General features: G+C 48.9%; 1 protein-coding gene across 1 annotated transcript; it reads right to left on the bottom strand.

Annotated features, from left to right (window-relative positions):
• Positions 1-1,254: 1,254 nt before the first annotated feature.
• Positions 1,255-82,405, bottom strand: LMX1B (LIM homeobox transcription factor 1 beta). The gene is made up of 9 exons (XM_054646482.2): positions 81,966-82,405; positions 81,576-81,822; positions 81,061-81,247; positions 8,251-8,483; positions 5,482-5,660; positions 5,027-5,104; positions 4,577-4,643; positions 3,590-3,751; positions 1,255-1,888 (listed from the first exon to the last, which is right to left on the bottom strand). The coding sequence occupies exons 2-9, from the start codon at positions 81,712-81,714 to the stop codon at positions 1,731-1,733; spliced, it is 1,203 nt and encodes a 400-aa protein (XP_054502457.1). The 5' UTR covers positions 81,715-81,822; positions 81,966-82,405; the 3' UTR covers positions 1,255-1,730.
• Positions 82,406-121,896: the final 39,491 nt, after the last annotated feature.

The raw sequence follows: 121,896 nt of genomic DNA, 5'->3' as shown, positions 1-121,896 counted from the left end.
GGCCTGTCTCCATCAGCGGCTGCGGGGCTCCCAGCAGGACTCCCTGCACTGGGGCTGCTCCCTCCCTGGGGCTGAGGCTACGGGGGTCCTGCTCTGGCTCCCCTCCATGGAGACCCACGCTCCCACAGGAGATGCCAAGCCCTGCAGGGACACTGCCATGCTGGCCTGGTACCAGTCCTCAGCCTGGAGGAGTTAGATTAACGAAAGCTTTGGACTTGTTTTTCAGCTATTATGGTCAATATATTAAAGGTATTTATTTAAGAAAGTGCCTATCCTGCCAATCTTTCCCCATGAGCTCTATTTTGAACACACCCTATAATTACTGATATTACCCTGGCAAATATTCCCCACGAAGTTTTCTCTACTGAGAGCCATGACTGTACTTGTCTGCTTCTCCACATTATAATTATCACCAGGCAATATTTATAGCTATACTATTATTATTTATGATATTTTATGCCCTACAAAAATCTATATGACATATGCTTAAACTTCAGCATCAGAGACAGACGTCAGCTGGGCCACCCCCCTGTCGGTGCGGCTGTCCTTGCAGAGCTCACACTGCTCACTCACCACAGCCAGGAGTCCTGGCAGGCCCTGCTAAAATTTCAGCTCAGCACACCTGAACTTCCCATTGTCATTTCTTTCACAGTTTGTTGTTCCTGGCTGGTGCACATTTCAGGACTTCTGGTGTTTCAGGCTAGAACTGTGTATCCTTGATTCTTGCTGAGGCAAGGTAACTAAAGGAGTGCTTAATTATTCCAGATGGACAATAAAGAACAGCACATTTATGCCTCATGCAAAACAAATAAACAGAACAGAATGAAAAACACTTCTTTGCCAATCATGGTCTAGACTTGAAATTTGGCACTGCAATACTTACAAACAAATGTAAATATTTTAATCTCACACTTCAGAAAAAAATTAAATAGATCTGTCTTGTAAGCACCTTTAGTTTTAATTATTTAAGATCAATACTAACCTAAATGCCTCTGCCCCTAACATGCATCTCCTCTCCGGGGTCATAGACCTTTCTTACTCTGAAATCACTGGCTTTTTCCACAAATACTGCTAACCAGTTTCCTCAGTATCATACGCATAAGGGCTATAAACTAATGAGCAGATCTAGGTTATGTAGAAAAAGTGTAGAAAGGAAACAAATGTTGAACGTCACATTTACATTAACTTCTCACAGTTCAAATGGAAATTTATCCACAATATAGTATGAATCATGCAGTAAGAAAAGGAGGAATCTCCAGTTTCTTTGATTTATTTGTCATATGGTTGACTGATGTCAGTATCAGTGGCTAAAAAAAAAGTTTAGACATCCAAAAGAAAGGAGAAGAGAGAGGAGGAAAAGGTCTAGCTTTCCACAAAATCCATTTCTTTTAAGATGATGAGCTCAAACCAAACCAGATCAAAGGCTGAGGACGAGCAGGTTCTTCTGTTCCTTCCGTGCTTGTCTCGTGGTCTGGCGCCAGCTGGGAATCAAGGGTATGGGACGGGTGGATGTGTTTTGTCTCTCTATATATGTATGTATGTAGGTATTAAAATATATGTACATACATACACATATATGCAAACAGAGACAGTCTTCCTAAAAAAATGCTCTTTGCAGTCCAGAGGCAGCAGAGTCACTGTGAAGGAAGAGCTGGGCAACATATGGCTGTAGAGTCTGCACTGGAAAAGTCACTGGCTAAACACACGCCGGCTGTTAGTTTTCTTTACTTTCATGAGGCGAAATAGGAGCTCTGCATAGAGTACAGCCTGTCAATGGGGTTTCCTACTCTAGCCTGCATGGAGTTAACTTCGGAAGAGGCAAGAAAACAGTCGCTCAAGCTAGTTAAAGAGGTATCACTGTCGATATCATGAAAAATGGAGTCGTTTCCTGCAAATGAAACGCACACGTTAGGCTGGAGGCTGCGCAGCCGGGGAGGACACAGCACACACGGATGCTCACGTGCTGCAGCGAGCGGGAACACTCCTGCTCCTGTGCTCACATGCTAGCACGCTTTGGCTACGAGGGTCTGACCTACAAGGACGAGGGCTTGAAATCAACCCACAGGGGTCAGCCGGCAGCAAGGCGCCCAAACCTGCCGGGGTTTAATTTCACTTTCAGCCAGCAGCACAAAACAGAGTCATGGCTGACAACAGGAGCAGAGGGTGCTGGGGAGGAGCAGGTCCCCAGCTTCTCCACGGGCTCCAGCACTCATGGGAGCACCAGGACTGTCAAGAAAGGTGGAACCAGGGTGCCCATGACAGGGAGGCATGGTCTAAAGGCCATAATCATACTGGTCTTCATATACACACAAGGCAAAAGTTCTACCAGTGTGACAGGACCCAGGAAGAGACCTAGTTTCCCTGGCCTCAAGTGAGCTACAGCTCTAAAAATGGTCTCCTTTCAGAAAATTCCACTCTTTCAGGGCTGGTCTGGAACAGCACCTTGTATTTCCCTTAGCATCTAAGATTTCAGCTTACTTCAACCCTGAAGGTACCAGAAAAAGCTCTAGCTCAAGTCCTAGGGGCTCTGCAAAAGTGTTAGTCTGGTTCTTTTTCCTCACACACTCATTTGAAAGGGCTTTGTGCCATCCCCTGCACCCCTTTTGGAGCACAGAACCTACTTCCCAAGGAGTTTCACTCAGAAAGCCGAGCAAACCAACAAAATCACAAGCCACCTATTGCTCGAGGGCACTTCATATGTCCTGAGCTCCTTACAGGACCTCCCAAACTTCCTGGTGTGCACCATGGACTTGTCTCAGTGGCAAAAGTAATGACACAGACCCAAAGCAGATTTCCTGTTGGCCTGTGCACGCTGTGCTGGGGACAGTGATGCGCATGTGAGCCTCTACAGTGAAGTGCTCCTGGTCAGCAGAAAGGAGTCTGAAACAGGCCCTTGTGGGCTACCGCAAGGCCGAGAATCACAGTCTGAAAAATCCTCTGACATTCTTTTTAAATGCCACACTGCAATTGTCCAGAGCCAATAATTGAGCATTTAGTGCTTGTAATGCGTTTGATGTGGGGTCAAGCAATCGTGAAAGCAAACCGTCATCTTGACTTGGGACAGAGAATAAAACTATGCAGGAGAAATGTCCTGTGGTAACCCATCTCTTAGTAGCTCAAGAGCTGTTCTTTAACAAATCCACGCATCCAATCTGAGTGGTCTTACAGGGCTGCTTATTCATTTTGTAATGAATAGATTACTTCTCTTTATTGAAGGCACTTTTTCCTCAAAGCTTCTAAGAAAAAAGGAAAAATTTGTGAGGGAGCTAGAATTTGGTACTGTTTATTTTTCAGTGTCTTGGACAGTGGTTTAAAAAAGTGGAGCTTGGAGAGGTGATGTTGCTTGCTTATTGTTTATCAAAATTATACTGTGAAATAGTTCTGAAAGGTGTTCAGAGCTTGAGATGAGCTCTGTTCTACCCCTTTATGTGTACAAGAAAATACACACATAAAACTGACTGGTACAAATTCCCTGGTACAAATCCCAGAAAAAATATTCTAAAAGTCAGTAAAGCTGCTGCCCCTATGGAGTGTGATCCAGCACACGGACCCAGCTACTTGGGATGTGGCAGAATGAGGCATGCCTTACCATAGGGGTTCATGTGGTCGCCTGGCATTTGTGGAGGGGTAAGACCCTGCTGAAATGGGTCTGTGCCATAACTGCTTTGCTCCATTGCTACAATCTGCTGCTGTGGTGGTGCAAGTGGGGTGTAAGATGTCATCATCCCTTCCATTCGGTTGGACATTACTTCTGCAAAGCAAAGAGGAGGAACAGTTACTGCTGGGGAACAGGGCAGAATCAGTGGCAACAATGAACCCTAGCAAATGCAGTCTGGGGTATCCTGTCAGTCAGAGAAACTTTCCAGATTTTGTCTGAGCGTAGAGGCCTGAGCAATAAGCTGAAAGACTTGTAATTTCTACATAATTTCTGGAGCTCCTAGGTCCTCGACCTTATCCTCCCAAAGTCCATATATTCTTTCTGACAGAGCCCAGTTATTCTCTAACTCCTGCTGATCCCAGTTTTTCTGCTCTGGCTAAAGTCGAGGATTTAAGGCTGCAAGGTCTTGGGAGCTGGAGATACTCAAGAGTACCCAGAGAGCAGCAGAGCAAGTTCCAGCTCCTGGGTGCAGTGTCTGGCCCAGGGTCCAGACACTTGTGAGGGCACAGGAGGGGCTCTCTGTGCCTTGGCTGGGGCAGTAACGCTGATGCCTGTGCAGATTGCCAGCTGAGCACTGTGCCCCTTCCTGCAGAGGAAAACAAACTGAAGGACCTGCCTGGAGCAAGGCTCCTGGAGATTTCCTCCAGTGCAGACACTTCCACGTGGCACATTCCTACTAGAAACGAGGTAACAGCTTCTGCATGAGCACCTCTGGGGTCTGATCCCACCAGGAGAACTTGGAGTAACCTGTCATGGGCACTCAGGCACACCTTTGTGTCCTTCCACTGCTGATGGCACACGTCACCCGCAGCCCTGCGTGCGCCCTGCATGGCTCTACTGGAGTGTCATGTGGGAATGGCACCTCCAGACAGCTGCAGATTCTTTCTCTCTCACTTTGCTCTTTCACAAATCCCCTACCTTGCCCTAGTCGCTGCGAGTTCTGTTGCTCCTGCTGCTGTTGGTGCCTCCGTGCCAGCTTTTTCATCTGAAAACAAGCAGAAGAACACAACATTCTTGTAGCTCCAAATGCAACAATTTTGTTTTCTTACAAAACTCTCTGCAAACATCTTATCAGTTAACACAGACCATTTATACTTATGCACACACTGTTGTGGGTTCAGTTTCAATTCTAAGCTTAAACACTTCAGTTTCCAGTTCAGATTTGCATGCAAAATTTACTCCCAACCCTGAATTGCTTTGAGCATATTAATTTGATGTCTGTGTTTGGAAGTTGCCTTTCCAGTGGATGTAGAGAGCAGAGCAGGCAGAACACGCAGAGCTCAGCTGTGGGGCCTCTGCAGTGTGAGCTGCAGCCAGGGCAAGAGCCCAGCCTGCATTTGACTTTGGAGGATGGGACAAACAGCCTACCTTTGCTCTTTGGTTTTGAAACCAGACTTGGACGACTCGCACACTGAGCCCTGTTTCAGCTGCCAATGTTTCTCTGACCTGCAGGAGGAAATGCTTAATGATGCAATTTTTCGTAAGTTAAAAAAAAAAACCCAACACAAAAAACCACTAATCAGTTTTGTTAGGAGGAATGTTTGTACTTAGAACAAAAATTGCATGTATGGAATTACTTTTAAAAATTCATCATATTTTTGCATAGTGTTGTCAAGTTCTGCCCCAATAGCATTACCAGTTCTGTAACTACTGAACAAAGAGTCTGAGCTGAGGAAAATGACACCAAATTTTACCCATAAAAGACTTCTGTGCAAAAAGAGTGCTCTGCGTTCACCCCGGGAGAGCTGCTCTTGGCCCAGGAGGGGCTGTCTGCGGCTGTGGCCAGGTGTCAGGGCTGGCTTGGGCCCTGCTGAAGCACCTACCTTTCTGCAGGGCTTCGAAGACACTTCAAAGGATGCTTTGAATGCTCGTCTCTGCTGTGTAGTAAGTATTGTCCTTGGTCGTTTAGGTCTTCTTGGGTCCTTCCCATCATCACTTCCTTTCCCTTGGGTTACTTGGCCTTTGGTGGGCTTAACATCTCCATCTTCATCATCACTTTTGACTGGTGAAAAAAGGATATATAATTGCACTTGTTCCACCAAGAAAACAGGATCTTTGAGAACTGCTCTTCAGTCAACAGGTTCAACTATTGTCCCATGGTTATTTGAACACCTAAAGCAGCTGTGGGCAGGAAGAGACTCTCTCAGATCTGTGTGCTCTGACTAAATCAAATGCCACAAAAGCATAAAAATGTTTTCAATTTTTAATTGAAGTCCTGATCAGGGGATGGAAACGCAGAAAATGCTTCAGTATTTCCAGGAATTGGGCACAGAGACACTTTGTGCTCTTCCAGCACCTCTTGGTCCCATGTGCTCACCTGCTCCAATCTCAGCACCAGCTTCACCTTCACAGCTGAACTTCAGCTTCTCCCGAAGCATTATCTGCAGACAGGTACTACTGCCTGCACTGCTACAGCAGCAAAACAGCATAAAGCAAGTATCACACAAGTATCTCAAAGCCCATCTAACTCAATATAGTACAGATTCCAGTTATTGAATACTGTTTTGAATGTTTTGAAGCTCCAGCAATAATATTAAATATAATCTTTGCCATCTCATTTCTACTTCCCACAGAAAACGTCAGTAATCTTCCTCTGTGCATTAAAACGTGTCTGTATGTACAAGCACAAACTTCTCTTTTTCAGTAAATGCATACAAGTATCTATGTGCTTGTGTAGACCAAAGAGATTATTTGTATTTTCTATAATTAAATTCTGAATACTCATATAATCTGGTGATATTACATATGTTAGTATATTGTCCTGGGAAATCTCAAGCACAGTGGCAGAGGTTGATGGGTAAATACACATTTTGTTGAGAAAATCAACCTTTCAAGTCAGCATATTTTATTTGACCAGACTACTGATTTTTCTTCCAGAAAACACTATCACATTATTATAGGGACTTCAGCATGAAGAAACACATGGAATTTTTTATATACTGAAAGACTACATTTGGGGAATCAACAAATTAGACTTTAATTCATTTTAGGGTCTGATTATTATGCACCTAGCAGTCTAATTATCTTTTACTTTAATAAGCATCTTTGGCCTAATGATTAAAGGGAAGTTCAGTCATTTTAATAACCATGACATTATTAACTTTCCAGCATGCCATTTCTAAGGAAAGGTTTGTGAGGATTAATACTGCTCATTGGAGAGTTACTCTTGTGTCCAGTGGATAAATATTTGATTGAAGCAGGACACATTCTCAGCCAGGGCTTTGCAGATTGTGTGCTCTCATGCAGACCCCTGGGAGATCAGTGTTTTCACTGTGTTAGACAATGGGAGACAAACAACTTGTTTAATTTGTCAGCTTGTTTTTCAGGTTTGGGTTTGACTAACAGAGAATAATGAGGGAAAAAAAAGCATCTCCAGGACTAAGAAACTCCCCTTTGTGCCAAAGGGAAATGAAATTGAAACCAAGACTGGTTTGTGCTCCTGTGGTAGCTGCTCGCTGCAGATCACAAGTCAGTCTGGTCCCGAAGAGGAGCCCAGCCCTGCTCAGAGCTGGTGCCCAGTGCCGCTGCCAGCAGCAGCTGTGTGAGTGAGGACAGCAGCGGGGAAGGTGCTGCGGCCAGCCCAGCGTGGGGACGGCCTCACAGGAGTGGTCAGGGGCTGGGTGGACACCAGGCAGGTGCACAGTGGGTCCCTGGGGCTGCTGGGGCGAGGCTGCTGATGGCCGAGGAGCTGCCAGCACATGCCTCACATGCCTCAGGCCCCTTCACCAGAACCCAGAGCCTCTGACTTGAGATTTACTGAGCAGAGCACCCAAGGTCCTGCAAATGCAGCTGGACAATAACTAAAACACTGCTCCAACAGTGGCCCTGGTCCCATGCAGACACCTTTGTGTATTTCCACACCAGGTATGCCGGGTGTGGAAATACAAATTTTAGCAATGTGGAGAATATGACTCTCAGATTAGAGATCAAAGATAATTTCTGCTACCAGTTAAAATAGAGTAACACATTTTCCCATAAACCAGAGGCAAATATATAATTTGTACATGTAATGGAATGGTAACTGTTGGTTTTCTTGGAAAACAACAGTGTGATTATGATGGCACAAACCCACATCTCAGTTACTTTCAGATTCTCTTCAGTACTTCTGTGTTGCACTTGCAATCTTTTTTAAAGGCACTATTTGTAATTGGCAGAGAGATTCCTCTTGAAAATCATATTACTGCTCTGCCCATTTTCCTAGTTTAGTGCTGAAATTGTATGTGAAGAAGATCCCCTGAAAAATATGTTAAAGTGGATGGAAGAATGCCTACAGAGAACAGCGTACTGGTACCTTACTTAAGTGAGACCTTGAGTAGCTAAAGTCAGTCTGATTCATGCTTTATGATCTTACAGAAAAACACATTGATGAAAGCAAAAAGATTTTGTCTTTTACTAAGCAGGAGGTTAAGGAAGAGAGTCAGGTTAGGGAAAACAGACTGCCAGTAGGAATGTTTTCAGCTGTGCCTGGAAATTTGCATAGGTGGCACATGCATACAGATGAAGTAGATGTGAAGATGGATGCACTTTTCTATACAAAAGCTCTACAGACCCATGCAGCTTTTCCAGTCAGAGCAGGTGTGGGAAAAGCTCACCTGAGTCTGAGTCGTCTGGGCTGACCGAGCTCAACAAGTCTTTCTCTTTCTCATAGTCACTTTTGCAGAGCAGCTGCCCTTCCTTGAGGACAAACTCGTCCCCTTTCCTCAGCTGGCGCTCGCAGACGCAGCAGCAGAAGCAGCTCAGGTGGTACACGCACTCCAGGGCGCGCATCACGAACTCTGTCGGCGCAATCTTCTCCATGCAGCCGCTGCACTTGGCAGCAAACAGCCTGCAAGGGAGAGCAGCACAGTCAAGGGCAGCAGCAGATCACACCCCGCGTGGATCTAAATCCAGCAATGTCTGCACACATCAGCCTGGCTCGTGCTTCTGCACACGGCAAGACTCGCATCCTTAGGCTTGAAAATAGCATAGACGTGCAATTTTTTCAAATCTCAATTCCTTTGATCTTGAGATTCCCTAAATCACCTTTCCTGGACAAAGCCCACTAAGATCTGTCCTTATCTCAGTGGTTTTTTCCTTTTCAAAATGAGAAGCAAAACGGAGCTCCCAAAGTCAGATAATTGCTTAAACACAAATGTATTTCAATTCACCTTTTAGAGGAAGGACCAGCTCATGCTTTGTTTTATGCAGGGTCTCTTGTTTCAGCACTTAAGCCCTATTCTGAACAGACTTTCCATTTTTGGTATTCTCTGTCTCTGAGGAGGCTGATAAACACAGAAATGAGCATGAAAACTTTGTGCTTTTGCTGAGGCAAAGTCAGCACGTGTGCATACACACATGATTGTACACATGCAATCAATAAAGAGAGGAGTGAAATAACACAGCTTTCCTTTGGATGTTGAGTTATTCCAGAACAACCTGTCTCTGAAGGAAGTACTGTGCATTTTAAATGGTGTGAAACATCCTTTGGCAGAGATAGGCAGTGATACAATCTGTCAAATTACCAGTATAATCACAGACCCTAGAACACACACTGCATCCAGACTAGTTCTTATTAATGCTCTGTAAACCCTGTCTTTCATCCATCATTAATTTTCTAGGTTTAAGTTAGAATTATTTAGATTAATTTTATTTTGCTTTCCTAATGGCAACTGGGAATCTCCCTAAGTGAGATTTCAGAAAAGGGCTGCCTCAAATAAAGACGGATTGCTGTTACATCCCTGTGTCACATGGTGTGCTGGTGATTTGAAATTCAGTGTCTTTTATGGCAATACATCACAGTGCAAGGTGCACGAACATTTACATTTCAGCAAGGAAATGAACACCACTGCACCAGAGTGCTCACAGAAAAAAAAAATTAGATTCTGCCTTTTAGCATGGGGTATGCTGACTTTTTTCTGTCATCAAAATTATAATTTTTCACAAAAAAGCCAATTCTCTCTGATTTTAGAAGGCTAAAGCTGTGGTAGTTATTCATTCCTACAGAGCCTCCATTTTGTCTGAGCTGAGAAGTGCAGGAAAATGGCAGTACAAGCCCTCGGCAAAGGGCTGGAGTCAGAGTGGGCAGGAGGGAAAAGCAAATGTCAATATGGTTGCACACAGCATCCAGAAAATGGCTGAGAGACGGGAACTGGGGTGCTCCTGGCTGTAGCTGGGAGTGACCACAGCAGGAGCCTGGCCAGCTCGGTGCACACCTTTGCACGACCACAGCCTCAGGGTAACAGCGGTGCAAGGTGGACTGAGTGGCTCTTCTTCAGGTATGTAATGAATTAAATTGATCCAAAGGAAACTGATGCACCCCGGACCCTGGGCACTGCCATGAACAGGATGGCTTACTCCATATGCTCCATTTGCTTTGTCTGCAAGGTTTTCCTTACAATGCTTTAGCCAGCAAATTCCTAAGCAGAAAATATTTTTACCTCTGCACAATTTTATATCTGAAAGGATTAGCACACAAAGAGGGGAAGAAAAAAAAAAAAAGGTGCACTACAGTGTTTGTTTCTGTTCAACTGCTTAAACCTATTTAACTCATTTAACCAAGCCTGGCCTCTCTGTCCGAGGGGATGCCCTCAGGACGGGCACACCTGGAGGAGACCCCAGGAGAGGCAGAGCTGGTGCGAAGGCTCTGTCCCCGCATGTACCTGCACCCTGCCGCTCCCGCCGGCCGCGGGGAGGGACGGGCCGGCCCCGGGTGCCAATGCCCGGCCCCGGGTGCCGGTGCCCGGCCCCGGGGTGCCAATGCCCGGCCGCGGGTGCCGGTGCCCGGCTGCACCGGGAGGGACGGGCCGGCTGCGGGTGCCAATGCCCGGCCCCGGGGTGCCAATGCCCGGCCGCGGGTGCCGATGCCCGGCTGCCCCGGGAGGGACGGGCCGGCCCCGGGTGCCAATGCCCGGCCCCGGGTGCCGATGCCCGGCTGCCCCGGGAGGGACGGGCCGGCCGCGGGTGCCGCGGGTGCCAATGCCCGGCCCCGGGTGCCGATGCCCGGCCCCGGGTGCCAATGCCCGGCTGCACCGGGAGGGACGGGCCGGCCCCGGGGTGCCAATGCCCGGCCCCGGGTGCCGATGCCCGGCTGCACCGGGAGGGACGGGCCGGCTGCGGGTGCCGATGCCCGGCCCCGGGTGCCGATGCCCGGCTGCCCCGGGATTGCGGCCGCCCTGGGGACGCTCGCACACGGCTCCAGGGACCCCGCCTGCCCTGGGCAGGTGCCCACCTCCCCTCTCCTTCCCCGGGAGGGCTCTGCGGCCGGGGAGCGCTGCGGCCCCCGGCAGGGCTGGGACCGCTCCAGGACGGGCTGCGGCTGCCTCCGGCTGCCTTCCAAGCAAACCGCACGATCCGCCACCGTCCAGTGGCAGTGAAAACACAAATGCAACACAGTTTACGGACAATTTCAAGAAGAAAAGCTCAGGAAAGCATAAATCCTCTGTGCCTTGCCTCGAACAGGGACACAAAGATAACCTCCTCGTCCCGTGGAGCCCGTTGTTTCCCTGACCTGCACCTTTGCTGTCATACTGCCTTAGTGTTTGTGTTTTTTCTTTTTCTTCAAAATAAATATATCTAATGTGAATAGAAAATACTTTGTGTTATTTACTGGCAACCGACTATTCCCGTAAAGATGGTGCTTTTGCAACAGCGCTTCCCAAGGCAGCCTTTAAGCTATAACGAATTACACTGTCATCAGTGTAGATTAACTCATTCAAATGAACATTAAATTGCCCTGACAATACTGCACGGACTTCATATCCTGAATTTAACTCTTGTCAAGAAAATTCCCTCCCCTGTACACAGGTCCTCCATATTATAACATGCATTCACACAAATACACTCTCACACACACACACACACAGAGCAGCGTGTTGGGTTGAATTCTGAGATTATAAAATTTTCATTAAACCTATCTTATAGGGTGTTTATAGGTATTTTTTCAGCTTCCCAAGAGGAACACAAGGTTATGCACTCTTTTTGCACAAGGCAATCTCACAACAGGAAACTAATCTTGACAAATGACCAGACTTTGATAGCTGTGATCTAAACCACTGCTCGTTAGACTGTTCATTTTATAAACGAATGGTAATAAACCTGTTGGGAAGTGTAGGATAGCAGGAATACTTTACAGATCACCCCTTTACAGGTTTCAATCAAAGCCATAAATTTGAAGGGGAGCACACAGATATTCTGTGCTGAGACAAAGACTCTGTCCCATACCAACCACATTTAAAGGATTTTTTTTTTGCTTTCTATACCTTTTAGAAATAATTTGCGTAACTCTGGCTTTTTACTCCCATGGCTGATTATCTCCAGCTCTCTTAAGCTAATGTCAAACCTCAAAATCCTTGGATGTGTTAAAGTATGTGGAGAGTGGAAATCAAATGCCTTTATTAGAAGCCGCAGGAAATCTCCGACTCCTAAGCACAACGAAAACATTCCAGAGAAAATCGTTCAAAGAGGACAAAGAAGAAAAGCAGAACAAGAAAACCTTGTTTTGAATCAATGATTGCGGAGTTTTATAAATAAATTCTGTTGCCTGGACAATTTTGAAAGACAACTCAATAGGTTTAGGAGTTTTTAAGTGTGTTTGCCTGTATGCCTGGAACACTTGGGGGACTCAGCCAAGCTAAAGCTCAGAACAATGGCCTGTCTGTCCATCAGAGTATTTACAATAAATGCTCTGAAGCAACTTTACAGTACTAGATAATCAAAAAGTCTTTACCAGCCAAAACTGTGTGAACTTAAATTAATTTTGCATATGTATCGGGGCAATGCAAATGCTAAGACATGTCCTGACTTTAACCAGTAGATGAAAATGTTCACCAGCGGAAGAGGCCATAAAGATTTTATTTGTTAGGATATCCCTGTGAAGGCAGGCTGAATCAGTAATCCTTAGAAACAACCACAGTTACATGATCCACTGTGCCTTCCTGCATGGCACAGCCATCTGGAGTGCAATACGGAGCCCTGATTTATTATATCCCACACGGTTATCTCACAGTAAGTTTGACCCTGCTTTGCTCCTGAGAATCTCAGCTCTGCTGTTTACTCTCCTGGTGCCCTGACAACTCACCCTTTACCTTTCTGTGGCTCAGCCAGGTCCTTCATTTCCTCCTATCTGTGGGCAAATAGATTTTAATTGTTTTATTATAACTAATTTAATCTGTGCTGAGAGATGTCCGTGTGCAGTGTGAAATTTGCCGTTCACATTAAGCGTGGTTCAAGAGGTTTGTTATACAGGACAAAGGTAGAAAAATCGACTAATTCAGTCAGGTTGTTTATTTACTGGGCCTCTGCCATGAAGCAGTAAATAGGAAGTTATTAAGCTGTGTTTGATGTATGCAAGAGGACAGATGCTGCTTCCTACCTATCAGAGACCTTCAGTCATTTCCCTTTCTGTGTTATTCTGACATTATGTGTTGCAGCAACCAGAGCAGGTACCTGGCTTTTCTTTATTTAATCAATATGCACAGGTAGGGGTCACGGCTTTTGTAAGTGCTCTTGGTGCAGTCTCTATGTGTGACATTTTGCCTCTGCTGGGACATCCCTGCTGGCCTGCTCTGATGCTGGAAGTTTGCTCCACACTCCTGTGCTACGAAACAGGGTAGAGCCAGAGTAAAATACAGCATGTTTTTCACACAAGTGAGTCTTATTAAGAGAAGAAATGAAATTACTAATGAAAGATAGCTGTTCCTTGCTCTCCGGGAAAAATTTTGATATTCTTTCTTTAGATGACATAGGATTGGAAAAACAGTATGCATGGGGTTTTTCTAGCACAGGACTTGAATATTTTTTGTAGTGTCTTACAGTTCATGGGTGCTTAGAAAGTGGAAAAACTGTTGCTTGGTTGTACTCAATTCAGAATACACAAAACATCCTGAATGAAGTAAAGCAGAACAGGAATATTATAAATGTATTATTTGAAACCCCCCACCCCTTAAAAATGAAATAAGCCATTTAACATATTTTCCCTGCAGATGAAATAATTACATAGTTTATTAAAGCCAATTTCATAGCTGAAACTTCAGTATAAGAAAGATAATTCCCTTTCATCAAGTAGTAATAAAATGTGCAAAATTTTTAAGTTTCTAGAAAAAAACTGTAACATCTAGAGAGAAACTAAAACAAAGAAACCTTTTTATTCTTCAGGGAGAATGGAAGAAAATATTTATTAACCCTCTACCCACAGGTGCTGTAGTATGAACACCAGCCACTGGTGAAAGCTTGTGTTAAATCTGCATTTCACAATGTGGATTTAGACTCACAGATTACATATTGCCTATCTGGGTAATGAATGACTTTTTCTTCATGTAAATATTTCACCTGTATTTCTGTGAGGAGTGCTGTACTCCCCTGCCAAGAGAAGCTGACGGCTCAAACAACTGTAAGGAACCCCACATATTAAGCCATGCCAAATCTTGCTGTGAAGCTGGTGGGACTTTGCCCATGGACAAGGTCAGAGCCACCAGCACCCACTGTCCCTGTGCCACCAGCAGCTCTGGGCTGGAGCTGGGATGCTCAAAGCACAAAGACACACAGTATTTAAAGCTCACAGCCTAATGCACCTTGCTCAAGTGGGATCAGAATGACCGAAATAGTTACATCTCCTCTAACTATAAAGTACAACATAAAATGCAAAGTGCAGAGCAGTTTCTCGCTTTGAGTAGAATGTGACACAATGAATTCTTCTCTTTGCTTAATTTTCATCCCCTAATTGACCACTTTGTTCAACTGTCTTCCATCACTGCCATGCTGTTCTATTTTATAGCATTTTTCCATACAACACTTTGATGGAAAAATTTATGAAGAATAGAATTATTGCTGTTAGAAGGGAATTAAAACAATTTTTCATTTACAAAGTCACTGATATTGCTCTACTGTGCTCCACCTTTGGGAATCCAATTGCTCTTCTCAGCTACTCCCATTCCTCTTTATAGCACAGCAATTGCACTGTACAGATTATGGCTGCAATTTTCTCCTAATCTTTTCTGTAGAACAGAAACTGTTATAAAAGTTAAGGGCACCAACTGAATTGATAAAGCTAGGGCTGCAATTAAGAAGACTTAATGAATTAACAAAATATGTGATTTTGTTAGAGTTGTATTTCTAGGCAGTGCAAACATTTGTGAGATAACATTATTTTTGTCCATAAGTTTCAAAGAGGCTAAATGGGCTTCTGCTGCTGTGCTCTTTGCATTCTCCAAATCACACTGGTGGGCTGTAAAAACATCGTATTTCTCAGGGCATTTGTGCTTCTGCCACAGCTCTACCGAGCTGGGGGCCGGTGGTTACCAAAACAAAATGGGCAGTCCCTTTTTTTCCCTTTGGATTCTTTTTCAGATATTTACACAAATTAAATTAAATCCACCTCGATCTCCCTTTGTGCCCTCGCCAGGATCCAGTGGATGAAGTGGCCTCTGGAGGGGCCCTGAGGAACAGGCTGGGATGCTGCTCCAGTCTCTGCTCTGACAGACATCTCATCCTGCTTGTTCACTAAATGGCACACTAAATTTACATCACCAACAACACAGGGAAAATCTTCTAATGCAATTTTTATATGAGATTCCACCCTAAAGGCCCCATAAGCAGGGAAATTGTACTGTCGTGATTCACTGGCCTGGTCCTCACTTTTACAGAAAAAAATAATCATGTCAAAGCAATTCAAATGTAATTTCTAAGTTATTTCTTGGCTGGCAAGAATGACTTAGGGAAAGAATTTACTCAAGGCTTTCCTCACAACTAAGAGCATTGAGAGGAAGAAACGTTATCTGCCTGTATAAAACAAAATCACTTCCTGTGCCTGCTGCAGTGATGCTGGTGGAGAGCTTGTGCCCAAACTCATCAGCACAGCCAATTTAGCAACTGATTTGCAAGGGAAAGATACCTTAGTCCTGTGGTGTTAATGTCTTTGCAGTGGGGGGTCTATTGCCAGCTTCTCCAAACTCATCAACACAATCTATTATTAATACCCAGAAAGGCTTTATAGTATCTTTATAGCACAAGGCAATGAAAGCTCTGTGGTGTAATCTGTTATCTATATTGCAAAAACATGTGAAATAAAACAAAACATAGACACTTCATAAACAAAATGTTTCATCTATTATATCTCTCTGCCTCCCCTGTATATAAAGCAGTGGGGTGCAGGAAAGGCATTCAGAGAGATTTGCTGTTAGATGTAGCACAGGCTCCTTTTAAAATTCTATTTGTATTGTGACAAATTTTACACCGAAAGAAAATTTCTGCTTCTTTCACTGAGATAGAAATATTCGAATATTTGCAAAATTAGGCCGTGTTCTGTCAGTAGAGCAAAGGGGGCTAGGTGTAAAATACAGCTTCGACACTCCTCGGGAGGAAACGCTTTGACAAAGGGATGAGCGGCCGAGCCACAGCGAGGAGCCAGGGGCAGCAGGGCCGGGAGGGCACAGCCCGGGGCAGGCCAGGTAGAGGTGTCAGGGCATTGCCATGGCAGGAGCCAAGGAATTTGTCTCCAGTAAGCAGCAGCAAAACCAAGTGCCCACTGGAGGCAGCTATTTCTCTGGAAAGCACTCAAGGACAGAGTTTGAGCACAAGATTTAATATGAAAAGCCCAGAATTACCCTACTTTTAGTCCCTAGGAACAGACACAGTTACAGAGATCATTTAGCAGCAAATAAATAAACACAGTTTAAAACTCAAGAAGGTTTTGTTTCAAATAAACAGATTGTGGCAAAGGTGGAACTGAGAGGGAAGCACGAAGCAGTTTTGTGTACTTGGTGCATACATGTTTGCAATACAGTAAGAACAAAAAAAGTCCTCAACATAGGGCTGTGTCTTATTTCCCAGATGCCTTTTTATGTTCTTTGCCGGTCGAAAATAAATTGTTCTTTTGTAGTGTTTGTCTTTTCAGTCCAACTGTCAGCTATTATTTTTCTATTTCCTCTTTTTGTCACTTTGCATTATTTTTGGTGCTGTAATTCCCATTTGTTCCCACTCCTATCTTCCTGTCTCCCATTGTTCCATTTTTTAATCCCCAGTTTTACTCTTCTTTGGCTCTTTTTTGGCCCATTCTCAGTAGGGTTTGAGAGAATACCCAGGCGTGACTCCCTGCTATAGCAACCACACCTCCCCAGGAAAGCCACAACAATCTCTTCGGGAGGAGGAAAGTCTTTCACAAGCTGGCAGCAAAAGTAAATCCTTCTTCAAGGAACAAGAAGGATTAGCAGGGAGCAGTGGGCTGCAGACTTAACCCTACCCTTCATTTCTTTAAAGCACCAGTCACTCAGAACCCTGCTGTGATGTACAATTAAACAGAACCCAAAAAAATCCTGAATGACACAAGAGCAGGATTGTGTAAAGGTTTAATTCCACTTTAATACCTTTCCAAGTTCAGAACTCAAAGATAGCAATTTAACCCAAGAATCCCCATCCGAGCATGAAAAGTTGCTGCTTGTCTTACAAAAGTTCCAGCTATATTCTGCTCTAAATCATGCTCTTTTAGGCTGACCCTTAATGGATGAAATTTTTCTCCCCCAGTCAGCTCACATGGTTTCTCTTTATAGTCCTCCTTTCACAAACTTTGTTCTTCTGATAAAAACAAGAGACTCTTACCAGAAGCATGGAGCTTTGTAAAAAGTACCACTGAAAAAGGAAAAGGAACAGTATAAAACCCCGACACAACTGCCAAAACTCAGGTAACTAAAGGTGTCTGCTGCCATGCCTAAGAATGGTAATTTATTCTTGTAACATGAAGTGACTCTTATTAAGCTTATGTCAATTACCTACTATTAATATTAGCATGGAAAATAAATACTCCTCTTAATACAGTGTTTTTTGAAGACTTGAAACATCTGAATCATCTTTTTTAAATTAAAGAACAGACGAGCCTGGTTGTTCTAGTATGGATGACTACTAAAGTTGCTCTATAAACTGAATTTTTAAGATTAGACACAGAATTATGAAAACCTCCTGGCTTCTGTAAGGCCAAATATGGTTGAGAGACTAAGTCAGTCTGAGTCCTAAGAGTCAGCTATCAGCATCTGTGTTTGTATTTAGGCTTTAGTAAACTAGATGCTCTAAAGCCATACAAAGAGATTTATCAGTAAGCAGGGCCCTACAGCACGCCCAGGTCCTCCTCCTGCCTCGAACGTCTGCACAGGTTTTAAGTTATTCCAGCAGTCAAACATTTATAACACAGGACACTTCCACATGTGTGAAAATGAAATCCCATTAGACACCAACAACATTATTAGGCATGCAAAGAGGATTATTCCTTTAAGCTCACAAGACTGAAAGGTTTGTCTAAACATTTTATTAACTTTTTTAGATTTTTTTTTAATTAAATGAAAAGTTGTAAGTAGGTCAAAGCTGAAATACTTAAATACTACTTAACTTCTGGTTAAGTATATGTATATATGCTATACACACACACACAGAGAAAAAATAAAGATGCCTGCTAGAGAAAAAGTGTACAAAATCCTTCTCATATCTTATCAGCACATTCCTTTCTTTCAGGAAGAAAATTTGTATGGCTTGAAATTTTTCTAGAAAAGCACCAAAATGTTGCATGGTGTCGCTTTGGGTTCAATATATGTTTTCAAAGATGAGTTGAATATCTGGTTGAAAAGAAATCCTGCTCTGATTGCACTGTCCTTGTTACAGATCTGAAAAAGCCCTTTTTTTCAAAACACAATATTTGCTGAAATGCATTGAAGTTTGCTCATCAAGAGTTCTGATGTTCTTAAGATCGTCTGTTAAAGAAGAACAAGGGAGTAGAAGCTGTGTCAGCTTTTGCTTCAAGTAAGTGAGATGCAAAACTCCTTCGGGAGCACCAGGAACAGGATGGGTCCTCACTCACAGGGAAGATGACTTTAGAACCGACCAGTTCCATCGGCAGTTGGGTCCAACATTTCGGCATTTGAGGGCCGTTCACAGTACCTCAGTTTGCTATTGCAAGGAAAGCAGTTCTCTCTCTGGATCTCACAGCAGCACACGTCCCAAGGCACAGAGCAGCCTGCCCTGGGACGCGAGGGGCAGCGCACGCCTGTCCGTGCTGCTCACAGCCGCTTTGTCACAGACCGCGGGGCTGACCTACACACGGCTCTTGTCACTGCACTGACAATAGGCGTTAAAATATTTAAGATTTGCTTCGAGCACTGCATGGAGCAGGCAGGAAATGTAGAAGCTTGGGTGTACAAGTTAATGAAATATGGTTGGGTGAACATAAGCTCTTAATTTAGACAATAACAGTTACCGCCACAGTGTCTTTGTGTCCGCTTTATGAAAGTCATAAACTCTCCAAAGAAAAGCAGGAGCTATTTCACCCTGATGGTCTTTGACTCCCTCTCACTACCTGCTGGCACAGTTAGAAGTATCAACTGTCTTTGAACAGATTAGGACCAAGTTAAAGTGTGACAACATCTTAAGCTTTCTCCACATGTTGCCAATGATTTCCAACTAAAGATGTTACCCTCATCGCTTCTGCCACAATGATAAGAATCTATAGCCGGCTCGCTTGAGGAGATAAAGGCAGTTTAGCAGGAAGTATAAAGTACTCCAACTTGCTAAGCTAAGTGGCTGGCTGTCCCAAACTAGCTGAATTTTTCCTCTACAAAGCACAAAATCCTTATCATTAGGGACTTAAGCTGCTTTTTATTTTGAGACAAAAAGAATACTGTTTATTGGCATCCAACTCAAACCAGCTGTAAACAGTTGCTTTGATGAAGAAGCAGCTACAACTTCAGCATGCCCGAAGGCACAAACCCACCGAATGCCAATCATTAAAGGAAGAATGTAAGGTGTATATAGGGTCAAAAGAAGGCCACGGGACATTTGCAACCTCAGGGATCTTGGATAGCTCACTTCGCCTTTAGAACCACTAGAGGAATTGAAGCTGTTCTGCTGTATGACCTCTGTCTCCAGAGGCAGTTCTGGGCTCGGCTCCGAGGAGCAGCAGACCTGCAGTGCAAGGCTTTTCTCCCCAGCACGACTGGGGCAGCCACATCGTGAACTTTGATTTGACAGAGCCTGAATGGCTCCAGGGTGCTGTACCTCATGGCATCCATGCAGGAGCCACGCAGAAGGCTCTGGCAGCAGGAGTCCTGCCAGTGTCCATGGACACTTGAATCACTGATGTGCAGGTCATTTTAATTCTTCTTGTGACTTCTTTCATGTAGAAACACTTTACTGGTTGCAACATCTATTTAAATTAATATGCCCCACCAACAATTTTGGTCACAGCCAAACTAATGTGGACCCTAACAAAGTTAAATGGCAGCTGCTCCAGGCAGCCCAGGGGATGGGCTGGCATCTTCTGCTGGCCCTCCTGCCATTCTTCCTCCTCCTCACCCCTCTGTCTAGTAGATACTGATGTCTCTCAGTTGTTCCAGGCTCCCTCCCACTCCCCATCCCTAGCACAGCATCAAATCTTTCCCAGAAAGAGCAGCAGCACAAAGGGTTTCAGCATGGAATGGCAGTGCTGGCTGGTGGGGCATGGGGTTCCTTGTCCTTTATAAGATCAGAGTGGCTTTTCAGTGGGAATTCAAATGCCGAGTGGACTCAGCTACCAGGCTGCACATGCAAACCAGCTCTCACTTGTGCCACTGAGCTGGGATGTTTTACAGGAGCATGTTGCTTCTGTACAAGGCTCTGGTGCTACCAGAGATGGGGCTCCTCCAGGTACAGGCTCAGCAGCTCCTCCTCCTCCTCCCAATGCTGAGAGGATTCTCACCAGCAGTACCAGTTCCTCTGGCAGAAGCAGGGTGCATCTCCCTGCCCACATCCTCACAGACGCCACAAACAGATACCTTGGTTTGGGGGATTCAGTTCAGAGCTGCTGCCCGGGTTTGGAGGCCTCTCCCAGGCTCCTGACGGCTTGGCAGCCTCTCCCTGGCCAAACCTGTGCCCTGCACCCCTGCTGCCCCTGGCACAGCCACACCGGGAGCCAGGCTGTCCCTGCTGCTGCTCCTCACCCACCGCATCTGGGGGACATCCCCAGCCCGTGCTGACCCTGCCTGGAATCAGCTCCCAACATCCGTGCAATGCCGCAGCTCCTCCCAAGTACTCCAACATAACTGGAATTGCAGGTATTATTTTGGGCTCACATGACAGGAAAAAGGCAGTAGAAGTTTTGCAGTGCTGTTAGATTATACAACATTACATACGTAATACAAAAACAATAACTCTTTCTAATTTATTCTGTTAAGAAATTTTCCTATATAAAACCCCAGATTTTTTTTTTTAAAGAGACAGTGGTTCATCTTTATTGTCACATTGATATCTTTATAAACTTACTCTAGTGATCTACAGGAAAAGCAAACCAGACAGCTCTGTATTTATGGGCATATTTTAAAAGCCTCTTATATTTAACAACTGCATTTAGCTGTGTTAACTGTGAGTTGCAGTAATAAAGGCTCTGCACACTTCGATGCTAAATTAAAAAAAGTTCTGCTGTTCAATAATACATAGATGCTGTTTTTTTCATTACTCTTTAATATCATTTCCATTTAGTTTATAAATAATTGTAGCTAGCTAATGAAACGAAATAAAACCTGCCTCCAACCCATTCCCTAGGGCAAACTAAACTCCTCTTTTTAAAGCTTCTTAATCACCGCCCAGTTCTTACAAAATTAGCATAGTAATGGGCTTTAAATTGAGCCTCTTTGTTTTTTAATTAAGCTCCCAGCAGGTAAAAATAAAACAGATTATTGAAGAATATGCCAACCCTAATAGCCTGCAACTCTTTTGACAATTAAAAAGATCCCATGTTAACCCTTTTGAGGAACCCTGCATGCTAATTAGTCACTCTGAGGCCCAAATCCATCAACATTCCACCCAGACCCCTTGTAAAGCCGAGATGGCTGGTCCGTGTCCGTACCTGCCCCATTCCCCACGGAGGTGAGGAGCCCACAGGCAGCCGTGTGCCAGGACAGGTGGCATTTGCCACCCTGATGCTGGGCAGCGCCACTGAGCTCCAGCCCCGGGCAGGGCTCCCGGCTGCCCACAGCTCACCCTGTGCCCACAGAGCCCTTCCCACCCGGTCACCTCCAGCACCGCTTGGCCATTCCTCCTTGGAGCCTCTGCCTCATTTTGCACAACACAAGGGAGGGGGTGCCAGCAGAGCAGCCCCCAGCCCAGCCCCGGGGCTGGTTGGAGTGTGCTCAGCAGCACCAGTGCCCCAAACATGCCAGACACACGACCACAGAGTTTTGCTTAGCAACACTGAGCTGCCTCAGAGGCAAAGGTAAATCCTGAGCAGAACAAGGGGGTTAAGAAAGTGCAATGTTGGAGCCATGTCATGGACAGCAGAGAGTCTCTGAGAAAATTTACTAGACACTGCTGGCAACCTAGAAATAGGATAGCACTGCTCTTCCCTGGCAGTTCTGTGTCAAATATTTGGAAAGCTCTGTCAGAATCCCACGTTTTATCTTCAGTGTCTGCTCTGAGCATCAGTGCAAAGTGCTGGCTGCCCTCCACTTGCATCCAGCCAGGATGATGAATCACGACGGTTGGAAGTGTTGTGTCCATCCAGAAATGAAATCATCAGCATGAAAAGCCCATTCATTTCCACAGACACTGATCACTCTGCATCCTTCAGAGACTCCCAGCAAATGGGGCTGAATGCCCTTGTGTACCCAGTAAGGCCCTGCCTTGTCCCAGCAGCTGCTGGAACTACTGTCAGTTCCTGCTTTATTTTATACCTTGTGGTGCAAGGGTCACCGTGATGGAGTTAGGGGCCCACAGAGAATCAGATTTAAGGGCAGACTCCAGCCACGAATATATGCTGCCTTCCTTCACTGAAGCATTTGGGAGCCTCTACATTGTGTTTTCAAATATAAATGACATTTCTTGTGTCTCTCAACTGCTATCAGAAAATTTGGAGAAAGAAGGATGCACCTTGCTTACAATGAATACAAATTCATTAGGCAAACGCTTTCATTTACTGTCTGCACAGGGAGAGGACTTATTTACTTTAGAGGGCACCTCTGGACCATGCCCTGATACAAATAAAAATTGCCAGCAGAATCATTCAACGCAATGTAGATCCATCACAAAGAATTCACTTTCCCTGAGCTGTGCTGGAGGAGATCACAGACCCTGTACACCAGAACTGGGGAGGCCACTGTGAGATGCTGCTGATAACTTGAAGTTTCCAGGTGGGATCCTCAGTCCCCTCCACTCTCTGCTCCCACTGGGCCTGGCAGACAGAGAGCTGATATGTACAAAAATGCTAATTCCTCCTGAGACCATTTCAATTACGGGAACCTCTCCAGGAATATATTTAGTTCAAAGCAAAAAGCTACAACATTCAGAATAAGCTTGCTATATTCCCATCACAACTTGCTGAGAACAGCTGGAGAGGCAGTATTGGGTACAAGCTTCTCTATCCCTGGCTTGAGGTTTGTCAGCTGTTGGTGGGGCTGCAAAGTGGCTGCAGAAGAGCAGCAGCTCGTGAGGGATGCATTTCCTGAATTCTGGAAAACTGACTTTAGAGAATGCAGTATCCCCTGCACCAAACAATTGCACTCCCACCACTTCATGCTGAAAGCTTCCCAGCCAACTGAGGACAAAATTTCCTTATGCATACGAGATTTATATGAGAGATTTCAAGCTGAAAAGTGTGCTTTTACATTACACACCTCGTACCATGTCACATGAAACAATATTCTCTGAAACTCTGCTGCCAAAACCACTGTGGAAACATGCATTCACCCCAATGTACCTTGAGAATACAGAATGGTGCATTTAAAAATCCTTAAACCCTTCTGCCATTTTTCAGGATTTTTACCAAGCCCAAGGACGTCCCTTACTACACAAGGAACTCCTTCTCTACCACAGCATCCATCAAAATGGAAGAAACTTTTTTCCATGTCTGATCCTGACTGGTTTTCAGCTGTGACTGTAGATGGAGCTAAAATGAGCCCACCACCTTCTGCTCTGTGTGCACAGGCTGTTATCTCCACCAGCTCTGACCTTTTGCAAATGTGATCCAAAGTGACCTTTTAGTATTATTGCAGCATTAAATGCAGTTTTTCAAGTAATCCTCACTGGAGCATGTTCTACATCAGTAGCTGTTGTGCATTGGAAAATCCAGCCTTTCTGCTGTCTTGGGTTTATTGTCATGGCCATGTCTACGGAGCTGCACAATTTTATATGAACCTTATATGAACCTGGCATTCCTACTGCCAAGCCATTGGCCAGCAACACCTTTAAATGGGCAGTGCAGCTGTCCAAACAGTGCCTGCTGTACCTGGACAGCATAGAGGTACTTGTTTACTCTCCTCCAGAATACACAGAGGTAATTCTTCTGGATTTCATCACTGTCCATTGTTTTATGCTTTATATTCAACCTCTCAGGAAATCAGTGGAAGGTATTATTTCCTAACAAAAATATCTGTCATTTGATTCCAGCTGGCAGCCTCAGCCTCCCTCTGCACCCCAAATGTGGGCTTTGGTTTAATGTCTCCTTGTCAGGAGTGTGTTTTATACTGGCACCATGTGATATGATTTCTTTTGCACAAAGGAAGCACCAGTGACAAAACTGCTTTCACCCACCCTTGTGGGTGAGGACAATCACACTCCAGGGGCCTGGGGGGCTTTGAGAAGCAGTTTCCAGTTATGTGCCTGCTGCAGCCATTAGCACTATTCAGATGAGAGCAATTCTGCACCATTAACAGCTCCACTTCATGATTTCTTACCAAAAAATAAATGTAACTTGACAGCAGCAAGGAAAGTTACAGGTCAGGAGTCAATTCTTTTGGTCAGGAAGGCACCATCTCACAGCTGTATGCTATGAAAACCTGTGCTTGCTAATGTTAATGTGATTAAATTTTACCATTGACTAAATTTATAAGCCTAATTGAAATCTGATGCTTTCACGTGAGTAAATCAATACAAACAAAATCATTTGGCACAAAAATGCTAAGAACAAATGCAATCAGTTCCCCTTGCACACTCTTTAAGACACACATCTAAGTGACCAGTGGGTTGAACCACTGGAGTTGCAATCTCATTTGGAAAATATATATTAATTTTTATTTCCAAATTCTGTCAGAACTCTGGGAAAGACTGTGCAGGTTTGGTAGTTAATAGCAATGCAGAAATCAGCATTTTCCAAACACAAGACTCTAGATAGATGCTGTAATATCAGGACTGTGTGAAATAGCCACCAGTAAGAAACTTGCAGGCTGGTGCAGAGGAGTTCATGTCTGTCTGTGACAGGAGGAGCTGCCCCGTGGCCGTGGCCCATCCCAGGGGCCCAGAGGCACCACAGCCCCTGCGTTTGCCTGGCTTGGTGTGAGCTGCTTTGGCCATCAGGTGCCAGAGGGCAGGACCTGCACAGGACAGGAATGCCCGGGGCTGAGCACCAAGCCCAGAGCTGCCCTTTACCCTGCTGGTTTCTCCTCTCTCCACACATTGCAGTCTCTGACACCACAGAATGCACTCGCCGCGACTCTCATGGAGTTCCACGGTCCCTTGGATAAGGGGAACTCTGGCTCTGGTCATTTCAACTGAACCCGACTCTGAGAAAACCTCTCAAGCTGTCATTTCTCATGTGTGCCAGCCCATGAAGCACACACGCTTCATCCTCCATCTTCCACCCGACCCACACCCCGGAATTCCAGTAGTTTTTGCGATTCCCATTAAAAAGATCAAACTCTGCATAGTTCTGTGCACAAGGCAGACTTCTATCTGGCAATAACTCTGCAAACAACTCTGTAACTCTGAAAAATATCATTAAATTAAAAGCAGGAAAATATTTGAAGACATTGTCTTCAAATTTTTTCTCTTATTTTTAAGCAGTATTTTCCAACTTAATTTTTGCCTATCTTAAATTGCCTGAAAGTGAGAGAAGCTACCATGAATATTTTATTAGGCTTGGTATTACGCAAATTAGAGAATTTTGGACTTAACCGTAAATTACCTCTCAGCCCCTAGAGGACTGTTTCCATGATTTCCCACCTATTAAACACTGACCCTCAGCATTCTTCTGCTCTGGAGAAGCTCAGTGCAGTTCCTGATTTTACCCTGTATGGATAGAGGGAGTGAGGTATGTTGGGACTTAAGGAGCCTGCCTGGAGAGCAGAGCTCCTGTGGCTGGTAATAGAAGTGCAATTGTTTTTAAAAACCTTCCAAAGTAAGTGACAAACAGCAAAGAGGTAGAAACGCTCTGTACAAATCCCTCACTCTGAAGCAGTGCTTTTAATTGGGCTCATAGCACTGTAGCGGTTACTTCAGCAATTCTCATCACTCATCTCACAAACAGTAGGGAAATCCATAATCAATTGAAACTGAAATGCTGAATTCCAAGTTTTCTGACTTGCCTGTTCCTCCCCTGCAATGTGGGAACATGAATGGAGCAGCACCTATGTGCAAGCACAGCCCCACAGTAATCATCAGCCTCCTGATGCAAAAAGGGGAAGGAAACAGAAAGGAATTTCTTAGGAAAATGATCACTACATATAATACACAGTTTATCTGCAACTACCAAACACTCCAGGCTGGATGAATCTCCAAGCTCTTCTCTTTGTAACCCCCCCAGAAGCAGAAGTATGATATGCTTAATTTAAACCATATTTCTGCAACCTCTAAGTGCTTTAACAGAGCTGGAAAGTTCATCTTCCTGTAGAAAACAATTTTACGTCATTTTTCCATCAAAAATTCACAAGCACTAATAAGTAAACTGAAAAACTAGGTTACAAATACATTTGTATCAATGCATATATTCTTCCTTTCACCCACATTTTCCTGAGCTCATAGCAGACTTTCTAACAGCACATTGCAGCATAGCAAGATGCATTTGTTACAGGTATGTAACTTAAAACTGTTTGTAAGAAACATCCTAAACATGTCCCTTGCTGTAAATGTGACATCTTTACAGCATATGCTTAGTAAATGAAAGCCCTGGGAAAAGGAGGAAAGTCAGGATACCTCCCATATAACTGATTGTAAATTCTTGGGCACCAGGTTTATATTCTTAATAACCTACTAGTTAGACTTAGTATGTCTGTTCCATCTAAGTCAATTTAAATGAGGTGTACCAGATACAGTACATAAAGTGTTTCATACTTGTGGAGATATGTTTAAGCATTGTTTCTTTAGGAAAATCTAATAGCTAGCTCCAGTTAATCACTGTCAGATGTTCTACATGCTGCAAGTGGTAAGTTCCTTGACACAAACTGCTTTTAATCAGGAATCTCCAGCATATCTTGCACACATCTCAGACTGACTTTTGTGATACATTAAAAAGTCTTTATAGCATTTAGTTTTTGTTCGTGTTACCCTAGTCTACTCTTTGCTTTACTGTGTAGGAAAAGCTCTACACATAACTTCTTCTTTCCCTGGAAAAGGAGAAGAATTCCACAGGGTTCCATAAAAACTGGACCACAGACGCACCCCCGCTGCCTCCCCCTGGCAGTGGCCAGTCAGGGTTGTACAAGCAGCTCAGGGAAAGCAGTGCCAGGCCCAGCCATGGGCCCAGGGCAGCATTTCTGCCTCCCCACCCCCTTCCCAAGCCTTGTTTGTAAACACGTCTTGGCTGAGAGCACGCGGATGGAGCGCTGATAATAGCAGCCTTCAAACTCTGTTCTTTAACTTCTCTGACTCTAAAAAGGCAATCAAAGCCACCCCATAATGTGTGATTAAATATACGCAGGGGATAATCTCTCCTTCGAAAAGCTGGAGAAAAGGTGGTGTTGAGACTGGTTTGAAGTGGTCTCCTTAATAGAAAAGGACGGTCCCTTTCTGTGTACATCATGATTTGCTTTGGGATTTCTGTTGTGCCCCATAAGCCTACAGGATATTACAGCAGCTTTTGTGTCGCTGGTGACCCAGCTGTTCATTATTGAAAAATTCCACTGCTTGATGCTAAGGGCAGGAAGGCTGACCCCTCATCTTATGGACGTTACTATCTTTCAAAAGATACAGGATTAAAGGGCCGAGCAAAATCTGGAGGAAAGCTATGTCTGGTTTTCTGTGTTTTCATTGTCTTTGGCTATATTGGCCCGGAGAGGGATGTTTGTACAGGATTTAATTAGTTGGAATCAGGCTGAGATTATTGTTGAGACTATTTACTCAGCAAATCTCCAGTCTGAGCTGAAGCTTGAAATGAGTCTGAATAAGAAAATCGAGGAGTGCTCAGCCTTACTGCTCATATTCTGTAAGGAGCAGCAAGACAGACGTGAAGGGTCTGCTTATGTGAGGTGCTGAATGCCCTTCATTCCCACTGGGATCAATAAACTGTGGGGGGACCTATCATTATATCACATGGTTGAGCCCTAATCAGCTATAAATAGCAAGTGAGAAGATCACAGAAGCCACCAAGGTTGAAGAACTTTTCCTACATTCTCTTGGGGAGCTACAGCACCAGTGCATGATGCAGCACAGGAATCAAAACTAGGCATGTTGCTATCACTACTGCAGCTGTGGGGTTTCATAATTTCATACCGATCAAATTTTGTAATAAAAAGGTTAGAAATAGATTTCTTTTTTTTACATACTTTTTTTTTTAATTAAATCATCAAGATTTGGACATAAGACTTGACCCATCAGCTTCAGTGGAAAAGAAGACATCACATCTGATAGATATAAGTAAGGTAGCTAGAAGAGCCATCAGTAAGGGAGAAAGCAGGGAATGCTGTTCTGTGGCAGGATGTGGCATCTCTAGGAACACAACGCACTCACTGCCTCCCCTAGTTCAGGGGAAAAAGAAAATCTGGCAGGAGATTCCCTGGGATTCATATCCTGAGCTCCTCAGTAATTCCAAGCCCTTTACTCTCTGCATTTCAGGGGGTGGGTGTTAATTCTTAGAGAAGATTTGTACAGGTGAGTAAGCTGCTGTTCACACTTTGTACAATTAACGCTGGTGCTTCAGGCCCATGTGCAAAAGCAGCAATTCTGGCCAGGCTACTCCTGGTGCTCCAGAGGGTGCAGAAGTGGCTTGTCCACCTACTCTTCCAGTAGTGCTCTTCTGTGCAGGGCTCAGGTGGGAACCATGGTGGTACAAAGCCTCCTGTCTCCATCCCCTTTGGAAGACCTCTACCAAAATCAAGAATAGCTGCATGCAGACACAAGCAGTCACTGTGCAGTGATTAGAGGAGGCATTAAGATTGCTGAGGGAACAAAAATGTGTGGGGTCAGCTCCCCTTAGGCATAATACTCATCAAAAAACTGCCCCCTCTGGTTTATTATGCTTGAAAATTTCATGAAGAAATAAATGTTCACCCCGAGCTAGTCAGCAGGACCTTGTCCTAAGCACTAAGGCAGCCCAGCAGCGTCCCAAGGCTAGCTGGGGGCACAGGCAGCAGAGGCTCAGGATGCTTCGGGTGGGGCGGTTGCTGGGCTGCACTGGTTACTATGGCACGGGGCTGGTGCTGCAGGCAGGGCTGGGGCTCTGCAGGCCTGTTGGCTGCAGATGTTGCCGTTCACAAAGCTGCCCTCTGCAGAGGGGAGAAGCCCTTCCTGCAGGCTGGAGGTCCCTTGTTGCCTGGCTGCATGATTTCAGCCCAAATAATATTGTTTTAAACTTTCTAAATTGAAGAGTAAGTGATACAGTGAGAGCAAACATAGAACCACAGTGGATTCTCACCACACCAGACACCAGTGACCGCCTGGTCCAAGGGACAAAAGCAGGTTCTTACCCAGCCCCAGAGCAGGAGGCATAGTGAACACCTCCTCAGCCCCAGAAAATTAAGATCAAGCAAGGAAGTAGAATTCAGTGCTGCTCGTAGGTCCCAGCTGTGACTTTTTACCAGGTTTGAGCAAATTCTTGGCACTGGCTCAAAAGGCTTTTTGTGAGCAAGCATGTTGTCAGCATTTTTCCTTTAAAGACATATAACCTAAGGTAAAAGAATAAAGCTAGACTGAGATTTATGCTGCAGCTTTCTTCCCCCCTGCCCCCCACTTTGGTAAATTACTGATGTTGCTGCATCAGTCAGCTCTGTGAGCTGTGGGCAGATGACTTCAAAGGCAGAGGTTTTCCCTCCCAGGAAAGAGGATGGGATGAACCTTTCCAGCGCCAGGGGTGTGGATCCTGCAGCTGACCAAGGCAGAAAGGCATCTTATCCATAGCTGCTGTGTAGCAGTGGGAACTTCCCAGACCCTTGGAACTGCTCTTACCATGCCTGATGGATCACAGGGCCTAAGGAAATCATTGCCATGTTTATATTACATGGTTATATTATCTGCTGGCAGAAACCACAGCCCCTTTGTGCACTCAGACTCTTCCCCCTAAAGAAAGGAGAAAATTTGAATAGAATAGAGCCTGAATAGCAGGGAGATGCAGCAGACAATGAACACAAAACCCTCTTTCAAATATTTTGCTGTACAAAACAGCAAGTCTGCATTCCTCCTTGAAATACACTGTGAACTCACATAAACAAGGATTTTTCTGAAGGTTCAGATTTTGTAAACTTCAGAGTAAGGAAGAAGAGCTCCCAACCAGTGCTTGGGGAAACTGATCCAGCTCTGCAGCTGGGGGGATCAGGCTGCAGGAAAGAGATGGCAGGGCTGAGCTTTGCAAGTGTTAAACAGGGATCCCATCTTGTACAAGTGGGAAAACTTCATCTCCTCCAAGAGGCAAGTCATATCCACTCACAGAATTATTGAGAAATTAACTAGGAAGGTCTCTTTGGTTTTTTAAGTAGTGGAAAAAAAGATAATTTTAAACAAGCAGAGGCCCTGCAAGGACTGACTCCTTTAAAGCAGCCATGCCCCAGAGGCTTGCCTAGGTGTGAGCTGCAGTGAAACTCAAACCCTTTTGTTTTAAACCTCCGAAGCACAGAGGATGCAGGAACTACATGGCCTGTGAGCATGTCTGCAGCCTTGGCATGCACTGCCAGCACAGGCCCTGGCTGGACACAGCACCACTGGAAAATCACCTGAGAGGAGGTGTGGGGATGGAATACCTGGGGCACCTGCGGGTTTAATGTGCTTTGCAAAACACAGGCAGATCATGGACTCACAGCAGTACCTCAAGGGCAAACCATTTGAATCCTTTACTGGTGATGCAAACAGTGAGATACCACTAAGCATTCTTGGAGCACCACAGCTCTATCTCCAGCCACAGTCTAAGGGGCATCAGACCTTCAGAGGCTTTGGACAGCCAAAGACCCCTGCAGCACCAGCAGCATCAGGATGCCTGGCAGCTTTGGGACCCCCTTCCCTGGACAGCCAGGTCCATTGTGCACATTCCAGGGCTGAGGACCGGGGCTGGGTGGCATGGAGGAACCACAGCGTGGGCAGCTGAAGGACGAGGGGTCCCAGCATGGCAGCAGCCCCTGGCTCAGCAGAGCTCCCACAGCCCTTCAGCAATGAGGATGCAGCAGCTCAGCTGCAGAGGGAATCCCATGCAGGAGGCGGGTTCAGCATTGCGTGATCCATCAGATCACAAGAAAAGCACTGCAGCTGATGTTTGTTTGCTGGGCTCTGCAGCCACACTCCTTAGCTGAGCGACAGGCTCCACAACGAACAGCCCAGGGCCAGCCCCTGGCACAGCAGCAGCCGTGGCTGACCCCAGGGGCAGTGCCTGGCACAGCAGCAGCCGTGGCTGACCCCAGGGACAGTGCCTGGCACAGCAGCAGCCGTGGCTGACCCTGGCACAGCAGCAGCCGTGGCTGACCCTAGGGGCAGTGTCTGGCACAGCAGCAGCCGTGGCTGACCCCAGGGGCAGCCCTGGCACAGCAGCAGCCGTGGCTGACCCTGGCACAGCAGCAGCAGGGGCTGACCCTGGCACAGCAGCAGCAGGGGCTGACCCCAGGGGCAGTGCCTGGCACAGCAGCAGCAGCAGAGGCTGACCCCAGGGGCAGTGCCTGGCACAGCAGCAGCAGCCGTGGCTGACCCCAGGGGCAGTGCCTGGCACAGCAGCAGCAGGGGCTGACCCCAGGGGCAGTGCCACACTCTGTGCCTCGCAGGCTGGTGCCCTGCACAGCCAGACAGCAACACACAGAGCACCACCAAGCAGATCTGGGAAAGCCCTTCTCCCTCTCCTCCCTGCGCCCTTCTCTTCACAAAGGGTGAGTGCATGGTTAAAAAGCCCTGATCTGATAGCTCTGTCTAGGCTGCATCTGGAGAGAATGGGCATCCAAGCTGCTGACAGCCCTATCAGCTCATCCTCCCATGGACAGCAATCAGGGCCAACACTTTTGGTGATTTATAAAGAAAACTGTTTTCACAGACACAACGTGAAAGACACAAGCTTTAGATTACCAGCAAGATTAGCATGCAAAAATGTATTTGAATTTCTGATCAGCAGGAGGCTTCAAAGGGCCCAGGCTCAGATTAGCAGGTGTTACGTGAAAAAGGAGAGAGAGCTTTTGTGCTACAAAGTTGCGCCAGCAAAACAAATATGTCTTTCACTTTGAAGAGCTGGGGAGGAATTTGTGGCCATTGCCATGGAAACTCAACAGGCCTTACACTGCAAAGCCAGATTTTGGAGACAGAACTGCTCTTATGTCTGTATGCTGCTGAATACAACATGTCTTTATCAGAAGTCTGCTGAGGAAAATGAAATGACAATGTGACACCATTATAACACCTTGGCTTGCTTCAGTTGAATTTCCATTATTTGGAAAAGGAAAGAGCACAGCAGGTACTTACTTTCAACAGTGGATTCCTTGAAACTACATTATTTAAAGAAAAAAAATTATAGAATTCAGAGGACCTTGATTATCACTAACATCTAAGTAAATTTTCTGGGCCAGTATAATCCCACCTAAAACCAATGTAGGGAAATCTTTGGCTGTATGTTTTAAAATTCTTTTTCCACTTCTTCTTTCATTCATCCTGTCTCTGTATCCTAACTGAACGGCCTTCATGTGAAGCACAAGACCCTGACTAGATCCCAGTGACTTCCAACCAAGCCAGAGCAGGCTGGAGAGGATGCTGCTGCTGTCAGCAGCCTCAGTGGCCTCGCTCCAGCTGTGACAAGGCCACCTCCCCGAGCCCTCCAACGGGGCTGTGTGCACAGTGACTTCACGGGGCTGTCCTCATCCTCCGGGCCCTGGGGCCACGAGCCTTGAAACGTCCCCAGAAGGACATTTGGGGAGACAGATCCTCCTCAGGGAGCGTAAGGAGTGTAACAAAGAAACTGGGAGTACTTGAAACCCGGTATACCTGCTAGAACATGTATTCATCTGTCTTAGATCTCATTTTTAGCTTCCACAACTCCTTGCATAAGAATACCAACTTCCTCTCCAGCCTGCCCCACCTTCTCAGGCTTCATTCACATTTGCAAGAATGCATTTTGCCCCGAGAAATCTGGCAGAAAATGGAACTCCTGTCCTTCTCTCCTTGCTGGCTACTTATGAAAAGACTTACAGTATTAAAAGCTAAAGAACTGGTTCCACAGAATTCCACAGAGATAAACACGCAATTTGGTGCGGATACTGCCTGAATTTCAGGGCCATTTGCATTCAGCTAAGAGGGAGCAAAGACTTCTGCTTTTCATCACTAACCAGTCACATCCCTGGATACACAAAATAAAAGGCAAATAACACTTGCATGCGAAAAAAGAAAAATGCTTTAAAATATTCATCCTTGAAGCCTACTTCATATAGGCCAAGCACTTCTAAACTAATTAGGTACATCCAGGTATTTTTTTAAAGCTGCTAAAGCAATATTTAGATCTTCCTCCATACCATGGTTTTAGGAAAAAGTATTCCTTCAAGCAAAGCATACAAGAAATATGCAAACACATATTTTATCTAAATGAAATTAAAAAATGCAGTCCTTACATTTATAGCCCATTTACATTTCTAGTTAAAAATATTTAAATTAATATTTAAGTCCAAGATATATATGACACAATGAATATAATAAAACCAAACCGAATTAAAATAATTTCAATGTATGAGTTGGAAATGCTCAAAGATTATTCTGAATGAAGGAAGAAAGAAATTTTATGATAGAGATCTAGAAGTTGAGGGAATAACTTCCAGTCAAATGCCAAGGTTTTACACTGTCAGTTATGTAAAACAGCATAAGACAAGGCAGCTGAATTTGTAACTCACAAAACCCTGACAAGTGTGGTCAACCTCCTGAAAGCAGTAATTTATTATCAGAAATGTCACGCCTACACAATAGCCTTATTGTTGATTCATTAGGTAATTTCCCTTGAAGACCAGCTGTTTCTAGTGTGGTGGGATGAATAATGAGAAAGATATTTAATGTTCAGGGTACAAATGACAGACATAAGGAGGTTCTAACACCACCAGCGTCTCAGTGCCTAGGGCACTAGCTCTGTTCCAGGGGGTAAAGGTCCTACACCTCCCACTCGCACAGAAAACCTCCCAGGTGTCAGATATGCTCAGAGGCAGGTTGCTGTGCAGTACCTTCAATAGAATCAGGAGACCCATGTGATATGGCCAAGCAGGCCTTGGGCTCATTGTCACCTTCTATTTCCATTGACATGCCCCAGGGGTAGATACTTTCCCCTCCCAGCAGACTCAATTTATTCCCAGGTGCATCGCTGAATGTCTTGCCACCAGTGCAGCTTGCAAAAGACAGTCCCCATGGCTGTGCTCCAGGCAAGCTTCCATCCTGTTTTCCAGAAGTGCCTCTTTTTTAACCTTAAGCCAAGTACTATCTAGATAATAATTATTAAACTATAATTTACTACAGCTAGTAGTACTATCTTCTAGTTGTTTGGTTTATTTTTTTTAATTTTACACAAATACATTATTTGTCCCTCAAATGATCCCTCTGAGGGCTACTTCTCCATCATGTTAAGTAACACTGCAATTAAAGTGAGTTAAATTCACCAATAAGCAGACAAGCACCATGTGCTGTATGGCTGGTGTTCATTATGCTCAGTACATTAATGCCAACAGTTTGTCACTGCTTCTCCTGTTACAGCCACCTAAACTGCAAGAACCAGAAACAAAAAAGGAAATTTTGTCTAAAGGCTGTGATTGATCAGCTCTTTAATGTGATCCTGGGGTACAGAGATCAGGTGGAGCCATTTCTTTGCCCTCCAGGATGCGTTTGTTTGCGGGTGGCAGCGCTGCTGGAGCAGCTCCGGGGAGCGGCCGCGGCTGGGGCTGCGCTGGATGGAGCCTGGGCACTGACACGCTGGCAGCCACCTCACAGCCCAGCCAGGGAGCACAGCAGAGGGGCTGACACAGGGCCCAAAACTGCCACTGACAGTTCAATAAAAAACAGGGAAATAACCGCTCCCTACCTTGTCTAGTGATAGCTTAAGCTTTGACATGACGGAGGGACAATTCAATTCTAAAGGCCTGTCACTTGCAAGTGTCCCTATTCCTCCTACATTTTGCTTTAAGTTGCAATTATATCAACACTTTCAATTAGACGTGGCTTTAAGAAAATGAACAGAAACCCCAAACAGCAAACACACCTTCAGTATTTCTTTCTGAGGGCAGCTGCACTGACATGGCACTTCAAACGTGATTGTTTTTTCAGTGACAGCGCTATATAAGGTAAATAATTTAGTAAATATCTTCCTCTCAGATCTTACTTGGCTGCAGCTGAGATCAAAATCAAGTTATTGTCCTTCTCTACCTGTGGGGGGAGTGTAATAAAAACCAGGATTTGCAGTTAATCAGATCTGCTGACTTTGTGACTTCTGTCTGCATTTTAGTACTGCACCACTTCTGAGAAGCTCCATATCCTCTGACACCAGAGGAAGTGTTCTCTGTCATCTCAACCACACTGTAGTAATTCTGTTGCTTTGAAACGTGTTTCCCTAAATCATATTCAATATTCTTATTATCAGAAGAGAAGATCTCTGAAAACCTTTTTCCCCTCACATATGGGAGCACTCACCCTAGGTACAAGCTCCCCACTCTGAAGCTCGATGTCTTATCCCTCAGAAAGGTGCACATTGATTTGGGTGTTGGGGCCTCCTTTGGCAAGCTTGAAACCTTCCTCCACGTTTGAAATCTAATTTTCAGAGGGATCCACCACGATCCACCCCAGGGAGGATGGGAATGTGGTGCTCCAGAAGCATCGTGCAGTCGGTGCTGTGCTCCCTGGCCATTCTCATAACAATATAATCTTATTGCAATTGGCCTTTACTCATGTACTTCTTTCCATCAAACATTTGTGATCACCAAAACCCAACCCGAGGAGCGTGTCTGCCCTTCTGAGAAGCCTCCCATGGCAGGACCATCCCTTCTGTCGTGGTGCAAGGCTCCTTCCCATGGATGGTGGGGCACGCTGCATTAGGATCAGTGTGCTAGGAACCAGCAGGAGCTGAAGAAGCTCTCCCTTGGCCCAGCAGCCCTACAGAGACACGAGCCACGACATCACCTGCTGAGACCTCACCGTGTTTGAAGGAGGGGACAAGACCCCTTTTGCTATTTTTTGGCCTATTGGACTTTCAAGCCCAAACATGGAGATGTGCTCAGTGCAATTTCTCCATAAGGAAATTTATAAACTGCGCCCCGTGACAGAGTTCTGCCAGCAGAAGAGGTTTCACAATTAGCAAAACCTTGTTCTCTGCTCTGTTTTAGAATCTGATTATTGTTCTACATTTATCTTAAGCAAAGTGGCTGACAAATAACTGCAAAATAATGTGATAAAAACCATTTATAATGCCAGGTTATTCCAGGTCTTTCTCCCTAACTATTTATGACAAGGTAATAATGCTGGTTATGCATTTGTCTGACTTTAAATTGGTTACTAACAGCCATGATGGATGAGGGGAAGGATCGCCTTATTCGGAAAAGCAGCTCCTGATTTCTGATCTCATTCTTGCAGGTAATGAATTATATCTAATTAGTAGGTTCAAAATCTAATCAAGAGGTTGTGATGTTGACCCAGAGCAGCAAAGGAGGGTGAGGAGGCCTCCTTTTATGTTTTTGCTTATCTTAAGTAAAGAATAGTTCATAAATACAGTCTTCTGGAGAGCACTGACTACACTGGCTAAAGATGGAATCAATTCTAAAAGTCACTGTTTCAGTTAACAGTGTAATGAAACTCATCTCCACAGATGTATTCTTTCTATTGGGAATGTAAACTCCTTGCTCCCAATTATGGTCTATTTATTCTATTATTTAGGAAAAGTATGAGAAATTGTTGTTGTAAGCAAATCAACCTCCAAGTGAAAGAAATTATTTTTCATTCTCTGAAATATTCTGTGAGTTAAGAAAAATTTGCATCAGAATTCTTGAGAAATAAACAATAATTAAAAAAATAAAGGAGCTGGAGTGGAAACAATAGTATAAGGAATGGAGAGATTAAAAAATGTTTTTCAGTTTTACATCATAATAGCTGCAAAGCAAACAGAGCTCCACTTCTAATTGCATTTTGGTCTTATAAGCACAATCTTCCCCACCAGAGACAGCAAAGTGAATATGGGAGAACAAAACCTACCCTGCAATTCAGTCAATGAGTCATGTTTGTTACTCTTGGCTTTCACACTTGACCCAAGCCCACTATTTAACACTTAAACCAGTTCAAAGGTACATGTGCAATGTTAATACCTATGCAGCAATTAATCACCTGCCCAGCCCTGCCTCTGCCAGTGATGAGCCTGCAGGAGAATCCATGGCCACAGCATTGAGCCCTGAAATGCAGAAGGACCTTTCACAGCTTCTCTTATTTTCCTTTTATGATTATTTTTATATTCTCTCTTAAAATCTTTTAAGAAGTCTCAGTTATGAAAATAAAATGAGCATTTAAAAGACAAATATCTTCCAAATTAGTAGTCCAGATGTATGCCGTATGGTGTACGTTCATAAAAAAAGGCAATATATTAGACAAGCTCTCAAGATGCTGTAGCTAAAGCTAAAATAAATCTCTGTTTTAACTGAAGTCCTAAACAGGCCTACAATTTCCCAAAATATTGATCCAGTCTTTCTACCTTAAACTTACACGAGTCCTCAGTCTAGCGATAAACCTTAGTCCAAAAAGGACGGAATCCTAACCCCTTATTTATAGTTTGTGTGATTATGCCTACCCACAGCAAGCAGCAGCTGCATGCGACCACAGGAGCTCCAAGCCCTCCTGACAGGAGTCCCAGGCAGCCCAGCAGCAAGGCAAGGCCACCTTGGGCCACAAGGTCTGCTGGGGCAAAGCTGACAAGGCCAGGGTGGAAGGCAGTGTCTGGCAAGGACAGCAGCAGCAGGAGATGCCCCGAGGGCTCAGCTGAGCCCGGCTCTTCCATGGAGCCACGGGTCAGACAAACTGCCTGGTCTGGGGGAAGGTGACCCCCAGCACCCAGCACAGCAGCTCAGCCTCTGCCTGGCCAGGCCAGCTCCTCCCATGGGGCAAGGGGAAGCTTCAGATCCTTCCCAGGAACCAGCAGAACTTGATGTGACTTATTACAAGTGAAATAATCAGAAGTCTCCTGGCATTTTTACCTGCCAGAGTTGCTCTATAACTCTGATTTCTTGTTTTGATCATAATTTGAGAATCTCTTCAGTGCTCATGGTGTTCAGATCACTGCCCTTTCAAGGATGCTGTGCCAAGCCACAGACCAGCTTTGTGCAGTCAAACAACACAATGAGACACTTAAAAACCCCCTAACGATTGCAAAGGAAGAGCTGAACGAGAGCCATCCGGTGCTTGCATTTGACACTGCTAAGACAATGCTACATCTTGATAAGCCCATCACCAAGAGGAGCAGGATTTTATGATTTTATTGTTTTATACTGTAGCACACACGCTCCCAGGTATTGCCTACCCAGCTCACCTTGTTCCAGGGCACTGCAAACAGGTACTGTTTGGGAAGAGAAGCACTTGCTTGCCAAGCAGACTAATAAAATGATGGATTTATAGAGCTCTGTCTTTCATGTAATGAGGTTAAGTGACCAATTCCAACTACGCCTGTTTCTCAGGCAATACCAGTTTTAAGAGCTCATTTTTAAAGCCAGACAACTCTACTTTGTGTATTTACTTATTTATTTATGCATTTCCGAAGATCACCACAATATTTACTCTGTTATTAAACACTGTGTCAGGCACTAATGGCCTGTAATTATCTTTGAAATTGGATTTGATGTTGCAAAGTTACATGGTACAGACAAGTGTCCTACTGATGTCAGAGTTTCATCATGAGAAACTGTTCTGATGCTGCAATTTACTTAGAAAACATACCTGCTGTGCAGAGCATATGAAAACAGATCAACAATGAGTCTGACTTAAACACTAAACCAGAGCCCAAATATCCAAAATCTGTATCTTAATCCACTTCCAAACGGCCAGAAGAAACTAGTTACCCCTGCTCCTATTCTGCTACTCTACTTCCCTGCACATGCCTACATGAACACATTACTACTTTTTCTTATTTAACAAAATAGTTCACAACATAATTCCACAAAATTAGCATAAAAACAAATGTTCGTGAGTGGTATTTTCTTTGTTCCCTTGAGCCTGGCCGAACTAGCATTTTATATGTCATTCTTCCTCGTGAACAAATGGCTGAGAGCTATCGCCTCCAATTCCCCATTAAAGCCCTCGCCCTCACTCATTCTGTCTGCAGAGAGACCAGAACCCCCCCAGCAGCAGAACCCGCTGCCATTAATTCAGTTACCCAGGGAATTTCACACCTTTGCCAGGCCCTTTACGGTTCTCATTTTAGTGCAACCTAATCTCCAATGGATGCGGGAAGCTGTGAAGAAGGGCAGCTCAAGCTGAAGGCAGCAATTAAATGATAATTAGGGCTTTACTTCATCTTGTGATTGATAGAGGTTCACTGGACCCAAACTGCATCTTGTCATGTGCTAATAGGCCTGGCAAGATACTCCACTGCATCTGAAGGATTTTGCCTTATCTCAAGAGAGATAATCTACTCAACAAGTAATCTCCTGCCTGTGGTAAAGTGCCACTGTATATTTACCAGGCCAGTATTCTTCATGGTTCAGCTCTGAACAAGCCCTAGGACTTCCTTAGGAGCAAGGAAGCCAAGGCTTTCCTTTCCTGTTTTCAGGCTTTGGGTGCCCAGTTCTTGGCTCTCCCAGTACAGCTGCTTCATCTCCCTTAAGCTCATCCCTCGCCAGCACAGACCCTCACAGCAGCCACCGCCCTGGAGTCTCAGCCATGGGGAACCTTTGGACGGTTTTCAGTCTGTTTGCTGTTGCTGAGGAAGCAAGGGCTGCTGTCCCACAGCCCCGAGCGGGAGGCAGGAGCCGCTGCCCCGGCCCAGGCTGCAGCTCCCACTCTCCTCGGTGTCTTTTGGGCCTTTGTCAGCCCAATTACTTATTACAAACAATACAGTTTATCTTTATCAGAATCATTATCTAAATTGGCTACATGACACATGCTGTTCTCCTAAATGCACTCCCGGGAAAATGTGCTATAAAATCTGTGATTTTGTACTTTGTAATTATCCCTCCATGGGCTATAAAGCATTACTCTGGTGTTTAAAATAGGTATAGCTAGCATTTTCCACTCCTCAGAGTGGAACATTTATTCTACCTCAGAAAATAAAATGCAGCACAATATTGGTGCAATCAAGCAGAGGATTACTGCAGCCACGTCCTGGCTGCTGAGCTGACTCCACACACAAAGGAGTTTCTCATCATGTGCTCCATTTTTATTATGGAGTTTCTTTTTCTCTGAGCAAGACAAAGATGACCTAAGATAGTGTGAAGTGAAACGTGGCCTTAGCTGGCATTTTAGTCTGGAAATGATGAGGTGTCAACAATAATGGTTAACAGGATCATACTCCCAGTGCCATTTATTTTCTCTTTTCAGTATCCTCCACATTTCCTGTTGTAAAAATGCTGGCCAATTCTTCCCTGTTGCTGACTTTTGTTTTCCTTACTGTTTTGAGAAATTCCTCCTTCCTCAGGATTTCTAAATCTATTTCACACAGTGCCAAGCCAGCAGCACTCCCCATGATTAAAACAAAACACTTTAGTTCTAAAGAGCAAAGACCTCACCTCCCATCTTGCACAACATGAGGTGTCCCTGGCCTCCCTTTTTAGCTGATTCTGCTTGCTTGATGCACTTTCAGAAGTTCAGTAACTAGCAGTGGAGGGGTCATGTTTGCCCTCAAGTTGCTGCTTTTCATGCTTGACATGTTTTTCTACTGTCCAGTCCCTTAGCTGCAACAGGGTCAAGAGGATGGAGGGAAGGGTGGGGGTTACAGAAAGGGTATTGTATTACACAAACCCCAAAAGGTTTCGGTTACAGAACGTATATTGTCCATGTCTGTTGGGCTTGTGAAGAAGTATCAAGTTCACCACATTCTCATTTAGGGACTTTGATCCTTTCAGTTAAAAAGAAGCTGCTGAGAATTACTCTGCAGAGCAAAGAAATGAATCAGTTGTACTCTCTCACCCAGCACTGAGGAATGCCAATATTTCTGTTAGCCAGCCCAATCCTAGGGAGATTTACCCAGCTGCAGAGAGGCTGGAAGGGGCTTAAGTCTATCAACACAACCACAGGCTCCCCCTCCTTTCAGAAGGGCTCAAGCACCTCTTGTGCTGCCTGACTCTCAGTGATGTGGAGCCCTTTACACGTCTCTGGGTTTGAGGATTTTTATGCTCCTTCTGCAACCAAGGCAGCCATGGGAACAGCAGCCACGACTCGTGTCTCCTGTCCCCATCCCTCCTTCTCTAGGTTATCCATGACTGCAAAGGTAATCCTGCCCAGGTAATTTATTGGGCAGATAAAAATATACCTGGAATCACCACTGCAGGTTTTTCTGCTGCTCTTTCCCGTTGCCCTAAGAAAGGCTGACATATCTCAAAGTCTTTTCATCCTCCCAGAATGTATGAAATTCTATAATTATCTTTTCCCATAGGAGTCCCTGGTTTTTTTATTTTTTTTTCTTTTTTTGCCTGGAATATATTTTTACATATACTGACAATGTTTGGGGTTTTTTTTCCCTTGCATTTACATTGGTAATCTTTGTTAATCTAATTTTTATGGCCTGGCAAGCTGTGATGTCCATGCTGGCACTGCTAAATCAGGGAGACCTTATTTATATATGGGGCTTTTGTCTGCATATACTAAAATAAGGGAGACTCAGAGCCACCAGGTATTTCAGGGTCTGTGCCTGAGCATTATCCTGAAGGCAGAACCCAGTGATAGCCTAGACAGGGACTCAGAAACTGCCATAATACAGAGCAGGGGAGTGTTAGAAACTGGCTTTGCTTTTGCAGTGAAACAGTCTGTTTCCTCTGGGCTCCCCCTGCCCAGGACACGGGTCTGAGCTTTGCTGAGGAGCTGCAGGTCCCAGGGCAGCGCTTGGACTGAGGTTTAGAGATAATCTCAGTATTCCAGGATCCCAGGAGCAGCCACATGGAGATCAACTCTTCTGTGTGAAGTGATGCTCCTGTGAATGGGGTCAGAAAGGACCCAGAAGGGCATCATGAGGCGTTAGCTGATTTTCCAAGGGGCTCTGCTTTGTTGCATTAGCAATTTTCTACAGCATTAAGCAGTTTCATGGTACATTGTACTGCACTGCCTGAGATGGGACACAGACTGTTTTCAGCCCAGAGAGGTGACAGATTTTAGACATCAAGCATCAGTCATGCTGGACTGGGAGAGCAGCACAGAGCAGCAGCCATCTGCCATAAGCTTTCCAGTTCACCAGACCTGCTCTCCCTTCTCAGATTCGCAGTCCCATCAGAGCCCTGCCTGCTCCAGCCTTTTGGCAAGCTGCTGCCTTAGTGTCTGGGAAAGTCCACATCTTCATTAATCACTACCTGGGCCTGTCTAACCTGTTCTCTCATCCTGCTCCTTTCCTTCATCCTTTCCCTTCTTTCTTCCTTCCTACCTTTTCTCTTTAAACATTCTTTATCTTTTTCTCAGGGAAATTATCCAGAGATACTAACAACAAATAGAATAGCTTAGACAATTGTATGGTCAAGAGCTTCCCTTTTATATGACAAATATATGCATTTCAATCACTATTTCCAGTTAAATTTAGATTTCCGCTGGTCTCTTGAGTCCTGTCACTGGTCACGAGAGCAAAGTCATTTGTACCTGCCCCTCTGCTTCCCCTCCTGAGGATGCTAAAGCCCACAACAAGGTCTGATGTCACTCTCCTCAACTCCAAACAAAGGGCCCTGGTCTGTTCCTCATAAGAGCTCCCTCCTGATTTGCTGGGATGTGTCTGCAGGCCCTCTCTGCCCTCAAGGGAGTTGGCTGTTTCTCCCAATTTGGTGCCACTGGCAAACTTAGTACTGAGTCCTGCGTCCAGGTCATTAATGAAGATGTTGAAGAGGCAAGGAGGGACCCCAGAACCCCTCCAGTGACCATGCTGGCACTGCTAAATCAGGGAGACCTTATATGTACTTCATCCATGGGCCAGTTGCTCACCCATCACACCACGTGGCTATCCAGCTGTGAGATGGACTGTTTGTCCAGAAGGATAACATGAGAGTATCAAAAGCTTTGCTAAAGTCCCAACAGATTACATCTACTGGCTTCCCTTGGTCATCGAGGTGGGCTGTCCTGTCATAGAAGGAAACCAAGTTTGACAAGCAGGACCTTCCCCTCATGAAGCTGTGCTAGCTGTGACTGATGACTGCCTGGTACTCCATGTGTTTTTCAATACCTTCCCTAATAATCTTTGCCATGATTTTACCATATACCAAAATGCTGTATTTCTTGCTGCCTTCTAGATAACAACTTGACTAAATAGAACTCGCCAAACCTGAACTTCCCTCACAGAGCAATAGAAGGTTGCCTTTTTTGTTAATCTACAAAAATATTCATAAATTGTCAAGGGACATAACAGGCAGCCCTCTCTTCTCCACCAGATTAAATCTGAATAAAAGAACACATTAAAAATCACAGAAAAGTATACGTGTGAAGGAAGAGCTGTTCACTGGAAAGGGACACAGATGAAAAATCCCTGGAAATGTCATCATGCCCTGTTTGTAGATACAGCTGTACCCATATCTCTAAATTACAAGTGATAATGAGGTGTAAAGATTTTATCAGATACCTGGCCGGCTCAAAAGACCTTTAAGTGTTGGCTGGTGTTGTCTCATATTAGGTGGTAGGAATTCTGTTTTCTTTTCTAAGTGGAACATCAGATTACACAGGTCTTATTTCACTGCTGATTGCAGTCATCCACTTAACATCTTGACAGATATTCAAGAATGGAGCAAAGCTGGTGGTGCTGCTGAGTGAGGTGCACATCCATCCATCATCTGCTTGCAGATCACTTGGAGGGCCAGGCCTCATGTCATTAGCCTGCAGCACACCACAATTTGGTGGCTTTTTTTTTTTAACTCCTGCTAACTAGGTTTCTCAACAATTTTGGGAGGGCCTGTTAGCTGTCATTCCTACAAACAAAAGCATCAGCTGGAACATCCTAGGCCTGAGCTTGTGTAACACAGTGAGGGTTTGATATATTTTCTGGAGATTATAGAGCTGTGTGATGTTTTAGCCCATTGCCACTGCTCAGTCTGTGTATCACCGAGTGTTCTCCAAATGCTTTGTTCCCCTTTTACAGCAGCACCACTCCTGTCCTGCCCTCTCCCGCACTCCCAGCCCACCCTGCACCTCCTGAGGAAGAAGATGGGCTCCCAGCTGAGCCATGACTGTCATCTGAGGGCACAGCAGAGCAGGGCAGGACAGTGCTCCCAGCAGCCACAGTGCCCAGCACCCTGCTGAGGTCATGCCACTGCTCTCACCTGTGCTCCAGCAAAGGGGCCTGAAAAAGAGCCACTGCCTGTGATCTGATCCCCTCCGATCCTCGCCTGGTCTTCCTGCAAAGTCGCTTTCCAGAAGGGTCTGGCCAAGAATATCTCTGGCTCCAGGTGACCTCCATACCACCTCTCCTGCACTAGCAAACTAAGTGCCAGCAGTGCTGTGACCCAACACTGTCTCAAACAAGTACAGGACAAAATAAGCACCTGAGAAGGACTTTTGCCCCATTGAAAGAAATACGGCAGTTGACTGTTTCTCCTCTAGATGATCACCTGTGCTCTTGTCACTCAGTAAGTTCAGAGAAAAATCAAGGTTTTTTCAAGGAAAATCTGTTTAGGGGAAGGATTTGAGATGAGTTACGGATGTAATCAAGGTTTGCCAGCACTGCCGAGCGCGGCACAAGCGGCAGGAGCGCCCCTGTCACCAGACTGTGAGAGGCACCAGAAACCTCTGCATCAGTGGGAACCTCACCCAGACAGCAAACAGGTCAGTCTGCCCAACACTGGAGCATTTTGTGAAACACAAAGCTGAATGTCCTATATTCATTTCTTACTGCTTTTGGCACCGCATTCTCTCTCCTTTGTGACTCCTATTTTTCTGTCATCTTTTCTACTTGATTACATTAAAAGCAGAACTCTCTTCAACTTCTCTAATGTTCTTAAATCATAAACCACAAAGCATGTTCTAGTTCTGTCAGTCTGTAAGATGTATTACACAAACTGGACTTGTGTTCACCTCTGTTGAAAGACAGAAACAAATTCTTCAGCACTCAAGGAAAAGAATAATTTCTTGTCAACATGCCACTGTGTAGTTTGACTTCAGTGGACATCAGAGGAGAGCGACATTCCTCTCTAACACTGTTCTCTGTGAAATAGTCTCTAACAACAAGGAATGAACTCATATGCTACCTGCCCAGGTGAAAGAGTTATCGCCCTCTCTGCTTTCACCTAACAGTGCAAAAATGTGTTGCTTCTATTTGGGAAACACTCAGTGAAATTATTAAAAGCCATGGATGAAGCCATACAAAATAGATCTGTATTTTCTTGTCCCAGAATACTTGACATAACAAAGGGCATGTTCTCCTTAATGTAAATAGATCACACTCGCACAACACTATTCTAAATAAATCTGGGGCTAATGTAGTTTATGAGATACACTGAGGAGGTTAAATTGTTTCTGAGTAGGTGGTTAATTAAAGGATTTATTTTGCAGTTGCAGAGGACCCATAACTCATGAGTTACTGCACAATAAAAGTGGTGTAGATGTGTAAAATAACACCATGATTAACTCCCCCAAGCCACTCAGCCCCACACAGTTTTGTGTGCCCCTTCATTCTGCCAATGGCCCCAACCCAAAACTCAACCACACTGTGGCTTGGGGTTGGGATTGTTGGTGGTGGTGGGCTTGGGTTTTGTTTTGGTTTTTTAGTGAAATAGATGCATCTGCTCAAGTGGTTGGCTCAGGACTTCTGTGAGCTACAAAAGAGGAAAAAATATACATGGAGGATTAATTATCAGTCACAAGTGGTCTGGAACAGAAGAGAGAAACAGCCAGGAAAGACTTTGTAATATAATAACTCTCATTCTGTTTCTCTCTCAAAAGGTTCCTGAGGAGTTGTGAGCTATGTGGTGAAGCTTCCATCATACAACACACTGCACTTGTGTTTTGTTTGGTAAGGTCAAGCATCTGTTTTACTATTTCCTCAAAGTAATCTTAATATTTAATGGAAAGTGACAAAGAGGAAGCGTGAAAAAATACAACATGGTTTTCCTTTTAGTTAAAACTCTGTTCGTTTTGGTCCATATTAAAAAATTTACTTTCCTATATATTTAGCCCTCTAAAATCCATGCCATTCGGCTACCAGCATTAATGATGTTAGGATGAATTATACAGAGAAATCAAATTTTCCGTAGCATTTGAACGCCATTAAAATGCCAAACAATAAACTACCAGACTGCAAATTAGATCACTGGAAATATCAAACACATTGCGGTATAAAATCCATAATTGCATTTAGCGCTTTGGCTCCCAGGGGACAGGCTGCTAAAGATCATCACCGTGCCACATATGAGAAGCTATTGACAGAACGATAAAAATCGACAGGCTAACCAAATAAACACTGCAAGCTTCATTAAATATTCAGCAACTGAAATTTGACTATCATGTGCCTTTTCCCCAGTAGATGTGCCGTGCTGCAGCGCCCAGGGTCTCGCCGTGACAGCTTCGTGGGCGGCTGTGCCCCGCAGGGCCCGCGGCCGCGCAGGGCACGGGGCAGCACCGGCAGCTCCCGGCGCCATCAATAAACGCACGGCAGCCCAGACACGGTGATTATTCTCCTGAATACGTTATTAGTCCTGGCCCCGGGAATACCTCCAAAGACTTTAATTAGACCAAGCGTAATATCTGCAGAAGTTTAACACTCCTGCTAGGAGAACAGGGACATTTGGTCCCTAATGAAGCTGAGCACTAAATGGCCTCCTCTCTACCCCTTCTGCAGGTGGGTGCCTCTGCAACTGCAGGACCCTGCACACCCTGGGGCAGGAGCGTGCCCGGCAGTTCGGGCTGGCCAGGACTCCAGTGGGCACCTGTGTCTGAGAAGCACAGAGCGTGTGCCCACCCCACCAGCCTGACCCTGAGGCCAGGGGGCATCCATGGGCACAGCTCTGGCATGCTCATCTCTGCCTGGCTCTGGCCTGAAGGAAGGTAATCTGCTTTGTGCAGCTCTGTCTCTTACATCATTAGAGACACACAAAAGAAATTAATGTCCCTGGCAGAAGACAAGATGGTACTAATTTTAAATTTTACTAACCACCTATTTTCTGTTGCTTTCTTTGATCATTTGCTGGCAGGAAGAGCACTTTTGTGGCTTAAACACCCATTCTTTCTGGTGACAGTGAAAGGAATAGAGCTACAGGAGAGTTGGTACAGGCAGAGGGCACAGAGCCATGCCATGGTGCTTGTGGAAGAAAAAGGAACCTAAGTAAACCCAGTGTGCCCCAAGGAGCTCTAGAGCCCAACACTACTTGCTGCTTGTGGACCCAGCCTGGTCAAAATGGTGAGATACTGGGACCTGGAACAGAGCTTGGTACTACATTGTTTAAAATATTTAAAGTATACTGTTGTATTTCTTGAAATTACATTGAACATTTAAAATCCTGGAATTAGTTCCCACATCCCTGTCAAGACACATTTTTGCCTGCTTGCATGCTCCTGCAGGCAGAGTGGCACACTTACTGCTGCAAGAGAAAAGAAAACAACAAAAAGGCTGCACGTTTCCTCACTCTGTTCCTACAGGCCTTGAGTCTGAAATTAGAACAAATAAAATGTATAATGCATGCTCTGGAAGCACCCAATAGGGTTATAAGCAGCCATTCCCTCTTCATGGAGAAAAAGTTTATGTAAATGACTGATGACAGTGTTATTGTGTGAGGAATATCAATGGAGTAATTACAGTTACATAGCTTGCTGCTGCACTGCTGCTCTAAGCCTGTGTTAATTTTTCACACCACTCCCCTGGGAAGGATCGCAGTGTGCTCCTAAGAGCAGAGCTAATAATCGGAGCTCTGAGCCACTGCTGCTGAAACTAGCCCCAAGGTCTTTCTGAGCAGACTGCTAAACACTGCCTGTCTCCCCAGAGAGAAGAGAACAGAGATAAAATGATTAAAAACTGCCAAATTGGACTGGCAATCACTTGGCTATACTGTCAGCCCAAGACAAGACAAATCTCAGTTATTTTTCCTTTTGTGAGCTGGAGAACAAGGCCAGCACAAAGCAGCACGACTGCTAGCAGAGCAGCAGGCTGACCACGTTCCAGGTCCTCACCACTTTTGTGTCAACATCTACAGACTCAAATGATACATTAGTGATTTCATTTAACACCAGCACAAATCCAGAATCGGAGAAAACCAAGTTCTATTTAGGCCTACTGGGACACTTACTAGAAGTCAATTCCACTTGTTTGATCCCAAGAATAATCTCAGAACTGAGCACATCACAGACCCAATAACTACATCTTCCTCCATATGAGCAGTTCTTTGAGCTTGGACACTGCTGATACCATTTGTCCTGAAGTTTTAGACAAATGACATACTCCTTCCAGCTCTACACGGTGAGAAGTAGCACAAGCATTAAGTGACATATGTTAAATGTGTAAATTAAAAAAAACACACTTTCAAAGACTCAGGTGAGGTATCTGCACCTCAGCTGTGTGAACACTGTGAGACAGTCTTAAGCCACAGTTGATGATCAGTAACACAAGGCATCACTTCCTACAGGCTTGGAAGAAATAAATATTCTATACGAAAAAAGAAAAGTAGCCACAATTAGCCTATCAACCAGAAACCAGCAGCCCACATAAAGCAAGCTTGCAGTCCTGACAAAAACCACCTCACAATGGTGCATACACCTTTCTTGGTGAGGGACAGGCAAAACCAGCTAGGATGGCTGTGGAGAACCCCATTGACCTTATGTATGGCTGGCCCATGAGCCCCGTGCAAGCTCAATTTCCTGTGCAAAACCTGTCAAAATCAGTCAACATCGCTTCATCCCTGTAAAGGGGCGAAAGCATCGTGGCTAGGGATCTCTTCTATGGCCCATCACAATATTTTTAGCTTGACTTCACTGCATGAAATCATAAGTGCAGGTGTCAGCATTTGTGTAACCAGCCAGCCAGATCCTTTTCCAGAGCCCAATTGTCAAGTGGCTCATGCATATTAATGACAAAAGTTACACCAGTCCGAACCTGAGGCTCCCCAGTCCCCTCCTGTCTATCCACAGAGAGGGGAATGACACAGAGGCTTTTCTCCTATACCCTACAAATTTCTCAAACATTTGTTTGTGATCAAACCATTTGTTTGTTATTAAAAATACTTTAGCTAATACCCTTTTGAAGCAAGAGGAAGAAATCTGGCAAGATTGAACACTAGCAGCTGGCTGGGATAAACGGGCTACAGGAGGCAACTTGCTCTGATAAATCCTGCAATTTTTCCAGTTTTCACTGAAGCATCAATTGCCACGCGTGCTCCCCTAATATCTCGCTGTTTCCCAGGGATTAAGGTGACCTCTGTCTCTGTGTCTGACAGGTCTGTGGCAATGCCCCCGGGCAGGGCTGCCAGGGCACCCAGCCCTGCTGCACTGAGGGTGCCAGCCCTGCGCCCGGGGCTCTGCCCGCCTCGAAACCTGCCCGGAGCTGTGCCCAAAACCAGCGCACGGCAAACCAGGCTCTGGTCCTCCACGCCCCAGCAGAGATTTGGAAACAGCACATTTACAACACTGCAGGTGAAGGAGGGAGGGAAGCAGAGCACCCCCAGCCCGGGAATTATTTCACTCTATTTCCCTTTCACAACAGTCCTGTTAAAGTGTTTTTGCTTTATCTCTCCAGCATGTCTGGGGTGGTAGAAGGGGATTAAGGCCGGCCGAGGAATCCGCCAGGGAAGGAGCGCCGGCAGCGAGCCCTCCCTCCTCCAGGCCGAGAGGAGCGAGCCGGAGCCGCGCCCCGCCCGGGCGGCCCCACCGGGGATGCTCGGGGCCGGGGCCCTCCCCAGCGGGGCTGCTGGCCTGGGCTGGGCTCGGCGCTGCGGAATCAAATCAGGCACGGCATCCTCCGCTATTAAACAGCTCAGAAACAATAGCTAAAAACGAGCTATCAGCGAAATAAACAAAAACCTATCTCAGTGTCTCATCTGACACACCTTGTAGGTCTACCACGGCTCTCTCTGGCTGTGTTGAAAAAGCCCCTTCCCTCTGTACAGCTTTGGTTTTCATCAGATTAAGGTAAACTGAATCCTTTTCACCTATTCCAAAACTGATCTTGCACAGAGACCAGACACCATGACACCAAGCTCTGCAAAATCACATTTATTACCTCCCAGTTATCTATGAGTTAAAGCAAACATTTCCTCTGTAAAAGAAGCTGCTGGGGAAAGTCTCTAAAGTACAGTCAGGAATGATAGGGCCACACCTACAACCCCTTTACCCTCAGCTGGACACACTGCTATTAAATTAAAGAGAAACTATTCCATTAAGAGAATCTAAAAAGGCATGTACTTGCAGCCTGGAAAAGTTTAAGTTGCTGGAGCTGTCTGCAGGGCATTTGTGGAGTGGAAATGCTTTAGGCTGCTGCAGCTCAAGGACAGTAAGGCCAGTCTTTGTGGATGTGACACAGCCCAGATGGACATCCCTCACCTCCTACTCTCAATGTAACACAGCCTTGCAGCCAGCTGACTGACATTTTCCAGTGTTAAAAACTGGAAACAGTGTTTGTTTCCTCATTCCCCCCCCCACCAAAAAAAAAAATCACTATAATCTTAACTTCGGTACACAAAAATACACCTTTTTCACACACTAAATATCTAGCCAATGCACACCAGAGATATTTCACTTAGTTATTGTGAGCAGAGTCATATTGTAAATAGAAAAACAACTTTCTACTTCAGCTGCTCTAGATCCAGATGCTTTCTCTGTTCTGCAACACTCCAGACACTTATGATTAAAAAGAACATACCAGGTATTACAACTATTAAACTGTTAGATACAATTTACAATGGCAATAACCCTCTTGTCGTTGGTCCTTCCTAAAGTTAACCAGAAGTTTGTCAGATATTTAACAGCTCATGGAGCAAACTGATTTTGGGACTTGTTTCACATAAGTTTGGTCAGTTATTTCTTAAAATCATCAGCTTTTGGTTTAACTCAGTTTGTTCAAGAAGGCAGCAGACTGGCCTGAGTGAGGCGCCTCCCTGGCCTCCAGCTGCACCAGGAGATGCAGGGCACAGCTTTGGCATTAGGGCAAGGTGGGCAAGGGTGGTAGGACTGGCCAAAAGACAGGAGGAGAACAACCATCCAGTGGTGTCCTCATTTTATAAGAAATTTAATAACTTTGCAAGTACAAACCAGGAAAGCTGACAGCGCTCATTCACTGAAAGTAATGAGGTTTGACATATTTTTCTCAAGGATCACAGGTTATAGGCTCCCCTACTCACCAAGCAAGATGTTGTCAGGATGGATGTCTATCTTTCCCAGAAAATATGAACAATTTCAACATGTGAGAGCATGTTGAAGTCATCATAAAGTTACTGTCGTTTGTGTCCCTGCTAGGATGAGCACTGCAAATGCAAACCAGCCTGGCCTCAGGACACCCACCAGCACGGTGCAGCCCTGGGAAGGATCAGCAAAAGCTGAAGATGAGAAAATGATCAGATTAACATTTTCTCACTACATGCCCCCAAGCTGAGTGTGTTGCCTGCCACCTCTGGCTAAATTCACCCAGAATTCAGCCCCAAGCTTCCCTGGATTTTTAGTTTAGCAAAGGATCCCTGGGCTTAGTAATTCCACCAGATGATAAGAGCAGTTTACAAAAAGTCTCAGCTTTTCTATTTCTGGAGAGCTGATAATTTAGGGCTTGACACCACGTGCAAGCCTTGCCCGAGCAGGAGCCCTGCGCGGTGTAATCGCTTCCTGCTGCGAGGGCACAGTGGGCGTCTGGATGGGGGCTCACAGCTGACACAGGCTGCATCAGAGACCTCTCCGTGCCATCAGCACACTCCTGCAACCATCCCTCACCAGCTCTCTCTTTCAGTGCCACCAGTGGTGTCAGTGCTTGACAGATCAGACACCTCTCCGTGCCATCAGCACACTCCTGCAACCATCCCTCACCAGCTAGCTCTCTCTCTCTCTCAGTGCCACCAGTGGTGTCAGTGCTTGACAGATCAGACACCGCTCCGTGCCATCAGCACGCTCCTGCAACCATCCCTCACCAGCTCTCTCTCAGTGCCACCAGTGGTGTCAGTGTTTGAGCTGGATACTTTGGAATGATCTGGGAGGTGCCGATTTTATTATGCTAATGAAATAAGAACACAATAGTCGTCTGAAGCATGCAAGCCAGAGGCCAGGGGCAGTGCTAAAAACTTCTCCCACAGGAAAAACAGATACAAGGCTGGCTTTGAGAGTGGGCGTCTTCTACACTAACCACTGCATTGTCAGAAACCACAGCTGTCCACCACATGAGCGAGCTGAGGCAGGCCTGCCTCGGGCGCGCTGACAGGTCAGTGCCTGCAGCCCGGCGCTCCCTGCAGCACAGGGCAGCCCCTGTGCTCCGAGCTGGCAGCCCGGCACCCCCGAGGGCACCGAGCTGAGCTGTGCCACAGCTGCCCTGCCTGCCTCCCTAAGGGCAAGGGGCAGGATGGCTCCCCGGCCGTTCCAAACACGGCATTTACTCACACACGCTTCTGTCTGGCACTTTACAAGTGGCAGCTTTTACTGGTGTGTGTCTTGCAGCACAGCATCTACCTGAGTCTGCAGAGCAAACCTCCAGCTGAGCAGCTGCAGGGTGCCCTGGCTGGCCCCGCTCTTGAGGGGCTGTGCACGATCCCTCTCTCGACCCGCTGTTTGCCCTGTCATGCTCTTACAGCACATTCACAACAGCTTGGGTCTTCCAGGAGAAAAAACACACAACAAGCCATTATTAAAATTAGTTTAGTAAACAATAATCAGAGGAATAGTTAATAAGCACAGCTTTGCAGTGTTAAGTAGGAAATTAGATCCACTGCCCCATTACTATTTTGAGTGAGAAAGCAATGATGCCTTTAATTATGCATAGTCTGCTTTATTTGAACTGTGTTGGCTGTTGTGAAGGAAATAATCAATGTAAACGCCTCCTGAGGTCGCTCCTGAGGCAGCCGTGAAATGAACTAAGTGAGCAGAGCAGTGCGTATAATCATATCAAGCAAATCCCCAGGTACCAGCCTGAGAAACACACACATATGATTTATACACTCTCCACAACTCAACACTGACACCCCGAGCCATTTCAACAGCAGAGCCTGCACATTGCTCTGAATTCTTACCTACACATGACAAGTCAAATTTTTGAAACTGGAATTAATCTTGTGCATTTTAAAATTAACACAGCCTACCCTGAACTCTGTGGGAATCCTGCTTGATTAGAGATTGTGGAACTCAACTCCTGTTTAAAACCAGTTGGTATTCTAGGGACCTTAAGCAAAACTCCCCAAATAATTTCTGCACACTAAAGAGGTGTGCAGAAATCTTCAGAAGAAGTTCAACATGAAATAAAGTTTAGAACCAAACTCTACTGTAGTGAGAGGGGCAGGATTCAGGCCGGAGAAATTATCTTTTAATTTCTGTATTTATTTAATAGAGAACTTTTATTCAAATTTGTTTGCAAAGCTAATCAAATTTTTGTTTGTTGCTTTCCCCATTTTTGAGTTCAAGCAAACATTTTAATTACAAGTATCCATCTGTAGAGTTAATAGGCAGAACCTGTGTTATACCATGAAGGAGAGAACACAACAGCCAAACAAGAATGACTGTGCAGGCTCCTTCACCAACCACCTTTTGGTGACTGAGGTGCCATGGTAGGGTCACAGCTCCCCCCAGCCCTCCCCATGTTTCACTTCTGTGGAAGCTGCACCAAGAAACTTACTTAAAAAAAAATAGAAAATGGAAAAAAGGGAAACTGTGTTGTGATTGAGAGGATCACAGCCTGTAGGGAAACCACGGCGTCCACATGACACCCTGTGAGAGCGGCCGGAGCCTGCTGCAGTGCTGTGGGAGCCCGCCCTGCTCAGGGAGCAGCACAGAGGGGTGTGCAGCTCTCACCTGCCCTCTGAGCAGCCACGCTCCACAGAGCTGCCAGCGCCAGGAGCCCTCTGCCCCCAGGTGCTCCCCTCACCCCTCGCTCTCTGCTCGCTTTCAGCTTTCACCGGCGCTGCCCCGCACAGAATGGAGTTCTCAGCTGTCCCACGCCAGGCCTCCTGCTCCAAAAAGCCCGGGGGGAGTTTTTGTCCTGCAGTTAAACTGCCAGGGAGCTTGTTCAGCACGGTTCCCTGACACCCTGTCTGTGCCACATCACAGCAGCACAGGGTCCCCAGCACACACTGGCCCAGACATCTGCTCTGCACTGCACACACAGGATCTCTGCAGGTCACTCGCTCGTGCTAAAGGGAGTTTGATCTTTCACTCAGACATGCACTGGCGTGAACTTCACCCTAAGGAGTTAAATCAGCTTTTGCCATGGAAACTCACATGATAAAAATAGATCCTCCTGCTCTACGGGATCTGTACTGTGTGTGATTTAAGGGCCCTTACTGAAGTATCCTGTGCAGTTTGTTTTGTTGCACAAAAATCATGTTTGTCAAAAATTCCTTTATTTCCCCAAGATTCATTTGAATAGGTGATGCTGTATTGGCCACAGAGGGAAAATAGAGCCTCTTTTTCCCAAATGTAAAACAAAAGCTTATGCTTCTTAACATTTTGTCTAGACATAAAAGTTTTAAGGAGTAAGAGCATATGGTGGTTCATAATTTTTATACAACCCATCCCTAAGCAAGCTACCATAAATCTTTTAACAGTAAGTAAGTCTGAATAGAGGTATCCAAGATCACAAAGTAGTGTGTGTTTAGTAGTTTTGTGGCTTCAGACTTTTCAAGTCTACAATCAAAACAGCTATGTCCAAAACATGCTAAAAATTTCCAACAGGAGACTAGGGGCTATTGTTTGCATTCTTTGCTGGATTTGGCTATTCAAGGCTCTTAAAATTGAAATGCTGTAATGGTGATTCTAAAAAAATATATTCACCCTCATGTTTTCTAAAAGTTGGGTAGACACAGATTTGGGTACCAGGACCCTTTTTAAAGATTATTTGAAATATTGGTGTTTGATTTTAGTTTAAAGGGTTTTGTTCTGGTCATCTGAAAAGGCACATCCAGTCACTACAGGCAGGAAAAAAGGAGCTGGCATGAGCTCTGAGTGAGGGTCAAGGCAACGATGGATGGACTGTCACCTTACTGCCTACAAGCAGCACCGTACATTGAGGATTTGATCTTTTTGAATAAAAGGTAGAGCATTTCCCATGGCAGCCTCATAACACGTACAGGACATGGAAGTCCTCTCTCAGCAGTTTCTGAGTGCCATGGGGATGCTCTGGTCCCTTGGTGCCCATGCTCTGTGCCAGCAGGATGGGGCTCTGCCAGCGCTGCAGCCACAGAGACAGAGCTGCTTCAGGAGCTTTGGGTGGGCTCCTGTGCCGCACACAGAGCTGCAGCTCCCTGCAATGCTGTCCCCTCTCTCGGAATCACTCGCGCAGACACGAACGAGGCTCGCAGAGCGGGGAGTGCTGCGGATCCCAGCCTGCCTGCGGGAGCACCCTCCCAGGGCTGCCACCCCTCACCTGCGGGGCTGCACTGCCCAGGGGCACGGGGACAGACCTCAGACTTCCCCTTCAGGCAGCACTTGGGGCTCGCACAGCCGTGAGCACATGTGCACACAAATACATCTGCACACACTCACATTTTCCAGCCCCTTAAAGAAAATAAATCGCATGAGCGTCGTGCATATTTTAAACTGATACCCTGGGGGATTTTTAGACCAAAAATGCCTTAACCAGAAAACTTCATGTTTTCCTTGCTCTCAAAAACTCAGAAGAATTCATATACAAACGATGACAAATACTTCATTCAAACAGACAGTTACTCCCAGAGCAGAGGGAAAAGGGCCAGCTCAAGTAGTTCGGATGGCTGCATGCAGCTAGGCCCTTTGCTTCAAGACCACAGGAATTGTTTATCACTGAGACTCTCCCAAGCTAATTGAAACCAGCCCTGACTTTTGAACCTGCCAGCACTAAAGAAACTTTAAGTGTTTTCTCCTACTGAGATTTGGCCTATGGGGACTGCTCATTGCTCCCTCCTCAGTCATTTTCAGTTCTTTTTATTTCCACCTTGAATGAATCCTTGAACTAAAAGATGCTTAAGCAATTCTCTGGTAAAACACTTCATTTATATGAAAATGAAATTTTGAGACCATATTGCTTATTTTGCATCTTTAAGGACATTGAATGCAAGTTTGAATTATTCATTAAGGACTCCTATTATAAAACAGTCTCAATAGTTTGGGTTTTTTTGTGGTTTACAACTTACAAATGTAACTTACACAAATCCATTTGCAGCATACAGCATGCTCTCACTTAGGATTTTCACAAGCTCTTGTTAGCAAAAATTTAAGTAAGGAGTTGGTAAAACAGCCCAGCTAACCCAAAGCTGGTTTAACATTTTCTAAAAACAAGCTGAAAAACATTTCCATGCAAGGGCAGACGAGCCTGGTATGTGCTGTACTGGACAGGTATGCTGGCCTGCCCTATGCAAATGGGAAATGAATTTCATCCAGTATGTATCTCCATTAGGATGCTGTTATAACAGGAACACCAGTGTCTAATGCTGCCCTCCAAAAAACCACTTTGGAAAACATTGCAACCATGATGTTCTACTGCTAACACACAATCCACAGCCTTATCATCGACAGAGAAACAGATACAGGTCACAGCACCAGATTCTGGCAGCCTGACATCCCAAGCTTGCTTCCAGCCTTCCTAATTCCCCCAGGACACTGTTTGGTGCATCACAGATTAAGTCAGGACAAGCAGGCAGGCAGCAGCACATTTATCTTCTCTGCAAACATCAGTTCCAAGTGAGATTCCACAGATAAGACAAGTTCATTCAAATTCATTCATCTGAGAATAGAAACCTAAGCCAAAACTAACACGCATTTTATGCTTATTTACAGACCACCAGAGACTAAAGGATTCACCAAGAAATTCACAGGTACCTTGTCTGCAGCAGCAGCAAAATGCCACAACTCATTCTCCTGGGAGGTTTCACCACACACCAGCCTGAAGTTCAGCCTTTTCCCACAGCTCTTCTCCTCCTGTGGTCCTGCTCCTGGTGCTGAGCTGACCTTGGTTCACGCAGCAACAAGGAGGGCTCTCTGTGCCTGGTGCTGTCTGGACAGATGATCCACCTTGGTACCACAGCAGTCAAACAGCTGCAAGCCCACAGGCCCTAAGAAACACTTGTAACGGGATCACATCAGTAACTTCTCTGCACTCGCAGACTTCAGCACATTTATCTGCCCAGAAACTCAGGGTGCCCCGAAGAACAGCACCACCCTTGTGCCTGCAGCCAGTCCAGACCTGCAGCCCAGCCCAGCCCCCAGGAAACAGCCTGGGTGGAGTTGCCATTTTCAAACTTCTGGGGAAACTGGCAGCAGGTGAAGCCAGCAATAAGGAGCTACTGCCCTCAACTGTGCCTCTTGAAATGAGAGGCACAGAGGCTCTGGGAAGAGTAATGAAATGGTCAGGTGTTTGTCCCCAGGATGGTTCTAAGATGGCCTCATGATACTCCGCTGGATCCCTTGTTTAAAGTCCCTGCAAAGATCACCTCCATCCCTGACACTTTCTGTACATGGTACATTCATTGCCTTGGTATATGGAATACAGCTGATGGCTTGGGAAAAAAGAGGTGAATAAAGTTTAAGCTTTTGTGTAGGTTGTGTCCAGAGGAAGTCTGTGCCCACGTGTTGCCAACTTATAAACAATCAGTGCCAAGGTTGTGTCATAAGTGAATAAGGTAGTGATGATGTCAATAAACAAGAGAGAATAAAGCATTTTCTCAGTGAACACATCATGACCTTCTGTAGAGAAAAGGACAAACACAGTGCTCTTTTTTTTGTTATCTACATTTTTCCAACCTTGCCTCTTGAATGTGCAGCTGACAGTCTGAGGACCTCACCAAAAGAGGACACAGAGCAACAGAGGACATGCCTGTCCTCATGGGAAGGACAGAGTAAACAGCATATGGCAGACAGTAGTCATAGTGCTGACACACCGTGAGATAATGCTTGGGTCTGGAGACTCCAAACACTGAGACATTTACCTGCTAACATCAGGAAGGTGAGAGGACTGTGTGCCTTTGAACTCCATGTGCCCTGAGACTCAGCCACTGCAGCAGGCACTGCTGGAGCAGGAGCTGGGGACACAAAAGCATCCACAGGTGTAACAGGGCTCCAGTGAAAATGGGTGCATGGGCTGGAGCCTGTGGATGCACAGATATGGCTGAACCAGTGCAGGCCCTGTGCTCACAGTCAGGGTCCTGTCCACTCTGCTCATGGACAGCAGCACACAGGTTCAGACAAGGAGCCTCTTGGCTGTCCCCCTGCTCACCTTGTGAGCACCTCTCCAACAGGCTGCCAGCAGTGCCGGTGCACATCAGCAGGAGTTACAACTTCCAGGAGCTCTCCAGACCACAGAACCAGTATTTTCCACACATGCCAATACTTTCCAACTGTGGGTACTCCTTCTTGACAGGATTTGGGAATGCTTGGGGGCTTTGGATTCACTCCGGGAGCTGGAACAGCCTTGTCAGCACGGCACTGTGCCCAGGCTGAGAAATGTGGGGGTGTAAGAGTCAAGTTTATCTGGAAGTGGGACAGGGGGTACAACAGCTTGGGAAATGCTGACAGAGGCTGTTTGACGCTCAACCTGTCCTGAAGAAGCTTCAGGAATCCGGCTCAGTATCATGCAGGCATCAGCCTGGCAGGCTCACACGTGCACACCAGTTATTTCCCCCAGGACCGAAGCAGCAGCAGCCTCCCATCAGCTTGTGTGTGGGAGCAGTCCTGGTGCCAGTGTTCATCCAAGTGGAGAGTCACCCCGCTGGCACCAGGCCAGCCTGTTCAATCGCCTCCTCACCCCACGCACCCTCAGCCTCTGGGAAGGGAAGAACTTTGCACTGCACTCCTGCTCTGGCTCCACTGTGGGCACCTGTGCCAGCGCAGGGCTGCGTGTGCCACATCTCACAACGGGCAGCACACAGCCCTTCCCCTGCCAAGGGGATGGCACCTCCGTACCACATGTGAACAGTTCCACACAGACCTGAGAGCAGTGCCAAGGGGCTGCTCATTCCTCCTTCGTGGGACACACATCAGTGTATGTTATCTTACAACACTGCAACGAGCAATTAGGGCTCAGTTGCCTGGTCCTATGCCTGCAGCCTGCAGAAATGGCATTTGTGAGCTGCAAGTTTGTGGATTAGGGATGTGGGAGACATTAGCTCTCCCCTGCCCTTGAGAGGTGCACACCTTTCACCAGCCCGGAGAGCATCTTCACCCGAGCTAGGGGGTGACAGGTCCCATCTTCACCCTGCGCCACACAGATGAGTCACCGGGGGCCGGTGGGACCGGGGTGCCCAGCAGCGAGGACGCTCATCTGCCCACTCGGGGCTGCCCACGGCCCTACCCAGGCCGCTGCCACGGGAGCGAGCGCTCCGGGAGTGCCGGAGGCGGGAGAGGGGGTGCAGCCCCGGCTCCTCCTCCGGCAGCGCTTTAAGAGAAGGTTTTGGCTGCCGCTGCATTCTGTGCGAAACCCGATCTTGTCAGAGTGCGCGGTGCGCTCCTGCATGCCTACCGCGGCGTCGAGCCCCGCGGGCCCGGGCGCAGCAGCGGCGGCAGCTCCGCTTGGCGAGCGCTCAGCTGGGAGCGGGCCAGCTCCGGCAGAGCGGCCGAGCGCACCCGCCGAGCGCTGTCCTGGCCCCCGGGTGCTGCCCCGGAGCCCGGGCCCCGAGCCCTGGCCCGAGCCCTGGCCCCGAGCTCCGCCTCTGGAACCGACCTGGCATCTTTGGATCGGTGCTGGATGGGCTGAACTGCTCACTGCCACCAAAACCTGTTTCTATTAATTTAAAACTATAACACATCTTAATTATAGCTCTTAAAAGCTACTCTGTATTTATACTTAATAACAGCACCTTTACTGGGGGCTTGAGAGTTCATGCTCATCTGACAGCCCTGCTCTGGAGATCTGAGCTAGATGGAGTCGCAAAAACTTTGCACTAGTTTTGCTCTGCATCAGTCAAAGTATTGTAGATTTACACTATTGCCAGACAAAAATTTATATGTGAAAACGGGAAAATACAAATCCAACCTCTAAAAATCCCACCATAACACAATCTGAATTCAAATTCCTGGCACAAAATATTTTCTTTTAGAAATCCTTACATTTTTAAGCAAGAATCCATTCCAGCTCATGTGACTCTCGCTGGCAGCCAGCTTAGCACTGCTCCCTACTGTCAGTCCCAAACCCAACAGGAATTTACAGCCTTTCTTTCACTCAACATTGTCACTGAGCAAATTGCAGAAAATGAACTGTGTTCCTCACCACAATTACTCTGTCTCTCTTTCGCACATTTTCCATGTTCTAACCCCAGTATTTGTACTCTGGTCATTATCCACCATAAACCACCGCACCCTGCATCCATGTGTTGCTTTAGACAACCTCTATTCCCAGCTATTCCAGCATTACTAAATGCACATTGTGAGATTAATTTTGAAGAATAAACAATCATTTATTTGTTTTGCTTTTCACAAACACGTGTACAAGTAAAGCTTAATGGCCAGCCCTCTTCAGAAGCAGGATGCAGAAGCATATTGAAAACAACTGCTTTAAAATAAAAAGCCAAGGGAAATTATTTCCCCGTTCCCTATTCACAGGACACACGGAGTGCTGCCCTAACATTCCTCAGCAAGGGAGTCAGGATCATGCCCCTGCCTTTGGCCTCTTGCTTCCTTACGGTGCAAGTCTGTGACTTGTCTGGAGGAGCAGAGATGGTGAGAAAAAGAGAGAAAACTGCACCCAAGGTGACAACAGAACAGCCAAATCCTCACGTCTGCCTGCTGGGCCCCACTGACACAGAGGATGCACACGGATTCACTCCAAGGGGAGATTCAGTCAGCTCCCAGCTCTTGGTGCAGCAATTGGCTAAATGTGCCTTTATCCTGCACCTACCAAAGGTCTGTGGATCAGCTAACAGGACAGTGAACCCTTTGGGCAGGAAACATAGCATCAACATTTCCTTTTTTATTTTCCCCCTCTGCAGCACTGCAATTTGGGTGTTTCAGCAGCATTCCAGCCCCTGCTCTGTACCCAGTCATCTTGTCAGGAATGCTAGCAAAGCTAAAACACAAGACAGCTAAAACACTGATTCTGGGCTGTGACTGACCCCAACTTGATAGTCCCATTTTTTTCACAGAGGATTAATTCATAAAAGATTCCACAGCTCCACCTAAAGCTCCTTCCTCTCTGCATTTCCTCACGATGCAACCCATTGAAGTTTCAGGATGGCCTTTGTTACAGCATATGCTGAGGCTTCAAATGTAAAGCAACATTTTGAAAAGGCAGCATCTGTCTGCAGGCAGGAAACCCCTTTTGTTGCCATATTGAACTCTTACACATAGAGAGGGATGCAGTGCAAGCAGTAAACTCTTGATCTCCTCTCGAAAGTCTCTACTTTCACTTATCAGGCTGACATCTCACAGTGGGGCCACCTGAGCAGACGATGGGGCTGGCTCCAGGGCTCGCAGACTGGAACCAGACCTCCGAGGGATGGAGGTGGCCAGCTCCCTGGGACCCTCCAACACAGTTCAAAGTGACATGTTTCAAACAGCCCTCTCCTCCGTACCCCATGGCCTTCAAAGCACAAGCAGCTTTATTGCCTGGAGCAGGGTGAGGATCCGCTCGGGGACGTGCGGCGGTGGCTGAGCCAGGGCGAGAGCGGCTCGGCAGGGACCTCTGCATCCTGTGCTCCCAGGGCTGTTTGTAAACCAGTTTAAAGAGACTCCACTCTTTGATTTCTGACATCCTATTTCTGCCAGATCCTTGCAGTTCTCTGTCAGAGCTCACACACACAAAGAATTTTGAGCAGAAATACAGTAAACTCCCATTAAAAAGAAAAAAAAAATGTTGAATAAATAGATAAATAAATAAAAGCTTCCCAGCAATTGGACTCTGAAGTTCAGGACGAAACTTCTCTGAAGTAGAAAATGAGTTAACACATAATTAGGGGTTTTCCCAAAGAGACTGAATAATTTATGGAAAGTTACTGACATGTTCCTGACATGTTTGGTCCGGTTACACCTTTGCACAATATTAGGCTGTGACATCACAGCACCAAAAGACAGTGTTTTCAAAAAAATCAGTTATTGTCAAGAAAACAGAGCAGAAGCTACAGAAACTGCTAAACTTAGACCATTTTCCTAAATCACTATTTTATAAGAGGAAAAGGAAAACATTCCTAGCTGTGTGCAATGTGTGCAGAAGTCACAGGATCCCACTTGTAACAACTTTCCTTCCTTGTCACAGCTCAAATTAATGGCACTTGGGAGGCAATGAGCAGAACTGGACTGCTCTGCCCAGCTCCTCCAGCAATTTCTGACACAAACTGTTCCTAGAGCAGAGACCTACTCCCCACTGGCCAAAGAGTCACTCTGTAACCAAATAGAGAGATTTTCCAATACTGATAAATGGATTAATGGACCTTCTATTTTGCAGAGACCTGCAGGAAAACAACTGTCCTCAAACAATGTGAGGGTGCAGCTCTGTGTGAAGACACAGACACTGTTTATCTAATGGCTGGAAAGTTTACAAGAAAACAGCAAACTTCGTGCTGTGGTTGTTGAACTGAAGTAGTACTTTACTAGAACCAGGTTTTTTCGGTAATTTTGCGGTTGTAACAACTATTTTCTTTACATACTGCTATAGAAAAGGGACTCTTTTTAACTTAATTGAAGACACTATCAAGAATAAATATACTGGGGCTTTTAATAAAAACAGTATGAGGGGAACATTCAAAGCTAAATAATCAGAAGCAATTTGTGTTCATGAGCAGAATGATGTGTCATTTTTTTTCCTTGCAATGCTCTGTACTGGATCAGTTTTGAGACTGTGGCAAACTTTAAACCTATCTTAAAATAATGAACAGCAGTGAGGGTTGAAGATAGTTTGAAAAATACACTGGAAAGAGAAAACATATGCCACAGAGTGTGGTGCAAAAGTCATATTTCATGCATGACTTTAGAGAATGTTAATAAGGATTAGAACCATACTTCAGCAGAATAACAATCAGTCAGAGAAGTGTAATTAATTTTTCTTTAGATCTCTGTTAGACAAAAATACAGGAGAGATAGTAAAGTTGCCGATAGAGTTTGATCCAATGAAGAAATACAGCCCTTAAATACTTGTTGCAATTGTACACTGTAACTGCAGTGCAGTACATGACTCATTTGCTTTATAGTTGTTGATTTTATAATATTATGAATCCAAAAATATTTTAAAATTCAATTTTTTTTTGCTTTGGCCAATAAATGTGATTAAGATAATACATCCAAAAACATATGTACGCTGTGTATGTGAGACATATGGAAAGCAGATGTGTTCTTCATTTACATATGATCTAAAAAAATCAGCTGATTACCAGAGATGGTACTTTGTGGGGCTGTTTTGGAGGCAGAAGCATTGTTGCTAGCTCAGCACCATTTTAAAGTAGGCAGCTTGCTTCTCTTGTGCCTGAAACCCCAAAGTCAATGCAGCAGATTGCATCCCTGGAACAGTGATCATTTGGCTTCACACAGAACAGCCCAGAAATGGAAAACCAAGGTCATTTGTTTCTAAACACGATTGTTATTGAAAGCCTCTTTTTAATATCTTAAGTGCATGTTCCAGCATATGCTTACAAAACTCCAGTTCTGCCTGTAACAATGCTCCTTCAACCATAATGACAATAAAGGCCATGCTCAGATTCCATCGTAAGCCCAATGCAGAATGCCAAAGTCAAAAGGCAAAATTGTGTCTGTCCCACTGGTGGGGAACCACATTGAGGTGGCAGCCATCTCTCCAAAATCACAAAATAAATTTTATCACAATCACAGATCATGGACGTGGCTTTTTAATCAAACCCCCTGTGACAGAAGTTCTCTGGGGGCCAAGTTCTGGTTTCATTTTTTTAGCTATAGCCAATAAGAAAACAGTAACTTACCATCAGATACAAAAGGCCCAAAAAACTTGGCTCTTGATAGCAAACACAACCAAGAAGGCATGTTTCCACTCCAGTTAGCATCAGAAGGCAAAGCTGGGCTGCAAAGGGGAGCACCAGGAATAAGCAGTTCCTAAAATTTTTAAAGCAAAACATTATCTAGTGTTTTCCTCAGCAGAGGTGGTTCAAATGGCAGGGGAGACTGCTGGAGCAATGAGACAGCTTTTCCAGAGCTCAGGCTAATTGAACGCACCACTGATAAATAAACACATTTTGTTTCAGGCAGGCGTTTCTCACAGTTAGGGAATTCTCACTCTGCTGCCAGGCTCCAGCTTGGCAGCGTCCAGGGCAATTGTTCCAGCCAGAGTGGCCTTCGCAGCAGTGCCAGGGTGCAAAGCTGCTGCTGCTGCCCAGCCCTGCCTGCTCGGGGCCCCAGCAGCTCTGGCTGACTGCACCACCCCCTGCACCATCCCCTCCTGCACTGGGTGCAGGGCACGCCCTCCTCCCAGCGAGAAAAATGCCAGGGAGACCTTGAAGAGCCTCTGCACTGCCCCAAGCCAACAGGCAGCTGGCTTGTTTTTGTGAAACAGCCAACCAGACAAACAAACAAACACCCAGTATTTTAAATTCTGTATCCTATTTTCTCACTGCAGATGTATTTGGAGATTTGCTGCGGCAGCAGTGGCTGCAGCACACCCAGTGAGGGGAGCCCAGCCCCAGCCCCACTGCTCAGTACCCTGGCAGCAGCACAGGACGGGGCTTTCCCCCATGGCACCAGCAAAAGGTGCCCACTGTCACTTCCAGCCTACCTTGGTGCTCAGGGTGGTCTCTCAGGCATCTCACTGTGATTCCTGCCTGGGAACAAAGCCATCCCCAGGCCCTGTGGGGGCTCTGGTCCCTAAGCCCTGCACTGGCTGGCAGGGCTGGCAGCACGCACAGCCCAGCCCCACCACCGCTGCTCTGGGTGCTCCTGCCCCTGCACCACCCACGGGGCAGAGCAGTAACTCACTTCCCAGAGGGAAATTAGAATCCCGCCCTGCTCATCAGAATTACCTAGTGCAATAAGCACCAAGATTCTTCCATTATCAACCCCTAAAAATGTAAACCTGTGAGATGTGATAACATTATACCAAGGAAAAAGGGCAGAGAAGACCCCAGCCCAGAGGCTGTTAGGGGCATTTTCTCATCTTCCTATGAGACCTCATGATCTGAAACATCTGCATTGTCTTACACTGGTCATCAAGATCCACTGTCCCTCTGAACTCCAAATGTTTCCCTTCTCTGCTGCTTGATGCCTCCCTGGGTCACAGGACCTGGCTCACAAATCATTTCAGCCTTCAGAAGGGGCTGAGAGTAAGGCAGGGAGTCTCTGAAATTCAATCCCCAAAGGGGGTTTTCTGTTGGCTTTTTTTTTTTTTTTGGTCCAAACAAACGTTATTTTTCTTTAAATGAGAATGCTGTAGCATCAAGTGCTGGTAATGCAGGAACACCAGTGCAAACTCACTGTGGGTGGATGTTTTTTCCCTGTTTACTGATCCTCTTGCTCAGAGAAAGACAGGACACATCAAGGAAAGCAAGAGGAGCTGTTCTGTGTAGTGCCAGGGCACACAGTGAGGCTTGGTTCCCTCTGGAAGGTGCAGAACATGTTTATTTCCTATACCTTTCTGCAACAGATGCGTTCAGTGTTCGGGCAGGACGCCCCAAACTGGCACCACAGCTGGCGGAGCTCCGAGGGGAGTGGTGAGCAGGATCTCAGATGCTTTCTGAAGTCCCCTTCTCTGACATACACACAGCTTCATACCACATCACTTCTGCTTGCATTTAACACTTCATATCTGTTAAACACTCTGGGATTTCAGTAAGGCTTTTCCCAATGTTTTGATTCCCTTTGGGGTTTTACTGAACCTTCTCCCCAAGCTCACCCTGCCATCCCACAGTCTGCTCAATTCACCTATCAGTTAATTGACCCGAGAAGTTTACAGACATTGATGGACTGTAGCAGCCTCGCAGATTTGCAGAGGACATAAGGCTCTGTTCAGCAGAGCACCTCCAGCCCTGTCCGTGCTGTGGGGCCACAGCAAACTGACACCAGATTGCGCTCCCAAGATCCCAGCAGAGCTGGCTGTTCAAAGCAAACATGCTCTGCTGCAGGAAAGCCGCAGCCTTGCAGGTTCCTTCGCGTGCTGCTTTTTAAAAATGAGATTCTGTGTATGCTCCCTTTCACACTTCACATTGGCAGCTGCTGGTGCTTACAGTGGAAAAACAAACAGAGGCAAAGCAGCAGCGAATGGCTCCGCACACCCCAGACATGGGAACGTTCCCATCCCGGCTCCTGGGGCAGCCTGGTCCTAAGGAGACATGGGAAGAAATTGTGTGTCGCAGGGAGAAGCGTGCCTGGGACAGGCCCCAGCCTGCAGGATCCCCAGACAGGTCGTTCTGCAAAGGACTTTGATATCTGCTGGAGCAAAGTGCCACAAGAGAGGAGGCATCTGCCCAGGATGGGATGTGAGCACCCACCGGGGAGCACGAGGTCGCCAGGAGCCAGGGCGGGGGACAGGGAGGAGAAAGGGGAATTCCTGAAGGATGATTTCTTAAAACATTTAATTAGCACTGACTTTTTACATCTAAAATTACTTTTAAAATGTGCATAGAGATGAAAAATACGGAGGAGCTGGACACGCCTTCTCAAATGAGCACTGGTGAGTATTGCTGACAGAACCAGCTTGTAGCAGATGAGTTGGAGGAAGTTTGATGCAGTTTCTCTGCCAGTGGTGCCAGGTTGGATGAAAAGAAAAATATCTTAAAACTTTCCCATTCCATTGCTTTTGATTACAACTTGAAAAAGTACTTCATGCAAGGAAAGAAGTAATTAATTGGACTATGCCCCAGAATGAAGCATTCTTTCAAAATTTCCCAGACTTCTCTTTCAAGAATTACAGCAACCAGTATAAACTTCACAAATCCACTGAGGAGGCAACTCTTCAAATACCTGTGGTTTCCCACATTTTCCAAGGAAAACAAAAAGATTTATAGTTTCTCATGTTAAATCTGAGGGGCTAAACTTTGAAAGATGTACTTGCCCACCTGCTGCACATGTATTAGTTCTAGCTGAAAAGAAGTCAATAAAAATGGAGAAAGAAGAATTTGCAGAGCTGGTTAAGGTAATAAGATTTGTTTCAGAGCATCTGATCTTTAGACTAACAGACTTCCAAACAGTTGGACAAGTAAATAAAGCACCACAGGGAACCGCTATTTGCAATAGGTTACCGCAGGGATACGCACAAAGGAATTCCTGCAACTCAGAAAGAGCTGGAGCTATGAAACTTATAATACCAGCACTGGGATCGATTGCTGACTTCTACAACATTGATCCTGTGCATCTGAAAAGATAGGGGGTTTAGTTCCACTTACTCTTTTGCCTGGGTGCAAAGTTTGAAGAAGCTCAGGGAGACATTTCTCTACATGGTCTTACAACACAAAAGGAAGTACTTCCTTTAAAGGTCTTACGTTCTTCAGAGAAATAAAAGCAGACTATAAACAAAATCAGATAGCCTGTAGATCGTCCTGCCATGTCTCGGGGACTCTCGTGCCCTGCAGACACAGTTTGCCCTGGCAGCAGCGCGCAGGGTGCAGGGCAGTGCTGGGCAGGACGCGCCAGCCGCGGCACACCGGCGAACAAAGCGGCCCATGTCCCATGTCCACCCAGCACCAAGGGGGTGGAGGTGACACTGTTGTAAGATGCCATCTGATCAGAACTTCTTTTCTGTGCCTGACATGAATAAGGGGATTAGGACGGAGAGTTTCCGTGAGCTCACTCTATCGGACAAAAGGCCCCGAGGTTTAGTGTCACACTGCCTGATAAAAGTACAGGAGGCTGTCAATCACAGGCTCCTAGGTACTTGTGTCAGTGACATAATCTTATTAGAAGATAAACCAGCAAAATCCTTTTCATGATGAAACGTTACATTTAATTGCTCCTTGGCTTTTCTGCTTTTTCTCTTATTCATTTGTCCATTTAACTTTTTTAATGTTTGCTATTTCAAGAATATAACAGCATACGGATGCCAGCCATCCCCACTAGAGCCACGCTTCGAATACATGAACAGCCAAGGGTGCTGAGGGATGGTGGTGTCTGGGCAGGAACAGCACCGGTTGTGATCGTTTAAACAGAAGGTCAAAAGAGTTACTGAATTAATTAGCACAAGTGCTTATGCACAGGGATAAAGTTAAATGTTTTGTCACTTGATTTAATACCAAAGAAAGCTGACAAAAAGAATAAAACATGGTAAAGCTCAGTCTCTGTACAACAAAGGGACTTTTAACCTCCTCTTACAGGAGCAAATCCATATTAGCCTCAGTAATGTGACTGTTTTGCTTTCAGATTGCTTCTTTTCAGTTTCACAAACAGGCAGCTGATGCTGAGAGCATGAATCACCTGAGAGTGAATCAGGAGAAACTCCATGGAGCCAGGAGGGACAGGTCAGGGAGCGGGGGTGTCTGCACCCCCGTGTGCCCTCCGCAGCCTCCAGGCCCCCCGTGCTGTGCTGAGGGCTCGGCCAGCAGCAGCCCAGGGTCAGCCTGCGTCCCACAGGCCAGGGTGGCCAGAGAGCCCTGGCACCACAGCACTCCCCAGCCCGAGGAGGGCTTGAGAGGACACCCACAGGGTCTGCACAGGACTCAGAGGGAGGAGGAGCACAGGACAGGACAGGACAGGATGGGACAGGAGGGGACAGGGCAGACCCTGAAGGCTGGTGCACAGGAGGAGGCTGTTGTCTGTCCCTGGCCACAGCAGCTGTGTCACCTGTGTGGCCGTGCAGCCACTGCGTGAGCCTACCCGTGTGTGTCTGCCCTGAGCAACAGGCAGGAACCAATGGATGTGAAATTCCACCTGGGCGTCAGAAGAGCTCCCTTGCTGCGCGGGTGAGCAGGCACTGCAGCAGATTGCCCAGGCAGAGCCTGGGGTCTCCCTCCCTGAAGATATTCCAGAACTATCTGGATGCAATCCTGCCCCATGTGCTCTGGGATGACCCTGCTGGAGTGGGGAGGCTGGACCAGGGGACCCCCATGGTCCTCTCCTGCCTTACCCATCCCATGAACAGCCAAAGCCTTGCCAGTACAGGTTTCTGTGCCTCAGACTGCCCAGAAAGTGCCCTGGGAAGTAAATGATCGCCCACCACACAGCCTGGGCACCTGAAGGCACCCAGCTCTTCAACCAGCTGTGTGTGCAACTTTTCCTTGTAAATTGCACTCAAGGAGATGGAGTAAAATTGGCCAGCTACAAAATGTGGGAGCACGGCCCAAGCCAGAAGCTTTGATTCTCAAAATACAGATTTTTAAAGCATCATATAATTGTTAGAATTAATACACAACAAACATATTGTCAGCAAACAACTAGTGCCATTTAGTAGTATGGAGTTCCACTAAAATCAGCTTTATACAAAGCACCTGAGTGTCCATGTTATCCAAACGATTTAGCTCCACAAATGTGAAATGTTCAAAGAAAAAAATGAATTCCATTCATTTTATACATACTGTTCTTTATTTTATCCAAGTGCCTGTTGAACTGAAAACAAACTAGCACTGGGATCTGAACTGCTTTGAGAAATTAAATGTGTAACTCTCTCCAACAACTCAGATGATTATAAAGGAAATAAGTCCTCCAGAGTTCTAGAAAACCACATTTTCATTTAAGGACTAACAAAAAAATATCTGACAAATGCCTTAATACTTTGCTTGTTTAGTGAATGTTCACATGAAAAATTGTATGAGAAGGATCAGAGTGGCTGATGGCAGAACATAAACAGCTTAAAAATGTGACTTAACATTGGTTAAATCAGTGGTAGTTGATGATTTAGTGAAGAGACAATTGTTGCCTTACTGTGGTACTGGTCACATGTCACTGGCATTCCACAAATACTCTGCCAGTAGAAATCCAACTCCAGCTTTTGGCAGGGCAATTTCAAAACACTGCAGCATATTATAAATTAATTATCTTACTTACTGTTTTCTCCCAAAACAACAGTTTCTATATTACGGATATTTACAAAACCCTTTGTTACATTTTTGAATATTTAATCACATTTCATACCTGTCAGTTCTATGTTCGACTCTAGAGACTCCCATTAGTACACCCAAAAGCCCATAAAACAATCTGCATACAGGTTATTTGCTTAGCACCCAAACTCCTCTGACGTTTTTTCTGAAATCAACAGGAGATGTAGAACAAGTTCAGCCCCTCTCAGCACCAGCCCTGGTCACCCCCATTTCACGGCTGCAGGGTCACCCATGGAATCAAACTCCTACAAATGAGCCTTTCAAAGGGTTTGAAGCAGCAGTGAGGGAAGAACCATGGGTGAGCTCAGTGCAGAAATTTATTTTTACTGATTGAACTTAAGCAAATCCAAGGAACAATTAGGAAGTGCTGTCAACTAAAGCCTGAAATCTAAGCAAGTCGCCATTCAAAGCACAGTAGGCCCTTATAAACAGTTAATCCACGCAGCTGCAGTAGTTAAAGCAAACACACTGCCCTTCACTGCGCCATCAATTACACCTTCCCAGAAAAAATTACACAAACTTTGTAGGATTTTTCAGAGAGAAGATGGATTCTTTTGGAGACTTGAGGTCAAGGCTGGACTGTTTAAAGTATATTATTAACAAATAAACATTTATTGCAAAAAAACCCTATAGGCCTTTGGGGAGGAAAATAGTGTTATTTTTGGCATCAAATGACACAAGCCATTTATGACATGAATGGCTATCACCAACAGACTGATGAAATGGCAAATGTCTCCCACTTAACTTCCCTTGGCTTCCTGAATAAACTTTTTCAAACACTTTTTTCCTTCTGAAATGGCAATAAACTCCATGTAATTTTGGTTTTCTCTCTGTTATAGCTATTTCAAGATCTGTAGGTGGAAAGGGTTGAAGGTACTTCCAGATGGAAGCTGAAGACTCCCCAAAGACCGGTAAGGTGATGAAAATCACATTGTTGAGATCCGGGGCTGTGGATTGCCCTTGTTTGTGTGTGTTCCTGCCTGAGTGACAATGTCCAATTAGCTTTTGAATGGTTGGGTGAAAAACCTGAGGTTTAATTGTGGCATCCAACAAACTGAACATTACAAAATTGAATGTATCCGCTACACACTCAGACAAAACCCTGCCAAAGCATGAGCTGATTTTTTTTTAAGAAAAAAGCCACAAATGGGACAGCCTTCAATTACTCAAGACAAGCAGTGTTCAAGGGACACGCATGAAGCCAAGATGGTGCACTTGCCTTGGGCCTGTTTTCCAGCCTTTCTGTAGGACACATTGGCCGAGTGAGCCCCACTGCTGCTGGCACCCTGGGGCCAGCCTGGAGCGCAGTGGGACCACAGAGCACCCACCCACACTGGCTTTGCCAGGAGGATGCTGCCAGCACTGCATCACCCAGCCCTCCTGCGGGGAGCAGCAGCAGGATGGGAAGGACGCTGCACTGGGGCAAGACTGGGCTCCCTGTAATTGCTCCGGAATCCCCGGGGATTCTCACACATAAAATTAATGCAGGCGCCATCACGACTAATTTATTCTGAGCTCGGAGAGCCATGCTGGGAACTAGCCCCGGCACAGGCTGTGAGATCCAGGGAACCGGGGGGAGCTGGACACCCTGGAGAGCCGCTCCCTGCAGCCCAGGACACCCCCACGGAGCCTCAGCCACCCCACAAAGGTCATGCGTGCCCCTGCAGCCCCAGTGCAAGACATGAAGGAAACCTGCTGCTGAAATACAAACTCTGCCTCCTCCGTGGAACTTTTTTCCACAGCAGCTCCGGCCAGGAGCAGCCAGGGCTCAGCGGGAATCCCTGGTAGTAGGATCCGCCTGCTCCTCCATTACCAAAGGAGCTGTCAGTGCTATTAACACTTTCTGCTCCCATCAGCTAAATCACTTGGTTTTTTGCGGCTCCAAGCAGTGAGCCTGGCAGGCTCAAATGAATGATGCCATGCAGAGATCGCATTGCTGCAAGATTACACTGCCATTTCTTCCCTCAAATTGTTTTACTCCTTTTGTATTTTTGCACTGTTTGCACACTTAACAATAACCAGCCTCACTGCTGGTGCTAACGTTCATGCAGGGTCCCACCACACTTTCCATATCGACTCCAGTGCGAGTGGGACCTGACTCCACAGGGTCAAATCCATAGGGGAAACTTTTCTAATTGCCAGATGAAGCCCATGCCAAGATCCAACTGTGAAGACATCTCATGATGTTAAACTGCAACTTCTGCTTAGGGCGGGTGAGAAGCTTAGGCCTGTGAAAAGCCCCAGAAACTGCAGTGAGCAGCTCCACAGAGCCCTCACTCGCCACTGCTGTCAGGTAAGCTGACATTGCATGACACTGCATGACACTGCAAGCTGCTGCACGCCAGGGCAATTGGCTGCACTGGCACTGCTGGGAGCAGGGATCTGCTGGCTCAAGCCCCTGCCCGGGGCCTGCCGAGTGGCAGTGCCAGTCCCCTGTGCAGGGAATGTCCCCAGCTGCTGGGGAATGCACTGCCAGCCCCACGAGCGCTCGAGGAGATGGCAGGGCTGGCTCGAGCCTGCACGTACACACAAACGTTCACAGAACAGATATTTAGTCTGCAAACCATGATTATTAACAGTGGGGTGGAGGGGGGGGAGGATCAGCTCTTCCTCTTCTGGAAAGGCAGAAATGCTGGAAGAGCAGCAGACCCACCTGCCCAGGTAACCTGCATGACCCCACCCCAGCCAGGCAGGGAGCACCAGCTTGCTCCCCCGTGCCAGCTGCCCTCCAGCAACCACAGCCCGTGGCTCTGGACCCTTGCACACCACCACAGCTCCGTATCTGAACACTCCTCCTGCCAGGATCTCACAGGTCACACCCCATTGTTTGGGGGCTCGGTGTTCGGGGAGAACTTGGCCTTTCTCAGTGAGGATCTTTGGCAGGTATGGTGCCACCCCCGAGGGCCCAGTCCCACAGAGCTGCCAGACCTCGGCTCCAGCTGCAGGAGCAGAGCCAGCACCCTGTGAGCTCCTCTGCTGGGGACTGCAGAGCTGTGCCCATCAAATGTCCCCATCCACAGGCTGACCACACGTGCTCCCTCACTGACACACAAGGAATGCACCAGAGCCAGCCTCTAAGAGCAGGGGTGCTTCTCTCTATCAGGCTGTAACTAAAAATGCTTTAAAACTGCTTTTGTAGTTTCTTCTGCAAATTCCAGCTTGCCTGCTCCCTATCATAATACTAACATGATGAAAGTAACAACTGCAAAAAAAATACTGATGTAGACAATTATTCTTTGTTTGGTTTTGTTTTGTTTTTGTCATCAGTGAATGGTGATTCAGGTTACACCAAGGAACAAGCATGTGAAAGTAAACTTCCTGACAGCTACCAGGAGGATTTGGTCCTCAGCATGTGTACATAAATCCCATCAGCTCTTACTGGGAGAGTGCACGTGCACTCTTGTACATTATAAATAAAACACTGATTGCAGTAAAATCAAGAGCCAAATTCCCTCCTTTGATGAGCAAGGATGGCTCTCACTGAAGCCAATAGGAATTGCGTGTTCACAAGTTCATGTCAATGTTTGCAGAGGAAAATTTTGTGCATATTAAAGAAAATATTATGTTTTGGAAGCAAAGAAATGACCTCCATAACAAGTGCTCTATTTGCCTGTTACAGAAGAATCAGAGCACAAACACCTAACAAGTCACAAAGAAATCTGCTGTATCTTTTTTATGCTGATATCAAGGGTATTTATTCAATTTGTGCTGCAGCAGTTCTGCTGTGTCTGTGAGGAAGATCGCTGTAAAATTTCAAACCCAGGAAAACAAGGAACTGAAATTAGTCATGTTAACAATCCCTTCACTGTAATACAATCTCAGAAAAGTCTACTTGTTGGCTGCCCACAGGCAAATAGTTTTTGAAAGGTAAAACCCCCTCCCATTCTGTGAGAGTGAGGTGATGAGCCATGCGCAGGTGGTCCGGGCTGGGCTGCCGGTGCCGTCAGACCCTGCGTGCCTGCTGACCTCAGCTCTGCACCCTCCGGAGACTGCAGACGCTTTGTGGTCACCACAAATATTTCATTTTAAGGGTTTTGCTTCAAAATGATCTGCATTAGAAGTGCACACCATGGGGCACATGGTGCTGTGTTTGTGAGGCACGCTCAGCACACGAACAGGGCCGTGGCAGCACACTCATCCGGGGTAGCGCTGGTCGGTAAGAGGAGACAACATTACCAGTAATTTGTTTTTTAACAAGCAGAGCCTATGTTGCAAAATGGCTGTTTCGAGAGCAGCCTGCTGGGGCCCAGGGCAGGAGCCCTCTCCTCCCACCCTGCTGCTGGGGCCGGGGCTGGCTCTGGGCTCGGGGCTCCTGGTGTGGCCAGAGAAACTGCAGGTATGCTGAGGAGCAAGGCAAGGCTAAGGCACGATTGCTTCCAAGGAGTGTGAGTCTAGCTAAAGCAAGTCCAGGAATGTAAAGTAAACGTAAGCTGATATGTAAAAATATTTTTTTTAAAAAAAGGAAAAAAGTTGAGTATCTGTCTCAATTTTGTATTGAATTCAAAGGGGCTTCTAAAACCAGTGAATAATTTGCCTGAACAAGACACTGAAGATTCAGATCTATATTAGCATGCATGTTAGAAACACTAACACTGCATTTCAAATAAAAATTCAGGCTCATTTTACCTTGTGAGTATTTTCATCTTTTTTCTCTTTTATACATTCTCCCCGCAGACTCAGAAGTCTAGCTTGACTTTCAACATTTATTTTAAGTTAGATGTGAAGCTGTTAATGTATTTTTTTTACTTAGTTACTAATAGAGAAAAGTGATGTCTCTTTCCCAAATGTAAACAGTGCTGTTAATGCTCTACTGCTGCAAAATGAGGTTATCTGCCTGTTACATTTCATAAAATACCATAACTCAGAAAACACCTCTGCTTGCTAAATAAATTCTAATACTTTTTTATCAAAAAGATCAGTTTTCATTCATAGCTTGGCTATACCAAACCACAACTACACAGTACGCAAGGTGGATATTCAATAAAAACTTCCTGCCCACTTCATTTAGTTATTTCAATTCACATGGAGAAAGGAAAATTCTGTTCCTAACTGTACCCATTTATCTCGAGAGTCTTCTAGTTCCCTTGTTTGGCTGCTGCAGACTCAGCTGTTGGGGCTCACAACACATGGTTACTTATAACTAATCTTGTCCTTTGTTTTAAAACAAATGTGGAAATTTTATGTTCTGCAATGAACAAGAAACTGTCATTTCGAGTCAATCTGTGCCCTGTGAGTAATGTATTCATCCCAAATCATGCCAAAACCCCTTCCTACCACAGCAAACCATACCAGAGCAATACCTGGTTTGTTTACCTTCACCGGAGATTGCTGATCAAGTCACTTCACCGTTTTATTTATTTATTTGCTTGTTCATTACCTCACTTGAGCATTAACACGACTTATCACGTGGGGGAAAAAACTGTAGGCAAAGAGAAGAATTTTCCTGGTTTTTGTGAGCCTGTCCCTTGCCCACCTTCTACAGAGGACACAGCAACAGCCTTTTCCCATCGTGCTGGGGTTTGGAATCCAAAGCCTTTCTCTGACTCTGAATTTTATGCAGCCTGGTCCAGGCTGGCCCAAGCCGTGTAAAATCCATTTGCAATTCTGCCCTGAAGTGTTGCTGTTGCATTGACCGTCCGCAGGTCCCCGGGCCCCGCAGGAGCTCCCAGCGGGGCAGCGACGGCGGGCACGGAACGGCCCCGAGCCGCCCCTGGAGCCCGGAGCAGCCGCCAGCCCCGGCCCGGTCCCTGCCAGCCGGGAGGGCCCCGCTCGCTCCCCGAGCGCCGCAGCCTCGCAAAGCTCCCAAAGCTCCCAAAGCTCCCCCTGGCCTCCACGCCGAGCGCAGGGGCTCAGCTCTCCTCTAACCAATCCCTTTCTCTGCTGCACTCGCCATTCCAGAAGAGATATTGAATAAAATTGAGTCAGTTCCTGTTGCAAGCAAGAAAAAGCAGATTTAGCCTAAATCCAAATTTTATCTGGAATTAAAAAAAAAAAAAAAACAAACAAAAAAGAACTACAGCTGCATTAGGAAAAGCATACTCCATTTTCTCTCGAATATTTCTGCCCAGATATCTGACCAAATGAAGCAGCCGCTGGCTGAATCTGCCCCCCCCGCCCCCCCTTTCAGGTTCACCAGAGCAGTGAGCACTTTAGGAGATACCAGGCTTTATAGGCTGCTCCAAAACGGAGGGAAGTGACAGGGGTGTGTATTTACCACTGAAACACACTAATAGCATAATTAGTTTAAAAAGAGACATTATAATCCAGCTGTTTCATCATGATATATTATTGATAGTTGGAAAGGGGATGTATGCCTTTGAACTACCTCAAAAATTTAGACCCAAAAATAACAGACTCCGTTTCTAAACAGAATGCAAAGTATTCCTGTTTGTTATAATAAGTGAAAAAATTTTTTCAATGTATTTCACATCTATGATTTTTTTTTTCTCATGCTAGAAGTAAAGCATTATAAATTATACTCCTGTTAATTTAACTGCATATTGCCTGTACCGCACAAAGATCTTCCCTATCGTTTTCCGTCACGATCAGCGCATATCTTTGCATCGCAGTTATTTTGTGCGGTGCTGCAGCGATTGCAGCAGTAACCAAAATGTCTCCCCGGATCCCGCACCGCTCCCTCGGGGTCCCCGGCAGCGCTCGCGGCCCGGCCCGGCCCGGCCCGTTGGGGACTCCCCGGCGCTGCCCCCGCGGGCCCGGCCCCAGCGCGGCCGCTGCGCTGACGTCAGCGGCTGCGGAACGGCCCCGCTCCCCCCGCGGAGCTCTGACCCCGCTGAGGGCGTTTGATGGGGCTGGGGGAGCGCGCGGGGCCGGCGGGACTGCCAGAGAGAACGCCGGAGTGCTCCAGCGACCTGGAAAAGCATTTTTAGCGGATGACATAACTTTAATCATTACTCCATGTCCTGGGCATGTGCTTAGGCTGCTCCTGTCTCTAAGTTTCACCTGGTTTCCGTGCTGTTTCCTAGTGACCCGCACGCAAGCACCGGTGCCCGGCCAGCGCAGGGCGAAAGCAGCTGGGGGCATCCCCGATCCCCGCAGTTCTTCCGCTGAGCTCACAGCGCTGCACTACTGCACCCACGAGCCGAACAGATCCTCCGTTAAAAATAAAACAGGAACCCTGGAAACACATCAAATCCTGCCCTTCGCGGATGGCTATTGTCCACTGTGCACGCAGCAGAATCCGGGAGCTCGGGTCCCTCCCGCACCGGGCTCCCACCACATTCCACAGCCCGCGCTCTGCGAGAAATAACAGGCACAAAACCGAGAGACACTCACTGACGGGAAAGCTTTTGTTATATTTTGAATCTAAAACGCAACTGAAGTGAGAAACATCAGCGTTAGCTCGCGTGAAAGCATTCCCAAAATCTGGAGGGGGCAAGGCTTCCCCCAGCACCGAGGCTTCAGGGGCTCCTTTCCTTCTGCGAGGGACGTTCCTTTGCTGCTCCGACTGCACAGCAAAACCGAGCCCAGCCACCGACAAGAAAGGACTCAAAGATGAAGAACAGAAATACATGGTGGGTCTTTTTAATAGCATCCAAAAGCGATGCTAAAACGATACCTGACACATGGAAAAGAACAAAAGCCTGAATATTTCTCTTTCTCATCCTAAGCAAAACTTAGAATGCATTAATGAAAAATATTAACATAGGGACTGTGGGTGTTTGCTATCTGGTCCCCTGAATAAAAAGCTCTTTTAGAGCCTTTATTTCCAAAACTTAAACAGGAATAGAGATCTTTCTATAAATTATATGCATTGCTTAGACATGAAATACATATCCTGGAACAGTTATTTTTCATAACATATCTTTTTTCACTATCAGCAAGAACTAGGGCAAATTTCTATATAACACTGGGCAGTGAGAGAAAAACAAACCAGAAAGGCACAATCACAAAAGAAAAAAAATTAAATCACAAGTGGAAAATAAATGTATCATTTATAAATGCTAACATTTTGTAGTAGAAAGCACTGTTATGAGTGATACAATAAGTAAATTCATTTAAGCAAAGAACCAAAATACAACTACCAAAAGCCTTCTATTTTTGAAAAAAAAAAAAAAAAACAACAAACAAAAGCAAAAAAAAAACCCACCCAAAACCATTAATTCTGAAGGTTTCAATTTCTCAGAAAGCAAACTTCTTAAAAAAAAAACAACAAAAAACGCCAAAACAAAAACCCACAGTGTAAGGTTCCAAAAGTGGAGCAATTTGGCAAAGTTATAATTAAAATCAAAGAGATTCTGCTTGACTGGGGCTTGTGAAAGCCAGCCTTCCCTGATGCCACTGCTCTGGGGTTTTTTTCTTAAAAACCTTGCCATCAAATGCACCTGACCCTCAAAATCCTAAATTTTAGCAAAATAAGTACTTTGCATTAACTTAAAACATCAGTATGTACTCATTGCAAGTTGAATTCCTTCTTTAAAAAGAGACCAAAATACATGTCCAGCTTATCCCACTGACATACTGATGATATTTTTGTGATAAATTACATTTATCAGGCACCTCTGACTACTTCAAACTGGGCTTGGGCTACTAATCCACCTCCCCCAGGATTTGCTGTAACATTCCAGGCATAAGGGTAGCTTCCCATAGCCAACATTTTTCTTAAAAAAATAAAAAGAAAAAAGGAAAAGAAAAACTGTTTTCACCCTTCCCCCTAATGTGAAATGCCCTCATCCAAGGATGGGCAGCAATCATTCCTGACCCAGGGAAAGGTGTAAGGTCTGATATCTGACCCATCAGAAGCTTGCTTTCATTAGAAAGATGAGACACCATTTTCCCAAAGATATATACACAGCACTTGATTATAGTCCTGGGAGTTCTGGAGAAATCTGACCTTTTAAATTACATTACTACGTACAGAAAAATCTATTTCAGGCAAATTTCAGGAACTGAGATATTTAAGTAAACTTTATTCTTTTTTTTTGTTGTTGTTGTTTTAAATTTTCCCAGATATTTGTAAATAGGACTCAGGATAACAAAAAGCATCTGATGTTAGGGATGCCTGTCTTGCTCCGTGCGGGTTCCATTCCATCTCACTCCCCCAAGGCATTCTCTGTGGGCGCACAAGCGTTTCCCACCCGGTGTTCCACCACCGGCTATGTCCTCTCTGCCTCTCACAGCTCGCCCATGGCTTCACTCCCCCAGCCTGACGGATGAAACCGACCCTCAGTACCGCACAGCCCAGGGCCACTTGCACGGACAGACAGCTATTTTTATCCTCTTGCTACCATAAACGAGTATTTCTCTAGCTCTGAAAGGGCACACAATCCGTGTCAGCACAGTTTCACATGTTTGCTCTTTTGGGCTAATAAAATCTCAGAGAAAACAAATTTTGATTTAGCGTGTCTCCCCTCCCCTTCCCGTGAGCCGCTGCCGCTGTCAGTCCTCGGGGGCACACACAGCAGGGCACCATGTCATGTCACACTAGGTGCTGGGATTCAACAAAGGCCAACATGTTGATATCTTTTTATTGCTCGGCAGCCTGGTTACCCCATTTTCCCCCTCTACAATTGGACGCTTTTGGTAATACGGGAAGTTCTGAAGCAGCAACAATTCTGTTTTCAGTCAGAATAGTGTTTTTGTTTTGCAAAGCAATACTCTCTGATCTTGCTTTTTAGGTCACTAAGTACAATTCTTTATTTTTTACAGAAACTAAAGTTGGGAACTTTAGAGAGTACATTTATTTGCAATTAATGTAAATATTTACATTGCCAGATAATGCTTTTTTAGGTAGCCTAAAGACTATTCGACATTCTTTACTAATTAACAAAAGTGTCTAAGGTGTTACTACCTATAGAAAAAGAAGTTTCGCCGATCTACAACTACAGCTACCACAGGGTGGTTTATTTTGCGTAGAAATGAAAGGCAAAGCCTGTGCACGGGGTCCCTAAACTGGGCACGAGAAAACCCTAAAGGTGCCGCAGCCCCAGCCCCACAAGGGCGGGATGGCGGCGGCCCGCGGGCAAGCCTGGAGTTATTCCCATGCACAGTGCCCGGGCTATGGAGGACTCTGGGAGCTAGCGAGGGCTGCAGCATGAAATAACATGTTTTGTTGTAATTCCTAAACAGGGGGACATTTATCTGGGCCATTTATACAAGAGTTATAACCCTCACAATATTTATACTCAGCATGTCATGTTAGCATTTACTACCCGTTTCCATGGAGATGGATTTTCATGCTGTAGCTATGAAATGCACATTGTTGCCACTAAGCCACTTCAGGCCTTTCTGGATGCCTGCTGAATGCCTGACAAAAGTTGATGCAAACCAATAGTTGTTGTTCTTTGTTTGTTGCCAGACTTCTAGCAGAGCCATATTATGTCCTAGTGATTGAAATGCCCATGTTCGCCCCCCTCCCGGCACAAAAAGGATCCTCAATTTAGGTGACAAGCATGAAGTGGGCTTCTGCAGGGGAGGGCGGCCCGGCGCGGGGCCGGGCTCCGTCCCTGCGCGGGGCCGCGGCGCGGCGGGGGCCGCTCCCGACAGCGCCTGACATTTGGGGATAAAGCCGCAATAAGAGAGAGCGCGGGCAACGCCGGGGCCGGGGCCGGGGCCAGGCTCAGCGCCGGCCTTCTCCCGCCGCCGCGCCGGTCCCTCGGCCGGGCCCCGCCGCGCCCGACGGCCGTTCCAGCGGGCCGGCCCGCAGCAGCGCAGCGACGGCCGCGCCGAGCCCCCGGCCCCGCCGCCGGGCAGGGGCATCGGCCTTTCTGGGGCCTCGGCCTCTCGGGGCGGCTCCGGGGCAGCGGGTGGGACGGGACTCGCGGCGGGCAGGAGAGAGCCGCGGGACGGCTCCGAGCGCGGCGCTGCCTGCGCGGCCCAAACCGGGCCGGGCCGCCCCATCGCCGTCCCGCCCGACGGCACCGCACGGTACCGGACCGCGGCGGGCCCGGGGCGGGAGGCAGCCCTGCCCGGGCCGGACGCCACGGCTCGGTGTCTTCGGTCCCATTCATGCCCTCCGCGCAGCCTACGCCGGGGTCCCCGCTCGCCGTGGCCGCCACCCGTAGCCGTGAGCCCGGTGCCGGGCTGCCCCGCTCCGCCGGGCACGGGGCGCGGCCCGGTCGGGAACACGCCCCGAGCCGCCGCGCGCCGCGGGCCGGGCCAGGCCGGGCCGGGCCGCCCCGGCGGGACCCCCGCCGCCCCCCGCGCCCTTACTGTTGGTAGTCCTGCTTGCAGTAGAGCTTGCGGTCCCGGAAGTAGCAGCTGGTGGTGAGCGCCTGCTGGCACGCGGCGCACTGTAGGCACTCCTCATGCCAGGAGGACTCGTTCACCCGCATCAGGAACCGGTCCGAGATGGGCCGCTGGCAGCCCTCGCAGACGGCCTGGTGCTGGCACTCCGACCCTGCAACGGCAGACGGCGGCGTCAGGCGCCGGCCCTGGCCCCACCTGGCCCCGCTCCCAGCCCCGACACAACCCGGCCCCGCTCCGCAGTCCCCGTCCCGGGCAGCGCGGTCCGCCCGGCCCAGCCGGTCGGTAACACCGAGCTCGACGGCTGCCGCCGGTCCCGCGCCCCGCACATGCCGGCGAGACGGTCCCGCGCCCCGCACCGCTCGGGGGCTGGCCGGCCACGGTCGGCATCAGACCGGCCGGGCCCCTCGGAGCGCAGCCCCGGGCACGGAGCGGTGCGCGGGACGGCTCTCGGCGTAGTCAAGAAGCGACCGGCAACTCACCCAGCAGCACTCCCAGCGTGGCCGGCCCCGAGCGCAGGGGGTGGTCTTCCATTTTAATGCCGTCCAGCATCTTGGCGCAGTCCGGTGGGCCCCGCGGGAAGCACCTCTCCAAGGACTCGGGACCCGTCGCGATGTCCATGAGCGGCGGCGAGAGGCGCTGCCGGGCGGCGGGGCCAGCTCAGCCCCGCGTCGGGCCGGGCGCGGGGACACTCTGCGGCCGGGAGGAAGGAGTCGCTTTTATTTTTATCTGGAAGACATGAGGAGCGTTTCCTGCCCGGGCTTCCAGAGACGGGGGGCAGAGGCAGGAGCCGGCGCCGCCGCCCATGGGGCCGCCCCGCTACACGGGCGCGCACATGCCGCGCACACGGCGCCGGGCAGCCGCGGTGTCACCTGCTCGCCGGCAGCGCCGGACCCACGCCCTGCTTGGCGCGGAGGGCCCTCCCGGGGCGGGCCGTGCCGGGCGGAGCGCGGGCGCGGCGGGCCGGGCGGGGCACGGGGCTCCCGGCGCTCCCAGCCCCTGAGCCGTGCGGCGGCCCGAGGAGCCGCGCCGTTTAGAGCAGGGGCCGCGGCGGAGGAACACACCCCCCGGCGCCTCACCCCTCCTCAAACTTGCTGACATTTGAACTCCATTGGTGCGCGGCGTATCGCTGCGCCGCGGTGATCCGTCTCCTCGACGTCAAATAGTGCCCTGGCCCCGCCGGGCCCCCGCGGCCCCTGAAGCGCGGCGGCGCCCGGGGCGGCCGGCTCCGTGCACCCCGGGGCGGCCGAGCGGCGCGGGCAGCGCGGGCCCGGGTCGCGCCCCCGCGGGCCGCGGAGGGGGAGAGCGGTCTTGGCTGCCGAGGGTGGCGGATGAGCGGGACCCCGGCTGCTCCGCTCCCCGGTCCGCGCCCCGCGCTGCTCCTGGCCCGACGGCGGCTCTCGGCTCCTGCCCTGGCCGGGGTAGGTAGCAGCGCGCGTCCAGCGCCGGGCCGCGGGCAGGTGGCTGCAGAACCGTCCCTCGGGGCCCCGGGACCGGCGGGGACGCGGCTCTGTCCCGCGGACGGCAGCGGCGCGACCGGCCCCGGCGGGCACGCGGGACGGGGCAGCGGGGATCGCGCCGCGCACGCCCTTCCTCGAAGGGCGGCTCCGAACCGTCCCGCTGAGGCTGCCAGCGGGAAAGCTCGGGGGGAGCAGCGGCCGAGGGCTGCGGGAGCTTTGCGGCGGCGGAGCCCGTGCCCGCTCCCGCAGCGGCGCTGCCCGCTCGGCTTGGTCGCCAACGCTTTTGAACCGCGGGCTCGGTGCGGTGCGCTCGTGTGCGGGACAGCCCGCGCTCACCGCGCCGCGATTCCCTCCGAGGAGAAAACGACGGGAAAGGGATCCTGCATGGAGCGCCGGACCCCGCGCTGCCGGCTCCCCTTTCGTGGTTTTGTTTTGGGTTTTTTTGTTTGTTTGTTTGTTTTTTTGTTCGTTCGTTTTTGTTTGTATCTTTGTTTGCTTTTTTCTCCTGATACCGTTAAAATCTAAATATGAGGAAATGAAAATCCAGAAAAAATTCTTTGCGGAGATTCTTAATGTGACCTGTGATATGCCATGACCCTGTCAAGAGAAGGAGTATATTTTGTAATGCTCCTAAAATATTGATACTTAATAAGCAGGACGAATGTTAACTTAAATTACTTAATGCTTCTGTTTTGTGGGTCTTAAGATAAAACTTCTTTTTATGCAGTTTTCGCACGGAAAAAATCTTTGATAAAAATTCGTCACAGTGTTTTAGTAAATTATTTTGGAAAAGGTTTTCAGTAACACAGCCTATTTGTTTTTGTTCTAGACGGTAGAAATCGGAAAATCTTTGTCGTTAATGCTGAAAAAATAATATATGATTATTTAATTCTGAGATCAAGATAAAGGCTGCTAAGATTTCACAGTTCAATCAGTGGCGCAAAAGCTGATCGTTCACATTAATTTTTTATGTCCCCTTCCTATTTTCGTGTAAGGATTCGGAGTTCTCCATCACACAGGGCTTCCATCAAATTATCTTCTACAACTGCGTGGAAAATTAAAGCCCCTGTTTCGCAGGAATTTTCATAAATTCTGGCTGTAAAATAACAAGAAAAAAACACCTCCTCAAAACTCAACGAAAAGGCAGCGCTGAGCAGCGGGACCGGGAAGCAGAGCGAAAGCCCCCAGCCCTGCACCCGCAGCAGTAATTCCAGCTTTGTTCGTGGGCTTTTACTCGCAAATATCACATTAAAGGTTTGTTGCTTCTCTCCGTGTGTGTATACGAGCACTGCGCCGGGTAATTGTTATCCCCGCTCCTGCCCCGAGAACAATTCGATGAGGTGTTATATAGGTTTATATAATGCTTTTAACGAAAAACGAAATGCAATTAAAACACCCACGCGCAAAACCATCACAGAAATAAACCCTAACCAGACTACGTAGCCCCACCTCCCCGCGGCTTCCTTCGAATTGTCCTTTTATTTGCAAGGCAAATCTCTTTGTTTTGAGTTAAATTTGAGAGTCGAACAAGAAAAGCAGTCGGTCCCAATCCTTCCCAAACGAGGCAGGAGGAAGGAACCATCGGGATAACTAACAACGGCCGAGCCCTCCGCACCGACTCCCCCACCGGCCGCCGGGACGCGCCGCCCCGTCCCGGCTCCTGGCCCGTCGGTCCCGCCCGGTGCAAATGCTCGCGGTACCCGGCGCTGCGGGGAGCGCAGCGGGACCCCGGGCGTGAGCGGGAACCCGGGAGGGCCACGGGCGTCTCCGCACGAGGCCAGGGGGGCGCCGGGCTTTCTCCGCAAAAGCGTGCGGTGCCGGCGGATGCGCGGGCGTCCGTGCAGTCTGTCTGTGCGCGTTCCCGGCTGCCCGGACGCGTGTTTTCCCCAGTACCGACGGGCACCGCCCGCTCCCCTGCTGAGGTGGGCACGACCAGTGGGGTGCCGGGCGCTCCGCAGGCTGCGGTTTGGTGCGGGCCGTGCGGTCCGGTCGTGCGGCCGGGGCAGCCCCGGGCGGTGCCGGTGCCGGTGCCGGTGCCGGTCCGGGCTGAGCGGGGCTGGGCCGGGCCCGGTGCCGGCGCGGCGGGGCTCGGGCGCAGCCTGCCCCCTGGCGGCGCGCGGCGGCACGGCAGGGGCTCGGCGGGCGCGGGGTCAGCCGGGGCGAGCGGCGGGGCCGGGGCGAGCGGGGCCGACCGGACCGGGAGCCGCGCAGCGCCGGGACGGCGGCGCTTCCCACCCCTGGACGGGCCGGACAGGCCTCCAGCCTAGCGGTGCGCGGCCGCCGGCCCCAGCCCTGCGGCTCCGCGGCAGCGGGGCGCGGGGGGAGGCCCTGGGCAGCCGCGTGCCAACGGCTCACCGTGTCCTGTTCTTCTCCACCCACAGCCGGACTCCGCAACTCGCTCCCCTGCGGAGCCCTGGCCTTCCCCGCTCGCCAGCGGCCGACGCCGGTGCACAGAAAAACACCCGCGGCGTTCGGGGAGCCGGGGCACCAGGCTGCCGGCACGGAGGACAGCTGCCTGGCTTCGGCACCGGCACGGAGACCGGCGGCCGCCCCTCGGGCGGCCTCACTGCCGGTTGTCCGCGGAGCCTCCCACAACAGGGCGCTCCCCAAGCTGCAAGTCCGCCGCTCCGACCGAGCCCCCGGTGGCGGCGCCCGCCGCCCGGTGCTTCCACGTCGCCGGGCCTCTCCCCCGGCCGTCGACGTGCGTGCAGTCCCAGGACCGGGCCGATTTGGCTCGGTGGCCCTAGCGGAGCGGCCCCGGCCCGGGAGGAGCCGCCGCTGGCGCACGACGGTGACTGATCCAGCCCGCGCTCCCCCCTCGGAAGGATGGATGTGAACGAGCTACTAAGTGTAGTTACTAATAACAATAACAATAAATTATCGGACTGTTGCTCAGTAATGCAAACAAATGTTCCGTGAACCACGCGGAGTCTCCCCGTGCCTCGCAGCAGCCCCACCGGGACCGGCCCGTCTGACGAGCGGCTGCTCCACGGCCCAGAGAGACGACCCTGTTCGCCCGGCGGCCTCACGGAGCAGGTGACAGGGCCAGCGATCAGGGACGGGGCCAGCCAGGGTGGCCGATAGGGAAGGTGGTGCCGGCAGTATCAGGCAGAATGCGGTCGGAGGCCGCGCCGCGTGAAAAGCGGCGAGCACGGAGCCGGTATTTTAATTAAGCAGGACCTCTTTGATATAGGCCGCTTGATGCTATCTATCTCTGCTCTCTGTTCCCGTCACGACAGCATTTGGGTAGGAAAATTGCTGAGCGAGGCGGGTCAGGCAGGGCGTCGGTGCCGCGCCGAGGAGCCGGAAAGCCCCAGGGAGCGGCGGGTGCTGCGCAGCGCTGAGTCCTAACCCCACCGCGGTGCGGTGCCGCCGAGTGCCTTTTCGGGGGGCCTGGAGGAACGGGAGCCAATTTACCATGATTAAAGGCACAGGCGAGGAGGCGCCACGCATTTGCATGCGCCTTCATCTTCCCTAAGTGGATTTTTGAGGGCAGCGCGGCAGACAAGCTCGGGCTCCGCATTCCCTCCGCCCGTGGAGCGCCCGTCCTGATGGCCTCGTGGCGTGGAGGGCTCGAGCCCCCCGCCCGCCCCAAGGAGCCGCAGGACCGGGCTCGGCTCTAAGGCCCGGCGCGGAGCAGCTCCGCCACTCGGCCCCTCCTGCGGCGACCGGCGGCTCCGTGCTGCGCCCGCGACTAACCCGGCGCCGGGCACACCCGCAAGGGCTGCGCCCCAGGCGGAGGCTGCTCCTCATCCTCATCAGGCCCCGGCTCTGGCTGCCCGCTCGCAGAGCTCTAGCGCGGGCCTTGTTACTGGCTCAGCCCTGTTCCTCACCCGCCCTGAGCCGCAGCGACCCAACGGGCCCCGTGACAGCGGTGGCGGCCGCCGGGCTCGGGGCCGGGTCGCCCCGAACGCAAGGGCTCTGTGCGGCCGCTCGCCGGGGGCAGGGACCGATGGGGCGGGCGTGAGGAGCCCGGCTGGCAGCAGCGTGTCGCGCACATGTGCCCCCGCGGCGACCGATGCCAGGTGCGAGGCTGGGGGCAGAGTTTACCGCCGGTCTCTGACGGCTCTGCGGGTTTTCCAGCCCAGGGGGTGTGGGAGGGGTCCTTCCCCAGTTCAGGGCAAATACCTTCGTTTCACTGGGAAATTCAACCTCTCCTTGGAGCTGGATCTATTATACGGGTTTAATATCCGCTCTTTTACAGCTCAGTGTTGTAAAAGGCAGCAGCCAGGTCTGTGAACTCTGACATGTGCACCCGGGGGGGTTGGGGGGGGAACGACAGGACCTGACGGCGCGGGGAACGTCTGCGAGCGCAGCCTTTCATCTGCCAAGCCTCTGCACCGGTCCCGCCGGCCGGAGCGGGATGGGGGCGGCGGCGCCCCCCACCCGTGCTGCCCTCGGGGTCCCTGCGCGGCCGCGGGGCTCGGCAGCCCCCGAGGCGCTCCCGGGGCTCTGGCGGTGCCCCGCCGTTGCCGGGGAGCGGGCTGGGCCGGCGAGGCAGAGGCCGTGCCCGCGCCGGTGGCGTTCCCCGCACAGACACTCGGCAGGTGCCCCAGAGAGCGGGCGAGGGCCGAGACAATCAGCGAGCCGCTCCGGGCGCTCCTGTCCCGGGGCCGTCCCTCTCGGCGGGACGTGCTCCCGCAGGGACGCGCTCGGCAGAGCCGCGTCTCCCGAGCTGGCCTGAGCGGGGCAGTGGGACGGGAAAGGACGAGGCCGCCCCAATCTTCTGCTTTTTCTCCCGAGAATTGCCAGGTGCGTGGAGTAGCCCGGGCGGGGGCCCCGGGCCAGGGCTGTCCGCGGGGCACGGCGAACGCTCGGCGCCGGCCGGGCGGCGTCGAGAACGGGGCGGGAGCCCGCTCCGCCGGCTCGGCAGCTGCGCGGGCGGTCCGGCAGGATCCTGGCCCCCGCGGGACCCGCCGCCCCCCGAGCTGTATCTGGGGTTGCCGGTGCAAGAGGGCTGCCCGTGCCGGGCGGCGCTGGGAGCCGTCGGGCGCGGCGAGGCCGCTCGGGGCTCTCGTCACAGGGTCAGCTCCTCAGAGGAGGAGGCCGGCCGCTCCTCTGCTTTTCCGAAGCGCTGCGGGATGGTTTCTGTAGGTTTAATCGAGGAACCTAAATACAGCTCGATTTTCAGGGGGAAAAAAAATAACAACAAGGAGAAATCGTTTCCTTTTTGTTCTGGGAGGCCTCTCCGTTATAACTAATGCTTCCTCGCGCCGTGCCGAGGGGAGCGCGGGCCGCGACCGCCCCGAGCCGCTCTCCTTCTCGCACCGGGGCCGCCCAGAGCTCCGCGTAGCGCCAATGAAGCGCCTGGGCCCGGCAGGAGCTCGCAGACACCGCTCCGCCGCCGCGCCCTTTGCGCGCCCACGCAGCGCCGCTGCCCCGGCTCTTCTTGAAAAGAGACGTGAAAAAACGCGTTGGGGAGGAAGAGAGGAGAAGAGAAGAGAGGAGTGGACTCTGCCTGCAGACGACGTCGCTTTTACGTAAAGATATGAACAGCAGGAGCTGCAGTCAGGGGTGACGGCGCTGCAGCGGCTGCTGAGGCTCTCCGGAGCTGCCTTTGTCAATAGAAAACGATCACTTACAACGGGAAATAGCAGAAGCCGCGCGAGTAAGCAGCGCTGTCCTGAGCGGAGCGCTCCGCTCTGGTTTGTATTAGCGATTATTGTGCTGTCATTAAGGAATGCAGGGGTGGAAGGATTTGCTTCGGGACTCGAAACACACACGGTTCAAGAGAGAAGCAAAATGCTGCAGCCTGCGTGCCGCACAGAAAGCGGGGATAACGCTGAGCAAAGCCCGAGAGAGGCTAAGGGGGAGTCGGGGGAGGCCGTCCCTCCTACCCCCCAGGTCGAGCCCAGCCCCGGGGGCTGCTCCTGCCCCGCTCCCCTCAGACCCTCCTGCTCTCCAGCACCTCGCGCCTGGCAGCTCGGCGCGCCGAGCGGTGCGTGATGCAATTCCCAGCGTGGGATTCCTCACCTGCTGCCAGCTGATCGCTCGCAAGACGCACGTGAGGCTGCAGGCTCTTCTGGCAGCGTTTCCTTGTCCTCTCTCTCCTTTTCTTGCACATCTGAGTTACCTGACGTGCTAGGTGCTGGCACGGAGAAACCTGGAGCGGCTCTTGGAGCGCTCCGGGACGCAGGGCTGCCATCGCCCCTGCCGCGGCCGCTGCCCGCGCTCCTGCCGGCGGGCATGGAGGAACACGGCTAATTTTTCCTCCCATTAGCAATAAACCCAGCTTATTGCTTACTATTTCTATTTATCTCTAGTAAATTTATGTAAACTCAGCTGCGGCATCAAATTGTTGAGGAATCCCTTTCCCAAGGTCTTTTCCTTTAGGATCACCTCTGATCCTACGGCTAAAAAGTTATCATGGACAATAAGCAATTTCACCCGCAGCCTCAGTTAGCCAAGGACGGGGTCCACATGACACCCCTTCCCGCAACACGGACACGCTCATCTCAAAACCAGGGACCCGCATATTTTTCGTTGGAGTCGCGGTGACCGATTCTGCCTTAATCGAGACATTTTGATGTCTCGGGGCTCCACATGTGGAAACGGGGATAAAGAGTCAGAGGGCGATGGAGCAGGGTCCCCGTTCCTAGACCAGTTTTGGCTTTGCCCTTTCCGTAGGGATTCCCTGGGTATTTCTGAAGTTCAGTATTTGCGTAATGGACGGGGAAAGATGTTCCCCAGGAACAGACAGTTTATGGGACACACGCGTGCCCAAACAGTCACATTTACTACAGATTGGAGCATCCTTCCAACCGGGGTAAAGGGACTGCAAAGAGGGAACTGGAAGACTGTATTGAGAACTTCACAGTGTGATTTTCGATGTGGCCCCTGTGGATATGAACACATTCACGTTTTCAGTCGCGGTCACCTGAAATCTCGGTCGGGGACAGCCTACCACCCTCGCCGGAATGATCTTATGCTCTGGACGAAGCGAGTTCCGTTGCAAAAAGTGATTTGTTCAATCACTTGCCCACATAGAACGAGTTCCGTGCGTGCTCAACTCCTCATCTTTGCTTAAACCCGATTTAGAAAACAAAAAGACCCCAACCCCTCAATCCCAAGCAGCCCATCATATAAACTGATCGATAAATCAGTTTATATGATAATATATGATAAATCAGAGGGGCACTACAGCCGAGCGCAGGCTGCGCACAGCCCCGCAGCGGAACCAGCCCGGTCCGCACGGCTTCGGCCCGCTGGGGCTCGGAAGGACAATGAACAGCAGCACGGGCAGGAGAGAGCCGGCGGAGGCCCCGCCGCCGCTGCGGGTCCGCACCTTCCCCCGGCGGAGGCTCCGGAGCCCCGCCACGGTGCGGGACCTCCGCTCCTGCCCGGCAGCTGCTGGGACCGACACCGAGCTCAGACCCTCGGGGAGCAGCAGCGCATGAGCTCCCGGGTCCCGGTTTTTATAAGTGCCAAGGAACAAACGCGTTGCTCATAAACGCAGGGCAGAGCGAGCGTGTCGGTGGGCTCGCACACGAAGGCTCTGAGATCGCTCCGGAGCCCACGCAAGCCGCTCGAGCGGCACCCGAGCCCCGCTGGCCGCGCCGTGGAAGCGGGGAAGGGGAAGGTGAGGGGTCGCTGGGTCGGGCTCCCTCTGTCCCGAGGGGATCTCGCCGCAGAGCACGCCGAGGGCACGGTTCCTCCCGCTGCCCCGGCCCCGGCGCACGCACAGCCGGCAGCGCCTTCACGATCTCGTTTCTGACACCTTGTACGCTGCAGAGTCTTTTCCCCGCCTTTGTGTGGGAAGCGGGAGTTGCAGTCAAAAATGTTAAGAAAAATTGTGGTTAATTAGTAAAAGAATACATTTAAACAAGACGTTAATTAAATATATTTTTCTTAATAAGATATTAAAACGCTACTGTTAAATGGGAAAAAACAGGTGTGAAGTTTGCAAGATTTTGAATTTCAAGCTCAATTCTACAAAGAAAATAGAGAAACGTTGCACGTTTTCATTTTGTTGGGGAGTCCTAAGGCATCTCTGCTGCCAAAGCAGGAGGTATAGAGGGCAAAACAGGGTATGGATGAAGAGGAATTTTCAGGGTAATATTTTGTTTCGCTGTGGCAGGTGAAAGACAGAACAGTTGCTATTGGTGGTTAAACAGAGTTTTCAGCATTGTGAGATACGGAGCTGAAAATATCGTATTGTCAAGCAAGAATGTGTGCTTCTAAAATATAATTATGTAGGAAAAAATAGAATTTTAATTTCAATTACAATTGTTCTATGAAAGACAGATGTGAGCTGCTAAAATGTTTATAATGTAGCTCAACGATAAAAAAAGAGGATATTAAAGAAATCTGTGTCACTGATGGGATTTGATTGGCAGGTTGTATTAATTACAAGACTTTCACCTCTGAGACTGCTGTTCCAATCCAGACAATGTCCAGGGAAAACAATTTAAAGTTTGTTTATATATTCTAAAATTATATAAAATCTAGTAGGCATCTTAAAAAAATAAGAAGGAAAATAAAAAAGAAAATTTCAAAAAGAAAAGAAAAGGATGAATTTCACTACAGCGAAACACATTAAAAGGATCATCTGCTAACACATACATTTTGGTCACCATCCTACAACTCCAATCCGGAATATTTACAGTTGCTACTACATGCAAATTGTATCAGTTGGATCCATGATTTGGAATGACGTGAAAGATGTTACCCAAATTTCTCTCACACGGCACACCGAGACCTGCACGTCTCCAGCAGGTGGAGGTAGGAATGCTGCTTATTGTTAGTGAATTAATAAGAAATAAAATAATCATCGAGGGGAAGGCAGTTCCGGTAGCACTAAGCCAAGGTGCTCAAAATTCATCACTTAGCTTTAGAGAGCTTATAAGAGCAGTTTAAAAGCACAGGATCTTAAACCAGCCTTTATTTTCATTCCTAGTGGCTAAAGCACAGGGTCCTTTCTGGTCACATTTGTAAGTTTTCTTTGCATCCAGAGAAAGCATTTTCTTAACCTTACAGCGCTGCTCGGGATGTGCCTGCGTGGGGGAGAAGCCGAACTTCTGCGCACCGCGCATCCCGAGTGGATTCTGCACAGACTGAGCGGAGGCAGCGCTGCCCGCAGAGCCAGACCCAGCACTGGCACCTGCATGTCCAGGGCGGGCTCCCGGCTGGAGCAGAGCCCCGGCCCCTGCAGCCGCGGAGGCAGGGACACCGCCGGGCTCTGTCCGTGCCGTGCCCCTGGGAAGGGCTCACGGGGCTCTGCGGGCACCCGCGGACCGCGGGAGAGCGGGGCTGAGCTCTCTGCTGAGGGGCCGCATTCCAGCCCTTTCCATGAGAAAGGGTGGAAACAAAGAGGGGATAAGCCATTTATTTAGAGCCTGAAGACCTTCGGGCAGAGAAGCTCTTGGGCCCGAAGCTTGCCCCAGGCGCTAGGGCACCCTCCCGCACGGGAGCGGAGCAAGCACCGGCGTTTCCAGCCAGAAGTGCCGGCACAGGATGGCAGAGCACGGCAGCCACCCCTCCCCAGGGCCTCAGCCTCTCCTGCCGGGGCTGCACCCTGCCACCAACACCGTGACAGTCACAGCAGCTGCCTGGGGAGGGATCCCCAGGGAGATCCCAAGGCATCTGCAGCCTGTGTGCTGATTTAGGTGACTGAAGACAATCGTTTTGCAAAGAACAAAGGTGTGTTTGCAGCAGAAACACCAACAACTGAAGCACCATCTCGATGTAAGGAACAGCCTCCATGTCAAACCGGGAGCGGGAATAAATAAATCTGCACTAGGGCAATATTTTTAACTGTAGCCCCCATTTCAGTCTGTTCTACATGTTCTATGGCTAGGCATTTTATGTGATTTGGATACAACTCCACTGGTACATTAAAGTTTATTGGCCTTGAAAACAATGGCTGCATCACTACTGATAGAAGACTTGGTGTTACACTGTCAGTGCATAAGTTATTTGATCTCAGTCTTAAATAAAACTCAGACCTTTGGACTCCATACTGAGTTGGACTTTAGCCTTTTCCTGTAATTATCTCGTGTCTTGTTAACATTTTATGAGCACATCTGCTTAAATAAACTTACTTGATGTGCATTTGTTTTGGCTGTAGCCTTCTTCATAGGATGGACGTGTTTTTCTCTTTGTCTTTTAAAAGAAATCAAAATAAATCCGAACAATGGGACCGCAAGGGGAATAAATTTAAATATAGGGTTTGTTTCATTTAACAACTGTACAATACAGTTGAAATCAAATATATCTGACAACATTATTTATGAGGATTTAATATTTATGTTCTAAGTGTAGAACATTTAGGTAATTACAACTCTAAAGCATTGTTTTGTTTGCCAGTTGCATTGACTGATTGACACTGGAGCACCATGGGCACAATGTGTTTGTAGAAATGGACTGTAGAAAAGGCTGGAGTTTTAAATCTTTTTAAATCTATGATTCTTATTCACCTTCTGGATACTTCCAGAGGAACATAGTATTTCCATATATTTTCCCTGCTTGCACATCTCTTACTCTTTAGTTTCTGTCTCTACATGGTCACAGCACACGGAGAAGGCATGGAAGGAGGAGGCCTGGCCAGCCCTTCCCAGACACCTGCCCCGGGCTCTGTGAAGGCAGAACACACCCCAGGCCTCCTGCAGCCACGGCTCTCCTCCCCCAGATCTCTTGCAGCCAAGGGGCCCCACATCCCCCCAACCAAACACTGCTTCAAGCATTTATTAAACTGTACAGATTGAGTGCTCTCTGTGCCTCTTTAAAACATCTGACTCGTCTCCTTTGGGTCTGTTGGCACCTTTGGACGTGCACTAGAAGTGTTGTGTGAGAATCCAGAGCTGCCTGCAGAGCGATGCTGGCCTTGCCACGCCCAGGGCAGCCCCTTCCCAGGGAAGGGACAGAGACAGGAAAGAGCAGAGGAAGAAGGGAACAACGTTAAGTGATTTGTCTTTCTCAATTCTTCCCATACAAAGTATTCCTGGCAAGGATTTAAACCTCAGATGCTGAAAATAAAACAAATGTAGAAAGAGAAAGAACTGGACTAGATTACATCTTGTCTTTCTCCATCACCTGTCTCCATGTGATGTTTAATAGACCTCGGAGCACACAGAGATGTATTCACTGACCACTAGAATGCAGCAACTTCCAAATAAACAGCATCTTCATACAGCAACATTCAGAAGGAGTTAAGCCCAATAAAAACACTAAACAAGGGAATGCTTTATGAAAGTTGCAGGGAGGGTTCAATATGGTCTCATTCATCTTTTCCTGTGCCAGCTCCGGTTCCTGCCCCTTACACAACCTGCTCGAACTGCTCGAGGCGTGCAGGTGCCAACTGCCCCTGCCCTGCTCTGCCCAGCCATCCGCTGCTCCCAGGGCCAACCAAGTTCCACCTGGCACAGGGGCACTGGCACACGGGCTAAATGCTGTAAATGCTGTAAATGCTGTAAATGCTGTAAATGCTGTAAATGCTGTAAATGCTCTCCTTGGCTCTGCGGAGCTCTCACCTGGGCATTCACCCACGCCCCAGAGCTGGCCGGGACAGAGCAGCCAGGGCAGGATGGGGCAGCCCTGGTGGGGGCAGCTCTGCCCCCAGGCAGGCCCAGCCCAAGCAGCACAGTTCTGAGCAGCATCAGGGCAGTTGTACCTCTCCTGCACCAAAACAGAGGCCGCTGTGAGCACTTGAGGTTTTTTCCATTTCTCCCGGTTAGCAAAGTGTTTTCCCCCAAAACACAGATATTAAGTATATCTTACACCAAGCCAGCGCATATTCTAGAATGTGCCTTGGGCAAGATGTTATTGTTCCAACATCCACTGCAGCAAAGTTTGCTGAGCACACACCACCTCCACAGCTCGGGAAGTGCGTGGCCCACGGTTAGAGAAGGCAGCCTCCCATGCACCAGCCACAGCCTGCTCAGAGCAGAGGGCCTCACAACAAGCTTGTGCCAGCCCACCACAGAGCACAGAGCATGAATGCCACCTTCCCTGCAGCTCCTGCTACTGCTGGCAAGAAGGCAGTGTCCCTGGGAAGGCCTGGGCAATGGCTGATGGCAGCAGTGCTGCCCCCCAACACCACCCCCAGTGCACCCCTGGGCATGCTGAGGGCAGCTCTGCCCAGCTGAGGCCTTTTCAGGCTCACGGAAGAGGAAGGAATATTTCAGTGCCCAAAGCCCTATTGCCACCTCCCCGGATTACTCTCCTCATCTCTCAACTTCCCAAAAAATAATACAACTATCCGTTCTCCCTTCCACTATATACTTCGTCCCTCAAGATAAACTGCCTCCGACTTGTTACTTTTCCAAAAGTCACCGTTTTCCACTGGGTATTTTGCTGGCAGAGCTACACATAATTATTCCCTGTATTACCTTCAAAGCATCAGGAACTAAACGAAATTTTTTTCTTAATCGAGTTAAGTCAAGCGCTAAAGCTGCACCGTGGGAGAAATGCCGCAATCCTCAAACCTTTCCTTTCTCGCTTGGCTCCATCTACTGCTGCCGCCGCAGATTGCACACGGCCGAGGCACCGGCACTGCTCTGCCTGCCACCGAGAATCGTTTAAAGGCTAATTCTTCGAGAGATTAGGAAAAGAGCTGCTATGAAGGAAAAGACAAGTGCTTGTGTGTGTTTACCCCGCGGGGTTTTTACATCAGAAGTGTGAAGTAGGATAATCCAGTGGAAAGTGAGCTGCTTCTCGCTGAAAAGCATTTTGGAGCCAGTTTAATAACCCGCTATGAGACCACACATCAAAATTGTATTTATTTAGGGAGCTAATTGAAACGGAGCCTGCGAGGAGGAGCCGACATCAGAAGCGAGAAGCAGCGCAGATCAGAGGGCGGGCGGGGTCCGTGGGCACCCGGAGCGGGGAGGCCGGGCTGGCAGCGCCCGCTGGGCTCCCCGGGAGCTGGTTTGTGAGAGGAAGGAGGGTTTGTGAGAGGAAGGAGGGTTTGTGAGAGGAAGGAGGGTTTGTCAGAGCAAGGCGGGTTTGTCAGAGCAAGGCGGGTTTGTCAGAGCAAGGCTGGTTTGTGAGAGGAAGGAGAAGGTTTGTCAGAGCAAGGCTGGTTTGTGAGAGGAAGGAGGGTTTGTCAGAGCAAGGCTGGTTTGTCAGAGCAAGGCTGGTTTGTGAGAGGAAGGTGGGTTTGTCAGAGCAAGGCGGGTTTATGAGAGCAAGGCGGGTTTGTCAGAGCAAGGTGGGTTTATCAGAGCAAGGCTGGTTTGTGAGAGGAAGGATGGTTTGTGAGAGGAAGGAGGGTTTGTGAGAGGAAGGAGGGTTTGTGAGAGGAAGGTGGGTTTGTCAGAGCAAGGCGGGTTTATGAGAGCAAGGCTGGTTTGTCAGAGCAAGGTGGGTTTATCAGAGCAAGGCTGGTTTGTGAGAGGAAGGATGGTTTATCAGAGCAAGGCTGGTTTATCAGAGCAAGGCGGGTTTGTCCGAGCAACGCGGGTTTGTCAGAGCAAGGCGGGTTTGTGAGAGGAAGGAGGGTTTGTCAGAGCAAGGCTGGTTTGTGAGAGGAAGGCTGGTTTGTCCAAGCAAGGCTGGTTTATCAGAGCAAGGCTGGTTTGTCCAAGCAAGGCTGGTTTCTCAGAGCAAGGAAGGTTGGTTTCTCAGAGCAAGGCGGGTTTGCTCAAGCCTCTGGGTAACTTCCCCGAGCAGCGAGGCAGGGCTGCCTCCACCAGCTCTGGCACTCTGTCTGCTCCCCGCAGTCTCTCTCGTGCCAAGAGCTGGCTACAGAGCCATGCTGTGCCCCCTCCCGGCCCCGCCAAGCAGAGGGAGGATGGCATTTCACATTTGGCTTGACTGAGCAGATGATTGGCACTGGTCGGTTGGTATTTTTTGGTCTGTGCTGGAGGACACTGTAAGATTGCTTCTACCAAAGGAAAAAAAAAGTGATGCCAGATTGCAAACCCCTGTCATCATATAAACTTCAACAAGCATTTTTGGGCAAAATGCTGAAATTCTTACTTAGCAAAAAAGCTTCAAACCAGGTTCTTAAAATCCACTCAGGTGGCTTAAAACCATTAATGTCAATAAATAAAGTTTGAGTTCCTTGTGCCTTCAGAGCAGCACAAGGGGCACTGTCAGCTCTGGCAGTGAGTGCAAGGACTGGAATCTCAGTGCAGGGCATCTCACTGAGGCTCCTGGGATGGCAGATCTAAAGGCTACCTTAAATGCCATGATGCCTCTGATAAAACCCCAGTACTGTATACAGGCAGGTCACAGTCACATCTAAGAAAAGACTGAGTATGAGTGCCATGAGACAAACAGCTGCATTTTGCCTTTTATTTTCACTTTGGAACAGCATTTTGAGGCTCCTGTTTTGGAGAATTTAGTTAAAACCTTTGAGATGAAGCAGCCAGTGTCAAGCAGTTCCCTCCACTACGGTCTCCTCCTCCCAGCATGGGGCAGATACTCCAAGGTAAAGGTTGCTCTACTCACATAAAGCTGATAGTGCAAGTAGAGAAGTCTTTTCCCTTTTGGTTTAAATGAATCCTTGCCACTTAAGTTCATGTTTATTTTTATAATATGGGCTCTCTGTCATTTATTGCTCCCAAAGCGACTCCAAATACCATGCTGGTTATGAGTGAACCTGGGAATATACTTCTGAATTGCTTGTGATTTATCCTGGTTCCGATGCACGTAATAACACAGCTCTTCTGAAGCCTCTTCAAGGCTATTAATTATTAATTTCTGTACTTTGTGTTGCACCACGTGACAGTTATTGTGGCTGTGGGTAGGAATTACTGGGTCTGTGTTCCCCAGTAACAGCATTATCATTGGGAATTTCATATTTCAGGCTAACTGCTGAATGGCTTTGGAAGAGCTTTAACCTGTCCCCAGCAAGGGGGTACATGCCATTTAAAACAAGATCCTTGGCAGGACCAGGATGCTGGGGAATGCAGAGCCCAGGGGGAAGGCGAGACCAGCAGCAGCTGTGAAGACACAGGGCAGAGGCAGAGGGGAGACCTGCCCTGTGAACGTGCAGTGCCCTTGGCCCGGCCAGCGGCCTCAGACCTTGCTGTGCCTCTGACCAAAGGGACACAAGAAGGGGATGACCCCGCATAGAAGCAGTTTTTCATTCCTCAGTGCCAGTTGCCAACAGCTTTAACCTTGGAGAAGCCAACGGATCCAAACAGGCAACAGCCCGAGGGTGTGCCCACCTGTGCCCACCTGTGCCCACCCGTGCCCACCCGTGCCCACCCGTGCCCACCTGTGCCCACCCCTGCCCACCCGTGCCCACCTGTGCCCACCCGTGCCCACCCGTGCCCACCCGTGCCCACCTGTGCCCACCCCTGCCCACCTGTGCCCACCTGTGCCCACCCGTGCCCACCTGTGCCCACCCGTGCCCACCTGTGCCCACCTGTGCCCACCTGTGCCCACCTGGGCTGGTGGGAGCCCCCACAGCACAGCACAAGCAGTGCCACCATTCAGCCCTGGTGCTCCCCAGCTGCACAGAGCCCTTGCTGTGGCAGTCTGCATTGCCCCACGTGCTGAAATGGATCTGTGGCTCTGTCCTGCTCTCTGTCCTTGTGCAGCCAGATTCCCTTGGCAGAGTCAGAGATTCTGCCATGCTGGATGTGCATTCTGCCAGGTGCTGCTTGGGGCCAGACCCCTGCACCAAGGATGCTGCACAAGTGGGTGCATGCACAGGACCTTCAGCAGCAACCAGAGGAGAGCCTTCCCTCCCCCCTTCCTCCTCAGTTACTAAATCTGTTTAAACTAGGGGAGAGGGGTGAGGAAGTGAGACCTTTTGGAGAAGTCACATAGAGTTTGTTTTCCTTGGGGGTTTATATCAACACTGGTCTTGACATTTTGCCTCTTATTATGTGTGGCTCTTTAAAAGGTGAAATAATATTTTCTTTTGCTTGAGAAAAGGACAAAGTTCAGACAAGGAGCTCAACCCCAAATCATTTTCTTCTTTCCCAACAGTTTACACATTGTCTATGCTATGGTTCTGCATAAAGCACCCTCTGCAAACAGGAGAGTGGCAGAGGGACCCAGCTGCCCCAGGCCCACCCAGCTCACCTGTGCCTGGCAGCCTGCACTGCCCCACGGGCAGGGGGCACACCATGGGCCTGCCCCAGAATGCAGATTCTGACTGACTGCAGCAGGGCTCAGAGAGCCTCACTGCAGCAGGGCTCAGAGTCACTGAATCCAGCAGGGCTCAGTCACTGACTGCAGCAGGGCTCAGGGTCACTGAATCCAGCAGGGCTCAGAGTCACTGAATCCAGCAGGGCTCAGAGTCACTGAATCCAGCAGGGCTCAGAGTCACTGAATCCAGCAGGGCTCAGAGTCACTGAATCCAGCAGGGCTCAGCGTTACTGAATCCAGCAGGGCTCAGTCACTGACTGCAGCAGGCTCAGAGTCACTGACTGCAGCAGGGCTCAGAGTTACTGAATCCAGCAGGGCTCAGAGTCACTGAATCCAGCAGGGCTCAGTCACTGAATCCAGCAGGGCTCAGTCACTGACTGCAGCAGGGCTCAGTCACTGAATCCAGCAGGGCTCAGTCACTGAATCCAGCAGGGCTCAGAGTCACTGAATCCAGCAGGGCTCAGTCACTGACTGCAGCAGGGCTCAGAGTCACTGAATCCAGCAGGGCTCAGAGTCACTGAATCCAGCAGGGCTCAGTCACTGTCTGCAGCAGGTCTCAGAGTCACTGAATCCAGCAGGGCTCAGAGTCACTGACTGCAGCAGGGCTCAGAGTCACTGAATCCAGCAGGGCTCAGAGTCACTGAATCCAGCAGGGCTCAGAGTCACTGAATCCAGCAGGGCTCAGAGTCACTGACTGCAGCAGGGCTCAGTCACTGAATCCAGCAGGGCTCAGAGTTACTGAATCCAGCAGGGCTCAGTCACTGAATCCAGCAGGGCTCAGAGAGCCTCACTCCAGCAGGGCTCAGTCACTGACTGCAGCAGGCTCAGAGTTACTGAATCCAGCAGGGCTCAGTCACTGACTGCAGCAGGGCTCAGAGTTACTGAATCCAGCAGGGCTCAGTCACTGAATCCAGCAGGGCTCAGAGTCACTGAATCCAGCAGGGCTCAGAGTCACTGAATCCAGCAGGGCTCAGTCACTGTCTGCAGCAGGCTCAGAGTCACTGAATCCAGCAGGGCTCAGTCACTGAATCCAGCAGGGCTCAGAGTCACTGAATCCAGCAGGGCTCAGAGTCACTGAATCCAGCAGGGCTCAGAGTCACTGAATCCAGCAGGGCTCAGAGTCACTGACTGCAGCAGGGCTCAGAGTCACTGAATGCAGCAGGGCTCAGAGTCACTGACTGCAGCAGGGCTCAGAGTCACTGACTGCAGCAGGGCTCAGAGTCACTGACTGCAGCAGGGCTCAGAGTCACTGAATCCAGCAGGGCTCAGAGTTACTGAATGCAGCAGGGCTCAGAGTCACTGACTGCAGCAGGGCTCAGAGAGCCTCACTCCAGCAGGGCTCAGTCACTGAATGCAGCAGGGCTCAGAGTGCTGCCCACAGAGCCTGAGCTCAGCTGACCCACAGCTATCCCAGCCCATGGCCAGCACAGCCCCTGTGTGCACCCCCTGCCCAGCGAGAGCCTCCCCTGCCTCCCTCAGCCCTGGCCTCTGCCCCGTGTCTGGCAGGGGAGCAGCCGCAGTCTTGTGACAGTGAAGGGTCAGGCGTGGAATTACTGCTCCTGAACAGAGTCCCAGGATCAGGAGGAAGCCTACCTTACCCATATTGATGTTTAAAAAGGGTCAATCTAACTCACGTGGGTCTTCCTTTTAGTGCATCGTGTCTTCTAAACACACTGGACACTCATTGGTGCTGAGGCTTGGGGAAATAATGTGTTCTCTACTTGGAAAACTGGCGTTGATTCTGTGTAGTGCAAAGTTGTTGCTCATTTTTGGATTAGACAAAGTTTGCCACTTCTACTGCCCTTTGCAGTATTTTTATGTATATTTAATGAAAGATGATGGAATTTGGTATTGATTACATTCAGTAGAAAGTAAATATAATGCTAATTTCTATAGACACAGATCATGGGGTTATAAGCACAGTAAATCACTCATTTGCAGAATTATTTTACCCCAATATTTAATTGCAACCCAATAAATCCACATCATGTAAAATCAAGTGAAAACAGACCTAAATAATAATTTGCAAACTTCTGATAGTAAAATGGGATTTTTCTGTAACACATGCATTTCTATTTTAGGCAGGTTTTTTTTCAGTGTTCTCTTTGGAAATCCATTTTACAGACAGTCTTCAAGCAATATTAGCCCATAAAACACGTATCAACAAAAAGTTAGCAAAGGCGTTCTAGAGTCACAAAACTGTTGGTGATGAGGAAGGAGCACTGAGGCACACTGAGCTCTGAGGTGGGATGGGGAGGTCGCCCACAGTGGTGTAACCTGCTCAGAGGCACTGACGCACTAGCATTACCTCAAACCAGCTGTTCAAATGCTGTAGGACATGCCACGGACCTCTGACCCACAGGTGAAGAGGGAATGAACGCAAATCACAATTTCCCAATTATTTGGAGGTGAAATGTGACACTGCAGTTAGTGCTCACCAATCAGGTTAACAAGTTAGCTGAAACTTTATCTTTCTGTACTTAAATTACTGGGAAATCATCTTGCAGCCCTGATGGAAGAGATACCAGTGCTGCCCTGCTTACCCAGGGGCTGAGGGTCGCTGCTGGGCAGGGCAGCCGTGGCTGCCTTGGGGAGGGTCCCAGGCACAGCTCCCGGCTCCCCTGCAGCCCTGCCCGTGCTCGGGGGTGCAGCAGGCACCAACCCTCTGGGGCACCCAAGCACCAACCCCTCTGCTCTGCATGGCACCCAAGCACCAACCCCTCTGGGGCACCCAAACACCAACCCCTCTGCTCTACAAGGCACCCAAGCACCAACCCCTCTGGGGCACCCAAGCACCAACCCCTCTGCTCTGCATGGCACCCAAGCACCAACCCCTCTGGGGCACCCAAGCACCAACCCCTCTGGGGCACCCAAGCACCAACCCCTCTGGGGCACCCAAGCACCAGCCCCGCTGCTCTGCATGGCACCCAAGCACCAGCCCCTCTGCTCTAGCAGGCACCCAAGCACCAGCCCCTCTGCTCTGGGGCACCCAAGCACCAACCCCTCTGCTCTGGGGCACCCAAGCACCAACCCCTCTGCTCTGGACGGCACCCAAGCACCAACCCTCTGGGGCACCCAAGCACCAACTCTCTGCTCTGGATGGCACACAAGCACCAACTCCTCTGGGGCACCCAAGCACCAACTCTCTGCTCTGGATGGCACACAAGCACCAACCCCTCTGGGGCACCCAAGCACCAACCCCTCTGGGGCACCCAAGCACCAACCCCTCTGCTCTGGGGCACCCAAGCACCAGCCCCTCTGGGGCACCCAAGCACCATCCCCTCTGCTCTAGCAGGCACCCAAGCCCCAGCCCCTCTGCCCTACAAGGCACCCAGGCCATCACATCTGTCAGACACCTGCCTGCCCACAACAGCAGCGTGCTGCCAGGGCAGAGCTGAGGAGAAGTGCCCGGCCCTTCCCCACTGTGGGGGCAGTGACAGGAGGGGTGGGTGGCACCTGAGTGCTGCCCGTGTCCCCCTGCAGCCCTGCTGGGGCTGGCACAGAGCCCTGCCCAGCCTGGGCAGAGCTGGCACCCACGGCTGCCCCAGCAGCTGTCCAGGAGCTCAGGGGCCCTGCTGGAGCAGGGATGGTACTCTGGGGGAAGGCTGATGCTTCTCTGAGTTTAACAGCTTATGATAAATATGGTGCATGCTGTCAGGGTAAGATTTATCCTTTCCTTTCATTCTACCAGCTGTCAAACATGTTTGATTTTTCTCAAGCTTTGAGTGTTGCAGGAATTTAGCCAATAAATACAACTGATGATGATTTTCACTTTAGTTTCAAGCATCTGCCATTCATAACGAAGCCTCATTCAAAATGTAAGAAGAGTATTTTTAGTTTTAAAATGTGTCAGAGCCTTGCTGCAAAAGATGGTGTAAGGCGTGAGTAATTAACTTTTTTAAAAAATCAAGGTATATCAAACTCCATAAAGCAAATGTGGGAATCCTCCCCAGAGCTCTGCCTTGGCTGTATCCATGTGCAGAGCGCGGTGCCCCAGCTGTGCTGCCTGTGGGACAGCCGAGCCTTTGGCTCTCACTGAACTTCTGTGCTTTTATTGTGCCTTACTGCCAGTGAGTCACAAGTGACTCCCTGCCCCGTGAATGACTTCAGCATAGGGTCAGAACTCACATACCCTTCAGAAACAATGGGGAAAATGCAGGAGCAGCTCTCCAGGTGGTGGCAGGAGTAGACAGGACTGCTGAAATTCAGTTTTCTCTCTCTCCGTGGGGTTTGGTGGCTGTGTGTGGAGAGTGGCTGCTGTGCCTGCTCAGCTGGGATGTGGGCATGCAGCTTTTGCATAGACAACACCTGTCAGCAGCACAGGCACACGCAGCCAGTGTGCTCAGGGGAGCCCTCCCTGCCTGCATGTGTCCCTCAGCTCCACGAGCACGGGGGCTGTTAGAAAGGGCATTTCCCATTTCCCAGACCCTGCAGCAGGCAGGAAGCTGTGTCATGGAGCAGGGACCGACTCTCCAGCTCTCCATCTGTGCCAGTGGGCAATGCTGCGGAGTGGGCATCCCCTCAGGGGACACAGGAGATGCTGGGACAGGACACAGGGAGGGGACAGAACTGCAGGCCTGAAGCTGCTGGTGGCTGCTCTCGTGCCTCTCTTAGCTCCTGAGTGTTTAGTGTGTGGAGATGCAGACAAGGAGGATCAGTGGTTTTAGGAATTCACTTGCTTTTACCCACATTAACCACCTCTAATCTCTTGGAGGGAATTGACATTGACAGGATGGAATTGTCTGATAATAAATTTATCAAGATATTAATGATCATCAGCTTCTCTGTGTACTACTTGGCAAAATCACTACAGGTCTTCCTATTAGTTGGAGCTGCTATCCATTTAGGGATTGCTTTGAAATTTTATCTTTCCATCTTGTTTTCTGTTTCCTCCTTTTTTTTCTCCCTTTTTTTCAGAGACCTCATCTGTTTGCCAGCATTCTCTGATCAACATCTCTCATGTGTTTCCCATTAGGGCTATGATGTGTCTAGCCATTTTACTTCTCCTGCCCTTTTAAGTGGTGTCAGTCTTTATGCTTTGCTACTAGTTGCCTTTTATCTCTGCAGTCTCCAATTCTCAGCGCACATCATTACCTAACTCTTGAACTATCTTTTTCCTACTTGCTATGACGAATCTCGGGGCCTGTGGCAAGCCCTTGCAGGATGTGGATAACGATGCCTGACTGCCCGTCAGGAGAGGTGGCTTTCCATGGAAAAACAAAGCTCCTGTTTTTGTGGCCTCCTGCACAGGGCTGCAGTTATGCCTCCCACACACCTGTGCTGTCACTGCCATTCCCAGCTTCAAGGGACGCAGGAAACCTCCTCTGCAAGCACCTGGAGCACCACAGCCACTTGCCATCTCTCCTACCTGCTGCCCACATTCCCCAGGGCCTCACCAGGCTCATGCTTTAGGAGTCACAACACTAAAGTGGTAACTGGAGTCAAGGCACAGAGCTGCTCTTTTTCTGGCTGGGAGAAAATCTACTCATTACTCCTCGACAAAAGCCAAAGCTTTCTATTTTTGTAAGAACAAGAGTAAGTGAAGCAGAAGGCAGCAGACAGTCTCTTTGCATGGCTGTTTTCAGTGGGCAAGTGCTCCTGAGTGTGCCATGCCTCTGGTATTCCTCACAAAATACCATGGGAAGGGCTGCACAGTGACACCAACAGCACAAGAAATCACAAGACAGTCCTCATTTTTCAAGTGCAAAGTGAGTGATAACTGTTTAAGAATTCAGGCCCGTATGCTGAACCAGAAAGGTGTTCCAGCTCAGTTTTCCAGGGGGTATGAAAAGGATTTCCTGCAGTGTGGTTCGTTCAACTCACTTTTCATAAGCTAGTTTTCAACAACATCATCCAAAAGCCATTAGTTTCATTGTATGTATCATGCAGGGTTATTTAGTAGGTCAGGAGGAAAATTTAAATGGACAGGTGCTTTAAATTACAAGATGGTGGAGGTGGTTAATAAAAAAATACTAGAAAACATTGGTAACCTTATTTCGGGCTTGAAGTGGGTTCTGTAACTGATGGGAAAATGGCTTGTAGAAACACTGAGACCTGTCAGAAGTGGTAGTTTCAAAATGCATTCAGGAAATCAAGCTGCTCCCCAGAGATCAGCGCACGCTTCCCAGACGTTATGCACCTTTAAAACTATTTATTTCCTCTTGGATATTTACACTGTGGGTGCAATTAATTACATCGTGCAAATGTCCTGTATGTGTGACAGAGAGAAACCTCAGAACACTTGTATTTCTTGTCACAGCCTCAAAGGTGTGAGAGCCACAAGGGGCTGCTCCAGGTAGGCCACAGCTGACCTGGGAGAGGCTGAGCCCGCTCTGCCCTCTGTGCCTTGGGCTGCATGGACAGGAGGAGGGAACAGGAGACTGTCTGGAGCTCGGGGTGCTTGGGCCAGAGCCTGCAGCCCACCTGTGCACTGCGTGGAGTGCCCACCCGGTACCCAGGCTGTGTCACAGCCCACGCTGTGCAGAGCCAGCAAAGGCTTCTGGCAGCTGAGCATCGATACCGTGTGCTGGCCATCAGAGCCCTGTGCTGGCCATCCATACCCTGTGCTGGCCATCCATACCCTGTGCTGGCCATCAGAGCCCTGTGCTGGCCATCAGAGCCCTGTGCTGGCCATCCATACCCTGTGCTGGCCATCAGAGCCCTGTGCTGGCCATCCATACCCTGTGCTGGCCATCAGAGCCCTGTGCTGGCCATCAGAGCCCTGTGCTGGCCATCCATACCCTGTGCTGGCCATCAGAGCCCTGTGCTGGCCATCAGAGCCCTGCGCTGGCCATCACTACCCTGTGCTGGCCATCAGAGCCCTGTGCTGGCCATCAATACCATGTGCTGGCCATCAATACCATGTGCTGGCCATCAGAGCTGTGTGCTGGCCATCAGAGCCCTGTGCTGGCCATCAGAGCCCTGTGCTGGCCATCACTACCCTGTGCTGGCCATCAGCACCACCCAGGCCTGGCAAACAGCCCCAGCAGTGGCTGAACAAGCTGCTGCCATCCCCCAGCTCCGTGGGCAGGCACGGCAAGGGGATACAGCACCCAGAGTGCAGGCACAACACTCAGAGCACAGTCCTGGGGACCCCTGGGGTCACAACCTGTACTGCTGCCCTCGCCCAGAGCTGTCCCCCACCTGTGCACAGGCTGAGCAGGGCGGGGACAGGAGAGGAGGAGACGGTCACACCCAGTGCCACCACACACACCGAGGGCTGGGATCACCCACAAGTCCTGCTGGTGTCAGCAAGACAGCTCAGAAGGAAAGGAAAGCACAACGGAGAAAAAAACACAAGAAAGATTTAACAGGGAGATGAGGAGGATTTAATTATTTTATACATTAGAGGCTATTTATTGAGATGTCTGCTGAAAGATGAGTGCTGTAATGGATTCATGTATGCAGCATGTGAGAAGAGTGAGTCTGGTTTGTATAAACATTCCCCAACATCACCACATCTTATCTGATTTCTTTGACTTGGAGATCAGGCAGGAAATCTAATGGGAGTCAACTACTTTCCAAGATGCTTGATACTTCTTAATTATTCCAGGTTGGAAACATGTCAGCAGCCAGAGCAGAGAAGCTTTGCTATCTATTAGTCCCTGGCCAAGATCAGACTCTGCCTCCGTTCCTGAAGCTCAGGGAGAAAGTAGGAAGGCAATTAAGCTGCAGGGAAAAGCTGCTCAGTGCAGCGGGCAGCAACAGGGAACAGGCAAAACACTGGGGGCACGACTGGCAGCCAGAAGAGCAAAGGCTTTGGCTCCTCTCCTCCTCCCCACCCTGCCCACACAGCACAGGGGCCACAGCAGTGCCCGTGGTGGAAGAAGGAGCCTCCTGCCACATGCACACACCAGGATGGCCCCAGGCCTCGGAGGAGACTCCCTCCTGAGGCTTCAAAAGAAGCTTGTTCTGTTTGCCTGAAGTCTGCTTTAGCACAGCACAGAGAGGGGAGCGTTTGTAACTGGTTTGATTAGTGCTGCTCCAGCACAACTGAATCTGGCTACCTGGGACCTGACAGGAGCCAAACCTGAGACTAGGGAGAGACAAAAAGCACAAGGTCACAGAGAAGGGAATGACAGGAAATAGAAGGAGCAAATCCCCCAGAGTTTTCTGCCTCAGACACCCTGCTGATGCTGTGCAGCCAACGCTTGGGCAAGAGGATGGGGTGACTGTGGGAGCCCAGGAAAGGTTGCCTGCTCTGTGCTTCATTAGACCACTCATCTTCTGAGACTGCTTTGGGCAACATGACTTGCAGCCAGTGGAAATTCCAAGTTCTTTCTTCTTCCTCAGCATCTTTCCCCATGTGCATAGTTTGCATGCCAGGGGATGAGCTGCTCTACCCAGATGCTTTCCTGATGGTTTGGCTCCCAGACAGGAAAAGATTGAACAACGTGTACCAATGCACAGTGAAATCCCAAGAATGGACTGCTGCAGGAGCAGGTGAGGCTTTGGACTTTGGTCTGCAAAACGTGCACGTGTATCTGTTTTGCTCTGGTACATCTGGTGTGCCCTCCTTTCCAGCAAGGAAGGAGGGAGGAATCTGTGGGGTACCTTTGCTCCCTGCAGGGCAGCAACATGCCGTGATGCAGCAGCACCTAAGCTGGAAACTGATTTTACACACGATCAAAATAGTGTCTAAAATACACCTTTTGTACCCAGGGAAGAAACATTTTAGTCAATTATGGTGGGCCAGTTCCCTCTTTTGCCTGGTAATTTGAGTCCTGGGGGCTGGGGAATCTGTTTGAAACCTGGACATACAGCCAGGTTGTGAGAAGTGCTGTGATATGATGAGTGGGAGATAATTGCCATTGAGGGTTGTATGATTTGTGGGGTAAAACACACTTTAGAAACCAAACTGTGCTTATTTTATCGATAATGGAAACCCACTGAAAAAGCTGTGATATTAAATCGATGAGACTGGCAGCGTTTGGGCTGGAGTGTGGATTTTGGGTCAGAGGTTTTTACGCCTGGAGGCACAGACACCATGACAGACCCAGGCAGGGTTCACAAGCCCCGGGTGCGTGGGCAGGGCCGTGTGTGACCCAGGCTGGCACCCCCGGGCTGTGTGACAGCAGGGTGGGGTCACCGCCAGGCCGTGCCCTGGGCACCGAGTGCGGGCACCAGCAGCTCCAAGTCCCCTTGAAGCTCAGTAACACCAGGGGAGACCCCCGGAGGGCACGGCCCCGAGCAGCCCCTGCGGTGTTTCAGCTGGGACTGAGCCCGCCGGGATCACACGGGTGCTTGGAATGCTCTGGCATTTCTTTAGCGTGCTTGTACTACTAAACCACAGCTGCCTTCTCGGAGGAAAATAAGAGTATCGGACATCTCTCTGACTGAACACAAGCAGGAAAAAATAAGTTCCCCTTTCCACTCTAGTAAAGTAGCCTTAAATAGGAGGAAAGACATGAAATAGTAGCTGCCATTTCCCTGATTGTTAAAAGCAAACAATCAACAGAAAATTATTTTTTCACCATACAGTTTTCCTCATGAAAAGGGGAAAGACATGAGAGAGTTCCTCCATTTTCTCTTCTCTTTCTCCCCAGAGCCCCTTGACCTGGGAAGGGGTTTTTCTGCACAAGGTGCAGGGCAGGTGCCTCTGAAAAACGAGAAGGAAGGTGAGCAGCCAGACAAGGGGAACAGGCACCTGCTGAGCTGAGAGGACTTGGTTACCCATACAGCAGCTTTTGTACAAGACACCACCTTGTCTCTCGTATTCCACAAGTTAAAAATCATGCCTGTGAAATGTTATATTAAATGGATTAGGAGGAACTCACTTCAGTAAAACTTGATGAGAGCAAAACTTGCAGAGTTATGGTGTTTAGGTGTGAATTTCCTGTTCTCTTGATGACTTTCTTGTTTGCAACCAGAGCTCAGGCCTGTGCTGAGCTGACACAGGAAGCGAAGAAATGTCACCTGCCTGGTGTGAGTGGGTGCAGAGCCAGCAGAGAACATCACAGATCCTCTAGGGAGAAACAGCCTAATCATCAAACCTGGTTCTCAATCCACCTTGTTCAAGAAAGCCCCAGACAGAGAACCTGAGGGCACTCAGATTTGGTTTTGCGTTTCAAGTAAAGAAAACTCCAAAATTACAAAGAAGGATCAGGTGAAATCAATGATTTTTGCCTGGTTCTCATCCAAAACCTCCCAGCCACTTGAGTCATACCAAACCTCACACAGGTTCACCAAGAGCTCACCTGGTTTCCAGTTTCATTGGCAATGTTCTGCATAGCTTTGCAGGAATCCCAATTAAATCCAGGGGGAATCCCTTGTGAAGCCCAAGGTATAATACTTCTACATTCTGCCTTTTTTTATGCCTGTACCCAAACAACTGCCAAATTGAGGCATCTATGAGTATTGGAAACACTTCAATTATTTCAGGGTACACACACAGTGGAGAGTCAATTAAAATCACTGACATGCTTTTTTTTTAGAGCTGTATTTCCATTTGGAAACAATTCGGCCCAAATTCTAGCAAAGCCCTTCAGAACATATTGAACTGATTTAAGGAGTTTGCATCCAAAAAAATTGAAATTTAAACAATGAAAAAAAAGAAGTTAAAAGGTTCATTAAGGGTTGTTTATAAGTCATGCCCTCAAATGTTAAGCAAACACGCTGCCTTGCCTGTTGGCAGGAGGGGAGGGAAGGGCCAGCAGGGGTGTGTGGGCAGGGACCAGGTGAGGTGTCCCTGGTGCTGTGGCAAGAGGCCCCGGGCAGAGCTGCTGCTCTGGAGGGACAGTGAGGGGCTGGCAGCTCAGCACCGGGCAGCAGCTCCACGTGAGGCAGTGCCAGGCAGTGACAGTGTCCATCAGAGGGGACAGTGGTGTGTCACCGTGTGACAGTGGGGTGTCACAGCAGCCATGGTGTGTCACCGTGTGACAGTGGGGTGTCACAGCAGCCATGCTGTGTCACCATGTGACAGTGGGGTGTCCCAACAGCCATGGTGTGTCACCGTGTGACAGTGGTGTCACAGCAGCCATGCTGTGTCACCATGTGACAGTGGTGTGTCACAGCAACCATGGTGTGTCACCGTGTGACAGTGGTGTGTCACAGCAGCCATGCTGTGTCACCGTGTGACAGTGGTGTCACAGCAGCCATTGTGGGTCACCGTGTGACAGTGGTGTGTCACAACAGCCATGCTGTGTCACTGTGTCCCCCAGGACAGCTGAAACCCCTCAGCCTGCTGGACCCGTTTGCAGGGGATACTTCTTTGAAACAAAACGCTGCTGCTCCTCTTTAACATTTCATTTCCAGGCTAGCTCCAAGCCAGCTCCATGGGGACGCAGCCTGGACCCAAGGGACAGCATCAGCACACCTGAGCAGCACTTTGTTCCTTGCGTGCACTAACGAAAAATTAAAGGGATCTGCTTTCATCTGCCTGAAAGCAACAATTTCCTATGAAACATCTTTAGCCCTGAGGGTGCTGTGTGTGTCTATGCCCCTCCCCATCAATATTCTTTTGCCTGCACAAATGGAAAAAATTGGGGCAGCCCCGAGGCAAGTAATACTTCTCCAAAGGTTTCTCTCAAAATAAAACAAAAAACAAAACTATAAAAAAGTCCCTAGTGGCTGCTGCAGACTATGCAAAATCCATAGACTTCCCAGAATTACTTCAAATTCAGAATTCCCTGGGGAAATGGGCCTTGTTTTATAAGAAGTACAGGAGCCAGTGACTCCAAAGGGGCGGAGGCTCAGGAGGGAGCTGGTGCTGGGGTAATTCACCCCAGGCTGGGATGGGGGCAGGAAAGCTGTGGCAGACCTGCTCAGAAGCTGTGCCCACGTTCACACTGCTCTCCTCCACGTGGGCACCACCCTGCAGCTCCCGGGCTGTGCCAGCCTGGGGACAGAGGCCTGGGCAGGCGTGGGGGCAGAGTCCCTCTGAAGGACGGTGCTCGTTTTGTGGTGAATTTCCAGGGAAAAGGCCCCACTGCTGGAACACCAGGTGCCTGAGCCAAGCCCCAGAGCCCTGTGCTCTGGCCTGACAACAGCTATGACCACAGAGCCGTGGTGTGCCAGGGGCTGGGGCCGTGTGGGAGCAGCCGCGCTGCCTGTCCTGCTCTAACCCATCGCAGGCCTCCGGCCCGGCTCTTTAATCTGCTCCCTCACTCCTCTCCGTTATTTACAGCTGCTTAAAGCACCTATTGAGCCTTGCCTGTAAAAGGCTGGGTGCTTTTTGATCATGCCATGAATCTTTTCCTCGCAGACCTCTCCCGGACCCACCCAGTTTTCCTGAAGCGCCGCACACACTCCTGCTCCTTTCAGAGGAGGAATGGGGATTACGGAGCTATAAAAGCGGAAGGAGGCTGCTTGGCAGAGCATTCCTTGAGATTTGCCAGCCTAAGCGCACAGATGTTTCTCAGATGGGTGAATTTGGAGATGAAGATCTACGTGGCATCTGTCAAAGGGCTGTTGTTTCTGATCTGTGACAAACACTGTGCAGGATCCTGCCTGTTCTGCCAGGCGAAGGCTGCACACAGCAGATCTACCCATCACTGATGCTAATCCCCAGTAATTTATGAACTTTCTTGTGCACACTCGTTTGTACCTCATAATTCTCTTGTCCATAATGAAAAATTGTCTCTGGTTGCAGTCGTCCTTCCAGAGCCAAGGAGAGCTGGAACTGCACCCAAATGCTTTTTGGATGAAGGACCACTCTGTAACTGCACTCTGCAACAGCCCAGCAGCCCTCAGACAAACCAACAAACCCTGAGCACAGAGGCGTTCCTGTAGCTGCAAGAGCTTTCTTTCCAATTATTTTCTTTCAGGAGCTGATGGGAGCAGCAGTGAGCAGCTGCTCTATCTGACACCAGCATGAGGCAGGATGCTGGCAGCATGCCCTGGTGCAGCTGCTGCAGAGGAGGGAGCGTTTTAGTCTCCACCAATCCCCAAATGCATTCCTCACGAGGCCTTTTACCTCAACTCACACTGGGCTCACACCCACCCCTGCTCGGGGCTGCCGAGGCACTCAGGGTCTTCATGCCACCACTGCCAAGAGATGCCAGAATTGTTCAGGTTGGAAAAACCCTCTAAAACCATGGGGACCAATTGTTCCCCCCACACTGCCAAGGCCACCACTGACCCGTGTCCCCAAGTGCCACATTTAGGTGACTTTTAAACCCATCCAGGGATGGGGATTTCACCACTGCCCTGGGCACCTTGTGCCTGAAGATCCACCCTTTCTGTGAAGACATTTTCCCTATGATCTAAGCCAAGCCTGCCCTGGAAGGCTCTGCAAGCCCACCTGCCAGCCTGGTGTGATGTGCAGGGGCTCTCGCCCGTGCCCAGGGCTGCCCTGCTCGGGGCATGGCTGTAGCCAGCAGCTTGGCCCCACGCTCAGCCCAGCACAGCTGCTGCGCACTCAGGAGCTGCCTGCTCTGAGCAGGGCCAGCCTGGGGACACACGAGATGAAAAGGGTCTACAAACACCAGAACGCTTTGCTCATTGTGAATCCCGAACCGTAATTCTTCACTTCGGAGTTTCTAATAAAAATCCAACTGCAAAGTGCTTGCAATTGGTGTAAAAATCTGTAAATCACAAAAGAAAGAGAAAAGAACGAGGCTAGGTTTCTGAGGAGTCATGAGTAATGGATTGTCAACCTCAGTTCAGACCAGTGCTAAAAATCTTTTTAACTAATGCATTAACTCTTTCACTGCTCCTGCAGATAAAAGCATTGGGGTCACAAGATGTTACAATTTCAACATCCTGTTCCAATTCATCCAGAAATATTGTAGGTGCTTGTAGGACCCCTTCTGCAGAGTGAGATTTTACATTCAGAGTTGCTGAGAACATTAATTAATTAATTGTTAGAGTATTGCAGAAGACACAGGGAACTCACGTGCCCATGTAAAAAAGTCTGCCAAAAGACATCAAATAAAGAAGACATGATAAAGGGAAAGGAATTACTGGTAATTTCTCATAACAACACTCACAGCCTGCAAAACGCAGTTCTTGCACAGAGGCTAAAAAAATAAACATCTTGGCCACGATTCAATGCTTTTTGCTCAAACAGTGCTGTCACAGGACCCCTCGAACTCCTGCAGTACTCTCCACGTTGTGTTTCTGTGTGCTACTGAGATAAACACCCACAAGTGAGAGAGTTCCAGTACCCAAGTCGTGCCCACCACCCCACAGCCTGCCGGACCTGCCACAGCCAGGGCAGAGCTCACCCCGAGAGCTGTGTGTGGACAGAGAGCGCCTCATGAACGCCCCAGAGTGCTCCTCTGCTGCTCACCCAAAACCTCGTGGGGCTTTGATGGGCGTTTGAGCTGCGCGTCTGTCCCTAGCGCTATCATTTCATCATTTGTAGCTCTGAAGAGCACTGGTGCTGCCGGACAGGTGCAGAGGCAGCTGCCCAGTCTGTCACCAAGGGCCAGACCGCGGTGGCAGGGTAACTTCACACCTCCCACCTGCACGCTGCAGCACCGCAGCCCTGGTGCGACACACAGGGGTTCAGAGAGGGAACAGAATCACCCCGTCCCTGCCCCTGCACACGGGCACCCCAGCACGGGTGACACCGCCCATTGCACACACGGGCACCCCAGCACGGGCCGGTACCGGGCCGGTGACACCGCCCATTGCACACACGGGCACCCCAGCACGGGCCGGGCCGGTACCGGGCCGGTGGCACCGCCCATTGCACACACGGGCTGGGCCGGTACCGGGCTGCTGGCACCGCCCATTGCACACACGGGCACCCCAGCACGGGCCGGTACCGGGCCGGTGACACCGCCCATTGCACACACGGGCACCCCAGCACGGGCCGGTACCGGGCTGGTGACACCGCCCATTGCACACACGGGCACCCCAGCACGGGCTGGGCCGGTACCGGGCTGCTGGCACCGCCCATTGCACACACGGGCACCCCAGCACGGGCCGGTACCGGGCCGGTGACACCGCCCATTGCACACACGGGCACCCCAGCACGGGCCGGTACCGGGCTGCTGGCACCGCCCATTGCACACACGGGCACCCCAGCATGGGCCGGGCCGGTACCGGGCTGCTGGCACCGCCCATTGCACACACGGGCACCCCAGCACGGGCCGGTACCGGGGACTCTCCCGAGCAGCGCGGCCGCGCCCCGGGCTCCGCACGGCGCCCCCGCCCGCCCCCTCGCGGCCACGCCGGGACACGGCAGGGAAGGGACGGGCAGGGAGCGGCACGGCAGGGACTGGCACGGCACGGCAGGGCACGGCATGGCACGGAAGGGACTGGCACGGCAGGGCACGGCATGGCAGGGCACGGCATGGCACGGAAGGGACTGGCACGGCAGGGACTGGAACGGCAGGGCAGGGCAGGGCACGGAAGGGACTGGCACGGCATGGCACGGCACGGCATGGCAGGGCACGGCACGGCACGGCAGGGACTGGCACGGCACGGCACGGCAGCCCGCTCCCCGGGGAGAAGGGCCGGCGCACCGCAGCCCTGACCAGGCAGAACGTGCCCTTCAGCATCACTCGCAACCAGGTAATGAAGAGAGCGATCAATGGGCAACAGAGATGGTGACGGTGACGATGACGACGATGACGACGATGATTAGATGCATGGGTACCGCTTTAAAGATCAGTAAGAGGAAACACCTTGACGCAGCGGTTTGTGAGTGTAGAGCCTGCAGTGAGAATTCCTACAGCTCGTGCAGAAGTGACAATGTTATACCTGCAGCATCACTGCCATCCTACTGAAGTTGTGCTGCTTACCTCTAGGTGCAGATACAGAAGTGTTCTGAGCCATCATTTCCTACAAATCCATCTGTTAGGAAGCACCAAGCACTGAGGTCTGGCCAGGACTGGCTGGTCCAGTATCTCATGATGGCCAAGGCCACCCCCACTGTCTGTACAAGTTTATCAGAGGTGATATTTCACATTGGAAGCCAACAGCTAACACAGGACTCCCAGAGACATCAGACATGCATACCCAAACTGATTCAACATTCCAAAATAAACCCTGCAAGTGTCAGGAGCTGCCGGTGCAGAGTCTGACCCACCCTGGATTTGCCTCTCCCAGTGATGCATTGGCCATTCTGATTCGTTGTGATGTTCATTAGTACCTGGGGAATTCATTACTAAACACACACAGGTCACCTGCACTGCAGCTACTGGAGGAAACAGGCACTTCTGTACCCAGCCACACATTTTACAGCTGCAATGACATCAGTAAGAGGCATATTCGGATCAGACTTAAAACTGAAAAGTCCAGGCAAGCTCAGATGCTGCAGTTGTGAGGAACTTCCACAAATACCTTTGGCAGAGCTGGATATTAAAAGCTGTGAGCTTGTTTGGTCAGAGTCAAGTCATAAAGCACAATGTTCAATCACATTGGAATGCGAGGCCGCAGCGAGGCGGCAAAGCCTCGGTGCTGCCGTGCCCCTTCCAGCAGCTGCTGCACACAAACCTTGCGCAGAAACTCTGAAGAAAAAGTAAATTCTGATGCAGAGAAAACACAAAACAATATTGCAAAGGGCAGCAATGGCTAAAAACTAATCATCATGACACTTCAGCCTGTACGACTGAAGAACAAGGGACCTGTTGCTGAGAGGCAAAGGGCAGCTGGGCTAAATTAGCCAAGCAAGTTTGAGTCTGGATAGTGTCATTAGGAGAAAAGCAGAACTATGCCATAAACTCTAATGAATGCATTAATGGATGGCTTGTGCCTCTCAAAAGGGGAAAAAACGGTTTAAATAAAGTTATTAACACAGCCCACCTGTGTTTGGCTCTTGGACTATGTTGCTTAAATAGGCCATTAACTCTTGGAGTAACTAATCTTGAAAGTGAATATGGCCTTTCTGAAGTAGACATTTAACTACATTCATATAATTCAATTAGATGGAGCATTCTCAGTCCAAAGCAGTGCTCCTGCTTTCATCTCTAATAATGGTAAAGAGCAAACTTCATTAATATGGTGCTAAAAAAAAGAATGGCAACCAAAAATAAATTCCTGGGACTAAACCCTAAAATACAACATGTAATTTCAGTAATATGAGTTAGCATTATTATAACACAGAATTTTAATGTTGCATTTAATTCTAAAATCAGTATTGCAAGAATGATCTGAGTTTTAAGGCCCTGCCTTTAAACCCACATAGGAAAATAATTGCTTTAAAAAAAATGTTACTGATCTAAAGTTTCTTTTTAGAGCACCAGAGCTCACATCAGTTCATAGACAATGCCTTCTGCTTGGGTTTTGGGAGGGGATGAGAAAGAAAAAACCCAACTTGCAGCCTGTATAAGTTCATCCAGTTAATAAATAGTTAAAGCAAATTCATTAGGAAACAGGAATTTTATAGATTTAGTTAAAGGTTTCTTCCTATTTATGTCACTGAGAAATGATAAAATTCCTTTTATCACTCTACAACTTGTTAATGTTTTACCCCAGGACCACTTCATCTGTAATAAACATCTTAACAAAATATGCATCCCTAGGGAGGAACCGTTAATTTCCTTAAGGCCTCACACATGTAATAGGGTTTTATTGCATGCAGGTGCTTTGTGAAATTGCATCGACTTGTAATAAACGTCCAGTAAAGAGCAGGTAGCACCTAAAAGGGGGAAGTGTTTGTGCACCTGTCCGAGGAGAGGCTGAGCACACCCCAACCCTCCACGGGCACCGTCCGAGCTCCGGCCGGGCGCGCAGCACAGAACGGCAAACGCTCGCGTGCCAGGGTCTGACAGCTTGGCCCAGAACGGGGGTGAATTCCAGATATGTATTCAAACAGACCCATGGCTGCTCTGGCTAAAGCTGCAGCGTAAATTGCAATGAATGAACAGCAGGAGAAAGGACAGGGAACGGAGCATGGCACCTCCTTTTCCTCAGTAGGGAGATATCTGGGTAAGACCTTTCGTGGAATTAATATGTGTTATTAATGTATGCTATTAATCTGTTTAGAATTAAGTAAAAACAAAGTTTAATTTAATTCTTACCAGTAGTAACATACCTTAGATTTTTCAATGAGGATAGCTTTGAAAATTATTTTTAAAGCCATCTGAACAGAGCTGTATCTGTGGTTTCCCAAGGATGCTGATTGCAGAGGACTATTCTCCTCACCACAGCAATTACCACGAGTGAAGCCTCCACGTCCAGCAGCAGCATGGTGTGTGCTGCAGATGTTTGCTGTTCAAGCAGCTGCTTCTGCCAGTTCCCTGTGTCCACTCAGGGGCTGGGAGTTCATGTTCTGTGTCACTGTTCGTGGTGATACAACAGAGCTTTTTCTTGAGGAATTTCTGAGTTTAGTTTCAAAATCCAGAACTTACACAAGTTCTTCAGTAAAATCTCTTTGTATTTCCTTCACTCTCCCACATCCTCTTTTTTTTCCCCCTTTCTAAATGTGGCTTTTCAGTAAAGGGTTATCAGGGCAAAACTGCAGCCAGAAGCCAAATAAGCAGCTCTGGATACCTCAAGCAGCTCAGATTAGAAATGTCCAGGATGAGATTGGTCTGAAACCCCTCAGTGTCTCTTCTGCAGGCATCGGGAGCAGCTGCCAAGGGCAGCACCACATCCCCTCGATGAGCCCCTGGTTGAAACACCAGGTAAAATGTTTCAAAAGCTCCTGTGACATTTTAAAGTTCAAGTTAAGTTAAAATTTTTACCCAAGTGCATAGGAGACCTCTTGATCTTTAACAGGCCTATCACTAAAACACCCAAGATGCCTTTTCATTTCAAATTTGGGCATTTTAAAAAAACCCTGTAATTTTATGCAAAACTAAGAACTTAAATGTTGTGCCCAGCCCAGACTGAAGGAAATGCACCAAGTCCAGAGCATCACCTGAAATATTTATTAATGGCTGTTGGAATCTGAGATGTATTTTAGTGCATGTTTAGCTAAAAAAACCCCACCTTTTCCCCAAATACTTTTCTGAGCTGTGTACATAATGTAAAAAACTCAGCCGTGATGTTATTGAAGTCAAGAATTATAACAAACTAAATACTGAAATGAATACTGACTTCTGGAGTGCTTGGAAGGTGAGTAATATTCTTATTACTGAGGAAAAAACTATTCCTATCAAAGTGTGTGAAGGACAGAGATTTAGAATCCTATGTGGATAAATAATAAATACTAAGAGGAAAAATTAACAAAACACCAATTTAAGAGTAAAGACTGAAATGGTGAATTCTAAAGAAAAACTCTCCGAACTTTAAAAGCAGACGGAAAAAACCACAATAAGTAACCTCGCACCTGAGCTAAGATGGCATAGAAATGAACAGCGGCGCAGAAGTCAGGAAAGCATTTGAGGGCATCGGTCACCGTGAGGCTCCGGGCTGAGGGACGGCGCAGCCCCCGCGGCTCGCCGGGAACCAACCGGGGCTGGGGGCGCCGGGAACCAACCAGGGCTGGGGGCGCCGGGAACCAACCGGGGCTGGGGGCGCCGGGAACCAACCGGGGCTGGGGGCGCCGGGGACCAACCGGGGCTGGGGGCGCCGGGATCCCCCCCGGGCTGGGGGTGCTGGGGACCAACCGGGGCTGGGGGCGCCGGGGACCAACCGGGGCTGGGGGCGCCGGGAACCAACCGGGGCTGGGGGCACCGGGGATCCCCCCCCGGGCTGGGGGCGCCGGGAACCAACCCGGGCTGGGGGCGCCGGGATCCCCCCCGGGCTGGGGGCGCCGGGAACCAACCGGGGCTGGGGGCGCTGGGGATCCCCCCGGGCTGGGGGCGCCGGGATCCCCCCCGGGCTGGGGGCGCCGGGATCCCCCCCGGGCTGGGGGCGCCGGGGATCAACCGGGGCTGGGGGCGCCGGGATCCCCCCCGGGCTGGGGGCGCCGGGATCCCCCCCGGGCTGGGGGCGCCGGGATCCCCCCGGGCTGGGGGCGCCGGGAACCAACCGGGGCTGGGGGCGCCGGGATCCCCCCGGGCTGGGGGCGCCGGGATCCCCCGGGAGCTGTGCCCGGCCCCGGGGAGCGCAGGGCGCGGCTCCCACCCTGCCCGGTCCCCGCTGTGCAGCTCCCCCGGGCCGAGCGGGGCTCCGGAGCCCGGCGGGGGCGGCTCGGGGCCGGCTCATCCCCGGCCATGCGGGTCGGGAGCGGCGCCGGGGCTGCGCGGATCCCGCCGGCCCAGCCCGTGCGGGGCAGGGCGCAGAAAGGCCCAGGGCTGCAGCCGCGATCGGAGCGTGCTCGCTCTGGGCACGGGTGGCGAGACCCTGGCACGGACGGGCCCTGTCCCGCTCGGGCACGGGTGGAGCGCCCGGGACAGCAGAGCCACCGCCCTCCTCTTCCTCACGGGCTGCGGGGCCCTGCTCTGCCCGAGAGCCGCGCAGGGGATTCCATAAAGGGCAAACAGCTTCTCTTGTCAGCATGAGAGCAGCCTTCCCCCAGACAGCCGCGGGGCGTTCGTAGGTGCTGCTGCGTCCCAGGCAGAGCTCTGTGCGGGCAGGCACATCCTCCGCTCGTTATCACAACACTCACTGTCCTCCCATGAGCACTGAACCGCAGCCTCGCCAGTGCGAACATTCCCGCAGAAAAGCTTGATGCAGTGTATGTTGATTTTTCAGAGGAAAGAAACAAACACAAACCAAGACAAACACTTGGCCCCTCTGGGCTGAGGGAAATACAGACAGGAGTCAGAGAGGCAAATGTAATTAGGAAACATATGAGAAGATTCAAAAAAGTTCAAAAGAATATGAGAAATGAAATGCATAAAAAGTAAATAAAACACATTGTTTAAAAATGTTTCATATTAGACTTCCCCTATAAACATTTTACTTTTTATTTTATAGATTTCATGCTATTCTAATCAACTTTATTTTTGTAACTTCGCAACTGAAACTGCAAAACTTACAGCCTGTTTTCACATTTCTGGGGTGTCCTGTCAGTCTTTTATATCTCTCTAGATGGGGGAAAAATAAAGCCAATGAAGTGTGCCAAGAAATTCTAATTTCAAAACTTTTATAGAAAATTCTGCTGAAGAAACTCAGGCACCACATCATGGAAAGACCATAAAGGTTTGGTGAAAACAGTTCCAACTCCCAGACAAATCAAAGCCTAAATAGTTTACTGTTGCTTACCAAGAGTTTGTAAACTTGTAAAGGATATTAATGAAGGTGTAAACTCTTACTGCGGAAAACCAAATCTTTGCTGTAGAGGACTGGGGTATTAAAATCAAGCAAACACAACACCTCATCTATCCTAAACCACACCAGAACCTCAGAACTGAAGTAGTCATGTAATCTGAAAAACAATTTTGAGATGCAAGGCTTTGCTGGCCCCAGTCATCTGGAGGAAGGTCCCATCTCATCTTTACAATCAAAGAGTTAACTCTGATGTCCCAGCACACAAATAAGTAAATGTGGGATAATTAGGAAACAAATTCTGCAAACATCTTGAAAGGGGCTGGAGACCTTTGATCTTTATAGAAAAGAAAACATTACAATACAGTCCAGCTTTTGGGGTCTGCACACATTTTATACCAAGGCAGAGGATGGTATCTTTCTTAAAAATCAAGTAACACCTAATTCCATCATACCCTAATTATCTTAACTGATTTCATATGTCTAAAGGTATTTCACCAAAAGATTAGAGTAGAAAGAGGGACTGACAAAATAATTAAATATGCAATTTGCCAAGCTTGGACAATATGGCTTTGAAATCACCTTTTCAGGAAGTTTTACAGCTTGTTCATTGACATATATATTGCAGCCTTCAGATTCTTATTTAAGCTCTTTTGATTACTTTAATGGATTAATACCCGAGTACCATCCATGTAAAGTGTAATACTCATGCCTGTTTCTAATTTGTCCAAAGCTGCACTACTTTCCTTTTGGTGCTATGCTATGAAAAAATACTCTGTCTTGATTTTTTTTTAAATAATAACTTTTTTTTCCCCCAAAATAGTTCTGTAAACACAGAAATAAGCCTGTATCTAGTATCTTTTTTGGCTACATGAAGTGCTTTCACGTTTTCTAAAGTTTTGGTGACTCAACAAACAAACCTGCACCCCACCAGCAACACCTTAGGCTGGGCTTTACCAGAAGAGTGCACAATGACTGCTTTAACCCTTTCCAACTTTTTTTGGTGAAAACATTTGTACTGAATCCATGCCTGGATGCCTGAATTCACCTTTCCCCACTGCGCTGTTGTGGGGGCACACAAGCAGGGGGCTCCCAGCAGAGGTGTCTGGCCCCAGCCCCAGCTCCCTCCTCGCACCCTGGAGCTGGAGCAGCCCTGGGACAGCCCTGGGACAGCCCTGGGACAGCCCTGAGGACATTCCTGGGACAGCCCTGGGACAGCCATGGCCTCACCACGCTCCCAGGGCTGCTGTCCAGCCAGATGTGGAAGGGTATTTCTCTACTTGCAGCAACAACAACGTTCCTACTCATCTCTCCTGCTCTTGCCCCTTCAATGATGCAGAGTTTGCAGGAAAGATTTGCACCTAAAACCTATGACCTGCTCATAGAATCCATTAAAAGAAGCACCAGAAGCGAAAGCAGGGCTGCTTGCTTTCCCAGACCCGAGCTCAGGGCAGGGGTGAGCGATGCCTCCTGTGGGTGAGCCTCCAACCTCGGGGCCAAGGAGCTCCCTGGCTCTCGGGGCTTTCTGAGACCAAACCCTCCCTGAGAACACCTCCTGTTCCAGCTCTCACTGCAGCCCGTGGCAGCACGTCTCATGTAACCCATAATGCCCATGGCAGCACGTCTCATGTAACTCACTGTGCCCATACCAGCACACCTCATGTAACCCATTGTACCTATACCAGCACATCTCATGTAACCCATCGTGCCCATGGCAGCACATCTCATGTAACCCATTGTACCTATACCAGCACACCTCATGTAACCCATAATGCCCATGGCAGCACGTCTCATGTAACTCACTGTGCCCATACCAGCACATCTCATGTAACCCATTGTGCCAGCACATCTCATGTAACTCACTGTGCCCATGGCAGCACATCTCATGTAACTCACTGTGCCCATGGCAGCACATCTCATGTAACCCATTGTGCCAGCACATCTCATGTAGTTCACTGTGCCCATGGCAGCACATCTCATGTAACTCATTGTGCTAGCCCATCTCATGTAGTTCACTGTGCCCACACCAGCACATCTCATGTGACAGTGACAGGCTGGGGGAAACCACCACCCACCTCTGGCTCACCCCACAAACAGCTGAGCTACACACAGGCTCACTGAGCTCTGCCACTGCAGAGCCAGGGGCAGCTCTGTCAACCAACTGAAACACAGGGGCAACATTTTATAAAATAAAGGTAAAATACACAGCTGAAGGGGAGATTTTTGGCCACAGACACCAGAGTGTTGCTGCTCAAACACAGCTCAGGCCCAGGCCCCACAGACGATGGCACAGCAGAGAAAGGGCAGC

Source organism: Agelaius phoeniceus, chromosome 21, assembly GCF_051311805.1.
Source record: "Agelaius phoeniceus isolate bAgePho1 chromosome 21, bAgePho1.hap1, whole genome shotgun sequence".
Lineage (NCBI taxonomy): Eukaryota > Metazoa > Chordata > Aves > Passeriformes > Icteridae > Agelaius > Agelaius phoeniceus.
The sequence above is the reverse complement of the archived record's forward strand: the minus strand, read 5'-3'. Positions and strand labels throughout refer to the sequence as shown.

Excerpts from the sequence above, each read along its gene's own strand:
- LMX1B (XM_054646482.2), bottom strand. The coding sequence starts at position 81,714 with ATGGACATCGCGACGGGTCCCGAGTCCTTGGAGAGGTGCTTCCCGCGG. Across the intron at positions 5,105-5,481 it reads CTTCGAAGCCCTGCAGAAAG|GTCAGAGAAACATTGGCAGC; the intron begins GTAGGTGCTTCA and ends TTCCTCCTGCAG. Across the intron at positions 1,889-3,589 it reads CGACCACATGAACCCCTATG|GAAACGACTCCATTTTTCAT; the intron begins GTAAGGCATGCC and ends TTTCATTTGCAG.